Below are 144,179 nucleotides of genomic sequence, written 5' to 3' on the forward strand. Positions count from 1 at the left end.
TGTAGATTGCATTTGGTTAATTATTTAATTTTTTTTTCTTGGTAACCTCCTGGCAACCCTTTCAAAACTCCCACAGCTCAAGGTTGGGTCGCAACACAGATTTTGAAAAACATCTTCTAATTTTAGCATCACGTTCAACTCAGTGGGGGAAGGAGTGAGATTATTCTCAGTTGCATAAATGGTGCAACCTGGTTTAGCTAACCCATTAAACACTCTTGCCTTTTTTAAACATTTGCATTTAAGCTTTTAGTTGATCCCTTTATGAAACTAATGAATAAGCAACTTAAAGTCCTTTTACCAACATTACAGTAAACAATCTATGGTAAACTGCAGGAATTAGAGCTATATGTGTGGCAGCAAATCTTAGAATGATCTCTTGTTGAAGAGCTGTGAACAAAATAAGAGCTGAGGAGGGAGACTGGGAGGGATTTTTAACAGCAGAAGCATTTGTGATTGATTTTCATTTCACATTCCATCTCACACACTTTTTGTGCAGCATGTGAGACTTTAAAAATGTGGCTGAGGTTTTATTTTAAGACTTTAAGGCTAATGAAACAGATTTCGATTTTCACACACTGAGACGATGGTTTTCACTGTCCCTGACTGTCAGAGAACCAAAACCAACTTCGAGAATAAAGAAGTCCTTGTTTAATCCAACTTTTTTTTAACTGCACAGATTCTTTATGGTGCATTTTACAGCTTCAACACACTTTACCTGCCATTTATGAGAAATTTTACTGCACATGACTTCAACTACCCCTCTTATAACCCTGTGTAAGTCAGCGCCTCCTCCTGCAAGGCACTGGTCATTAAGTCACCAAATTTGTCCAAGTGGAAGAGAGAGAAGAAAAGTTAAGAGCCTCTGCTCAGAGTGCGGTGACCTCTGAACTCTTTGGCCAGTGCACACTTGACTGAGTGTGTGTGTGACTGTGTGTGACAGCAAGGGGTTAACCAAAGAATGCATGAAGTCTGCTGGTACCTCGGATAATTGAGCCATTTGTTGCAAGGTCACTGCAGAGCAACCTCCCCCCCTTCCAAACCTCGTGTTATCAACAGCCTTGACCAGAACAGAGTGGGGCTTTTGTAACATCAGCAAATGTGTGTGTATGGATTTCTTTGGCTTATTTCTCTGTTTCAATCTCTGATCTATTTTGCTGGGTATGCATTAAATCACTTCTCTGTTGCAACTAATGGCAACACAGAGTGGAAACCCAGATGTTTTATTGGTGAAAAAAATGTCGGGAAATATTAATTTAACACAGCACATGCTTTTATGTATTTTACTGAAGCGTCTGATCATCCTTAAGGTTGCCACAAACTACACTGTAAAAAATGGTACAGGAATTAAGTTGAAACTATGAATCTTTTCAAATTGATTTAACATAAATATACATTTCTGTTTCTTATGAACAAGACTTTTTTTAACTTGAAGTCTTTTATACATGAAATGATGAGTGGGATATCTGTACTGTACAAAATTCAATCAACTTAATAAAGACACATAATCAGCGTATTAGTTCCCAGCATGCATTGTTTAGAGTTTGAGTTTGAGAGAACTCTCCTGAGACCCTCCTTTTTTCATAGTTTGAAGAAAACATAGCATGAGGAAAACTCACCGAGTGCCTTGAGGCTACAACTGAATTAACACAAAGTTTATATGATGAGAAAAGTTGATTTGTTTTGAATAGTTACAAAATTACCTCAATTTGCCATCCCAAATCAGTCAACTTAAAACTTTTTTAGGGCACTAACTAATTAAAATGTTTGTTTTTTTTTGTTTTACAGTGTATATTTTGTAGTTACATTGTTTAAATGAGTGTGAAAACAATGAATAGGCAGTAGATCTTTAACCCATTTTAGATAAAGCGGTCAATCTCAAAAAATAAAAAATAGTCTTAGTCTCTTGTCCCGCATTGTTACTTAAAAAGAAGACATAATTTGATTTTTTTCAACAGTTTCTGTTCTCATTCAACCAATTTCAAGATAACTTTTTGTCACTTTCTCACTATAATATTAGTGCATCTGCTTTTTTTGCTGATTCAAGATACTGACACTCAGTTCCCTCAAACAAGGAAAAACTGCACTGTCACTGAACCAAAACCAGCGTCTAGTAAAAAAAGAAGTTCTTGTTTAATCCAACTTTTTTAACTGCACCCATTCTTTATGATGCATTTTATGGCTTTGATACACTTGAGCTCACATTTATGAGAATTTCTACTGTATATGACTTCTGATCATGAATCTTTTTTCTGCAGTGGAAAAAAATCTAATATTAACAACCTAATAATCAGAATGCCCTGACCTCTCATCCTGTAAAGTTGCAAAGTCATTAACATGATGACAGACAAACACCACCTGATTCATATGTCTTTGCATCAGTGCATCAGGTAAGTCTCCTTTTCAAAAGAAGGAAGTACTATAAACAGGAAAGCTCGGTGAAACCTTGCTCTAATTGACTTTATGTCCCCCGCAAACACAAACTGCAGCCTCAGCTGAGAGTGTGTGTCCGTTTAACAGCCAGTATTATGGTCATAAAATCACCCAGACGAGCTCCTCTCTAAACACTGGAAGAAATGTTAAGTGGAGGTCAACAAATGTTAGAAACAGACAACAATAAGACACTCTTTTGTTTAATTTCACAGAATCCCACTTAATGAAGAATTCTTTCCAGCAAGCGTCATAAGCAGCCAGTTTTGGTGCAACAGTGTTTTAAGGGCAGAACACAGAGACTTTCATAGCAAATCAGTGTCATACAGACTGCTGTCTGTTTGCAATTACACATAAACCAACCAATTCTGGGATTGTGACGCTCAATTTTTGTTTTTTATTGTGGTGGAAAACAAAACAAGGCATTTATTAAAGAATACCATTGTTTTTTTTACTATCATGTTTATTCTATTTATTTAACTTTATATATTTTTGGTGTCTGTGAGGTCAGGAGCAGAAAGTCCAAAACTGGATCTGATGCTGGAAGTTTGTGTTTTTATAAATTACATGTCAACAGTTGGCTAATGTGAATGTCATTTTTTATTACATATAAATGTCACTTTTAAATATATTTATGACCAGTCTGCTCTTAGTTAGATTAAATAAGATAGATGCTTTAGAACAAGGATCTCACGACATCAGTCTGGCCTATTTTGGTTTTGTTCTTCTTTTTAATTCTTTAGCAAGGCTGAAAAACTGCTTTTTATTTCACATTGTATTCTTTCTTTCATTCTTTCTTGAAAAACAACCTCTTGGTGCACACCAAGTATTAAAGTTATGCCCATTCTTATTATATGAAAATTGATGGTACAGAACATTAGGGATTTTGAACAGTGAAATAACCGGAGAAGCAGAGAAAGCAGAGAAATATCCGTCCTGTTCCTCTCACCATAAGATTATATGCATAATGATGATGTTACCTCTTCTGTTACAGTTCAGAGTGAGTCATGCGGCTCTCACCAGGGACTAACTGTAATTTTCCAAGCATTTATTTGATGCACTTGACCACAATACTAACAGTAATCCAGATAAGTAAGAACTAATGTTTGAATTTTAAAGTAAATATGCTTTTAAAAAGTGATGGGGACAAAATATATTCCCAGTGTCAATGACTCCTGTGGCTGCAACAGTTTATTTCAATCTGCTTTCTAATTTTACTCCAAGAAGTTTGGTTTCCTCTACCTGTTCCCTCTACAGGACAAATTTAACTGTGGCTTATGATTAAATCTGAAATTTGATCCAAATACTTGCTTTTGATAGATTAAAGGAACTTGGGGCAGGATTTGTGAAAAAATAAACATGCATTTTAAGTTTTTTAACGCTAATGGGTGATGAAGCGTTCAAAACCAAAAAGAATGAGCCCACCCACGTATCTCTCCAGTTACACCCCGCCTTTCCGAAACCCCGCTGTTCCGAAAATAGACTTCCATTCTTCGTAATGGCGGGGTTTCCCATTTTTTCTAAAAGACCCCGCTATTCCGAAAAGGCTATTGGGGAACCCCTGACCCTAACCCTAACCCTAACCCTATTGGGAAGTAATTGGAACTTGAAAGTCGGATTCGGAACAGCGGTGTTTCGGAGTGGGGGTGTTTCGGAATGGAGGGGTGTCACAATGGAGGTGTTTCGGAATGGACCGGCCGTCCCATCTCTCCATTGCCTTGAACAGGCTGTGTGCTGCATAATGTACTGCAATTCGGTGTCCGAATTTCGCGCAGTCCTGCGGATGTGACGTAAGATGACGCTGAATGTGCGTCCTCGGCGGCTTTCGACTTGGATACGCGAAGAAGACAAGCGCGGTGGACCCAAACTAGTGTTTGGGTAGTAATGGATTCTGCTACGGCCAGCAAACGACCCACCACCACACAAAGTCCACAAAAAAGTCATACTAAGAAGAAAACAAAGGTTTTATCAGCAGCATGTCGTGAGTCGAAACGACATTACAACCAAAGCCGGGCTGGCACCCGAATAAACATCGGATACGCATTCGGCTCATGGAGGCAGCTTCAACTTGAATTGGGACTGAAAACAGATGCTGACATGGCTCATTTCCTAGTAACCAGGTGAGAAAACATTACAGGTCATGTTTAGAGCTTGATTTGAAAATCATATGAGATCACCGAGGACTCGGAGTGACCTAACGTGCAAAGTAGCGTTAGCTGCGCATTTTTCACGGTCCTTTAGTCTGAAACCGAAGAGTTAGAAATATGTCCCTTTATATATGGGACCGAAAGCCCAACCTGTTATCTGGGAGGTGACGTTAGCAGCTGGCTGTAGCCACAGGCGAACGGTTTGTTTGTGTCTGTGTAGCAACATTAGCCGCTAACACACAGCAATTCCGTATCAGAGACGATATTTCTCTCTTTCAACCGTAACGGTAAATTGCTGCGCTTGTTTGTCGCTACACACAACGAGCCGCTTCATGTGTGTAGGGGATAAGGCATCAGCTGCACTGTTGTGAAGAGTTCATGCGCGCTACCGCGCCGGCTCGTCTGATGGCTGCAGTTACCCTAACGGCCGCAACAGCCGTTGTGTCACTATTGAGTCTTATTTCTTGATCCTGCCCCAAGTTCCTTTAAGAACAAACTTGCAACTAATTGTCATTCTCTTTTCAAAACTCCGCATACATAACTGATCTTTCTTGACTTAAAGCTATGGTCTACGATTTGAAAGATTGATCATTATTATTAACATTATTTAGATGGTGGTTATGGCCCAATAGTACGACCTACACAATGTGAAGAGCAAAAGGAACCAAATAAATCCATTCTCTCTAGCGCCTTCAAAACTGCAAAGAAATTGACCAATAGCAGCCATGTGGTCCGCATGGCTGCTATTGGTCAATTTTTCCATCCATTCCCCTCGCTCACTCCCCTGCTTCTGGTCACGTCTCGTCCCGACCCACTTCTGCATTTGAAACTACGAGGGAAAACAGAGCGACAGCAAGCGGCCTCTGCTTGCCCCACCAGCAAAGGCTGAAAGAAAGCGCAAGTCTGTCACTGAAAAGGCAGACACAAAGCGGAGATGTGACATAAAGAGGTCTCAAACCCGAGTAAACATTGGGTCATCGTTTGAACAGTGGTGAAAGCTCCATGAAGATATGGACCTGAAAAGCGATGCTGATACAGCAGAGTTTCTGTTGAGCAGGTAATCTTTCGTCTTTATTGTGGATGTTGTGACACAGATAACTTTTATGCCGATGCTGGCTTATGACTGTGAAAGCTGCCTTTAGTTTTTTTCTGTGTTATTAGACGACGTCGAAACAATTTCTGTTTCTGCAATATTGTCAACACTTGTTTACTTGTTCGACAGAGACGTTAGCCTCTATGTTAGCATTGTAAGCTAAAATTGCTATCATGTTTACACCAAATCAGCCTATTTATTTGCTCGTGGCAGCTAAATGAAGCAACAAGTAAGATGAATGAATGGATGAATGAAACCCCTCCACTTCGCGTTGGGGTTTCATTCATCCTGTCCGGATTTATTTCTCCATAACATTCTCTTGCCCGGTCACTACTCAACTGTTTTGCTAACCCTCCTCCCGGTCTTGTCCATTTGTTTTCAACGAAGCCTTTGCTAAATCAATATGATGGATTATCATATGCGTTACGATGTGTGTATTTGTGTGTCTTATGTGTCATAAACAAGAGATTACGGTTTACGGGGCACGTTTGCGTCGCGGTCGTGGTGCTAATGATGCTAATGACGTTATGCTAGCTTGGCTGTGGAGTAGAGCTGAAGATCTTTGCCCAAACCCGACAGGACCCGACGGGACCCGACAGGTTCGGTTGGGTTCGGTCTTAATTTCTACACGGGCTCGGGCCGGGCTCCAGCTTGCGCGGTAAATGAGCGGTCAGGTGATGCGTTTCGATTAGCGCGAGAAAGATGCAAAAATGGATGCTGAGGAGGTGAAACGGAGACTGGCCTCTGGCGATTACGTTTTGGTTGCACCGGCAAAGAGAGCAAAGTCTGAGGTGTGGAAAAGTTTTGACCATGTGCATAATGAGAATAATGAGCCAGTGGGTTATGTGAAATGCAAAATATGCGACATTCTGTTAAAGTACGACAGCAAAACGACAGGGAATTTGTCGCTGATAAGGCATGTTGATCGAAGCTGTTCAAGACCTGCCAGTGCCCAGAATCTGCCCAGGACCTACAATCACATCGTTTGTTACAGCATCAAAACCCATCCCTACAAAGGTGAAACAAACGGTGATGGAGAAGTGTGTCAGCTTTTGCTGTAAAGACATTAGGCCTTTTAATATCGTAAATGGCGAGGAGAGCTGGCGCAAGAACTAATTAATGTCGGGGCTGCATATGGGAGGGTTCCCGTAAACTCTGTTATTCCCCGCTATGTGACAATTGCGAAGAGGTGCACTGACATGGCAGAAGAAAAGAGGGAAGCTTTAGTACAGAAACTTAAGACTTTGTTGAAGGATGGCACAGCCGCAATGACCACAGACATGTGGACAGAGGATTATCGGAAAATTAGACAATCACATGCCATTTCATAAGTGAGGATATGGAACTGGTGAATAAAACCCTGACAACTACAATGTTCCCTTTGGAAGAGGCAAAGACGGTAGAAAATATCAGACGGGAGATACTGAAACTACTGGTGACAAAGTTTGGCCTTGATGCTTCCTCTCTCAGCAAAATTGTATGGGTGACCGATGAGGGGGCAATCATTAAATTAGCTCTGCAGCCATACCAGAGATTGGACTGCATTGACCATGTCATTAATACGGTACTGCGCCATGGACTCAACATTGCCAAGTTATCCAAAGCCGATTGTACTCTGGACATAGGCGATTCCATTTCTGCTGCTAAATCATTAGTGAGGTACGTTAAACAGTCGGGGTTGGCTGCGCAACTGTCAACAACATTGCGGCAAATGGGAGACACTCGGTTCAGTAGGGTGTACCTCACACTGACTTCTATACAGGCCATTTATCATGAGCTCCATGAAAAGCTGGAGGCACGAGGGGAGAGCACGCGCATTGAAAAAATAGCACCGTTCTATGAAGCACAGCGGGAACTTGAGGGAGACGAGTATCCAACACTTAATCGTGTGTGTCTCTGGTGTGAGAAACTGAAACGCCACTGTCAGCCCAATGCCCTGGACTCCCCTCAGCAAGCTGTCGTGCGTACGAAGACTGGCTCGCACGTAAAGTCATAATACAGGACCTCCACAAGATCGCAACATTTCTCTGGCCAAAATTTAACCAGCTGAGAATGTTGTCACACTCGGACAGGAATGCCGTACATGCTCATGCCTGCACTCTTCTGCAAGCCATGGCTGCAGGTGCACCAGATGTGGAGATTCGAGACCCAGAGTTCTCCGGAGTCGAACCCACTCCTCCGGCAAAAAGGGTGAATTTTGCGGAGTGGGAAAATGTAAGGCAAGCTGACTGGGAAGATGACGAGGTCACTCGCTACATTGAAACGGCTGTCATGGAAAATGAAATGGATATTCTTGGCTGGTGGAAGACCAACAAACCATCCTACCCAAAACTTGCAAAATTAGCCAGATCAGTACTATGCATCCCGGCCAGTAGCGGCAGCAGTGAAAGGGTGTTCAGTGCTGCTGGACGCACCATCAGTGAGCGCAGGACCGCGCTGAAGCCATCTACAGTGGATTCAATAATTTTCCTCCACAAAAACATGTAGCCTAATCTTGGTGAGTAAATATAATAGTAACTAAATATTAATTGAGTCTTAAATGCATAATGTAGACAGAGTATAGGCTAATGTTGGCATTATTCTTTTATTAAATTTCAGCTGCTGTTCACCTTCGCGTTGAGGCCGGATTGTGGAGAGAAGTGGAGAAGCAAATCCCGCGGAGCCTTATTGCCAAATACCCATTTGATTGTGGAGAGAGGCTGCCGCAAGCAAGTCCTGTTTTCGTTTGTCTTAGGCCTAATCTCATTTTATGTAACTTTTCGTTTTATTTCGTTATTGCCAAATACCTGTCTTAGTTTAGAATTTATCTTGATTTAATTTGTTAAGAAAGACTCATTTTTATAGGTGTATGCCTAGGCCTATTTAGAGTGCTGAGATGTTACAGAGGACTTATTTCATTTCTTTTTTCCAACTTCCAAGTAGCCTATAGCCTACGTTGGTCATGAATAAATGATGTTAAAAAATGTATAAATGACTCATTCTTGACAAAAAGCAAAAGAGCTGTGTGCGTGCGCACATTTGAATAATGTCGGGCTGTAAACGGGTTCGGGCTTTTAAAAAGCTATAAACGGGAGGCTCCGAGGGGAGAGCGATACAAGCTCGGAGAGGAGGGATTAAGGAGCATAGAGGGGAGGGGGGTGTGTGTGTGTGTGTGGGGGGGGGGGGGGGGTACTTTTTTCAAATCTTTCTCAGATCGTAGACCAGAGCTTTAAGTGGAAGATCTTTGGCGAAGATAGAGAATAATACAAAACAGCTTCCTTGTGGTACACCACATTGTTACTATTTCACATGTACAATTATAAAAAACACATTGTTTTCTATGAGACAAGTAACTGTGGAAGCAGATTTTCTTTTTGGCGCCTTTTTCAGCAACCTTTTTGTGGCGAATTTGTTTTGCAAACAGTTGCCAGGTTTGGCAGATACAACATTTTCATTCATTTGGAGTCATCTTTCTGGGCACCTGGTGAATGTATGTCCAATATTCACTCCTTTGAGCTCTGTTTTTGGTCTCCACCACCTCCTAAGAAAAATATCTGTCTCTTTAGCAGCTCAGTGCTCCACTGCTTTCACCAGTTAACCCCATAAATGTTTCGAAAGATGTGGACATTGATTATTTTTGTCATTTTCAGTTAATGCAGTCTTAAGTGGCATCACTCTAAACATGCAGCACAGTATTCTACGTATGAGAAAGATCAGAATACAAAATAAGATTCCTTATAACTATACATTTTCAGTAATTAGAGATTGAGACTCCTGATATGCAAAAAGCTCCAGCATTAAATGAAATAAAGAAAAGGAAAAACTAGAGATGTACCATCTGAAGTAAGAACTAAGAAGCAAAGAAAAAAACATGATGTACGTGCTAAAAGCCGATGTTGTATCTGTGTGGTGTCATTGCCCTGCTCACACAAAGAAACTGCCATTTTCATGTCACTCAGTTCTCAGTGGGTCAAACCTTTGGGCTGCAGAGTTGAATGCATTCGAAATAAAAACACTGAAACTCCAGGAATTCAGGAAAGAGGAGAGCAGAGTGACGCCTGTAACTCGTCTGTGGTGGTTATGTAACAGAAACACAACAGGATGATATTTTTAAACCTTCCTGTGCAGACGTGAAGGAACAAACATCACATACCTCTCTCACCTCAATAATCTCCTTCAGCAAATTTGTCATTAATGATGCACAACCTGAATGAAATGTTTTACAGGGTTAACGAGTCGATCTCCATGTCCTAGATTTCTGGAGATGACGTGTCGCTGTAAGACGTCTTTTTGTGTTGTTTTAGAATCAATTATTCAGAAGGGGTTATGAATTGACAATGAGAATTTTTGTGTTGAATTTTAAACAGTAGCCGAGGCCTAGTGAGACCATTGGCTCAGAGCAGCTGAGGTTCTGGACTTATGTGTTGATGAAGAGTTTATTCAGCTCATTAACTCTTTTATTTGTTCATTTATCGAAATATTAATTGTGTTGGTTTGTTTTTGAATTGGTGTTTCAACTTGCAACGTTATTGATGAAAGCATCATTAGAAATGATGGAGCTCTGCGCTAAATGGTGCTTTGAGCTAGCAGCAGCATGCTAACACATTTGTTGTGACAATGCAAACATGCTGACATTTGGCAGGTATAATATTTAGATTCACCATATTTGTTTCACATGTTAGCATGCTAACATTCGCTAATTACAAAAGTGTAGCTGAAGCTAATGGGATTGTCATACGTTTTGCCATGTTTTAAGTTTTGTTGCTTTTTATTTTTTAGGTTAGCTTGTTGAGCTAGGCGTTAGCATGTTGCTCGTCCAATTTTTTGCAGGAAATTGCTCATAAACTGAGTAAAGTCAATTTAATTTTCATCTAATGGTGGTGCCAGATGTGATTACAATTCATCCTGAGGGAAAGTTATGCAGTAGTTCATTTCAAACTGCAACCTCACGGTGGTGCTAGATGAAAAGTCAGAGAGTTGTTAGGATTCATCTTCTGGGGCCATGACAATCTTTGCAATATTCGTCATGATATTTCAGTCTCAACCAAAGTGGTAGACCAACAAGCCGACTGACCATTCTGTGCAGCCAAAAATGAAAAGAATAAAGGAAACATGTCCTTGTTTTATTGTTGTAATAAAGTGTCCTTTCATGACTAGGACATCACTGTTTTATTGCAGTCTGGGGGTTATTTTCGGCCATTGTTCAGTAGCAAAAACACAGCCTATACTCATCAGCTTATTGCTGGGATTTAAGAATGCAGTGACATCGCTAAAAATAAGTCAGACATGGCACAATAACAAGCAGTCAGACAATTAGACAGCTTGTAAACAAACTGAAGCAGGCAAACAATAAAGTTATCACCCAAACCGTTCATAAACATCCATCACAAGCAGATTCCCTGGTTTAACTTTGACACATGTGCCTGTTGTAGGTCTGAATGCATGAGGTATTCTCGCTGGCATTTCACATTCGCTCACTTTCTGTTTTGCCATCAAACAAAGTGGTTTACTCTATAATCTGTCTAAACTTGTTGGCTTATTTGCAACCTGTCTGATCATCTATCCGCTTGTATTTCTCCCCTCATCTGACTTTGCAGTGGTGACATTACCGTAACATAACATTTTATTACTGTATTTCATTTGGATCGTTTAATTACATTTCTTTAACTGCAACTGTGACTCATAAAAGTTCGGGGAAAAAAGAAATCTCAGAATCCACTAAACTAAAGTGCTATGTTGCTTTTTGGATATCGGTGAGCAAATCAGCAAGAAATCCTAATTTGTGCACATGACAAACTCAGTATTTACGAAAGGTCAGGATAATGTTGACAGTGACAGAGAAAGAAACAGCCTGCAGCCACACAGAGAGGAATCTTTGCTTTAATGTAGTGCACACATTAGCTTGGATGTTATGCTTTGCCCCTTTTCCACACAAACACACACACACACACACACCCTCTCTCTCTCCAGGGACATAAATATTTCAGAGAGTTGTTGTTAGTTCCAGTCTGCCGGGCTGGACGTGCCCGTAGCGAAGGAGCTAACACCGGTTTCTAGAGAAGAGGGACACGAGTTCATGACCCATAGAGAGGAAATAAAGTCAATAAAAGACATCTGGCTTAATGATTTTATAGTTTGTAGCATCTAGAGGAAGTCTTTTGGGAAGAAGTTAAAATTTAGAAGATAAATAGAAGCTTTCAACTCAGTAATATAGGTTGGTTTCTCTCTTTTGGTTATTCTTTTCTTATTTCCTTAATCTAAGATGAAGGTGGATAGCCTCAGATTGGCCTCAGGTTGACCTTTGACTCCCATCAAATCAATCAAAGACAGCAGATGTTTGATCACAGCTGCTTAAGGTGGTGATTTACTTTCAAGATATCAAAACATGATCCCCTGAAGCTGTTTCCCAAATGTAAGACTCAGGCTGGACTACACGTATATGGATATTTTTTTAAGCGGATATTTTCGTCCTCGTTTAAAAAAAAAACTCTGTCCACACCACAGAAATATCTCTGTCCATTCGAAGATGATGAAAATGATCGCCTCTGAAGCCTGCAATGCCATGCCCGGCCGATAGGTGGCGATTAGCAAAATGTAAAATACCACAGAAGAAGAACGTTATGAGCATGCGCAGTCAAACGGTCCAGAAGAAGCAGTCAATCGGCGGCAGTTAGGGTAAGAAGTTATGGCGAAGAAACAAGTGATGCCCTGGACATGCGAAAGTTTAATTTCCACTCCTCATCAACCCTGCCACGAAATTGTCCCACCATTTGCTGGTCTGACCCAAAACCGGCGTTTCTGGCGGATTTTAAACCGTGGACGCTTGGGGCTATCCAGTAATATTGGGCGCAGCAGACGCCTTTGCGTACCGGTGGAGTGCAGTTGATGCAACAACGTACGTTCATGTGTAGAGCTGAGATGAGACCTAAAAGTGCAAAGCACACATAGATAGCCCGGTACATGTCGGCCATTTTTGTTGACAACCATTTTGCTTCAATGCGCATGTGCGAACGGCTTGTTGCTAGGCGCTTGACGTCATCGCGTCAACACCAGCTCCGTTTAACATCGCTACACGGATCCACTCAATCGGATATTTTTTTATTTCTCCACTTTTTTATCCGTTTAAAAATATCTCCGTTTATGTGGGTGAAATCGCCGTGTTCGTGTGGTTGAGAGGCCCAATTGGACAGAAAAATGTGCGTTTAGGAATATATCGTATTCGTGTAGTCCAGGCATCAGTCTCTGCCTCACCAAATAAGCAGAAAAACAGTTGGCCTTACAATCCTGTTTATTATTCTTCAAACTGTAACTGTGCCAGTGGGTTGGGATGATTCCTTTGGAAAAAGATGTTACAGTGTTATATCCTGATACTTAATACATTTCAATTGAATGATTCTTTTCATTTTCCAAAAGCCACCACTATTATGTTAAATCTGTACATTTCATATCATATCAAGATTCTACACTACATTACGTATCACGTTAAAATTGCATGTATATGAGCTGATTTTGGTTACTTGAGTGCAAGGTGAAATGGCTGTTTCACATTTGTAAGTGTGACACCACTGGATATTTTTAACAGGGTATTTTAAGCCAAAACATGATCTTTTCCTAACCCTAACCAGGTGGTTTTTGTGCCTAAACCTAACCAGGCAACCACAGTGTTGTCACAACATCAAATCAAACATAAATAAATGTAAAGTTTCAACATATAATTTTGATCCGTGGTTTGCAGAGACGTACATTGCCGTTGTCTATTCTGGTGATTGGGTTACATTTCTGATCGACAGCCTCATTATCTCTGTTTACAGCTGAAGCAATCTGTTTTGAAAATTGATCAAATTTGAAAGCACTCCCTGTGATGAACCCACAAAGAATGATCACTCTAGACTCTGAAGTTCTCATTGTTTTGGCTAGAACTTCACTCTCCCTGCTCTTAATAATAACATTTCTATTTTAAGCAAAAAAAGCTTTAAACTGTACATTACCTGTTCAGCACCAAACAGAGAACAGACAACATTTAATTGATAATATGTCAATGCTGTGTTTACAGCTGCTTCTTGTTATTGCTTCCTTAAGTTTAGGGAACTAAAAATACTCGTTTCAGAAAAAGTTGGTGGCAGAGAACTCATTGCTGACTGTTGATAGGAGACAGTTAATTGTGGTCTCTGTTGTTCAAGTCAATCACTTTGTACGCTGAACATCCTCTTTCACTTCAGACTGGCTCCAGTTTGACCTTTGACTCCCATCAAATCAATTAGCCTCCTTACCTTCATGAAGGGCGCCAGATGTTCGATCACAACAGCTCAAGGTAGTGATTTACTTCCAAATATCGACATGTTGATCCTTGAAGGTGTTTTTATCGACTGTGAGCTCACAGAAGAATTAAAAAATGTGTCATCTGAGTCACTGAGGCAGGAAAAACTTTGATTTATTAATCTTAAATCAAACTGCTCTGCCATGAAATGTTTTGGCTTTTTTTCAATGTAGTCTTATTCGTTTCAGGATTTAATTTCACTGAACCACTTCCGAGCAGACATATCACGTTCTCCCCCTAAAGTAAATATGTGAATATGCTTCCAAACTCCTGACATATTTCTAACCATATCTCTCTGATCTGAGAAAAGCTGTGCTGCTGTGAAACACAACATCATTTTCTGCTTTCAGACGTCATGCAGCTCAGTAGCCTTGAAACTGCCAGGCCTGCTCCCTCATTTTCCGAGGGGTCACTCATCTGAATCACGCAGTTTCCCTGTCAACTGTTTGTGTACAGGCCTGCGGATACGGAGCAGGGAAGACTTGTCCAATCTGACAGAAGAAAAAAGAGGAAAATCTCTATTTTCTTCAAAGGGCTTTGGGCTCTACAGCCGTCATAGAAAGAAAACATAATCTGAAAACTGACATGAGCGAGTAGAAAAGGAAACAAAAAAGAGGGAGATATTTCAGGACAGGGAAATCAGTAAAATGAAAACACCTACATTAAAAACAAAATAGAAAATAACTACCTAATTTCAAGCCTGTCAAGCTGCATTTACTGAATGTTATCAGACACAAATGTTGGGACAAGACAAATTGTGTTCAAATCTTTATAAACGCAAGTCATTGATTTTCTCTACACTGTAAAAAATCTCAATTCTATTGTCATTTCTGTCTACATTTCAGCTCTAAGAGCCGAAGAAACTGTTTGTCATTTGTACTTAATTAACAAAGTTACGGTCCTTCTGCCTCGGCCACACTGCACAACTTTCTGTCTTGTAATCCTTTTTGAGCAGTCTTGGTGGTTTGCACACTGCATGACTGATCAGTAACGGGGTCACACGTGACACTGGAATGACCAGACTTGTGATGCTGCAGCAAAATACAAGAATGTGTGAGAGGATGTATTAGGATGCTCAGACAGCAAGGACTCTTTTTCTCAGATAGAATTGAAGGTAAATAAATATTTTTGGAATAAAAACGATTAGCTTCCTGCTTGTATTGTGATTCAGCAAAAAACGAGACAGTTACAAATGCTGAAAAGCTTGTGTGAGTGTGTGTGTGTGTGTGTGTGTGTGAGTGTGTATTGTGATGGAAATGATAAGCTGTTATTGTGCTCGCTCCGTACACATAGATGCATGATAAGACTTTGTTCAGAGAGCTACTGCGGATGACAGCAGAGGAGAGTGGGAGAAGGGAGACGAGTGTCTGCCTTCATTGGCTGTAGTCCCTTCATGGCTTCCGGACCCGTCTGCGTTCTGCTCCTCGTACGCGTCTTTGAACAGTTCAGACAGCGATCGTCACACATTGGAGCGAGCACTGGTTTGCCTCTGATCTGGGGCTTTTTGTTGGCTCCAAAAGCAGCATCTACAAGTCGAAACCAGGGCTAAAATCTTGTTCTGTGAACTCGGCTTTAGATATTTAGGTGAAATGAGGAAATTCATCATTTGTGCTGTTGAATTAAATAATTCATGTCAAGGTAATTAATCATGCACAGAACATAAATTGTATTACTGACACCTTAGCATAAGTTTGATATGTATGTGACAACACAACTGTGTTAAACAGGACAAATTCCAAAATCTAGATATTAACTTATTTATTTTTGCACACAAATTAACTAATTTGAGAGCACAAAATATTCTATTCATGCACACAAGTTATTCATTAAACAGCACAAGATGTTAATAATGTGTAAGCAAACTCTTTTTTGAGTTCTGTAGAAATGAACTTGTGTCTCAAATTTTCCTGACGAGTGTGAGCACCCTGAATCAAAAAGGAGTAAAAATTAAGAAGGATAAAACAAAAACTGATTTTATTTATTTCAACAGGCTTAAACTTGCATTAAAGGAACTTGGGGCAGGATTTGTGAAAAAATAAACATGCATTTTAAGTTTTTTAATGCTAATGGGTGATGAAGCGTTCAAAACCATAAAGAATGAGCCCACCCACGTATCTCTCCATTGCCTTGAACAGGCTGTGTGCTGCATAATTCGTTGTCCGAATTTCTTGCGCAGTCCTGTGGACGTGACGTCAGATGACACTGAATGCGCGTCCTTGGATACGCGAAGAAGACAAGCGCAGTGGACCCAAACTAGTGTTTGGGTAGTAATGGATTCTGCTACGGCCAGCAAATGACCCACCACCACACAAAGTCCACTAAAAAGTCATACTAAGAAGAAAACAAAGGTTTTATCAGCGGCATGTCGTGAGTCGAAACGACATTACAACCAAAGCCGGGCTGGCACCCGAATACACATCGGATACGCGTTCGGCTCATGGAGGCAGCTTCAGCTTGAATTGGGACTGAAAACAGATGCTGACATGGCTCATTTCCTAGTAACCAGGTGAGAAAACATTACAGGTCATGTTTAGAGCTTGATTTGAAAATCATATGAGATCACGAGGACTCGGAGTGACCTAACGTGCAAAGTAGCGTTAGCTGCAAACATGTAACTTGGTCCACCGCTGTGTAACACTGAATAGTTACAGACCGCATTTTCCACGGTCCTTTAGTCTGAAACTGAATAGTTAGAAATATGTCCCTTTATATATGGGACTGAAAGCCCAACCTGTTATCTGGGAGGTGACGTTAGTAGCTAGATGTAGCCACAGGCTAACGGTTTGTTTGTGTCTGTGTAGCAACATTAGCCGCTAACACACAGCAATCCCGTATCAGAGATGATATTTCTGTCCCCCAATATGCCGTCTTTGCTTTCGCCTGTGCCTTTCAGACTGCATCAACCGTAACGGTAAATTACCGCGCTTGTGTGTCGCTACACACAGCGAGCCGGCTGCTTCATGTGTGTAGGGGATAAGGCATCAGCTGCACTGCTGTGAAGAGTTAATGCCTGCTACCGCGCTGGCTTGTCTGATGGCTGCAGTTACCCTAACAGCCGCAACGGCCGTCGTGTCACTATTGAGTCTTATTTCTTGATCCTGCCCCAAGTCCTTTAACAGATTTTTTTGGCCACTCGGGAGCAGCAGAATCAAGCTGTAAACACACAGTAAGTTAATATGGTGAATTTGTTAGTTGCCCGCCATTAACACATTCAGCTTCATTCATTTAGTCATTTTTGGTCCCATGATGAATCCAATATTCACTCACTTTTTAGCTCTGTCTTGGTCTCGACCTACTCCTCAGAAAAATTCTTGGCACTTTAGCAGCTAAATGCTCAACAATGGTACATGTACACTGTAATTTTTTACCTTTTTTGCTGATGAGAGAGGTAAGAGTAGAGTCCAGTGGAGTTGCAGACCATAAACTCAAAACAACATAATGAAAGATGCTAAAACGTTTTGCACTGGTAGCTTTTTTTCACCTGTTTAAGACAATTAAACTTTAAGGACTCAATTATAGATAAAAAATAATTTGGTGAGATAATTTTTGGTGGCTGGGTGACGTTCAAAGCATTGCATTGCCTCTAAGCAGATCAGAGCAGTGGTTTATGAATGGAGTGTGTGCCGCCACAAATCACTTCAGTGAAATATTACTCTATAAATAAATGGACACGCTAATCAGCTGTGAATGCTACTAAGGTACATGCCAGGTTTCATCTGTTTCAGCACAGCTTATCATTGCCCACAGTAAGAGAAATTGATCATGCATCTGAATTATTTCTGCACTTTGTGGCTCATGAGCACACACACAAATTCTCACATATATATTTATGCACACTTGGGGCACACACGCAGAAAGAAAACGGTTGGAGAGGCAGCGTTGCCCCGTCCTGTGATTGCAAATTAGTGCTTACAGGCCTGTAGCTTCGGGTTCCATGATTGCCAATTATGTATTACTCAGCCTCTATTCAGAGACTGAGTGAAGTGCTGTTGCATGAGTTATCACGGTCAGCATCCACATTGTTCATTATTAGCACATTATCATTCCGGGTGGTGCAATATTGATTTTGCTTGTCATTGTGTAGAAGTCATTCCCATCATATGACGTAGAGTTTGTTCTGCGGGGACGTTTGTGGACATTTTGAGAGGTGGCGGCTGAATTTGAAAAAAACCTCACCTCATTCTAGTGTCAGCTGCACTACATCAAATGAAATGCCATGTCGGGACACAAACACTCATCTCTCATATGTATGCACACACACATTCCTATCTCCCGTGTGTCCTACATGGTTCGTTATTCACTGGATTTTGGATATTTTGGTTTGTTGAACTGAAGATATAATTAATGGGTGTAATTAATAAGATTAACACCGAGTGCATTCCTTCCTTTTGTGCATGCTGGCTCACAGTCATGGATTACTTGGACATTTAATGGAGCTGAGCCATCGTTAAGGAAATTTATGTCACCTGTGTTTTTACTGCTATGATAAGTCAAAATGTCTGCTGTGAGAAAGGTCTGTTATTTTTCAGTTCAGTGATGTACCTGGTGATCCTGTAACTTCTCCATTTTGGAGGTAAATTTCCTCCCTTTAAATGTTATTTTCCAATCAGGAGGATCTGTGGAAACTCTTACATCGTTTTCATATCATCCCCCATAAATAAAATAGATATTTAGATATAATAGATACAGAATAGATATTTTTGAAATATATACATATTTGAATATTTTTTCTTTGTATTTTTTTGTACCTTCTATTATAAGTGTATTTTTTTGTTGTTGTTTTTTTTTTTTTATTGAAAGTGTTTCATCTCCACTTTTCTCATTTCAGCCATTAAGACCTGGTAGCACTGAGGCCACGCTTTTCTAGTCCAATAAAGTTAGGGAGTTATAATCCAGTGTTCAGATTCATTAAGCTTTTACTTTACTGTACTGTATATTCTATCCTGCATATAGTTGGGTTTGGAACTTTACGACTATGTGTCGATCACACATAACAAAAAAGTTCTAATCCCAAAACAATGGAAATTAACAGTTGCTTAAATTATTTGATCAAATCGTTTCTGAATTAAACCATGATTTTAACAATTTTAGATTATACATATTTTATTTGGGCGAAGCATGGCTGCTTAAATCAGCTATGACTTCTTTTGTTGGATGAAAAGAAGGAATGTTTAGTGTTAGTGTACAATCTGAAACAATACCAGGCATTAATCTAGCAGCCCATCCTCAAAATGACCATATAGGTCGACTCATGGATCCAACAATTAAAATCTGTATACAGCATGAGGCAGAGCTCCATTCATTCCTTTGATCCATCGTTTTACAGCCGCTTCTTTCACAATGTAAGCTAACATCACATGATGTTGTAATTGCGCTGTTTTGGCCAAGACAAAAGTTGGCTTAAAATCCTCCCGCTCTTCCTGGGGTCTAGGGTCGACTATGTGAGCAGCTTATTACGAGCCATTTTCATGTTCATTGTCAGGCAGCGACCTCCACTGGCCATAGTAATTATGAGGGGAGCAAAGGAGGAAATCAGGTAAAGTTATAAACAGTAAGAGCAACAATGTTTTTCGTGTCTTGTGCGAAACCAAAAGTCATCAGTGAGTTAACTTACTTGAACAAAGTCATGTATGTTTTATGTTACTAAGGTAGCTTACTTAATTATACCCAAGTGGGTTTGTTAGCTAAACCTAACCAAATTGTAACCGTTATGTTGTATATATGTTGTTTTGGGCTCCATCTGCAGTCGACCTTTTTATGGTCTTATTGGCATGAGGACATGTTGAATATTGATCTGGATGTGCAAACAGCAACCTGTCCTCATTTTAACTGCCTGGATGAAAAACGATTGGATGATACACCAAGTATGACAGACTTTATCATGAGCACATAAGAGCAGTGTCCACAATTATATGTTAAAAACACACCCAAAACGTGCTATAAAGTAGACCATAACAGAGTGAATGTTCCATAAGCACTGGGTTACTTACATCTATAACAAAACATACAGAAACAAACATACTTTTGGAGGTCATATATAAGATCTGTAAGTTTCAGTCATCATTATTCAGCTGTCAGCTTTAAAGCGTCCTTTACCTGCCCCCCATGGTCGTTTCTGCCTTTGTGCACCTGTAGCCTTTATTTATTGGGCACTGCCACTGTAAACAATGTGCACCAGCCAATACAAACTTTTATTTATAAAGAAACATTAACCTTGGCTAACCACAGTCAACAATTAACCTTTTGTGCTGAGCAAATATGAGCTTGAAGATGTCTGATGCAACATGATTTTCAAAGCGTGAGCATAAATGTGAAGAGCATAAGCAGATATCTTCCCCAAAGCTGTTGCACATTACAAGGACACAAGTTAATAATAACACAAACATAGAATCGTGCCCTTTATGCTAATTAACCAACTAATGAGGGACAATCAAAGCAAAAAAACAACAAAACCAAAAAAATAAAAACATAGTTTGAGCCAAACATGCTTAATAACAAAAACTGCCGACCATAGCTTGTTACAGCACTGTGAAGCAGCAGCCAAGTCAGAGGAAAGAAGAGACACTAAACAGAGAAGACACGGACCACTCCGACTCAATTTTCTAAAGCAAACCTAGTGTTTCCAGCCAAACCCCAATCACCAAATGTGTGTCATCACACTGTTTATAACAATGTGGAGAATATTTCTGAACACAAAGTAGAGAACAATAATGGCGACTCCTGCTGATCCAGCCTCCTGAGGACTGTTACTTGCACCAGTTGCTATTTATTCAGCAAAAGGACAAAAAAAATGACTGTAATTATGTGAATTTGTGTGGTGGAATAGGATGTACACATCGATCTCGGTGTGAAAAAAAATGGAATAAACAGCAGCATGCGGGTTCAGTTTTCCTGTGGAGAGGAGTGAGTGTGTAACTTGGTTCTGATGCTGGAATGGCAGCGGACTGGAGGGTACTCGTGTTTGAGCCCTCCAAGCACCGGCCACATACTGTGTGTGTCTGTGTTCAATTCGGTATGAGAGAATGCCTGTACTATCTTTGAGACTAAATTGTAATAAAGGCAGTTGTTCTCGCGCTTCTTCATATACTTAAACATTTCCAATACTTAAACAAGACTAAGAGTCTGCAAACTTGTTAGAAGCTCTGAAGCTGTACTTGGGTACAGAGCTGCAACAATTCATCAATTATATGTCAACAATTAAAGTCATTGTCAATTATTTTGATAATTTCTTTGAGAAAAAATGTCAAAATTCTCTGATTCCAGCTTCTTAAATGTGAATATTTTCTTTTTCCTTTACTCATTTATGACAATATAGTGAAGTTCTTTTGATTATAAACAAAATATGACATTTGAGGACATCATCTTGGGCGAGGGGAAACACTGATCAACATTTTTCACAATTTTCTAATCATTTTTTTAGACCAAAGCTAATCCATTAATTGAGAAAATTGACTTTAAAAGTATTTGTTGATTGCAGCCATATACAGCTGTGTGTTGAGCTAAAGGCTAAGAGTCAGAATGCTAACATGCTCACAATGACAATGCTAAATGTTGATGTTTAGCATGTCATGTTTACCTTCTTAGTTAAGCATGCTAATAATTGCTAATTAGCACCAAACACATAGTACTAAGTCTGATGGGAATGTCATTAGTTTTGCAGGTATTTGGTCAAGTACTGGATAATGTAACATGGCGTAGGTCACCAATGTTGGCAGGATTCATTATTTGGCAGTCTTGGGATGTCTTAGCCTAGAATGGCTAAGAATTGCCCACTGACCAAAATGTAATCATGGCAGTATGTCTTTAAACACTACAATTCCCCCATGGTCACCTTATGTTATGTGCTTTGTCTCACCTCATCCTGCAAATTCACTCAAAACTAGAATGGCACACTCCTCTTCCAAGGCTCATAAAACATATTTCAATCCACTAGATCAGCATTTTTATTTGGATCCACATCACACTGTCGATACAAGCCACATAAATGCGCCTGATTTTTTCATCAATATCCCTGAGACATTAACAAAAATGTTGAAAAAACCCCTATTTTCACTATGTTAAAGAAAGTGAGAAAACATTTCTGGATCTGTCCGGATCCGCAACATAATTTAATGGGGACTGTTCTGGGTTGAGACCCAGCCTCCATCCAAGTTTCATGGAAATCTGTTCGGTAGTTTACGTATAATCCAGCTGACAAACCAACCAACCAACAAACGGACCTCCTTGGCAGTGGTACCAAAGCAGAATCCATCATGACAAATGTTACATTTTGTCATTGTAGGCAATACTGTGACGTTGCTGATAAAGTTTGAGCTTCTGTAGGTGAGACTCTGATCAACATGGTGGCCCTTGTGGCTGCTTTATTTCCAAATGGAGGTGGGAAGTCAAATAGTGAGAAACATAGTGATTATATAATGCTTGGAGTCCCTGCTTTCAGTTTCAGTGCTCCATACACTTGGAACATTTTCAACGTACATTTAAACTTGATACAGTTATACCTTTTATTTACTTTGGGGTTTTTTTTGTGTTTCGTCATGTTCATTTGCTTGCAGTTTCTTATCATTTTCAGCACTTGATTTTTTTCAAGATTTAAATAAAGGTAGAACAAATGCGGGCGCTGTAGCTCAGTGGGTAGAGCAGGTAACTAGTGATCAGAAGGTCGCTGGTTCAAATCCCAGCTCCCCTGGGCGGAACTGAGCTACATGTCGAAGTATCCTTGAGCAAGATACTGAACCCCAAAATTGCTCCTGATGTGCAGATGGCACCCCAAGTGGCCTCTGCCATCAGAAAGGGCCCTGTGATGAGCTGGTGACTCGTCCAGGGGTGTACCCTGGCCTTCGCCCATAGAGAAACTGGGATTGGCTCCAGTAACGCCCGCAACACCCTGAAAGGGGGATAAGGCAGTAACATCCCCGCAACCCTCACGGAAAAAGCAGCAGATAATGAGATGAGATGAGAGAACGAATGCATAAATACCTGTCATAAAGAAGAAGTTAACATTAAAATGGTCATCACAATTGTTGGCTACCAAATTCTTTTGAAATCGCATTTGAAACTGTGGAGGAACTGTTTTTCTGGAGAACTGCCTCTTCAGGGCCAGTTTCATTGGTTAGTCAGAGATTGGAAATCCTGAACTCCACATGGACACAAACAAGAGATGTATTGAGCATCACTCATGAGAGCACTAATGGATTTCTCCCAAGAAATTACTACCAGACATGAGATGTTGAGAGCAGCAACTACTAAAGCTGGACTGTCTCAGAAAATAGACCCCTCACTGTATGATTGAGATGTTTGGATCTCAAACTGTTTCTTAGGTGAAAAGTGTCAAAGCTGTTAACCTTCAATTGAAAGGTCATTTATAGATCAAAAATATTGACAATAATGATCAGTTGCATCCCTATAACCTGGAGTCAGAGGTGAAATTTAAGACCTGGACAGTTCATCTTCTTCATGTCCTTCTCTGGTTTATTTGCTGAGGAGCAGGCATTAGCTACAAGTACAAGTATCATGTAAGGTCGATGAGTGTTTGTGATTACCCTGGAGGGCAGTTCAATATATAGATTTGTTTATCTCCTCTCTGCATCCACAGGGGGCACCTCCACGCACCACGCTCTGCAGGGTAACACCAACACAACAGGTTACACATCAGACAGAACACCAACACCAGTGAAGGACTTGAAGGAAGTTGAAAAAGTGCTCAATAATGTGAGTCCTTGATGTAATATTTACCGTTTTAAAAGCTCTGCAGGGACTCAGGCTTGATTTGTTGCAGAACTGATGGCGGACAGCTGGGAAGTAGAGAGACTGTTTTGTTTTCCCCAATCAGCCGGCTTCCTACTGTTGTAATAGTGCTCTTTTTCCAACTCTGTTATTATCTCCATGGAGTGCTTATTTTGCTCTTCGATAAACCTAACAAAAAGATCATTAGAACTTTCCTACATTATTACAATAGGGACTTCTAATATGTCTGCGGAACTCAGTAACAACTTAATGACGGTTTATAGGGACTTTATCAAAGTTAGGCTCATTACTGCAGAGTTTTCACACATATAGTGTTTGGCTTAAAGTTTCTCTTTGCTATTATAACTTTTAAATTGTTCACATTTTTCAAACATGGAAATGATGAAATGCTTGTTTTAGTGACAACATGTACTGTGCTGTACTGACGTATACTCATATACTACATATCATGGCCAGATTGATCTGTTTGGGGCCCATTATTTACAAACATCCACCATGTAAGCACAATGAAATTAGATTATAAACCAAGTCTCTATAAGACAGGGCACGAAGTACAGTAAGGTACCAATACAGCACCATTCATACACTTTAATGTTGCAAATTCTTAAATACATTTTGAATGATTTATGGATGAGTAATTGACAAGCAGTGAACCTGTTATTTTGTGAGGCAGCTGGATTTGCGAGATGTGATCTTCTAAATCCATCTTGCCATACTTCTGTGGCTGGACACACAGGCGTTGAACCAATCAGGATCCTATGAGAAACTACTGACACTACAGCTTAGAGTGAATGAAGTGGCTGCTTGTTTGAAAACAACAATGGCAACTCCTCAAGAGGTCAGTGTATGTAGATGCTGTTATACTGTATGCTGCATTCAAGTGCTCCTCTGATGGTCCCATTTCCAGAGTTGGGAAGTCATTCTTCCGACTTTGGTGTGTTCATGCGCATTATGTTGGAATGTCGAGCAACATGGATGCCAAAGACGAGTTGTTTTGCATTTTATCACTCGGAGGGTTTAAACAACATGTTGACAGCTTTGAGTGACAAAGAAGAGCAAAGGAAATGACACAATGACTATACAATAACAACTTAGGTAAAAGTTTCTCACCATCAACCCAATGTTCACTTTCGTCCCCCATGTTTCAGTGCCATATGACGTCAACTGGGCAACTCGAAAGATTTTGGTTTTGCTGTGTTAAAGGGGACATATTATGCAAAACTCACTTTTTCCTTGCTTTAGTATGTATATTTGCGTATCCGGAGTGCCTCCCCACCCCTTAAGCATGATTTTTCGACAACTAAGTCAATATTTAGTATCTGCCGGAGTCAGGGATTGGGTCTCTAAACGAGCCGTTTGGATTTCGACCGGATTGTGACGTCACAATCCGGTCTTTTGCATACTCCAGTCCTCGCGCTGGCTATCTCCTCCCACACTACGCCAGCTACCTGGACGAGGATCCGCCATTTTCTCGTTCTCGCTTAACATGTACGCGACAGCCTGACCGCTACCATGTACAACCCGAAAGCCGAGCACTGCTGCTCTGTCGTCGGATGCACGGATCCTCCTGTTTCGCTACATCGCCTCCCTACCAAAGAGGATATCAGAGCGAAGTGGCTACATTTTATTTATCAGGGAAACGTCCCAGCTTCAGTGAGCAAAAGCGTTATGGTCTGTGCCAGTCACTTCACGCCGGACTGCTTCAGCAACCAGGTCAGGACTGGACGCTGGACTGGCAACAAGATTGTCCCTTAAAAGATGGATCCATACCCACTGTCAATGATGGAACTGTAAGTATTTAAAAAACAGTGTAGTTTGTGTTACTTTGGCCGTTTAGCACATGAGCTAACGCTAACGCTAACCGTCGATGTAAATATGAGGCTGAACTAAGTTATCAACGTTGGGCTTACTGGCCGTAGTATTCACGATAATGTTAATGTTACCAAACGTTAATTTGTCATCTCATGACTCTTTTAAAACATGACAGTGAATTGAGAAAATGAATTAGGAAATTGAGATTTTATTGCTTCTAACCGGCCAGTGAACCACTGCTCGGCCGTGAACAAGCAGAGGAGACGGGGTGAAATGTCTCGGTTGTTCGCGGACAGTGAGCTGCTGTTCCGCCGTGAACACGCAGAGGAGACGGGGTGAAATGTCTCGGTTGTTAGCGGACGGTGAGCTACGTTAATTCATTAGCATGTTGTGCTAAAGGACAGTGACCTGCACGTTACCTGCAGTAAAGCAATCACTACTTTGTCTTGGAGCCGGAGACAGGGGTTAGCTGCTACATGTCTGCTGTGCTACTATCAGTTATATGCAGGCATGGACACAGAAAAGTTGCTTCGCAAATGTGTATAGCTCGTTGCCATGGTCACGCGATGCCGTCCTCACGTCTTCCGCCCGGCAGGAAGAGGTGGACGGCGCACGCAGTAGCTCATTAGCATTAAAGGGAAAGGCACTCAAACCGGCCGCTTAGAGCAGGGCTGTGAAACTGGTGTGTAAACACCCCTGCTGTGCTCAATCCTTCGTTTTTTTCGACCAAAGCATGTTACTATCATTCCATTTAGACATCAAGGAACCATGTCAACAAGCAGAAATGAGCATAATATGTCACCTTTAAATGTCAATAAACAGGTTCACGATCTTTCCCTAACCTTAACTAAGTGTTGTGAGTGCCTTAACATTACTATATACAGTGTAACAATACTGTTGTGCAAACTTATATTACCGGATCAAATATTTTGGCTGGAAACATTTTACTGTTTCGTTTGCAGCTTGCCAGATAAGTTAATGCACAGCATGTCTTCAATATGTTAATAGAAAATCGAATCCAGGTGGTGTAATGTTTCCTTTTAAAGGTTTTTGCTGTTGAAAATGATAATGTCCAGGAGACAGGGTGGACTGATACACGTTTTCCCTCTCTTTTTTTTTGTCTCAGATGACTTCTTTTGTCGTTTTAAATCAGGTGTTGTGTCAGTCTCAAAAATGTCTCCGCATCGATTTGTGTATGCCCTGACATTAACCTTAACCAAATCTCAGCCCTAACTCCTTCTTTAAAACCCCAAACACATAGGGTAGCACTATAGGAAACACAATCTGAAGTGGAAATTGACTCCAGCACAAGACTGCGTTATCTCCAAGTGAGCACTGACAGAATCGGACGGAAACACTGAGTTATTACATCCTACTGCAGGTACACCTCAAAGAAAAAGTCCCTGTAGGAAATCTTCAGGGAGTGATAAATAAGTTGTAACATCAGCAGCTTCAAGTTAGATCAAAACACTCCAACCTGCAAGCTCCATGTGCATCCCTGCTGGAAGGAGGAAAAAAACTTTTTTAGAAATCTCACATTGCTGCTTCAACTTGCTCCCCTGCACATTTGATTTTAAAGTGACTTATTTAACAAATGTAATTTTGTTCTGCAGCTGAAACACAGACTAGTCAAAGTGTTTCCATTCAAATCAGCACCAACCTGTCGACATTATTCAGTGACTGCCAAATAAAAATACGGATGATCAGCTTTCATATTCAGGCTGCAAGACAGTGGAAAGCCTCCTCAAATGATCGTCAAAAGTAAAATCTAATTCCAAAACACACACCTGCTTGCTGCTTGCTAACAATGACAACATCTGGAGTGTCACCTGGTAGGAAACACATCTGAGATAACAGTTGGAGCATGGAACCTACCTGGGATTGTTTTTATTTCCAATTAATGCTATATTCATTATTTTCCAGCAGATCCATAAACATAAATAACACAGTATGCATACAGTATTAGGGGATGTATTAATAGCCAGGGCTTAAATGCTAACTTTCTGTAAGAAGTTCTGTTGAGTAAAAGATATCATTGACGAGTAGGTTTTTGCTTAACTGTCCAGTGTTGTATTATCACTCCCCAGTGCTGTCTGAACTCAGTCATCAACAACCTTTAACAGATGTTGGAAATTCACAGGATCGCCTAAAAAATTAAAAGCCTCAGGCAGAATGAAATCAGGGAGCCAACAACTTCAACCAAATGTTTTTAAAGATGAAACTAGTGCATCGCATGCCAACTCCAAAAGAGTATATAAAAAGCATCATTCAATCACAGATGGAGAAGCTTGTAATACAGGTTTTCTAAGCATAAATCTAACATTTGCAACCAATACTTTAATGCAGGGAGTAACAACATGTGTGTTACAACTGTGACACATAAACACACAATCTCAATAACCAGATGTTAGGTCCTTACCTTGTTCTTCTCAGTCATCTAGTGTTTAAATTTCTGTTTTGATGCTGCGTCACGCCATTATTTTATGGCAGGATTTTATATGTTAATTGAGACTGTGCGGGGACAAGGACAGGGGTGGGCTACATATGAAGGGTTCATTGGCAATAATAGATATCTCTGTTTTGATTTATTTTCCTATATCATGTTTTTTATTGTGCTCTCAAGGGAAAAATCTATAAAACTGGTCTTTTATTCTTTTTTTAATTTTTTTTTTAGAAAAGCTTTGTATAGTTTTTTGGAAATGAACTTGAAAAATGTATAACTTCATATTTCAGGAAACATTTAGTCTTTGGTAAATAACTTTGATAATAATTTGTTTTTTGCACTTTGTGTTAAAAAGACAACTAAATTAAAAACGATTGTAAGTGTAGTTGCACTTGTTTTCCTTCTTGATCATTTTGCCTTTAAATATCATCTTAGCCAGTATCATATATCTGTCATATCAGACAGTACAACAAGAGATGGAACCCCTGAGATCCCAAACTGAATTGAAAAAAAAAATATTTACACCCTTTTTAAGCCACAATCTTTACTGTAGCTGCTAAGCTAAAAGTGTTAGTGTGCACCCCGTCTGAGGTTGGTGCATGAGCTTGACCGCCAGTCGTGGGTGTAAACAACATCCCTTCAAATCAGTTTGGGATCTCGGGGCTCCCACAAACTTGAATTATGCCAAACTTCACCAACAGAAAATGAATGATATCACAGTGCTGATGATAACAGATGATGATATCTATCTATCTATCTATCTATCTATCTATCTATCTATCTATCTATCTATCTATCTATCTATCTATCTATCTATCATCTAACTATCAATCTATCTATATATCTATATATCTATATATCTATATATCTATCATCTAACTATCAATCTATCTATATATCTATCATCTAACTATCTATCTATCTATCTATCTATCTATCTATCTATCTATCTATCTATCTTTCTATCTATCATCTATCGATCTATCTATCTATCTATCTATCTATCATGTATCTATCTATCTATCTATCTATCTAAATATCTATCTATCTATCATGTATCTATCTATCTATCTATCTATCTATCTAAATATCTATCATGTATCTATCTATCTATCTATCTATCTATCTATCTATCTATCTAAATATCTATCTATCTATCTATCTATCTATCTAAATATCTATCTATCTATCTATCTATCTATCTATCTATCTATCCATCTATCTATCTATCTATCTATCTATCTATCTATCTATCTATCTATCTATCTATCTATCTATCTATCTATCTATCTATCTAAATATCTATCTATCTATCTATCTATCTAAATATCTATCTATCTATCATGTATCTATCTATCTATCTATCTATCTATCTATCTATCTAAATATCTATCTATCTATCTATCTATCTATCTATCTATATATATATATATAAATATATATATATATGGAGAGAGAGAGAGAGAGAGAGAGAGAGACATACTGCTGGTTGAAAGAAAAAGATAATGGTGGTTAAATTATTTTAAATTGCAGAAACAAGTTTAAGGCCAAGTGATTTTCACCAAGTCAAGGGTCAAAAATATAAGTTATAGATGTATCTTTATCATCTTTATCATACTATCTGACAATATATAGATAATATCTACCCTGAAAAGCTGTGCTATGTTTGTATGTGTGATTTTATTGGAAAATAACAAGTAATTGGCAATTATTTTCACACTTTCTACCTGGGACAAGTCATTATAGTTATTCTAATGGCGACCAGAGGGTAAAACTCAATGTCCCACAATGCCTTGCGCCGCTCATTGATTGGCGTGTGTTCTGCATGCAGTGGGGAGAGATGTAGAGTGTTTGGAGGCGGAGAGTCAGTCGGCTCTCTCACTGTGGAGCTGTGTCTGTCGGGCAGCAGGAGGAGCCGACAACCGACACAACACACCGACTCAAAGAAAGACGTGAACGTCGCTCAAATGCACGACCTGAAGCTTTGAATCCCAGCGGAGGAAACGGTCGACTGGTTCAACTGGAGGCTTTTAACGTGGACACGAAGGGTGTGTGGACTCCACGGACACAGCAGACCCTTCCGAAAAAACACCAAGAGGAATCGGCAAGAGGTGAGGAGGGGGGAGACCGATTGGGGATGAGAGAGACGGGTGAAACTGTGAAACGCTCCACAATGGGCTCAAATGAAGTTTAAGGGACAGTTTTTCTGGACTGCAATAACAAGAAAGGCTTCATTCAGCGTGTATCTCCTGCAGGGGCTTTCTCCCCAAAGCATGCAACTGTTAGCTGGTCTTTTTTTTTTTTTAAAAAGCCCCCCCATAGGTGTAGATTGTATCCCATCTGAAATGGGTGAGGTTTGTCTGGCCATACAAAAGACTTGTGCTGCCTTTTTTCTCAGTCACCGGAGTGAATTCGTGTCGTTTTGCTCTCAGAGATTATTTGTCGCCTCATCGCCTCAAAACACAACAGAGCACAGATATATTTCACATTGAGACAAAGACACACCAGAGAGGTGCAAATGTATCGCAGCCCGTGTTAAACCTTGTTATTTGGCAGCGGTACAAAAGTGTTTTCATGGCAGTTGAGGCTGGGTAATATTTGCATTTGCTCCAGTACAGAAGAGGTGTAGTAGGCAGTGATGGAGGGGATGAATAGAAAGGTGGTTAAACTGCAGTTAGTCGTAAAGAAATCAGGAAAAGCTCAGATTTTATTCTCTTAACCAAGTTTTTATGGCACCAAAGATCGTTTTCCTATCACTGGGGCTGCAGCTAATGATCATTTTCATTGTCGATCAATCTGTTGATTATTTTCTTGATTAATCAATTAGTTGTTTGGTATATAAAATGTCAGAAAATGGCAAAAAAAAGCTCAAATATATCCAGTTTACTCTCATAGAAGTAATAAAGACACCAGGAAATATTCACATTTAAGATGCTTGAATCAGATAATCTTTCCTTTTTTTCTGAAAAAATGACTCAAACTTAATAATCGATTAGCAAAATAGTTGGAGATTCATCATCTATAAATCGGCGCAGCTCCTGATTAAACTAACATTTCTGTCACCTTCAAAAGCTATTAAACCCCTTCTCTAAGGTGAGGATACCTTCCGTTTCCACCCATGTAAACAACCCCTGTAAGCGCAGGAAAAGGGGGTCCTCCTCCTCGCGTTCGGACCTAACCTCCCCCCCTCTCACAGCTCAGGACGGATGTGGACTGTTTGGGATTTAAAGCCACATAGGAAGGAAGGGGGGGATCAGTGGATAGACTAGAGAAACTGGACGAACCCCTGCCAAGAATTTAGTTGCAGGGCAGGCAGGCAGGCAGTGATGTGGCTTGTGGAGGATGAAAGCAGCAAAGAACCCGACATACCCACCTTTTGTAGCTGCAGGAGTACAGTTAACCCTTCATGACAACATTGTGCATCATATCGGAGGTATTTAACCCACTTTTGAACTCCCTCCAAGGCTGTCTGAACAAACATCCCCTTTAGTAAGATAGTTAATTGTGCATGAGCATGAAGTTGTACTTGAAACGTGTCTTAATTTAGCCTTTATTTCTGTGTCTGTTTTCCAGGGAAGGAGCCAGGCTTGGTATGTTATTGGAGAAACTGAGTGTGCACTGGCAGCCTCTTCCATGTTAATGTAATGGAAACGCGCCTTGGTCACCCCCGGTAGCATCTGAAATGCATCAGCGGAAATATATCAGCAACTCCCATGGCTAATTGTATCAAGCGGCGGTGGCTTGAGTTTGCCAGTGGATGCACTCAAGAGCTGGGTGCCCTGCCATGCCCAGCGCCATGCTAAAGCAACACACTCATAATAACAAGGAGCACTCAGTTCAACCAGTGGGAAAGCTGTGGAAAAAGTTGGTGGAAAATCTATGGTTTGAGCCTCAATTTTGATTTCCTTTTTTTTATTTTTGACCTAGATATTCTGTAACACGCCGTAGCTTGGCTGCTTTTCCTGCCGTCTGCTTCTCCCTCAAGTTGCATTCACTCTGGCTTCTTCCTAACATCAACACTAAGGACGGCTGGACTGCGACCTGCTTTTCTGAGAGGCACATTTTCAGCTGACGGAATGGATGCTCGAATTTACTGTCGGCTTTTGTTGGAGTTGACAATGTGAGGGGCAGAATGACGGGACCCCTATGAAGAGGAGGAATAGGTGGAACAGCAGCACTATATCAAAATGGCCCAAACCAGTTTGCTGCAGGGGAAGCGCTTTTACTGCCGGGAGTGGGTCTTCCATAAGATTCAGCATTGCCTCCAGGAGAAAACCAACAACCTCAATGGAGTGACCAGCACTCCCAGTAAGCAGCCCCCGCTGGCGCCCGGCGGGGGTGCATCTAACCCCGGCACCTTGACATCAGGATCCGCCAAGTCAGGTACCTCCTGGGGGGTGTTGCTCGTGGGGGGTCCAGGAAGCGGGAAAACCGCAGTGTGCACGGAGCTGTTGTGGCCCACGTCGGCCCAGGGAACACACCGGGGTCTGCACCAGCAGAGTCTGGCTTTCCACTTCTGCCGGGCGGACGACTCGGACACGCTGTGCGTCGGCGGGTTCATCCGAGGTCTGGTGGCTCAGATCTGCCGCAGCGGGCTGGTGCCGGGATACGAGGAGAAGGTGCGCGACCCAGCTGTGCAGAGCACTTTGCAGCCTGGAGAGTGTGAGAGGAATCCCACAGAGGCTTTCAAGAGGTAAGGACGAACACACAGAAATACAGCCCTCTGCCTTTTTTTTTTTCTTGCTCTCACTGTCTGTGTAGATGCCAGATGATTCACAGATTATCACCTTCAGACGAGGAGGAACTAATTCATCAAGTGATTGCTGATGAATAGACGATTGATGGATAATTAATTGGCAACATGTTTAGCAATCCATTGTTTAAGACAGTTATCAAGCAAAGCTGACAGAAGATTGTGTCCCAAATGTCCAATTTTAACGTACTTTACTTCAGTATTTCCATCCTCTGCTGCTTCATGCTTCCGCTCCACAATTCAGAGGCAAATATTGTATTTATTTACTCCACTGCATTTATCTGACACAAAATGGTGCAGTGCAGTACTACTAATCTAACCCAGTAGTGTCTTAAATTGGCTTTGTATTGACAAAGACCAACATTAAAATGCTCTAACGTGTTTATTTGTTGATATTCTCCCAGCAGAGCCCCGCCCACCTTAGAAACTGCTGACCAGTCACCAACAAAACTTTTTTTTTAAACTGTTCAGTTACGTTTGTATCACCCTAAATTCCCTTTTAAATGTCTACACTCATTTACAGATATAGAATTTTCGCTATTAATTTCATATTTTTTATTTAAAAACTGTCAAATTTGACATTATTTTATGATCAAAATCAACATCAGACAAACCCACAGCTGCAGTATGTGAGTTATTGCAGGATTTAAACTCCTCTTTATGTCATTCAACCCCCCAAATTCTCAGAATTATTGCTGAGGACATGACCTCTGTGTCTTTATGGCAGCTTTAGCCCCGAGCACAAAGACCTGAAAATTGTAAGTAATGTTGTTGTAGTTAGATACTCACTGGTTGTAGAAGTACTGACACTGAAATACTCCGAATCCTCAGTAATCAGCTGGTTGATATTTATTCATTGACAAATCATAATCAAGCTGAATAATATTTGTTCTCACAGCCAGAAAAAATAGGATTTGCTGCTGTTTTGTATCATCATTAACTGAATATCTTTGAATTTTGGTTGGACAAAACAAGCCTTTTGCAGACTACCTTGAGCAGTTTTCACAATTTTCTAACATTTTATTGACGGAAGGATTTTTTGAAAATGTGACTGTTAATAACCGTTAAAAACTGGTTAATAATCGTTTATTTTGTCAGGAATAAAAACCTGCATATTTGTTGCTTTCCAGGAATCATTCTTTTTGTAGAGGATTCATTTTTTTCACATCCAGAATAAGAGCAATCAATTTCAAACCCTAAAACTCCTCTGGTGGTTCCAGGTGATGTCTGAAATCTAGGAATTTGGCTTGCCTGGAAATGTAAAATTCCAGGCCCCCTCCCCCTCCCTTTCCTCTCCACCTCCTGACCCCGCTGCACCCCTCCCCCCCTCTTTTCCTGGCTGCTCACACTCAGAGCATAGCTCCGCCTCAGCAGCCTCTCCACTTATTTGATGTCATGGTTTTGTTGGTTTTCCCCCCTGGTGTGGCATGCTGGGTGGGACTGTCCCCGCTTGGCTTCTGACTCAAGAAAGGTCAGATATTTTTAAGTCGCAGCTGAGCTCAGGTGGCCGGAGACTCGTGAGGAAGAAGCTTTGAACTGCAACTGACTCACTGAATGACTGACCTGAGTGACTGCGCCGCAGAAAGATGAAGTGCACATGTGAAACTGAAGTACAGTAGGTTTGTGCACTTCCAGCGTCCTGCCTGGGCATGTAACACGATCAAGATGGACTGTTATTGTAGGCAGTGGCTTTAAAAGGAGCTGCGCGTGAGCGTGTGTGTATGTGGGTTACTTGCACAACTTGTCTACACAGTATAGGTCAGGCAGTCTATGCAACACAGGCTGGAATGCAGCACTGAACACACACACTCACGCTTCTTGTCTGGCCATCTGGTGATGCTTATTGCACCATCTCAACATCACACACCAGGGGGAAAAAGTAGGTCAAACGTTCAGCAAGGTAAATCATTTTTTAAACGCTCACCCGAGTCAACAGCTCAACCAACGCCTTCTTTTTTTTAACATTCACGTTCCCAAGGAAGTGAGCGCTGCCCTTGTCATCTGCTCGTAATCATGCGGCCTCTGTCGGCGACTCTGACTTCAGTTTGACCCTCTCAGATAAAAGGCAGGTTATCGTAAGGACATAAACAGAGACTGAACTCAGCAGGAGCGGACTTCTCGCTTCAGCTCTGCTCTGTGTCACGCTGGATGTCGAAGGCCTTTTTTTGCAGACAGTCACATTTACTCAGCCTCGCCTCATGAAGCAAATATCGTGCGGCGCTTGAAACCTCAGGCCCTAAATTTGCGGACGACAAAGACACAAGGCTTATCACCGCCGCCTGTCTTTGTTTGTGAGCCAAATAAGCACTTCGGTGAATGCCTTATCGTCATCTCGGGTGTAGAAGTGTTTCAAACACCGTTGTACACAAATAATCTGAGCGGCTCCCCTGCTGTTCGAGATGCTATCTGGTTTCAGCAAGCCGAGACTGTCGGCTGTGTCTGGCAGTGATGTAAAGAAATAATAAAAACAGAGAGAAATGGGAGGGCGTAAAACTTTACTATTAGTCCAACATTATGACCACTAATTTACATCAGGGATAAAAATTCAGAGGGGAGCATACTTCGTTTTGATTGAACAGATTCAGGCCTTGACTTTACTCAATTAAAGTTATACAAGTTTCTGTTGGTTAAGCGTCTTGTTTAACACAAATTTTTGGGGAGGTTTTGACCCCCACCCACCACAATTCCCCTCCAGCTGTGATTTTAAATGTTAGCTAGTGAGTGAATGCAAGAGGCCCTGTCAAATTCTTTAGCCTGGTCAAAGACAAACAGGTCTGTTTGTTGATAGTAATCACCAGTCTTGTGTTAATACATTGAAACTGGTTCAGACACGGGTTTACGTCCACTGTGTGCAGCCTGATCGCTGCTTCTCCCATCTGTACATCTGCAACCACCGACAACCAGACAACCAGCTATTTAAAGTTGTGTTTTGTCGTTTTCTATCAGTAAACCCGCATCACATATTTTATGCACTTTTTTTTACCACATTTTATCATTTTTTACTACCTCAGTTCTTTGTTTTAATCTCTTTGTCACATGTGCAACTATATAATCTAGAGTTGAGTAATAGAAGTAGTTGTCGTATTCAATAGTGGAAAAAGTGTTAAGATTCTTCACTTAAGTAAAAGCTGAACTACTGCTGAAGTGAAGTCTCTACTTTCATAATTTTTTGAGTTAAAGCGAGTGATTAAGTAAATATATTCAAGTATTTCCAAGTACATTTTTGACATACTTGTACTTTACCGGAGTACTTCCATTGTCTGCTACTTTATACTTCTGCTACACTACGATACAGATGGAAATGTTGTATTTTTTACTTTACTAGATTTGACACTCATAGTTACTATTACTTTTCACTTAAAATCTCTTGAAATACTTCTATGATATAGTGCAGCACTGTACTACTAATCTAACTCAGTAGTATATAAAGTATCTGATATTGTCTCCACATTGACAGTCTACAACATGAAAAAATTTTGTTACATGTACTGTCTAATATTACACTTTGAAAGGAGCCATTCTGCATAACGAGTATTTTGATACTTGGTACATTTTGCTGTTAATTCTACTATACTTTTAGTTGTAACAGAGCATTTTGAGACTATAGTATTTCTACTTTTATCAACTTAAAGATCTGAGTACTTCTTCTACCAGCACAGAAGTATTATCATCAAAATGTAATGAAGTATTGAAAGTAAAAGTGCTCTTTAAAATGAATGTGTTTTCACTGCAATGTTGTAGCAGGTAAAAGTAGAGCTGGTTGTTAGTATGTTATATGCTGTTGTTTAGTTAAATCTATATCAGTCACATTGAATCGTATTATACAATTTGTCTCCTGAAATCAGAATCTGCAAAGTAGCTGTCAGATGAATGTGTTGGAGTAAAATGTATGATATATCTCTCTGAAGTGTAGTGAAGCAGAAATAAAATAATGCATAAAATGGAAATACTCAAGTGAGACACAAGCAGGGCTGGAGCTAGAATCTTAGAAATACTGAGGTCATGAGTCAAAATTTTCTCAAGCGCAGCACCGCCCACCAGAGAAATAGTTGATTAGTCACCAGCAAAACAGTTTCTTAACTGCTTTCTGTTGACCTATATTCTCTCAAAATGTCCACGCTCCTTTATAGGCATACAATTCTGGTTCAGAATACTAAACTCCCCTTTTAAAATTCAAAAGTTTAGTCTAAAACGATCAAAATCAACCTTAGACAAACCTAACGTGTAGTCTGGGAGTTATTGTGGGATCTAATCTCCTCTTCATGTCATCCAACCACCTTTTCCTAGATTCCAATTCCTAGAAATATTACTGAGCATGTGACCTCTGAGTCCTTACTGGCAGCTTAGGCACAAAGCACAATGACCTGAAGACTGTAAATATGGTTTATGCAGTTAGATACTCACTGGTTGTAGTAGTAGTAGTTGTAGTAGGAGTAGCTGTTATTGTAGAAGCAGAAATAACCTGAGGCCTCAGCTCTTCGACATTTCTTAAATGTTTCAATCATCAATAATCATATTTTAGTGCTTTATACATTTCTATTGTCCAAGTGAATATGAGTATGGTTTAAAACATACTTAGTGATTGACGTTGTTGTGTTACACAATGGTTTTTGACTGTTTCTTTGATTAAACGTGACACATAAAGATGTGGCCAAAAGGAACCTGTGATGCACATTTTGTTTTTTAATTGGTTAAATGAAAAACATATTTATCAATGACTTAATGACAATAATCGTTAGTTGCACCTTTTTAATATGTTAGAGAAAACTATCCTTAATACACACAGTTGCTTTCACCTGCCATTTTGTAACAACTTCACAAAAATTAACTAAATACATTTGAATTAAACTAAAAAGAAGATATAAAGGAAACTTAAGATTGATATTCTTATTTACTTACATTTTTCAAGTCAGCCAGTTTTTTTTAAGTAAGATCAACTTGTCAGATTTAACAGTGTTATATTGTTATATTAATTTCAACCATATCACCCAGCTTTGCTAGAATGCATTTTTATTTTGTATATTACTAAATGTAATGTTATGCGCTAGCAGAACAGGAGCCTGCCAGCTAAGGTCGTGATTCACAGTCCTCCAGATAAAAGGCAGCTTCACCTTTCAGTTTGATTTTCCTCTGCTTCAAGTTTACCAGTACAACCTCCTGTCTTGTTTAGACAATAAACTTGAGACTTGTGGCACATGGACTGCCTGGTTGGGTCAAATTCATTTCCATTAGTATCTGAAGGGTTTGACACTTGAGCTGCAGTGTGTCATCAAGGGTTTTATTTGTAGCGGAGCCAAAGCACATTCCTCTGTCTCTTCGGTGTCTGTCTTAGCCTTATCAAAGGCCACTGCCATGTTTTGACTGGAGTCCTCTGGTTTGAATGAATTTGTGAGTTTTAAACAACCAGTCAGCTTGCTGCCATCCAACATGCCTCACTTTCTAGACAAAAGAGCAGGCTTCAAATAGGTGGAGTTAACCCAGCCATGTGGGTCAAACTAAAGGCAACAGGTTTTTTTTCTGCTGATGGGACAAAGCTGCCATTTAGTTTAGGTGTGACCTTATGTGGATCTGTTGTTGGGCTGCTCTCCATCGAGCACGAGTTCGGCTTGAATAGTAGCCAGACGAGTTTCTATTTCTTTGTAAAGGGCACCGACTTCAGAAATGATGTATGACCGTGGCTTAAATTTCTGAACAAGACTTGAAGTTTCTTGGCAGTGTTTCATTCTCACAGTGTGTCCATGGAAGCAATTGATGCAGCAGTTTAGAGATTTTTCTGTCAGACTGTTAAAAATGATGATTTTCTGGCAGCTTCTTTAAACATTTCTTTGTAAATCGTTGCGCCTTTTTGTTTGATCCAAAGAGCTGTTCATATAACTAGTGAAATGAATCAAAAAAGAAGCATGATTGCATCTAGTCTGGTGGCCTCCAGTTAACATATTGTTTGGCTTTTTTAAGTTGTTATTTTACAAGACAGCATGGTATTACCGGCTCAAGGCAAACTGTTTTTAGTAGATTATGACAAGTGAATTCATGTTATTGCCTCCCGGAAATGTAGGAAATTGTGAGGTGCAAACCGAGAGATTTAAATAAATGTGAAGATGTTTGTAAAGATGTCTTGTGATTAAATGGTTACCTAAAATTCCTCAAATAATGTGTCTGTAGCCTCGCTCTGTCTGATTTGAACACATCTCAACTTGTGGCACATTTCGAATTCAAGTAAAACCAACCGAGACATTTTTTATGAAGTCGGAGAGGGAGCTTTGCGGCTTTTTTTCCTTTTGTGTTGACTTTTTGACTGTTGCACATTGGGCGGCCCTGCTTATTGGGGTTAAGGGATACTAAATGAAAGCGGCCCCCTGCCTTTCATGTGGTGCACGGCTGTGGAAAACTCGCTGCAGATTAGGGCCACGTTTGAAACCAAAAAAAAGGCTCCCAGTGTGACGCATCAACTCCAGTCGAGCAGATGAGGAGAAACAGCAGCACTGGTGCGGCTGCAATGATGACTCAGCAATTTGAGGCCAGCCTCTGTCTCCACACCACTGGCGGATGGTGTGTGTGTGTGTGTGTGTGTGTGTGTGTGTGTGTGTGTGTGTGTGTGTGTGTGTGTGTGTGTGTGTGTGTGTGTGTGTGTGTGTGTTGTGCGTGGGTTTGTGCGTGGGTTTCTTTGTGTTTGTGTGTCTGTGGATGTGCCTACGTGCTTGTGTGGGCACACATAACTCATTCATATTATCATCCCACTCAAATAAAGCTCATATATGATGGTGCTCAAACTTGTATAATGGGTTTGCAGAGGAAGAGTTGAAGCAAGTTTAAACTCATTCATGAAGGAAAAGGAGGGCTGTAACTTGAATTTGGAGCTTTCTGATTGAACAGTTAGTCTGTTGTAGACCTGTATATACAGTGGTAGACAGTATATCATTCAACAAAACTACTTTTTGTTGGACAATGTATTGTCTCTTATTGTAGAAATAATTGTGATCAATGATATCACTGTCATTTTAAGACCATACGTCATATTACACCATATTCCAAGTACATCCTTTCAGAGAGCATTGATTCTGTTATTCTTAATATTCAGACACTGAAACTGGAATGTGAGGAAAATATTTATAAATCCCAAATAAATAAAACATAAATGAAACCACACAGCCAAAACAATAAGATGTGAAAAAAAGTTTGAGTTTGAGCTGAAGTCTTTTTTTCATCATTTTCACTGAAATGTTGGTGACTATGTCGGTGACTAACGCTGATAAAATCTGTCTATCATTTTCTCGAGTAACTGATAAGTTGTTTGGTCTACAAAATTTCAGCAAAAGATGAGAAATGTCGGTCAGTGTTTCTCAAAGCCTAAGATGATGACCACAAACATCTTATTTTGTCCACAATCAAATGATATTCAACTTTATGTATAGGTAAACCAGAAATTATTCATATTTTAAGCTGGAATTAGAGAAATTTGCTCAAGCAGCTGTCAATTATCAAAATAGTTGGTGATTAATTTGATAGTTGAAAACCAATTGATTAACCAATTAACTGTCGATGCTCTAATACCTTTGTTAACATTAGGGATGCAACGGTAGAGTTTTACCACAGTTCGGTATGCATCACAGTTTTTGGGCCACCGTTACGGTACGGTTTCGATATCTTAATATAAAACTACTCACACTAGCAAAGGCAATATTGCATGTAAAAATAATTAAAAGCAGATATAGTCAAACCACAAACCTTATTATAAAAATGTAACACTTATCTTAATTGCCTTCCATAAAAAACATATGCAGTATCCAATCAAGTTAAACAGCAAACATTATTGTAGTATTGTATTGTATTGTAATGTATTGTATTGTTTGCCTTTGTGTATTGAACCTAACAGGGCGTATTGAACGGTTTGATAAAATATGGAATATTGTTGCATCCCTAGTTAACATGCATGTAAACACAACGGCAGTGTCATGGTCAGCAAAAATAATTGAGGTCATACTGTATATATTAATTGATCAGTCGTAATGTAATGTACGATTGGTCGATAACATAATTATTGTGAAAAATATCTCTCATATGTTTCTAGATCCCAAGGTTAGGTCTTGTTGCTTATCTGCTCTGATCTATAGTCCAAAACTGGAAAGTATTCAATTCAAAATGATGCAAAACCAAAGAAAGCAGCAAATTAAAACTTTCGAGAAACTAGAACCAGTATTTGTTTGGCAATTTTGCTTGATACATTTCTAAATTTCAGGCTAAAGACCCTGAAAATAATACATATCTGTAACTATATAACTGTAACAACTTCTCTATAACATTGAATATTCATTACTAAATAAACAACATTTTAAGCTGAAGCTCTGAAAAACATCTTTAGATGTTGTTTATGAAGAGTTCAATACCTTAAAATCCAGCTAATCCGCCTCATAAAGACTGTGTAGGTGTGGTTTGATCACAGCCGAGTGACAAGTGGTTTGGCAACATAAGCAAACAACCCCACAGCTGTCATCATATTTTGATTCAAATGTTGCTACACTCTGATTGGCGGGCGTAACTATGTGACAACCCCCTTTTTCCAATTGAATCCGCCCACTTCTAAACCAGTGAGAAATACAAGGACAGACACAGAAATGCATAAATCTCTGCTGTGAAATATCCAAACTTTGGCAGAATCTTTGTGTATGTTGGATCTCGTCACTCATAGTAAGACGCTGATGAAGCAAATATGTTTTCTGGGCTTTTAGTCAAATATCAAAGATTGTTTTCTGATGATCGACTTGTCATTTCAGCACTAGATGTTCATCTTAACTGTGCCAGACGGCTCACACCGCTGATGTTTGTAACCACAGATCTGTTGAATCAAGGTAAAGCTGTGTACCTGTCTCGGCTGGCATTCGTTCAGTGTTGAAATCCATGTGAACCGTTTGTATTCACTTATTGAGGCTTTTGCACATGTGGACAGATACTTGTGTTTCCTTGTGTGAGGATAAGCAGCAGGAGGAGAGCGGAGAGTGTTTTGGAGGCAAACTGAGGCAGGAGTGTCAACGGGGAGAAGAGGGAGGGGGATGAGAAGGATGAAATTTCAGATTCCTTTGACAGTATTGGATAGCTGGCCAGGAATGCACACCTCGTCTGGGTTGGGAAGCGCTTGGGGGATTTGGAATAGTTATCTGAGGTATGTGTGCTGGCCCTAAAAGAAGTGTGGAGTATGTTTACACTTTTGCAAATCATTAATAGGCTTCATTATCGGGTTAAAGAAGTTTGTTAGATGACAGAAGGGACTGAATTTGAATGTTTTTAATTAGTATTTTTCTTCTATTTTAAGTCTTTAAATTTTTAACAACCTGTTAACAAAATAGTCAGGAGAGAGTCATACCTCTTAACAACAACAGTCTGGTGTGACGTAATTAAAGGGTGGATCAGATGCAGACCTCACATTCACAAAAACAATGTGATCATTGTGTGTGATCGGTCCCATGACAGAGCTTTTTGGAATCAAAACCGTCACAAGACTTCATCACAAAGATCAGTAGATATCACTTTATCATTTTAACAAAATTAGCATGGGTTGATTATGGGGAACCATTGTTGGCTTGTTTATAAAAGAAAACAGTTGTTTTGGTGTGCAAGTCACCCAGATTTGGCTCTCACGCGCTCCTCAGCCCCCCCCAACCAAGCAGTCTGCAGGACATTGTTTCTCAGACAGCTGGAGGCATTTGTCTGCTTAGGATCCAGCACAGAATTGATTGTGCAAATCCATTAAGCTGAGATCAGATTCTCACATTGTCCAGCATGTTTAAAGAACGGCAGAAACAAGCACTTTTTAAACACTTACAGGACCATTCCTAAGTGATTGGAGTTTTTTGCTGATGTGTTACTTTATTACATGAGGTCATCCTTTGGCAGTTTGTGGAAAACACCTGCTTTGACATGGCTGATGAGGTGTGGCCTTGCATGGAACGTGCAGAGTTTCAGCTTTGAGAGAGTAAGGCTGGGCGTCTACTGGTGCCAAAATGATACTATAGTTTTTCTTTTTTTTAAGGAAGTCATATTTTTATGAAGTAGGGCTGGGCATCGTTATCATGGTATGAGACTTTATATCATTTTAGATTTTGGATAACATTATATTGTGATATGTCATAAGTGTGGTATTTTCCTGGTTTAAAAGTCTGCATTACAGTAAAGTGATGTCATTTTCTAAACTTAGCAGACTGCTCTACTTGTTGTAATACTGACCTTTAACCACTTAGTCATTATATCCACATTACTGATGGTTAATCTTCAGAAATCTCATTGTGTTAGTACGTTGTATCCTAATATTTATGAGGTGCTTTTGAGACGTGTAGGTACAGCTGAGGCTCATGGGAATGCAGGTTTTTAGTCATAAACCAAAGTATTGGACAAATCCAATTTTTGACCTGATCATGGCGCTAGATTAACAGTCAGGGGATCACCACAATTTTTCCTCTAGGGATCATAAATGTGTTTATGAATTTGAATGAACACATGGAAAAGTGATTGTTTTTCAATATAATCTGGTGTTTCATCTACACAATCACTGATGTAAACCAAAAGTCTTAATATTTGAAATGAAACAATCCTGTCATGATGTATATTTTTTTGTCTCCTGGCGTTGACAGTAGCGAACCTTAGATAATCATGATTAAAACATACAATCGAAGTAAATATGAACAGCTGGTTAAAATGACAAAAGTGACAATATGAATTCATTGCTGTGGGTATGAATGAATTCTGTAAACTATATTTTTCTCAAATGCATTTAGAATAACAATTTGGATCTGATGATAAAGGCCTCTTTAATTAACTTGAAAGTGATTGAAAAGTTCTTGAATTTATGAACTCTGAAAGTCTGTACACAATTCCGTGGCAACCCATCCTTTCGAAAGTGAATTTACTTGTTGAGATATTGAACTGACCGAGAGGCTGACATAGCCATCCCTGGATTCATTCCTCATAGTTGTGCTGAAAACAGAGGAGATGAAATGTTCAAGAGAAATTCACCAGAATTGGGGCTTCACATTCCAGTCTGGAACCAACAACTCACTCGCTGAATGAATTGTGGCCAGATTGGCTTCACGTCAGGAGGAATGTGCTTTTAATAAACAAAAATGTCATGGTTTAAGATAATTTGTGCTGAGACACGATGCGGTTATTTAAGCTTAATGAGGATTTTATAAAAACGTCGCCCAATTCTCTACTCAGTCGTTTTGAAGAAATTACTTTAATGGCCATTTCTGTATTTTGGAAAAATAACTAATTTACTGCTGCAAGGTTGACATCCTCAGAGAGTTATCTATCTAATGAAAGGCTCTCAGTGCAAATTAATGTAAATACGTCTGTCCGCAGCTTATGTAACTGCTGTTCTGCTCCACTGTAACCACTCTGCATCGAACCTTTGATTTGTTAAAAGCTTTCAAAAACAAGCTGTATTCAACGCATTCCCAGTGAACAAAACCTGTAATGAAGGCTTAGATTTCGAGTTTATGTCCAATCAGATAAAACTGGAATGAAATGATAACAGATTGAGGAGGAAATTGGAGCATATGGCCAACGAAACAGTAAGAATACAGTTAGTGTCTGAGCCTAGCTGTTCAGCTGTTCTGTTCTTTGCTCTCACCGCCATTCGCTCTTATTGTCTTAATCAGTGTGATTGCTTTGAACAACATGATTGCACTAACGTAATGCATAATGTACGAATCGTATAAGAAAGTGCGAGAGGAGAATCTGCAATATAGTTGTCTATTTCACTTTGGATGAGTCTGCATGAGTCAGCTGTTGTCGTTCAGCTCTGTGGCACTAAGCTCTCCTGACTTTGCAAAGACGCTGAGCAGGCTTCCTCCAAATTGACTCGATACTAAATGAAGAGATGGGGGTTCTTCTAATGAAAAGGCCTCTCTGGTTTTCCACTGATCGTGGCAGAAAGCTTTGTCAGTATTGCTCTGCGTGGTGATCTGTCTGAAGCTGAGGGCTCGACTCACCAGTTGGCCTTTTTTTTCCATTAATAGAGCAGTGTCAAGGCCGGACATGGATAGTTTATTTCACCCTCTGTTTTCTTAAGCTTTTGCCTGAATCCTGGTCAGTGTTCATGTGTGTGAGTGTTTGGGTATGTGGCATGTATTTCAGGCTCTACGCCCGCTCTATAAAATGAGCTGTGTAAATTTGTAAGGCGTTGGCTGGGTGCCCGGTGCTGCCCTGTCGGCACAGACATCTTCACTAAACGTCACACTGAAAGCTTCACTTTGCACATTGTGGTGGGGGGCGATGGCTGCTGCTGTCGCAAACACAACACGACAGATGGTGGGTGCATTAGATGCATTTCACATCCCCCTTCTTCTCCCTTGTTTTCAGTCTTAAATAGCAATTGGCATCAACTTGGGCATATGTTGAGGACTTGAGCGAGAACCAAAATCGTTGGTACAAATGTCGAAGACCGTGGTGTGTGGGCTGAAATACTTTTAATTTTCTGGCTCAGGTATGCATCAGGTTTGTGTGGCAAACTAAATCAGCTTTTCCTGAGCTTATTTCTCTCCAGCGTCCCATGGAGTTTTCTTTGTCTGCAGTCCTCGTCTTTTGACTCTTTGACAGGCCGAAAGTAGCTGGATTGTGAGAGAAGAATGACTCTTTGTTTTGCCCACTTGCTGTCACTGTGGATTTGATTGTCTCAGTAGGCAACATGGCCTCAGACACAACCATTCACACACAGTCACCCCTGTGGATGGACATTCCTTTTGGCAAGGCTCCCAGATGGCGCTGCAGGTTCTCTGTGAGCTGCAGTCATCAGAAGGGGTGATTGACTGTGTTTCTGAAAGGCTGAGCAACATCACGACAAAGCGGACAGGTTGGAGACCGTTTGTACTGATTTCTGTCCTGTTGAGGGTTCAAACTGCACGTTTTGAATAGAAGCTTAAGTTTGTTGAACCTTTGCCAAAACATTTTTAACTGTCCAGTGGTTACTTGAGGGGAAGCTACATTTTGAGGGATTTCATCTTGGACAACAACATTTTAATGATTAATCAAATAACTGATGAGTCTATAAAGTGTCAAAAAAAATTTGTAAAATGTTGTGCTGTAATGATAAGTTGATTAATCGATGAGTTGATCAAAAGAAGCTTACTTGCCAACAAGTTTGATAATCGATTAATCATTTAAGTCATTTTTCAAGCAGATATGTCAAACATTTGCTGCTTCCAGCTCCTTAAATGTGATTCATTCATGATCTTAAATGAAGAGTCTTTGGGTTTTGGGCTTTTGGTTGGACAAAAAATTTTGAAGACATCACTTTTGCCTCTGGGAAATTATTGGGAGCATTTTTCCAAAATCTTTGACATTTTATTGATTAAAATTCCGTTAAAATAATGGGCAGATTAATCGATAATGAAAATAATCATTGTAGCCCTAGTAAAAGGCTCATCACAATTTCCTAGAGCCCAAAGTGAAATCTTTAAATTGCTTCTTTTGTCCTACTAACAGTCCAAAACCCACAGATTCTTCATTTACTGCCATAAATAACAAAGAAAAGCAGCAAAACCCTTAAATGTATGAAGCTGGAACCAGCAAATGTTGTATGAATATGAATTTTTTGCTTGAAAGAATCCAGCTTCTAATATGTGAGAATTTGTTGCTTTTCTTAATACAAAGTGATTATTTTCAGGGTTTTGGACTGTTCTGTTGGACAAAACCTTGCTAATTAAAGACATTGCTTTGGGCTATGGAAACCTGTGATAAGACATTTTCTCCACACTAAAAATAATAACAGTTAATACAAAACATAACCAACAGCCTAATAAATGAAAATAATCTCTGGCTGCAGCTCTAATGGCAACCCAGAATGGCAACTATTTGGGAAATTTGTTTCAGATAGTTGATGGTTTTAATTCGCAGTGCTGCCTGTAGTGTGACTTGAAAATAGACTTGTAATATAAGTAAAGCAGTGTTATGAAGTACAGATGGTCCGTACAAACCTTAACAATCCAGTGTAGTTTTGCAAGACATTTACACGTTTTTTTACTCTGTCCTCATTGCGAAAATTTTAAATATTTCAAACAAATTGCAACTAATAAATGGCATTAAATGTCATCAGACCTGTCTGATATTACATGACCTTATTTTGTGAAGTTTTGTCAAACATGAAATCTGTGTCAATATGTACACTTGCACAGTATCCAAGGGGAAGTCATTGTAAAAATGGCCTACGTTGGGCTGAATGCTCACAGACCTTCACCCCAGCCATCTCTGCTCCCATGTGTTTAAGGATAATGAACTTGGGCTAAAATTGTAGATGCTTTAAAGGGAATGGCTTTGGAGCCACGGGCTTAGTGACAGGCTGTTGAGCATCCAGAGGAAGTCTCATTAAAACAGTATTTTAGTGTTTTATGACGAAGCTTACAACCAATGTCAGTTCCATTATGGAATAGTGTTAGTCCCATCATGTGGAAGGTGACCGATTTTTATCTACACAACAGCTACCCTCAGACACCCTGAAGCCGTCTCCACTCGTGAATCAAGTTTTCATGTCAATTAATTGATTCGTTCACCCCATTTTTAAATGTTTAATTAACCTAGACCCAGATTAAAATGCCACTAATATGAAATCCTCAGATCCTTTATCGCAGCCAGTTGAGCTGGAAGTAATTTTATGAGTGTTAGGAAATGACATTTTCCCAAACGGAGGTCTTATGGCTGCTTCATGCTGTTGGTGGCAGTCACAGTGGAACCGATATCATGCCAGCACAAACACAACTCCACAGAGGGAAAAATGCATTTGTTGGCTATCTCACTTCAGCAAGTGTTTATAGTTGAAGCTGAACTGGAGCAAGTAGATTCCATGTCTGGCTTGCAATTTGGCGTTGACAAAACGTTAATGTAGCATTAAAAATGTTTTTGTGTTAATATGATGCTAACTCACAAAATGCTAACCAAATGAACTTGCCTCGTCACTGGATGCCACGGGGCTGATTTTAATGGGTGTTGATATTCAAACATGAGTATTAATTTTGCAGGAAGATAAGTTTGCCTTGCATGTTTAGTTGTCATGATAGCTGCTGAAAACATTTCCCTCTACGTCTTTATTATCATCTCAAGGCTGAACATTTAGCCCCAGGGAAAGTTTTTTTGCCGGAACAAAAAAGCCCAGTGAATTATAAATGACTCGATCAGCTCGAGACGTTTCCGTGAGCTCAAATCATCCGCGCTGGGCCCGTTAATGGATGCAACTGGGGTTGGATGAAGACATATTTAAACGCCTACACTTTCGACCAATTGAGACCGATAAACTGAGGATGAAACGCCCCAAGAAAGTCACTGTCTTGTTCATGGTGACTGTGTGTGCTGTGTTGCTTCTAAGATAGAAAGATATGTTTGAATTTACAGTGAACTGTTTTCAAGCAGAAGTATTGAATCTGCATTGATGTCTGACTCAGATTTACAGTCATGTCTGATACCGAATCAACACTAATTCACTACTATTCTATTAAAAACGGGCCTCGGATTGAGTTTTAATTGATTTTGATATATTAAAACAAACAAATTAACAAGACCATTTCACAGTGTTTTCGTTCTTTAATTTTACAACATGATGAAATGTGAATAAATATGTTTTATTTGATTTTGGATCAAGCTTGATTGAATTAAAGGGGACTGTTGGGCCGTGGCATAAGTATGCACTCGTTTGTTTTGTTTTTTACATTTTAAATACCTGGCAGTTTATTCAAACAATCAGAAAGCACTGTTCCATTGTTTGATGGTCCACACACAGGTCATCATTGAGTTAACTGAAAAGTCACTTTGAAGGTGTCAACTTATTAGGGCTGCAACTAATAATTATTTTCATTGTCAACAACCTGTTGATTATTTGATTAGTTCATAAAATATCAGAAAATCACAAAGTCCAAACATGGCGTCCTCAAATGTCTGTTGTCCACGACTCAAAGATATTCAATTTTGTATCAGAAAGGACAAAAAACCAAAGCTAAATGTAATTATCTTAGAATTTATTTTAATGGGGCTAAAAGAGGACAACAAACTCATTTTATTCATAGTTTATTGTGGCACAAACTCGAAACATTCATTCAAACTTTCATTAATGTCTCTTGCCTGTCATTCCCACCTGAAGCTGGTGAAGACTGTTTGCAGTCATGAAGGTTTTCTGTAGATCAGCTTGGAGAAAGAAAAACTGTTAGTTGGTGCGACTAATGGTTTGGACAGATAGTTCAAGTAAAATCTGTTGAATATGTAATGCACTCAGATTGCAGTTTGTGTTTGTAGACAAAATAACTTGACAATGTAATAGCAGCAAACATTTCCTCAAAAACACAGTAACTCAGGCAGACTAATGCTTTCTCCTAAGTGCACTTCCTACAAGGAAAATGATTATTTGCCAATTTTGATGAGAAATTATACTGTACTCTGACTGCAGTTTACTGCTCGCCATGAAAGTTCTACTCTGAAAAAATTATCCTTCACTGTCCATTTGGGAATTATCCCAACCAGAGCGATTTATATTCAGCTTTCAGACAGACACGTGCTGTGTTTCAGAAATGTTTGTATATCAAAAACTAAAATCTTTATAGTCATACACTGAAAACATGATAACATTTTCTTTCTTTCTTCCTTCTGTCCCCAGATGTGTCCTCCTGCCTCTGCTGAGTGTTAAGCCTCCTCAGCAGTCTCTCTTCCTGCTGGTGGACTCCATCGATGAAGGCTGTCAGCTGGGCGAGGGGGAGCAGAGGTCCTCCCCCGGCTCCCCCAGGACCATCGCTGAACTCCTGGCCAGTCATCACGAGTTCCTGCCTCCCTGGCTGCTCCTCATCTGCTCTGCTCGACGACAGAACAAGGCCATCACCAAACTGTTCACAGGTAAACAGTCCAGCTCTTCTATTGAATTACATTGTTCAAATTCATCAGACATCAGAGGGAAAACTGGAGAATATTTTCTCCATAAAATATGATTCAGTTTCATGTCATAAATAAGTGTTTTTGTACAATAATCCCTGAGATCCGGCTCCCAGAAACACGCCACTCTGGCGGCATCCTTCTTTTATACATCATTCGCAGTGTCATAATAATTAAGAGACATTTACCGGATGAAAAATTACTACACGCCCCCGAGTGCTGAGGATGAGTCAGCAACATTTCTTTTTAATAATTTTCCAGGAAATTATAAACTCTAAAATACCATTAAGAATACCTACAAAAACACTCTTCTTGCCATTCTTGTACCTGATACCTTGTACCTGGTGTATAGGTGAGATACAGAGTAAGACATATGTGACTTTGTTGAAACTTTAAGGTTTCCTACGAGGCATCACTGTCAAAATAATCATGATACCTTAATCATGACTTTAATGAGCTGATGTTAAGAGACAGTTTGATAGATGAGACAGTCTCTGCACCTGTCAGTGCTGCTTCATGCTTGATTCCGCTCAGTGTCAGCTGTTTGTCTGTGTAAATGTGATACATTTCACCTGAAATTGCAGATACAAACAAAGCCTGCAGCGCTTCCTTTTCTGCCACGGCTTTTTGAATAGTACAGATGCAAAGGGCTTTCTAACATCACTGCATGCCCAAAGAGATTAAGGTCACCATGGCAGACCTCTGTATGAGTTGCAGCGCTTCCTTGATTTCCTATGACACGGTACCATACCAGCTGCTATTATCTCCCTGTCAGCCTAGCAGCCTGCTCTGTGGTGATGAGCTGGCAAACATTAATCAAGAACCTGACTGTGTGGGAGGAAGCTTCCTCCGCAGACTCGCGCTGCTGTGTGTACCCTCTCTACCTTTCCAAAACCACTGAGTGTGGGAGCCTCTCAAGCCCTCGGCTCGCCTCTTAAGCCATTGCGTAATATCCCAGCAGTCTAAGCGATCGTTTCTGAGCTGCTCCCCACTCAGGAGATGCAGGCAGGTTCAAGGCTGAATGAGCTACATGTTGATTTTCTTTCTTCTTTCAATGCATAATATGCACTGTCCATATCAGTGTAGTACAATGTCCCAAAGGTTTGTAATATTATATTCAATTCTGGGCCGTAAATTGTAATTTTAAACATTTCCAGTGTTACTTTACAGATAACTAATAAGTATCTGTGTCATCGTGACAGGTCTTTGTTTTGATTTCTCAGTGGCGTTGCTCTTCTTGTGTGTCATCATGTAGGGATGATGCAAAGTTTATAGAAGTAAGGAAGCTGCTGTGTTGTGTAGAGTAGCTCAACAGGCAGCCAATCAGAAACCTGTTTGATACAGGTTATGGCCTTGTTGTGATTTGTCTCTGTCATGCAGTGGATTATAGACAGTAGGGATATTTTAAGATGATGTGTAATGTACAAAATTCAAATGGCATCGTCTTTAAACACTCACGGACATTTTGACAGGCAAAACCTGCAGATATTCAGCACCGACAACATGTTTGACAGCATTTAACCTTAAGTGGGTGGTGAATTGAGTCTCTCCCGTATATTCAGGAGAAATCCATGATGTTCTGCAAGTATGCTACAAGTGAGATGGTAAGGTGCGTAGGCTTGTTTTAGAGAAGCTGGCTTTAAACAAGTGTTGGTTTATGTCCACTCGTAGCGTGATTCATAGTGCCTTTGCATAACTGTGTTTTCTACAATTAACATTTGTCTGTGACTCTCTATTGTCCGTTGAACTCTCACAAAACATGTTGAGAATATAATACACATATAATCAGCAAGTATTTTGATAATCAGTTCATAATTTCAGCATTTTTTTGATACAACATGTCAAACATTCTGTGGTGTCAGGTTCTCCAAAATCAGGATTTGTGATTTTCTTCATTTTCAGTCATTGTAACCTGAGAATCATTTGATCTGTCAGGTCATAACAAGGAATTTGAAGACACCTTCTTAGATTCTGGGAAACTACTATTTTGGGCCTTTTTCATAACTTTATTGACAGAACAATTAATCAAGAAAAACATCACCTTATGAATCGATAATCATTTGTTGCAGCTCTAAAATGTATAATATGAATGATTCGAAACGATACACATCTATTGATTAATAGCTTGATGATGAATATGTAAACTTATCCACTTATATGAATTCTTACATCTTATTACAATTATGAATATTGTTTGCAATGCTGTGATTTCCTTTTCTCATAAACATGTTTTCAAACCATCAAAATGTAACAATTTAGAGAACAGAATTTACAGAATTGTTTTATATAATGAAAGGATAAGTGTATCCAGAAATGAAAATTCATTATTAGTCACTATCTACCCACCCCCATGCTGATGGAACAAAACAACAAAACAAAACATTTCCGGAGTTTCACAGCAAAACAGCAGCACTCTCCTAAAAAACTGAAGTAACTGGGGACTTTTTTAAAAACGTTAAAAACAACCGAAAAAAGAAGCCCCGACATCCCAAATTGAAAAGACATTATTTACACCCTTGACGCACGGTTGAACTCATGCAACAGCTTCAGATGGGCTGCGTGCCATTTCTTTTAGCTTAGCAGCCACATTGAAGATTTTGGCTTAAAAAATGGTGTAAATAACATCTTTTCTAATCAATTTAGGATATCGGTGCTGCCAGAGATTAGATTATGCTAGGCAAGGCATATGGAGCCTTTAAAGTCCCCAGCTACTTCAGTTGTTTAGGAGAATGCTGCAACGCTGTTTTGCTGTGAAGCTCCAGAAATGTTTTATGGATTATGAAACTTGACCCAGCATTCCATCAGCATGGGGGTGAGTAGATAATGCCTGAATTTTAATATGTCGGTGAATTTATCCTTTCAGCCCAAATGTAACAGCAGAATGGCATAAATTATTCCAAAATATGGTTTGAGTTTAATCTTATGCTGTATTTTTACACAGTTTCCTACGTCTGGGCTTAAATAGTTGAAGTAAATGCAGCTGTAAGGAAGTCAGCGTCAGTCAGTCAATTCAAACTACTTGAGTCTTAAAAAGCCACGTGGATCGAAGAGGTCACCAACAGGGCTTTGGGGACTCAAGTTTTCTTTTAAAATGTCATTTTTGTATTGATTTGGTGTAATTTCATGATGCAGCTCAGTGTGACCGTTATCAGAGCCCCTTTCATTAGAATGATTGCCATGTGTTATTTACACCTTAACTCAACAATGTAGTTTGAAAGTAGGTTGTAAATGATTGGGTGCAGTGTTGGGGATTAAGTGAAATCTTAAGTGTAGGCGTCAGACTGTTGTAAGTGTAGTTTAGCGTGTAGATCTGATCGGTGTTGACAGTGGCAGCGAGAGAGGAAGGGGAGTCTGGTTTTAGGACACCAGAACTCACTTTGAGTCTTTTGTGGGCGTCGTGCATCTAATTCAACAAACCAACTGTGATGCAAGCTGCCCACTTCATAATCACAAAGACATGTCCACCCACGCTTTCCTCTAACATCAAAGCTTCTGTGTAGGTGCCCGTGGTAGATTAGATTGTGGATTGGTATCACAGTGTAGTAGAAAGCTTCCACACAGCATTTTCCAAAACTTTGAGCCCACAGATGGAGAAGAAGTTTTCTATTTGATTTCCTTTCAGCAGCAATTTGCATTAAATCGTATTTTCTGGTTTACCCTGCATGAGTGTGTGTGTCTGTCTCTGCTCGATAGATTTAAATCGTCTGATTTTATTTGCAGTTGCACATAAAGTTGACAGTGAATCACCAGGGGAATATATAGCCGTATATACCACGGATGTAAATGCTAATGGGAATTTTTTATCTGTAACTTCCTTCAGAGTATCTCAGGGAGTTGTGTGATTGCCGACTTGCCTTCTCTCCTCTTATGTTGCTGGCTGATGAGCTGTCTGTTCTCTTTGTTTTTGATACGGTTTGAAGAGAATTTCATCTTGGAACAATCTGATAAACAGCAGTTATCTTCTTTCTTTTCGTTCTTTTCTTTTTTTGGACAGGCTCTCATCTCTTTGCCTTTTTACTGCTTCTTTGAGGGTGGCCAAGCTTTTGTAAAGCTTTTATTCCAATTGCCCAATGATCGCTTTGGAAAACGAGACTTCTTTTGAACAGAGGAACAGAGCAAACTGACACATCAGATGTGATGCCCCCCGTCTAAGAGGAGTGAAGGACATATGTGATTTTGTTTTTCCTTTTTTTTTTTTCCTAGAACATGCTGTTCCAGATTTAAAGCTTTCATTATGTCAGCGTTTCATTGGATCCTATTGAGTTTGTGCATTGAGATGCTCCCACAGACCTACAGTGAGCCTTGGCCTTTCTCCTTTGCTTTTAGCAGCGTCTTTGTTTTGTCTAGATTCAGTCTTCCGCTTTTAGTTCAACACTGGAAATTCTTCTGCTAGACTGGCTTTTCTTTTCCTCACACATACACGGATGTAGTCACAAACACATTCACCCACTTACCTCGTCCTCCATTAGCTTGTGCGCCTTATTATGAATACAGCAGTGCGAATACTTCTTATTCATGCAGCACTGGACCTAAAATAGACCAAAGGACTTTAGAGTATCAAATTGAGGCCAAGTGTCCCCTAAAAATACCCTCCATATTGTTTACAAGTCAGGGATGGCAGTGACCTGCCAAAAAACTCCACTTTCATGCTCAGTGCAAAGCCAACTCCTATTTTATACGAGCGGCCTATTTCGTCTGCGGTGGAGGTTGTGTGGGTTTCCCAGTATACTCTGGTCTGCGGTGATGGGAACTTTGTGGTTGTGTGAGTATAGTGTCGATAAAGTTTGAGGACTGACCTTTAACCAGAAGGTCATTTTGCAGAAAAGTTGGTGCACCAGTAGTCTGCACCGATGCCTTTTAAGATTTCTGACAGAATATAAGAGCCTTTTGAAGTATAAACCAAAGACTTTCAGTTTTCTTTGATTTGTGTTTAATCCACTGGAGTCTGACACATACTATCTGCATCAGCTGGAATGTTTTTTTTCCTAAAAAGAGATGACTTTTTCCCCAGGAGCAAAACTCTGAATTCCTCTTTACTTGCTCAACTGTTATTCCTTGTGTCTGTCTCAGAGAGGAATGTGCTTTGGGAAGTTTTCAACACCTCTGAGACCGAGCAGGAAGAAGGAGGCATTCTGACTAGTGCAGCAGAATGCCTCACTCGCATCCGCTCGGCTAAAGCCTAGCAAACAAAGACTGTTCTGTTTGTGTGAGGAGGAGTACAAGAATTTTTTCTATCCAGTATCCCTCTGGCTGACTCACATTATATGATCACTCGGTTTTGATTAAGCCTCGGTCTACATGTATTATCTTTGAAATGGACTAGAAAAATCAGTCTGAAGCGCACAGTCGTACTTAAAACTGAAGTCAGCGCCGTTTCTTTATGTCCCAAGTGACAGCAGCCCTATGGAGAGAAGCTTGCCTCTGCTGTGTGCTGTGCTACTGTAAGGCCATGATAGGGGTAGCGGAGTGGAAACACTTAGGCAGCGATTTTGGTTGGGAGTCGGGCAGAATCTGTGCCAATTTAACAAGGCCTCCGGCAGAAGGGAGAGAGCAAGGGAAAGGGGAACGAGAGGGCGGGGTGGAGGTGGGAGACAGGGGGTTGGGCTTTTAAATAGAAACAGCCTCTCAGACATGTTTTTTTTTTTTTTCTTCATACCCCAGACTCTCATCATTTTCTCACTCAGGCAAAGTGATAAATGTGATGATTTCTCAAAATTGCGCTGAACTTTTTGTGCTGACTCAAAAATGCAACTTTGATATATTAGAAAACAGAAATTGTATGTATTTGTGGTTGTTTTGAAGACGCTCCTTATTGTTTTTTGCATTGTTTCTCCAAAAATTCACTTCACTCATGGCCTCATTAAAATAATTACAGAATAATTTTTTCTCCTAATCCCCTTGTGGCGTTTGATCCAGCCTAGTGTGTGATCTTTTTATCGTGTGGAGGCATCACTGAACTGTAATGGCTACCATCTGCCCAATATTGTTTATGGTGCACGCTTGTCAAAGTCACTGTTACTCAAGTAGTAAGTATGTGAAGGCGTTCTCTGAGCGTACCAGGGAGTTCTGCATGGAGTACAGATATTCATGAACATTTCTGTGATATTATTATTAGCAAAAGGGTATTCCTTATGCTTCAGTAAGCACATCTATGTATTTGATATTTCACAACTTTTAACTGATGCTTTTACCCCGAGCAGCTTTGAATACGTGCAGATACAGATACAAACTCAACCTCATTCAACTCCTCTAATAAGTCATGTAAGGCCACAGCCACTGCACTCTGATTACATCACTGTGGCAGAAGTGCCCGAAATATGTCGATATAGAGATGTAGGGGTTTGGATTGACATTAAAAAAAAATCCCCTTATCAAATCAGAACCCTTTAGATTCTCTCACTGAACTGATTTTGCTTTTAATTAATTTGTCAAAGTTAAAAGTGTTTAACTTTAACTAGACCTCAAAGATCGACATTGACGGAACCAAAACTCTGGCAGGGGACATTTTTCCTCATCTCTCCCTCTCCCTCTCTCATTTCCTAATGATTATTTATTAAAATCAAAAACAACATTTGTCAGATAGCTCACGCACAGTTAGCTAAATAAATACCTAAAAGCAGAGTTAAAAGACTTGATGAGATTCTTAATCTCGTAACAAATCTCCCTGATCTCTCTTACTTTAGAAACTATCGGAACAGAAACATATAGAGGTAAAATTCACATGTAACAAGATCTGAGATATTGCCACTCAACTCTCTCCTCCTGTGTGGCAGCATGTCATGACTAATCTGCGAATGAAGGAGGAAGTAGATGACAATGATACAGCCCAGTTTAAAGGAAACACAAAGCAAGCCTTCGTGCAGGCTGTACTTAGGATTTTGAGAGAAAAAGCCAACATGAGCGAGGGATGAGGAAAGATGGAGAGGGCATGTATTTGTCAACTGCAGTGCCAGTAGTTATAATAATATAGTATCAGTGTGCCACTGGAGCCGTGAAAGATAATAGCTCCCCTTAAACAACCACATTCCTGCTCTGCACTGTTACAGCAACTTCAATTAGATTGATTTCCACCATCATAAAATACATGATTATTTTCATTCTTTTCCCGATTTTACTCTTAGTTCTTCCAGTTGGTCACAGGGGGCACTTGGCAGGCGGTGCGGGGTTGTGCCAGCAAGGAACTTGGAAAATAGCCACACACAAAAACCACACATAAAAGCCCCCGTTAGTTATGAATCACAGCTGTAATTAAGACGGTTATATTCCTGGCTCAGTCTGAGGAATGTTACAGGAGCATGTGGCCACTTTAAGAAGACACTCATCCTGTGAGGCATTTGATGGAGGCTTTACTCATTTCCTTCCTAGAGTGACACATTTGCCCAAGTTTTTTTTAGCCCAAAATTAACGAGCAGATCTTCTTCCTTAGCCCACAGTATATAGATAAGTCATTATAAATTCCACAGCTCCTTTCAGGAGATTATGTGACTCTGGGGTGGGTCTGTGTTTTTGTTTCCTGTATTTGGAGAGAGGGTAGCCCACCCTGGCAAGGACTCGAACCACATCTTCCACCTCCACTCTGCCCCGCCGTGAAAGGAGCTTTCTTTACCCACCCCGCCAAGAGACAGACCTGATTTACCACCAGTGATCACAAATGAAAAGAGCAGCCCTGTTTAAAGTATGCGCCCTCCTCCACCTCTATGAGCAGCTCTTTGTCCGGAGGCTTGTGTGTGAATCTGACACAGGTTACGGTCGTTCCTCTGCAAAAACAAAAACAAAGGTCAACAAAACCCTTAACATTTCCCTGAATGTGTGTTTTTTTGTATACTTTCTATTTGGTCGAATGTGAGACCTCACCATGAGATCTTCTGGCCGACTGACAACACAAACACAGTCGTAAAGTAGCGAGGATGGTTTATTTCTTCTGGGCTGTGGAATGCTCCCTGAAGAGAGACAAAGATGGCTCTGCTTACCGACTCCCCAGTAAATGACATTTTGCGGCATCATTTAGACGTTTGGATGTGCGTTAGTGCGAATGCGACAGATGAATTTGAATCTTAACTATGAAATAAAAGTTTTATGAGAGATTAGATGCCAAGAATATCTTCAGTACTGAAGCTTTAAGGCACTCTTTGAGCTGGAAATTAAAAAGTCTTTATTTGATACTTGAAAGAAGTTTAAGACCGATTCTAACACGCATTTGGCTTGAGACTAAATTGCCCAACATTAAACCAAAGAGCACATTCGGCAAATGCCTCATGCTACCAAAACATAATAAAAACCCTCTCTGTCCTCTCTTCTTAGAGTTTTCAGTATTGATCGTCTCTGAGCCTTGTTGCCTGTCTTAAAGAGCAAGCACGACATATTTAATTAGCTTACCTCCCCCTCTCTTGGAATTGGCTTACACAGACAAGCTGATTTATGTCCATATTCATGTATGAGTTGTCGTCTGTGAGGCTGCATGTTGAGCCTCACTTTGGATGAGCTGAAGACCATAATCCTCGCTGAATACTGTAATTTACCACCATGCAGTCTGACAGCCGGGCAAATTACAGGTCTACCGTGTCTGTATCTATAACACCTTGGGTGCTGCACTGCAGTAACACGATTCTGAACATGGCGGACGAACTGACTGCCCTCTTTCCTCCTGAGGTGATGCCCTTTGGTATGTGGCATGCCCCTGCCACATTTTTATAGACGTGAAATTTTTTTATCTTTTCAAGGCTTTAGTACAGAGCTCGACTTGTCAGCTTTTGCTTTAATTGAAGGGTATTTAAATGAAGTCTTAATGTAGCTTTAGTTGGAATAAATGCAGAAGAATTCCTGGCATGTTTCTGGCTGGTTTTGCTGCAGGGATAAAAGCCTCTAAAGTAAAGATGGGGGATTTTTATACCACACTGCCTCTTGACCTGCATGCCAAGGATGACTTTGCAAGTACCTGTTTCCACACACAGCAAGCTGCCACAACTTTCCTCATGCTGGAACTGTTCTCTGGACACTTCCCTGAGAAATCTTTCTAAAATTGTTCCAGACCTTCCTGGCAATGCATGTTGATAGCAGATAATGGCTTGTTTGACTTGATGGCCAATAAAACACAACACTGACATGCTAGGCTGAGTGGTTTCTTGCGCAGGTGAATGGAAACATGTGCTGGTAGGTGTAAATGAGGTCACCGGGAGGTCAGCTGGGGTAATGAAGAACAAAACACGGGCAGTGATTTGAGGAAATATGATCCCATGTGGGGCAGAGAACTCCCAGCACTACAAGAGCTTACTGCCACCATGAAGACTGAGAACTAGTATCTTCAGAAAGAAATGAGTTATATTAGGAATTTCTGTGGTTTTATGCAACATGAGATCATCAAACCTATTAAGATACAAAAACTAGGGCAAAGAGAAAAAGTATCATGTGGCATGAAAGAAGGAATTATTGGCCGTAGAAGCTCTACTTATTCCCTGATTACAGAAATTGGTAAATGGACAGTTTGAATGAAGTTCATAGTATTTATATACTTTTGGTCCTGTTTGATCTGTATATTTCTGGCCTAACAATCTGTTATTTCATTTCTCTTTTGGAATTTCTTCACTTGGATGAAATTTCCAGTCATCTGTGCAGCTGCAAGAAGCTCTAGGATATATAGTGACAACTCTCTGAGGGTAGATATCCATTATGGGATGCAGTGAGTGAAGGCATACGCATGTGACCAGGTGCACACTCGGTCTGTTGTCAACGTCTTAATGAGCTCCTGCCATTCAAAATCATGTGTACAGCTACTTTATCCTCTGGTTTTTAGAAAAGAAACCTGTTTCTGGTGTGTTCTGCAGAGACACTCGTATGACTGATGTATTATTGCTTGTGCAGGTGGTTTGATAGCTTTATCTGAATGCACCTCTATGCTGTAAAGCCCCATTCATGTCTACACCCCTCTATGTTAATCTGGCTGGTTCTGAACTTTTCTGAATAAAAACCCTGGTCACATTTACGTAAGAATTACAACGGCAATCGCACTAGGTCAGACTTGGTAACATTTTCATATCATTTTTAAATGCCACAACTCTGAATTGAATGCTGTCGGATTAATGTAAATGTTGTAAATGTTTGTGCAGCACAAAGTCAAACATGCAGGGAGAGAGAGATTAAATGAACGTCTTCTACCTTCTTCTAAGATTATTGTAATACATTTATCATCTCAATAGTCGTCTCTTATGTGCAAAATCAGTTAAAACCAGGAAATACAGGGAAAGGTACAAGGCATTTAGGAGAGTGATCTTCTTACGTCAGATTAGTCTCTAAAAAGTAGCTAACACTTTATATTAGGTAACTTAGCATGTATAAAGTAGCATATTGGCTCTTTATTAGTCATTAAAAAGCACTTATTAAAGTATTTTGCTTCATCACTGTAGTCCACAGGTACTAGGCCATAACTATAACTATAAAGAAATGTAATGTCTTTTAGGATGCAGTCTAATGAGGTATATGATCTGCTGCTTTCTACTGTTTTTCCGGCGCATTCGTGATGCTGAACATGACATACACAAAAAAGAATCAATTGCCCATTTTTACCAGATTTACCCGTGCTTAAAAACCTGGCTAGTCACAATAATTTTGGTGTAAAACTGGTATAACTGTGACTATTTGTGTGGTACTACCACCTTACTGAGCAAAGCGTAATAAGATAGCAATTCATGTACAAAAACTTCCTCACTTAATGACCAATAATTAGGAGGTTATTGAGGGAAAGTGCTGTGTAGTGATGGCCTAGTAGTTGTAGAATATGGTCATGCAGAATAAGGCATGGATAAGGGCTTTATTATGACTAATAAACAGCCAATATGCCATTAATATGCATCCTAATAAGATACTAGATAGTGGTAAATATGTGTTCCCTCCAAAAAGGTGTTAGAAAAACTATATTTTCCTATTGCTGTGCGACCGGGGCAAAAGAGGTTAAAACAACCCTCTTACGATAATAGTCAAGCCAACAGTCTCTTCATGTATTTGCTATCTGCATGAATGAACAAGAGTCCCAACTTATCGTCCTGTCATTAAGAGCTTGTGTGCTTTCAGATATCACAAAACGAGCAGCAGAACTCGCTATCAGTAACATTATGTGATTAAAGTGAGGTGAAAATGTGTCAGTAGTTTCACTGTTAGCAGCGTGGGCGAGCAGCCCCTCACACTCACGGTGGTCATTAATTAAGGCCTCAACGGCAAAATAAGTTTTAAAATCCATCAGTGATGCAGCTGGTGAGAGAGCATTAAACGCTTCTCTCCCTGGATACCATAACTGTTTTTACTCACAGCTGTTCTGTCTCTCCTGTCAAGTCTGTACGAAGCCATGAGGACAAACATTACTATAAAAATCAACTATGTCTGAATGAACAAATACTGCAGCTTTAACAGAGAGATGAAGCCAGCAGACAGCGTTAAATATGCCTTGTTTGAGAAAGGCTTCAGTGTGTTAAACGTATTCCTGTTTGCCCCTCCCCTCACCTCGTCAGCCACAACAGGTCTGACTGGAAACCCTTTGACATCCCGTTTGAAATTCAGCAAGAGGCGTGTTTGGGCAGGAGTGTTTTCATGTGCTTTGCCTCCAGCGTTACATGAATTAATTGTTAAAGTGTAATCATTTCACTGTCTCGCCTGGTGGTCGCTTAGTATGGCAAGGAAATATACAGTGCACATGAAATGTAGCTACTAATCTGAAATGATTTTCTCCTGCAACAGTTATCTTTGCACAGTTGAATTAGTGCCCCATTAGAGTCAAAGCTTCTCAGTGCCTGGCTTTGTCTTTTCTCACTTGTGAATAAGCCACATTTATCCAAGATAAAGTAGAAAGTGTTATCTTGCATTCGTCTGTTGGAGTAGAAATTAGACAGTGTATATAATCAAACGAGAGAGGCAACAGTGTTTTTCAAAGATTAAATAGCACTCTTTTCAAAGGACTGTTGTTTGCAGACCGTTGGAGCTGACTCTCATCCACATACTTGTGTTTAGGAGGTTGGCGCTCTCGTGTTTTTTGGAGCCGGGAACGCTACAGCTGTCGAACAGACGTTTGTCGAGCGCGGGTTTACTGCAGAGCCTGAGGAGAGGGCAGCGAGGCTTGGGTTTCTGTTTTCTTTATGGATCAGATGACCTAAGATGGTGTCTCGCAAAAGAACGTGCCGGATCTGAGACACTGCCACTCTGAAATCCCGCTTGATGAGCTTGGACTTCTTATTTCTCAACACGCATGCACACACGCTGCCTCGTTTGTCATCTGAAAAATTAATCTAGAAGGCAAACAGTCCCTCTTTTGTACGCGGGGCTCTGTCTCCTGTGGCTGGTATCCAGTTCTGTAACGAGCAGCAGCTGGCTCAGAGGCCTGTACTCGGGAGCTGCATCCCTCACCCTGATGAATGTGTCATTTGTTGCTTGTTTAGCACTCGCTTTTGTTCAGACTCTGAACCATCCTCTCTCACACACACACATAAAAAGCCTGAACACACACAATACTCAACTACAGTTTGTGTAGCCCACTTATTAACAAAGCATAGGCCTTCATGACTGTTCGGTTTTGGAAAGAAAGAAAATGGTTCTTGGACGACATTTGAACATTTGTAGCCAATGAAAGTTCTTGCATTCTTGTGTAGTACTTAATAGTAGTTCCTGTTACACCACAGTCATCAAATACAGGTTGGACCACTTTCCTCCTGTGGTTGTTTTTAGTGCTTTATCTGCAGGAGCAGGGCAGTAATAATGCCATGACTTCACAGTTGACATCCAAGCCTTATGAAGTGATGTCTGCTGATGACTAAAGTGGAAATTGTTGCTCATCTTCTTCCTACTGAAAGAAGAGATCTTTTTTGGTGCCTTCTGACTTCTTGCACATGGAAGAAAAAAAAAAACCTTTTCAACCAGACAAGTGCTTTATTTCAGTCAAATTTCTGTCTCCTCCTCCCTCCTCCAGCTTTCCTACTCACTGTATCTTCATAATTGGCGTGTCAGTGACTGTGGAATGTAGAAGAAACTGTTTATCATAAACTACAGCACAGAAGCATTTGTCTTTTGTTCCCCTGAGAAAATATTCATGATAGGGCAACATCTCCAGAATAGGGCTATAATGCACACTCAATGTTATTCTTAGTCCTTCTGTGTATAGAGCAAATTTACATCAAGACAAAATATTAAATGTCACATTTTGCTGAAGTGACTAGCTGGGTGAAAAATAGTTTTTCTTTTTGGTCCCCTCAAGTCTTTTTTGTCCCTGTTTTCCCTCTTCAGTGGCCTCTTCCCCTCTCTCAGCTAGTGGGTTTCCTGTCCCATCTGGAGCAAACCCAGAATGTCCAAAGAAGGATCGGGTCCAGTAGGAGTAGGAGGACGGGTCCATAACGTCACAGCATCAGAGAGTCTAACACATAGGCAGGAGATCACACCAGCATCAGATTTTTGTCTTTAAGCATAAGTTGTAAAATCTGATACAGTGTACCTGTATAGACTCAGGCCCTTGTGATAGTGCATTAGCCTAAAAAGCAGAGTTCAGAAACATCAATAAAAGTGGAAGGAAGCATGTACACCAGCTAGTCCGGCCTTCAAAAGAAGTTGATGAAACACAAGGCTAGAGAAAAGGGGAGTGGGGAGTGAGAAATCCTCTGATTGAATGAGGCTGAAACTTGATCTTTAATGTTTGACATTTGAACCAGAGGACCAGTGAGTACACTGAGAGCAGGGATGAATGTTAGGATCATTAGGCACCTTCAAGTATTTCAGTGTCTTTTGATATACACTTGAAAGATGGATGATTACGTTACAGTTCTTCCCATGGTCCAGTTGAAATAAGTTATCAGTCAGATTTAGAATACACACAAAAACTTTAATGTTTTTTAGGACTTAAAGGTAGAAGTGCTTGAGTTGTTTTTACTTACTCTGCATGCTTACCATGTATCTGTCTCTTGGAATGTCAGTGACTTCTCCAGGACTACAGTGGGAGCTGGTACAGGAGGAGAAAAGAGGCTGAAGGGAGGGTGGAACATGCTCACAGTCACTGAAAACAATGGCAGACTAAAAGTGGGTTAGGGTCATTGAGTTTTTGCAATGACTGGCCAATTATATGTTATAATGCTGGGGAGTGATCCTTTACAGGTAGAAGTGCTTACAGTTTAATTAATTTAAACTGTTTGCACAGCTGCATCCTTGTCATACATTCAATTCCATTTGCAGACATGAATATTCAGAATAAGCATGTGGAGTTTTTATTAAAGCAACAGTTCACCATTGGATGCCCCAAGATCCCAAATTGTTTTGAAAAGACGTTATATACACCCTTTTTAAAGCCAAAATCTTCCCTGGAGCTGCCAAGCTAAAAGCAGTGGCACACACCCTGAAGTGGGTGCACAAGCCCACAAGCTCATTAAATTAACTTTTCAAATCAATTTGGGAACTTGGGACTTCCCGAGACATGGATTATGCCAGACAAGGCCAAACTTACCCACTACTTTCCGGGGGTTAGAAACTCTGTCATAAAATATTTTATGGTAGATAATTTGTGCCCTTAACAAAGTCCAACCTGAAAATGATTTATTAGAATCAAAATGGGTCCTTCTTCTGCTCTTACTCCATGTATCAAAGGGTGTAATTAAACATAGTCAGTATCTGAGACGTGAATGCCTGACTGTCATCCGTTTTATCAGTTGGAAGCATAACGACGGCCTCAAGGACAAAGTAAAAGAAGATTATTGTGAGGCACAGTTGGTGGAGGTGTGCTTATCTTAAACAAACCCAGAAGCAGATGATAAAGAAAACGTACCGCTCCTTCTGTTTACCAGGATCTGTTGTCCAAACTGTCAGTACCTGCATGGGAACTCTCGTTAAACTCATCAGGTTTGCTATCTGGCTTCCAGGTGTGGTGAGCAGCGGGTCTGTGTGGAGTAAGATTTCACAGGCTTTTCTACCCACACAATAGCAGTCAGATGAACAGAGCACTGCCTCAGGCTTGGTGACAGAGTCTGATTCATATTATGTACAGGGAAAAGTTGTGTTATATAATGAAAGCAATCACACTTAACTGTTTAAGATACTACTGGTACTGGTGCTAAATGTTGTCATTGATTCTTTTCTATGAAACATTAAAGAGCAGCTTCCTGTCAGTACATAAAATGTACAGTCGATAATGAGATGCCTAAAATTAAAACGTTAATTTCCTTTCTTTAAAAAGGTCAATGTTAATGAGTCCAAGGCACATAATTGGACCTTTTTAAAAGAAAGAATGCAGCGGTTTGTCCTGTAGTCGAAGGTCTGTTAGTCATTGTAAAATATTTTATTTCAATAACACTGAGTGACATTTCTTTTCTTGCCCCAGTAACCTCGAGAACCATGGGAACTTTAAATACAAGTATGCAAAAATGCTCTTCTTGCCCTCTGGCGGAGACCACAAACAGATTGTTTTAACATGGAGAAAAGTTCACTTAATGCCCATTAGCCCAGGCCATTATGGAGCCATTTTCACACGTCTCTGAGAGGAATTCCCATTAAAGATCATTCATTAAGACCCACTGTGATAATTTCTTTTTCAGAAGGATTTCTAAAGGTCTGTGCTGGGAGCATGTAGCATGATAATGAGTGAGGCACTGGAGAGATGTTTTACAGACCACTGATGTGCTACAGGCATGGAAATTATGCCTCCCTTGGTCTCCTCCATTTTGATTCTTGTACATGTTCAGCCCCTAACCAAGATTTGCTCCTGCTGATTAAGGGCTAATAACCTCCCTAGTCAATGGATGGGCTGAATGACCAATCAACCATGTTTCAGGGTTGAAAGAAATTCTATTTTTTCTGAGGGTTTTTAGACATAGTTGATATTATATGCATTTCTTTTGTAAAGCTTTCTGCTAAGACGGGTGCTTTTCCTTATTCTTTTGATGAGTATTTTTATCCTTTGTATGTTGCAGTACATGAATAAGCAACAGCACAGGTAGATTTTAATATAACACATTCATTATTTTAGTTGACTTAAGTTATCTCAGTTTTTATCCTCACAGGCACACTCTAAATTATTAAAGCCAAAATTGCCTCTGCATCAAACACAATATACTACACTAATTGCCATGATTTTGTTTTCCTTAGTTCTTTATGGGATAAACTGATTGTGAACTCCTGCTGCTCGTGTCTGCTTCCAGCTGCCAGAGGGGTTGTGCTCTCAATTCCTCTGAAAGGTTTTTCTTTAACAACATGGCTTTACTGTTAATTATCCTATTCCTTAGGAAATTAAAGGTTGGCTTAACCTAATTATCCAAAGGTACAAGATCAGTGGATAAATACTGGGTATGATCTCAAGGTCAGGCTTAAGATAATGACTCAAGTGGTACTGTAGGGAAAGTAACACTACTCATCATCAACAGCTATAATTTCTACAACCACTGCAATTTATTGTTACATTTATCCTTTGAATATTTTCATTTCTTCATATACTGACAAAGTTAGTTTTAATACGCCTTTTTTTCCTCTAGATTTCCTTGTCCATTTGTCATCAGACTCCACTAATGTCAATTTCTTTTCTTTCAGGATTCCGCAAAATCAGCCTTGATGATCTGCGCAAGGCCTATATCGTCAAGGATGTGCAACAGTACATCCTCCACAGGCTGGACCAGGAGGAGGCCTTGAGGCAGCACCTGACCAAGGAGACAGCAGAAATGCTCAACCAACTCCACATCAAAAGCAGTGGCTGCTTCCTCTACCTGGAGCGCGTGCTGGACGGCGTGGTGGAGAACTTCATCATGCTTCGCGAGATCCGTGACATCCCTGGAACTCTCAACGGCCTCTACCTGTGGCTCTGCCAGAGACTTTTTGTCAGAAAACAGTTTGCCAAAGTCCAGCCCATCCTTAATGTAATCCTGGCCACTTGTAGGCCACTCACGGTCAAGGAACTGTACCATGCAGTCTGGACCAAAAACATGACACTTACTATGGAAGAATTTCAGAAAAAGATGGACATTCTCTCCAAGTTGTTGGTTGATGGCCTTGGGAGTACTAAAATCCTTTTTCACTACAGTTTTGCAGAGTGGCTACTGGATGTTAAGCATTGCACCCAGAAGTACTTGTGCAATGCAGCAGAGGGACACCGGATGTTGGCAATGAGTTATACTTGCCGGGCAAAGCAGCTCAAACCACTCGAAGTGCAGGAATTCGCACTGCACCTTGTCAATTCCAATCTGCAGATTGAGCCATTTAATCTGGCTCTTTGGATGGTTTGGAATGGAACTCCTGCGAAAGACTCTCTGACCACCTCTATACCAAGAGAACAGGAGGTCCTGCAACTTCTGGTCAAGGCCGGAGCTCATGTAAACAATGAGGACGACCATGCATCATGTATTGTACAACAGGCCCTTGAAAGAGAGGACTCAATACGGACACTACTTGACAACGGGGCATCTGTCAACCAGTGTGACTCCAGTGGGAGAACTCTGCTGGCCAACGCAGCTTACAGTGGAAACCTTGATGTGGTCAACCTGCTTATATCTAGAGGGGCAAACATGGAGCTAGAAGACAACCATGGACAAACCGCACTTACTCTTGCTGCGAGGCAGGGCCATACCAAAGTGGTCAACTGTCTAATTGGTTGTGAGGCAAACATTAACCACACAGACCATGATGGATGGACAGCCCTGCGCTCTGCAGCATGGGGTGGACATTCAGAGGTTGTGTCTGCTCTGCTTTATGCTGGTGCCAAAGTGGACTGTGCCGATGCTGATGGTAGAACTGCCTTGAGAGCTGCTGCTTGGGGAGGCCATGAAGACATCGTGTTGAACCTTCTTCAGCATGGGGCTGAGGTCAACAAGGCAGACAATGAAGGAAGAACAGCTCTCATTGCTGCAGCATACATGGGACACAGAGAGATTGTTGAGCACCTCTTGGATCACGGAGCCGAAGTTAATCATGAAGATGTGGATGGAAGGACTGCCCTCTCAGTGGCTGCTCTCTGTGTTCCTGCAAGTAAAGGCCATGCTTCTGTTGTGAGCCTTCTGATTGACAGAGGAGCAGAGGTTGACCACTGTGATAAAGACTGCATGACTCCCCTCCTTGTGGCTGGCTATGAAGGACATGTCGATGTTGTCGATCTGCTTTTGGAAGGCGGAGCTGATGTGGATCACACGGACAACAATGGCCGCACTCCTCTTCTTGCTGCTGCATCAATGGGCCATGCCTCAGTTGTCAACACATTACTTTTCTGGGGGGCTGCTGTTGATAGCATCGACAGTGAGGGAAGGACCGTGCTGAGCATTGCTTCTGCTCAGGGTAACGTGGAGGTGGTCAGAACTCTGCTGGACAGAGGTCTGGACGAGAATCACAGGGACGATGCAGGCTGGACCCCGCTACACATGGCTTCATTCGAGGGCCACCGCCAAGTGTGCGATGCCCTTATTGAGCAAGGTGCACGTTGTACAGAGGTTGACAATGATGGTAGAATACCGCTGATATTAGCTGCACAAGAGGGACACTATGACTGTGTGCACATTCTTCTGGAAAACAAGTCATGCATTGATGAGAGGGGATATGATGGGAGGAATGCTCTCAGGGTGGCTGCACTAGAAGGCCACAGGGACATTGTTGAACTGCTGCTGAGCCACTGTGCTGATATAGATCACAAAGACGCAGATGGACGCCCAACACTCTACATATTGGCACTTGAAAATCAGCTGGCCATGACAGAGTATTTCCTCGAAAATGGAGCAAATGTGGAAGCTTGTGACACTGAGGGCAGAACGGCCCTCCACGTGTCCTGCTGGCAAGGGCATGTTGAAATGGTGCGGCTGCTGATTAACTATCATGCTGATGTGAACGCCTGTGACAATGAGAAGCGATCTGCCCTCCAGTCTGCTGCATGGCAAGGACACACAAAAGTTGTGCAGTTTTTGATAGAAAATGGCACACATGTGGATCATACATGCAACCAGGGAGCAACAGCGCTAGGCATCGCTGCACAAGAGGGTCACATTGATGTTGTGCAAATACTTCTTGAAAACGGTGCTGACCCCAACCACGCTGATCAGTTTGGACGCACAGCAATGAGGGTGGCAGCAAAAGGTGGCCATTCAATGATCATAAAACTTCTGGAAAAATATGGGGCCACAATTCTAAATGGCTGCAATCCCTCCCCAGTACACACCATGGAAGAAAAAACCCCGTTGGCTGTGACTGGTAAAATGCAATCCCTCACCATTAAATCAAGTAGTTCTGGCAGCACAGGGGCAGGAGACATGCAGTCGTCTGGACGTGGTCTACCCAACGGACCTGTCCATGCTTTCAGTTCGCCATCAGAATCTCCTGATTCCACAGTAGATAGACAGAAATCCTCCCTGTCAAATAATTCCCTCAAGAGTTCAAAGAACTCCTCCTTGAGAACCACATCATCAACAGCCACAGCACAGACTGTGCCAATCGACAGTTTTCATGGACTGACATTCACAGAACAAATCCAACAGCACTCGCTGCCTCGCAGCCGGAGCAGGCAGTCAATTGTTTCCCCTTCCTCTACGAACAAGTCCATTGGTCAGCAGCCATCATCTCCATCCAATGACTTTGACTGGTCTCAGTTGAAACCCAGTCTCAAGTCAACAAAGGGAAGTAAGACCGGAAATGGGACATCAAATAGTAAAGGAGCACTGGGAGACAAGAAAAAAGGCAAGAACAGCGGATCAACCCAAGGTCAGGTTCTGGAGTACGAGATGACTCAGTTTGATAAGAGGATTGCTCTCAACAAATCAGTAGCTAACATTGCAGTGAAGGATCCCCATTGCAAGATCATGATTGGTGGTTCAATTCGGTCAGAAAGGGGGCAAGGCCAAGATCAATTCTTTATCCAGCAGCAGAGCTGTTCTGAGAAGAAGAGGAATGGCATCATGACCAACCCCAACTATCATCTACAGGGTAATCAGGTTTTCCTGAGTAGAGTATCCGTTCCTCGGACTGTACAGAACAGAGGCCACCAGGATGTTCTAGAGAACTATCCCATAGGGGAAACCGAGCTAAGCCTTAAACAAGCCCTCAAACTGCAGATTGAAGGATCAGACCCTGGGTTTAACTACAAAAAGGAGACTCCATTATAGCTGGTAAGAGATACTTTTAAAAAAAAATCCTCCAATATGTTCTCTTGTTGAAATACATCAAGCATTTGTCTCAAAGTTGAAATCAAGGTCAGAGTGACAGGATGTAGACAAGACTTTGGATAGTCTGTTCATTTACAGTGGCCAATAGCTGACTTTTAGTTGATACTGGATTGCACTCAACACAACCACCATTAGTTGGATTTAATCAGACTTGCATGAAGAATGTCTCAATCTGGATAAGCAGACTCTTTCCTCCCAGACAAAACATTAACCCAAGTCATTCCTGTACTGTTTCAGATGTCTTGAATGCCATTCGTCTGCAGACATTGGAGGGAATGTGCCAAAGCAACTGTTTTCATCTGCATTAAAAAAAACAATAGATTTTTTGTTTCATCAGTGGAGACCTCAAAATAATACCTAGGGATGATTGTTGATTGCTGCCTAAGGCTTATGTGAACTGATACATCGATGTGCCTACATCTGTTACAGCCTTCTTCATGTATTCATGCAAACTATCATTTTAATTTAATGTAATGCTATTTAATAAACAGTGTATGCACTTTTAAAAGAGTAAAATGACAGACATGCATTTGTTCTATTCACTTTGTATCCCATCCATGTTTTATCAAAGTAATTGTTTGAGAGAAACATACCAATGCTTTTTTATTATTTTATATTATGTTTGTTCTGTCTACCTTTTCACACTGACAGCAATGTGCCACTGAGTACATTGTCACAAATCACAGGACATAACAGTAACTGATGCCATGGTATGAATTTAAGCGCATTGATAGTCTGCCTTTCTAGAGACCCCAAATAATCTGTGTTAACCTTGATCAGTGTGCTAAACCTCTGTTGTGTGTTGTTGTATGTTAATAGCTATGGCAATTTACTTCATGAGTATATACAAGCATATTTATTTTTGGAAAAAAGCCACTTTTGCTGCATTTTGTGTTGCATTACGCTCTACCATGGTGCTGTGTTCAGAAGTTGCCTGCAGTTATTTTGGACTCCCAGTTTTGTTGGTTTTGTGCGTCTGTGTATTACTACAAATATCTGAGAAAGAGGGAGGTTCATTGAAAATGTAAAAAAAAAAAAATCATTTTGTCCCTATGGGATTTTTCAGTTGCTTGCGTGTTATTATTTTGTGTGTGCGTAAAAAATATTTAAACAACCCAGTGTGTACCGTCAGCAGAAGTTTGGTGCTAAATGCAGCAATTTCAAGTGAAAGCAGCGATTTAGAGAAATGCATTTGTCTGCAGAGTGACATGTATAACCTACTGCAATGCAAGAAACAAAATCCAAGCTTTGTTTCCTTCCTGTCATGTGGTTAATTTCCAGTTATTCTTGCTGGATTTTTCAGGGGCATGACACAAAAAAACGGCTCAAAAGGGTTCAGCCATTAAGACAACTCATAGCTGTGAATGATATTGTTTGAAATGCAGAGTTGTAAAGCCAAAGTTGAAACAACATAACTCTGTCCCGCCTTCTCCCTGTGAGAAGCTGAAATCAGTTTAACAGGACTTAACCCCGCAGGAGATGGAGGGGAGGAGGTGCTCGACTGTGACGCTGAGGGAACTGAAACATCTGTTTCTCATGAACTGTATGGAGCTGCTTTAGCGTTTACAGACTGTGTCATATTTTTGCAGGCTTTCATATTGTCAACAGTGAGCTATTTTTCGCCAACAACCAGGATCGGGGGGAGTAGAAACCTATCGCATGCACAAACACTTATAAGCCCTAGTGAAAGCTCTCAACTCTCCAGTACTACAGTAGCTCAAAGGTATGCCATGAAGGGTCAATAGAAGGATTCAAGGCAGGATTGGGTCTAGAAGCAGTGTTGGAAAATATACTGTATAGTCTTATTAAGCAGTTATCTTGTTTGTCTTGACTGTGTTTTGTCTGTCATCTTTGATTTGACCGTCAGTGATTGGATTGTAAATAGCTTCCCATGTACATTCAACTTTCATTTAAAAAGAATTCCTGTATTATATGAAGTGGAATTTTCTGATGTATATTAAAGTGCTTAATAAACATATTTGCTTTACTGCTGAAAAACAAATCTGTTGCACATTTTTTCACACAATTTCAACAAAATGCACAGAAATGAGGAGTGCAGAACATTAATGTTATGGAAGGGTTTTCATGAGGTCGGTTGGCCGATATTGGTCTATCACAGATATATCATTATTGGCCTATACATTGCCCAATATGTGCTGATATGGACATTTTCTTTTACATATCTTTATCATTAGTGTTTGATAACCACATTTGAGGAATCATTGCTTAAAACGTGTCTATCAGCTGATATATCGATACATATTTTTTACCTCCAAATATCGGTATTGGAATTGGCCCAAAAAACTTGAGTATTGGTCAGGCTCTACTTTTCATTATGGGGGACGTTTAAATAAATATGTCTGGTGTCTGAAGTTATACTGAAGGTAATTTTTCACTTTGTCTTCCTAGTCAATGTGCCAAATACTCCTAAATTCAAGCCTGACTGGTTGATATGCCTGGGGCAGAAAAAACTTGTGTTAGCACTGATGTTACATTGACTAGTTAATAAAAGACAGCAAAAAGCAAGATCTGTAGAAGGGAATGGCAGCAACCTTGAATAGACAAATCTGCAGTGACTATTTTTTCCAAACATATCCGTTTCTGCCTCAGTTAATGTTTATTTCCTTTGTATCCGGAGGCATTTTTTTATCCACCGAAGTGGAATTGGGGCTGCAAAACCACAGGCAATGTTGTTGATACCTACCTCACTGTTGGTCATTTAATGGTGGAGGGCCAAACCAGGACACTGCAGGCATCACAACACATGGATCAAGCTGAAGTGGAACAGATAAGTGTGCCAAGTCCCCCCCCTCCCCCCCTTCCAGTTCACTCAGTTCATGTCAGACAAACAGGAGCTGCGAGACAGATCAAATACAGAGATGGCTGAATGGTTTGAACATTTGTTTAGTTTCAATACACATTTCACAAAATCTCAAAATGACGTACTTTATATATATTAGCCACTGTAACTTTAAATTCAAAATAGATGCAGAGCATTTCAGAAAGTAATTTCAGCTGTGTTGCAAATGCATTTAACTGAATGAGGGGCATTTTAGCTTTTGGCCCAAAGACTGACGATTGGACGAGGTTGTTACTCTGACTAATTACATTTAATAACCATCACCCAACATTTCATGAAAAAATGTGCCAAAGCAGCTCAAGTGGTTTTAAGATTTTTGGACTTTCACCACGGCCTTTCCAGAGTGTTTTCAGAGGGTGGGTGTTAATGAGTAAACCATCTGGTACTGATGTCATGTAGTATGCACTGTCCAACCTTGGAGGATGTCTTCGTGAACCATCTGCCAGTGGCCACATCTGGTTCTTCTCCACCCATGCCCTTGTTTTGGATACAGTGCTAACAAGCTCCCACGCAATATACACAACATGGCGACAGTTGTGGCCGACTCGTTCCAGACTCAACTTTAATCCCACTGGCCTTCATGTATGTGCCATCAAAAGCCATATGTGTGCAAATTTTCATTCCAGCAAAACACTTCAAAAAGTGAAAAGTCAGAAAAGTCCTTTGCTGAAGTGAAATCAGCTGCTCTTGTCTGGCTGTGCTGAAAACATGCACACACGTGGCTCTGAACTGGCTCAAGGTAATCATGAAATCCAAACATGCTGCTGATTCTTGTGTCCTTGTGTGGAAATTTTTCCCAAGAACTTTACAAGAATGCAATCACTGAAAAGATATCTTCGCAGTTTGGCAGGGCTGTGTGTCTGGAGTCTTGTTTCCAACTCTCTCTGTGATCACATATGTTGCAGCTCATCATCACAGAGCACAGATGTCACAAGACAGTAATACAATAGCCTCTCTGACAAGGCTGTGAAAACTACAGCTGGTTTTTCACCTGGTTTCACACATGGAAAAAAAAACATTCTCCTGAGAACTTTTTTTTATCCGGTTTCATGCATGAAAAAAAATATCCTAAGAACTTTTTTTTATCCGGTTTCATGCATGAAAAAAAATATCCTAAGAACTTTTTTTTTTTCGAAAAAATAAAAAATCTCCCAAAAACTTTTTTTTCATTCAGTGTCACACATGAAAAATAAAGTCTCCTGAAACCTTTTTTCCTCCACTTTCTTTCTTCACCCAGTTTCAGGTTTTTTTTCAAAAATGAAAAAAAAATTGAAAACTTTTTTTTAATCCGATTTCATGTATGAAAAAATCGCCTGAGAACTTTTTTATTTTTGAAAAAAAAGAACTTTTTTTCATTCAATTTCACAAATGAAAATTCTTTTTTGAAACCTTTTTTTCACTCGTAAATGAAAAACATGAAAAAAATTTCCCTGAATTTTTTTTTCCACCCATGAAGAAAAAGATTCTCCTGAGAATTTATATTTATTTTTTTAACCTCTCGAAATCCTCTTTTCATTCAGTTCACACATGAAAAAAAATATCATAAGAACTATTTTGTTTTTTTCGAAAGAAAATCCCCTTTTTTCATTCAGTTTCACACATGAAGAAAGATAGATTCTTCTGAAATTTTTTTTTTTTTTTTAAACCCAAAAAACTAAAAACCTTTTTTTCCACACATGAAAAAAAAATTTGAAAACTTTTTTCAAAAAATCTGGTCCATCCCTTTCTATCCCGAAAAATTCTCCTGAGATATTTTTTTCCATTTAGTTTCAAACGTGAAAAAAAAAATCTGATTCTTTTCCTTCTCCCGGTTTCACACACACACAAAAAATGTCTCCTAAAAACTTTTTTTTCACTCAGTTTCAAACATGACAATAAAAAACTCCTGAAATCTTTTTTTTCCCACCCGGTTTCACACATGAAAAAGAAATTCTCCTGAAAACCTTTTTATTCACACATAAAAAAAGAAAGATTCTCCTGAGAACTTTTTTTCATGTGGTTTCACACATGAAAAAAAAAAACCCACCAGTTCTCAAGTCATAAACCATTTAAATCAGACTTAAAAAAGGGAATACCTGAAGAAAAATCTTCACTTGCCCCTCAAGGCTTCCGTACTGATTTGACGAGTTGGGAGTGAGAACGGGCTGGATAGAGCATATGTCGTCCATAAATCATGTTTCTGTGGAGAGATTACTGTTCCTCATTTTTCTTTTCTGATTATATCCCTGATTATGCACAGTAATTGCACACTGGCAACATCACCACATTCAATTTCATGTAGCGTATTAATCAGTTAGGTTAGATGAACACATCTGGCAGGTTTTTTGACATAACTATCCACTGTGGATGCAACGGTAGAATATACGCATGCATATGCAAAACTGTCATTCTTCAGCTCCCACATACAGTAAGTGCATGATTGAGACAGTTTAAGAGTACATCTTGTCAGACCATTTTTATTCCCCAAATGTTAATTGCTGTTCTGGGAAATTGGCATCCGTACAAGCATAAATAGTCGACTTCTGCGATCAATGCCAGCAGTGATTTGGTGAGGAGGCAGCCAAGTGTCAGACTCATGGAGAAGTTTTACAAAGGGGTATTTAAATCTGTCCATCCATTTTTATAATGACACAAGTGCAGCCATGCAGAGCCCTTCATCATCCGGGTTTCAAATTAGATTGACTGCATTTGCCAGCGTGGGAGTGTTGTTCAAACTGTGAGCCGAAGAAGGTGATTTTCTTCCCAAACTTACAGTAATTACTTGACAATTCAAAAGAGGAAATGACTGCAATTTAGATATTTTGAATGGAACTTCATGTTGTAGTTGGAGGTCCACTGACCTTGAGAGCGGTTTTAAATACACTCATGGCGACATTGACTGGATGTTATGTTGTTTCTCCTCTTTATTAATGACATGCTCTTTTCAATTTTAATATATCCAAGAATGACTTTGACCTGTTTCTTGTTCTCAGCAAAGCACTGCTTTACACTTACACAATATGTACCCAGCAGCTGCTCTTGAAGTGAGCTGATGTAACTTCTGAAGAAATGAATAGCACATTAATTCTCTTAGAACAAAGTTGAATATAACACTCTTGCTCAATTCATTACACTATGCACTATGCTGCAATAATAATATTGGTCTAATTGGTCTAAACTGCTGGATATTATGGACAATACCAGCCACCCTCTGCACACCGTCATCAGCGACCAGCGGAGCCTGTTCAGTGAAAGACTGCTCCTTCCCAAGTGTAGGACCAACAGACTTAAGAACTCCTTTGTCCCTCATGCCATCAGGCTGTACAACTCCTCACTTGGGGGGAGGAGGAAATAGATAGCCGGCAATACTGCAATACTGTGTCACTGTGCAATAACTTATTTATCTATTTACCTATTTATTCACATACATACCTGGACACTCTTACTTTCGTGCAATAATTTCTGTACAATAACAAATATACAGTCCTCTACATTTACATTTATTTTATTTTATTTATCCTATTTTATTTTATTTTATTTTATTTTATTTTATTTTTATTGTATTCTATTGTATTTTGTTCTATTCCTATCTTTATTTTCTATTTTTAGCTAAGAGTTTATTGTGAACTGTATGCTGCTGGAAATTCAATTTCCCTGAGGGAGTCATCCCAACGGGATCAATAAAGTGAAGTCTAAGTCTAAGTCTAAGTCTAATTTAACTTATGATGGCTAATTTTAGCTAACATTAGCAAACTTTTAACAATTCAAATTCTGGATACAGCTTCAGAGGACGAGCCCTGTTCATTCCTATGAAAGCTTCTCAATGACGCATGAAGCCAATAAAGCTCCACTTCCCAGGTATACAATTACCAGCCAAAAACTGTGTGCACTAGAGACTTCCGCTGATCTAGCCAGCTACCTTTGGTTTTAGCGCCTGACTAACATTAATGAAATGTGAAATTATTTAATCCTGTGGCTCCTCTGGAATTTCCAAATGGCTCAAATTATGTTAAAGAAAAACTAGTCATTTGACAGCAATTGTGACACTCAATATAATGTATCCATTGTTTTACAGCCACTTATTTCCCAATGTAAGCTTATGGGAAAAAGTATTTTTGGGGTCTGACCACTACAAAAGTTGGCTTCAAAACCTTGCTCTCTACTGGGGGCTTAAGTCATACTGTACAAAAGTGTTCAACTTGTTTAACTTGAGTCTGCTCGCTGACTTAATTACTTGTCTGTACTTGTGTGTTTTAGCCTTGCCTTATTATCGTAGTTGATTGTTGAGTTTTATTCCCAGGTTGTCAAACTAAGAGTTTGTATCTGAGTTAGCCAAATTTAGTACGCGTCTTTGTTCTGGCAGTTGTTGGTTGATTGTCCACATTTAGTCTCTGCGACAAACCTGCAAGTGAGGAAGCACAGTCCAGAAATACACACATTTTCTGCCTAAAGAATGTAGCTTTGGAAAATACCCACTAGGTTTGGCTAACTCAGACGGCTAAATGAGCCTCATCATAGTCTCAGCTGAACTTTTTTGCAGGGGATGAGATCTGTTGTCTTTGCCCCCCATTTCTTACCCTTAGTAACTCTATGAAGGTGGAGTATGGATAGTAGAAATGACTGCAGCGACCAATTATGCTACCAACGAGTATTGCATTAAGATAAAGACATAAAATCATATCATGTAATACGAGTATTACATGATATGATTTTATGTCTGATTTTATGTAAAGACATAAAATCATATCATGTAATACGAGTATTACATGATATGATTTTATGTCTTTAAGGTTGTTAGCCTTGTAACCCTTTGTGTCTTAATTTTCTGTCCTCGAGAGGCTGTGTAAGCCTGTTTTCCCCTTCCTCCCATAAACAATCAATGATGATCTTGACATCAGCCATAATTCAGAGAACCACATTTGCCTTTGTAACTTTTGCTTTAGTTCCAACAACCTCCAAAGTAAGTTTAAAGCCAGAAATCTGTAGTAGTCATTGGTATTGATCAAAAAACCCATCATTCCACTGCAGATACATTATGATCACTTTGAGCTGTGGGGCGGTATAAATCTTAGTTATTGCTCCTATAAACTTTTGGACTCTCACAATGCCAACAAGCAGTAATCACAAAGTTGGTTTGAGGTGCTGTTGTGACAGCCAGCCGGGTGAATTTTATGCTCTTTACTGGCAACAGTAACACAGAGTGTTTGACTTGAACGAGGCTGTTCTCGTCTGGATGTGTGTCAGTGGAGTACAGCAGGTGGGGACACGAGGCCTTCAGGAACCGAGCATTTAAAACACGGCCTCAGAGACCTGCTTGAGCTCATCTGCTTTCATAAACAGCTCTCAGATCTATCAAAAGGGCTGAATACACTTTTATGAATACAAATTTGACAAAAGGGATATTTTTCTTTTTTCAAACTCTACCCTCCCTCCTCTTCTCTTTTGCAGTGCTGCAGAAGTTGAATTCAAAATTTGGTGGAGAAAAAAAAAGCCTGTGCTTAAAAAGAGCCAGCTATGAAAGCAGCCATCCGCTCCACAACAATGAAGTAACTCATGGCCAACAAAGCTGGAGAATGAGAGATTAAGCATACTGTATTCCTCTTTGTTGCCTGTTTACATAATCCCTACAGTCTCTCATCAAGGAGTGTGGATGAAAAGCTTTCATCAACTCTTTGTGGAAAGCCTGTTTTCTTCTTTGAAGCTCAACACAGCGGTCCAACATGCACACAGGTGTTCCACTTTCACTGAACAGGACGAGTGAAACACCTGACAGTAAAATCTAAAGTCAAAATGTGGGTCCCTGGGGAGACAAATCGCTGAAACATCGCTCTTTTGAGCGTGGGGGAGTTGGCTGTAGTGCAGTATCATACTACGCATCATTAATCATCACAGCTGAAGCCAAAGACAATGAATGGAGTGGAGCTATACACAGTGAAAGGGCTCCACAGGCTGAGATATCAGAAAGCCTGTAAACTCAGTATTTCTATCACTGTCAAGTTCAGATGCAAACCTCGTATCTCCAAAATGTCAGCTTTTGAGAAACAGCTTTGTCCAGTTTTGAAGCCAATTAGTGTTTTTGTAAAGGTTCTATAACCCCAAGAGGTGAGAGAACACTCCCAACCCATGGATCATGTAATCCTCTAATTCACCCCTACTGGAGTTACGAGGTTTGCAACCAACAGTGATGATATGTGGGAAAGTGGAATCTGGGAGAAGCAGCTGGGAATTGAAAGCTTTAAATATCCACAAGGGAAGCTCACAGAGAGCAAGCTGTGTCCTGTTTACTAGGTTGTACAAAATAATGATCTGTAAAACAAGAAGCAGTTACGAGATAGAAAACAACATTGCAAGCAAAATACTGTACGCAGTATAAAAAGATGAAGGTTCGGATGAAAAGTGAAGCAGAGAACTACAAATGAAGTCACATTCAGCTTTCAATGACAGGAAAATTGTGAGTAACAAAGCGTGTCAGGTCCAATAGTATTCTAATTGTTATTCTGATGCTAAAGTACAAACTTACTAAAAGCTGATTGTCCAAGGTTTGTCTTAATCCTAGGATCTAAATGTGCAGAGCAGGGTGAGTCACAATTCAATTTAGAACTGAAGGAGTCTGGCAATGTTGCTTTTCTTTAAAGGTTAGCAGTGTTACTTGCACCAATGGGAGAGAGATGTCTTTATGTCTTTATATTTCTTCTTTAGCTTCAATAATGTCACGTATTTCTTAGTGAAAGAGAATATGAGGGCAAGGTTACATTTTAAGAGGAATTTGATTAAATTGGTTGATTCGAGCACTCAAAAGTAGACATAGGTCAGAGAATGTGAATCTAAAAACTCACAACAATGCAGAGCTGTGGATGACACCTCCTTCCTTAGATCATGTAGTGAGAGCAGAGGAACAAAGGAACAATTTAGACCTCAACCACCTTCTTTCAGTGAGGTAAAAAAAACATTTTTGTCAACTCACATATAATGGAGCTACAGAAGCGAGGAAGTAAAAAAAAAAAAAATTCTGGTGATCCATTTTCTATGTCTGAGTCCTGTGTTTATGACTTGAGAACTGGTGAAAAAAAGTTTTTTGTCAGGATAAACGCTCCTTAATCAATTTTAAAAATATGAGAAGGGGGATGACATGCAGCAAAGTGCCACCAGATGGATTTAAAAACCCTGAGCCGCTGTAACAAGAAACAGGAAACAGCCTCTCTACATGGGGCGCATGCTCTACCAACTGAGTTAAGTGTGAGTATAAATGAAGTGTAAACTGGAGCACCTGTTTTTCTACCTTCTCCTCCATTTTTATATAAGTTCAGAGTAAAAATATTTTCGTCATTTCATTAATCTGACAAAAGCTTCTTAATTTTAAGACATTTTTCCTCAGAGACTTCAAATATAAACCACTAACTATAAATAGAGAGCCCTGTGAAGTATCAATCCTTTTTACATTGATCTGTGTAAGCATTCAAAATGAAAAGTGTCATCTGCATAGAACTTTAATAGCCATAATTACTAATGTAAATTCTGCAAAGGACAAGGTAAGAATCCTGATGAACTCCTCTAATGATGTTTAAAAACTCAGAGTTAACAACTTCATCCACAACTTACTGAAATCTGTTCAACAGGTCATTTCTGAGCCACCTACAGGTTGAGTTATCAAAGCCAGATTCTGTAAAGCATTTGGACAATATGTTGTGTCCTTCAGGATCAAACACCCAGACAGATCAATAAAAAATGTACCACAATGTTAATTTTTATCTAAGCTGGAATGATCATTGTGGACTATCTTCCCAGTTTTACCTTAACTGGACATTATAAATACAGCACAAACAAAACAATGAGAAGCAGATTCGCTTGAAATGCAGCATTCGCCCATCAAGCTGCAAAAAGTGAGCACCACCTGGGTGTTTTATTGGTACTGAGCTGCTAAATCGGCTTATTATGCACAGCTATTATCGCCAGGAGTTGAGGAAAATTCACAGCGTTGGCAAAGGTTTCTTCTCTCTCTCTCTCGCTGCCTCTCGCTACCTGGCTCGGTCTTGTCTTGGCTGCGTTTCCTTTATTTTTCTTCCTTCACGTCTTTTTTGGTTGCTTTCAGTCTCTGCCTGCTTCTTCCTTCTCCCCTGTTCGCTGCCTTTGTTTTTCATTCCCTGTCCATTCCCTTTTTTTCCTCTCACCCTCTATCTATTCATCTCTCTTTCCTGGTCTCTGTCATTTCCTTTTCCATACCCGCATCCATTAAGCATGTTTTCTTGGCTTTGTCGTCCTCCCTTTGACCCCTTTCTTCCGTATTTTATTCATTGTCCTGTCTCTCTCTTTGTCTCTTTGCTGTTTTCCTGCTTTTTCATGGCTCATTCTGTCTTTTCATATCACTGACGTGTGTTGTTCTTGTACAATTTTTCCCTTTGTCTTTCAATTTTTCTTTGTTTCTTTCAGACGTTTCTTCTTATTCATATTTGTCATGTCCGCCTTCTCTGACGCTTTTTTCTCTTTGTCTGTCTTTCGCCCTCCCCTGCCTTTTGCTGCCTCTCGCTCCCTCTGTTTCTTCCCTCCGTCAGCAGTGAGCAGCCCTCACCACTGCTACTGCAGAGTTCATCTCAGGACAAAACCCTGCTCTGCTGCTGTTGCTGTTTCTGTTGCACACACACCGTTTGTCGACCAAATCAAAGTCTTGGGTGTAACGGGGCCCGGGGACAGATGGAGAACAGTGAAGACGAAACAAAGACGAGTTTAACCGATGCACAGAGTAGTGGGAGAAATATTAAAATGACATGGCAGAATAAAACAAGGATGCCACATGACATTACAAATGGATGCTGTTCAGCTGTGTTTTGCAATTGAACACGTGGAGAAAAAAAAGCTGGCACAGACTCAGCTCTCTTGGCTTCAATTTTGCGATCCGTTTGCTCCGTCTCGCTTCTGCCAGTATTTAAATTTGTTTTGTCAAGAGTGCTTAACAGATTTGACCTTATTTGACTTTTGTGGCAGATGTTAATCAGCAGGCTCAAGACCTTACTGGATATCAGTTTTCACAATGTATACAGCACAAAGAGTTGGAAATTGAGGGATCAGATTCTAGGTGGCAGCTTTGGGACAAATATATCAATTTTGTTAGTGTAACAGTAAAATGATGCAAGAAGATAAAAGGAAAAATCACATTGAGGGAAAATCACCAGCAGTGGGTTGCCAGAACGACTGTTGTTCCTTGGCTCCAAATGTTGAAATTGAACTCGGCCACTGAGATTAGCCACGCTAGCAGTGTTTCTCTTGGGATGGTAAAGCCGGCCAGTTCAAATTTTCAACACTTCAGTGTGAAATAGCTTGACAATTATTGAATATTTTTACATGAAACTCGCTCCAGATATACATAGTGATTTTGGTGTTCCATGAATTTACATCTACCATCAAAAATAGGTCAAAGTTTTCACCTCTAACATTAGAATTCAGCCCAAAACTTGACTGAAGCAGTGGCTGACAAAGTACAGCTTTGAGTGACAAAAACTAGTTTCTGATGAAATGTTGTACATATATTCATGGTCCTATGGACTTTGGTATTCTTCTGACTTTCCTTCCTTGGAGTAACTTTCCCTTAACATCTCATCTAGTGCCATTATCAGGCCATATTTTCAATTTGTGAAATACTTTGGTTTATGAATAAATACCTGCAAAACCAATACAACTACCATCTGCCCTGACTGTTCTTAACGTTCAGTGCTAATTAGCAGATGCTAGCATGCTAACACACTAAACAAAGATGATTAACATGGTAAACATTATACCTACTGCCATTAGCATGTTAACATTTCCATTGGGAGCATGTTAACGTGCATTTAGCTTAAAGCACTGTCCCTGAGTACAGTCTTGCAGAGCTGCTAGCATGGCTGTAGTCTTATTTGGGCCAAGAGTGATGAGGATAGCATGTTTTCTCTACGTTTGTAATGATTTTATTTTCTGGTGTTTAATAAGCATTAAAGCTTTGAGAGCATGGTTATAGATTCTGAGGCCTTGCCCACAGTTATACGAGTTGTATATGTATACAATGTATATTTTTCTCCTCCAAAGTAGATTTTTGAGTCTCATTCGGATGCTTTGGCCACCATCCCAAAGTGTCAGTTTTTCACGTGTTATGAGTGAGACTCAAAAATCAGTTTTTCTTACGGATAGCACCTTAAAATAAGGTAGCCAGTAAATGGCAATGAAGTCTATATCAACGTTATTTCAAACAACAAAAAAAGATCTGAGCATGGGTAGGTACTGAGCTTATCTAAATGTAATAATCCAAAATCATAGAAAACCACTAAACTCATAATTAGGCCTTACAGTGCCAACAAAATTTACACTGGTGCTTACCAAATGATAACAAACTGGTAGTCTGCTGCTGTGGTTTCAGACATATGCTCATTACAAAACGCAACAATGAGCAGCTCTTATTGAGGTGATGATGTCATTGTTTACCAAATACTCTGTTTTACATGTCTACACAGATACACAGAACCAGGAGTTTTGAAAAATCTGCAGAAAAAAAAAATCTGAGAAGTTTAAGGTCACAAAAGGCAGAAGAAAATGCTTGTTTTGCAAAAATATCTGTATATATGTGGGCAAGGAATCAGTCTTGTGTTTACCTCGGACACACATTCTCCTCAAACTTCAAACTGCTACACATTTGCTACAGTGTTAGTAATGGTTGCTGGCTGGGGTGTCTGCTCTTGCTGCATTCATTCACTTGCCACCATTCAAATCTCTGGCAAAGCTTTTGTGTGTGACACCAGACCCTGAAAGTAGCAGCTATTCAGCGCAACCAGTGCATGACTCTTCAAATCTGGACTCCCCTAAATGTGAATCAGGCCTGACCTGGCAACCCTGCACTTCCTCTCGCATCTCACCCTCTCTCCCTCTCCTCATTAGCACTAACCCTATTCCAGGTCAGTACCTATGGCACAGAGCGAACACCAACCACACACACATACTTATACACTTTCTTCATCCCCTTCTTTCTCTCCCTCACAGTCACACACACACACACACACACACACACACACACACACACACACACACACACTCACTCGGCCTTTCTGTGAGTCTCTCTTTGTCTTGCTTGCTTTATTCCTGTGTCTCCCACACACACACACACACACACAGAATGACACACATATTGCTGATCAGACCAGCCGAGCAGGCAGGAGTCTGACCTCATTAGGAACTATGGCAGCCAGCCAGGGGAGGGTCTGTCGGTGAATGACCAAGGAGAAGTGGTGAGGGAGCAGGATGGACTGATCTGCAGAGGGCCTGGAGGAGATCTAAGAGTTTCTCCCTTGTTGGATGCTTTCATATGGAGGGTAGATTTTATGAATAGTACTCACTAAATATGTGGGGGAGAAGTAAATGGATTAATCTATCAGTGTCCCTCAGGATCACAGGTCAAAATGTTTTTTTTCTTCAGTACATTGGTTTATGACCAAACACCAGCAAAACTAATGACATTCCCATCAGCCACAAATGTAGCCCCACTTTATGTTTAATGCTAATTCTAATGTTAGTTGTACTTGTAATTGTGAGCATGTTAGCATCCTGACAATATCATTTCGCTCAAAGCAACACTGTGTGTACAGTAGGCCAAATCACTGTGACGTAGCACTATCTATAATTGTCTCTTCCATGTAGACAACTGTTGGTTGAGTAGCATTGCAGAGATATTTGAATGATACCTCAGCTTTTCTTTTTATGAAGATTAAAAACTGCAGGTAAGACTGCAGAATGTTTGGGAAGAGAAGGGACTTGATTTGGGACTTGACTTGCCTTAACTAAGGACTCCACTTGACCAGACATGACACAGCCTGTGACGTGACTTGACTTGCCCAAGAAAAAACTTCCTTGAGATTTGGATCAAATGATTTGAGTCACATGTCTGGTTTGTGGCCCAACAGGTTAATGAGGTTTTCAGCTTAAAGTTAGTGAACTGTGGTTATTATATAAAAGACTCAAACACCATTTAAATGAATGCGATGCATAAACTTTGAAATAACATTATTAAAAAATAAAATATAAATTAACTATGTGAGGCGGGGCTTTTCTACCAGGAGGTTATTGTAAACAAACAATGTGATAGGTTCCTCTGCAGCCTCAGAGAGCTGCCAGCAGACCAGGCCTATTCAACTGGCAGCCTGTGGGCCACATCTTGCCCAGAAGCAACCTCCAAGTGGCCCAGCATTAACACATTTCATATAGGCCAATATATACTACATATATAGTTTATACATCCATGAATGTCTCACATGCATATGTGCAATACATATGATGTACATATAAGTCATTGTATACAAAAAACAGGTTTTAAATAGGCTGCTGAAAATGTCTGGCCCATCTTTTCCTGATTTTTAGAAAAATCTTGCCCAACTGAATTCATAATTGAATAGCTCTGCTGAAGATTATTTGTCTCTTTTTTGTCTCTGTTTTAAATCTGCTTTCTGAATGCAGATGCTGCTGGCACGCAGATTTTAAATAAACAAAAGAATATGAAGAGATCAAAACATATATAACTATTAAATCTTTGCTGCAGCATGAAATATTCAGAAAGTACAATAAAAACTGATAAAAGCAATGAAGCAATAAAAATCTAAAATGACTCATGCATGCATTATGATACAATATTGATATTTTAGTGTTAAACTCTGGATAACTGTATCTGTATAGATAGATGTTTGGTTGTTTAGCCTTGAAATCTTTCGAAAATATGCTTCATTCTCAAAGCAGCAAACAGCCCCATCCAAAGCATTTTCTCCTTTTCTGTCAGAAAATTGCTTCCATCCATCTTGTCACTCTTTCCATGGCTTTCAGCAGGCATGTGTTTGCATTAGCAGCCTGTGAAGAATGTCTTGCTTCCTCCTTTCTTCCCCACATTTGCCATTTACAGTTTGCAAACGAGGCCTACTGGATGGAAAGAGAGTACAGTCAATCACACACAAGCAAATTCCTACTTTGTCTTCTGGATTTATGACAAAAGTTAACCTCAGCTGTGCGGCTGCTCTATATTCACCAGATATTTTACAGGTAGTCTTCTAAATAAATGGAACAGTTATGGAGTCTGGAGGGCCGACATGCTGCCAAACCTCGCAAATGATAGATTGCTTCTCGGCTACAAGGATGTATAGGCTTTCCACTGCCGTCAGAATATGTCCGGCCGAATGCATTACCAAACCTTATGCTGGAATCACTCAAATCCTAACCAAGGTCCACAGACAGATTAACATATAAATGAAACTACAGGCAAGATCCTGCCCTTCATTTCCTATCTGTTTATGCCAATGATGTGCGGTCAGAGAGGTTTGGAGGAGGAGACAGCAAGATGTCTCGTCGAGTTGATGTCAAGCCTCTGTATCATTGATGGAGCAGAATACTGTCTTAAAATTGAAGGATTCAAGGATATTTGCCAGAGTGGACACTCATATCGTATTTTAAAATGTGATGCAAATCAACAGAAAAATAACAGAAATAAATGTGTTTCTTTTATTCTTATTTCTTGTTATTTTCCCCAAGTGAAGAAGATGCAGAGTATACATATACTCTGCATCTTGTTGACTTTACTGAGTTACTAAAAATGAAAAATTGAAAAACAACGGACCTATAATTAAAACACTGCATAACTTTACCAAATAGCTTGAGGATTAATTCCTCAATAAACATTGCCAGTTGTTGTGGTTTTTTGTTTTATTATAAAGAGTTTTGGCACTTGATATATTATGCAAGTGAGGAAGACGAATGCACACTGTCTCCAAGAAAAGTCTCCCATGAACAAAGTAATTTAATCAGTCGTTAATATTAAAATCTGTATCCCTTCATGGAAAAAAAATCTACTTTCCAAAGGGCAAAGAGAAATGACTTCACCTCACGGCTACATACTGTATTACTGTAATAAAGTATTTATATAACACTTCTATTAAAAACGGAGTTTATCGCTTAATAATCAGTAAAAAGAATGGATGAGATGGACACACTTTACAGTGCAAGTTACCTCAATTAGTTTGTCTCAACAGCAGCTTCTAAACTCACAAACATTTCTTCCTAAAACAAAGATGACTCGTCTGCAAAGCCTCGCTAAAACCTGTTTGTTGCAGCCTTCAGACACGAAGTGCAGCAAACAAGCAGCACAGCCAACAAAATCGCTGTATAATTGCACGTTGCACTAAAGAGCCCTTGCTATTTTCATCAGTACACATGTGTAAGTAAACAATGTTTACCAGAGCAACAGTGTCACGTTATGTGTTCAGTAAAATAGGGGGTATTTGACTGATTGTAATCTAATTTGAAATGAGGAACACCTTATTTTTCAACACAAGTATACATCTGTCTGTCTAGGCTGACCTGCTGCAGCCACAGACCAGAATGTAACATAGAAACACAATAAGTGTTCAGAGTTGAAGGAAAGTGTGAGCAAACCAAAAAACAAAAAGGACAAGTTACATACATGAGCGCCTAGTTTGAAGTCTCAGCTCACAATGAAGCACTAAAACAGTTTAAAGTGTTAATAGTAGTTTATGCCGCTATGGGTCTCTCAATCAAAACAAAACAAAAGACATAACTGGGGAGTTGCCTTACTTGTTAAACAACCAGTATTGCTAATGAAAATCTATCTACGTGACTCAGGCAGAGATGCTCATGGACGAGGTCATGTTTTAAAGTTTTATTCACCTTCACCGACTTCTTTCCTCACTCTCTGACTCTCTCCTGGAAGTTATAGCAATGGGCATCCACATGAAATGCACAGTTACCTTGAACAAAATTACAATTTCTCTTGGTTTGAACATTGTTGGAGACATTTGGGATAATGTTAAGTACAAAACTAAACAAAATATATAAAGAAAGTCTAGTAGTTTTTAGACATTGTAATTCAGAAATGTTACATAGTATAGCTCTAAAGCAGTGGAAATGTCAGTTGACATTGAAAGACTTAAAGGATTTGAAGTTTGTCTAAAAGTAGAGTACAAAGCAGCTGAAGTCAGCTGAAGTGAAATCGCTGAAAGCTGTTAATGTTATTTTTAAGTTCAAGCCTTGCAGACAGTTGAACTGTTTGTTTGTATGCAAATGCTGAAAGTTGAACTGACAGTTATTTTTCAGTTGAAAAGTCAGTTTGTAATCCCCAAAGCAGCTATTTGTTTTTACTTGTGAAATAATCCATCTTTATATTTTCTGACAAGCGAGCACTTCTGGTGCTGCAAATAATGACGATACTCTGGACATAGCAAAGGCAGAGGGAGTGTCACCTACTTTGTACTGATGCAAACAGTCTCTGGGAGTCTGGGGTGGATGAATGGGTTTACAAAGCGTGTCACTTTGACAATGAAGACCGCAGTTTACGACCTGTCTGCTGCCAACAGAACTACAAAGGTTTCTCTAACCCTAACCACCAGAACCACTGTGCTTCCCAACCTCAACCAAGTAGTGTTAAACTGGGGATTTTTTGTTATTGTTACAAATCCCATGAATAGACCAAACATGAAAATGTATTGATCCTACGAACAAATATTGTCTTTGTATCCGAAGCCAGATATATCTTCTTCCTCTGTGCCTTAGAGCTCTGCTGTTGTCCTAAAACTATTAAAAACTCAAAACTCAGCCATACTATTGCACTGGGTGACATTTTCTTTTATTACAATTAATGTGGGTGCTGTGGTTTGCTTTAAGCCAGTCCTGCACACACTGTTTGAGCAAAGTAAGTAAAAAATAAATAAATAAATACCATGCCAAGCTGTTTTAGCCCTATTATATATTTATAGACCATTCTTAAAGATTTATGTCTGAAGGAACTGGCTTGGCATAGACAGAGAAGGCAATTTGCAAAGTTTTGAGAGATGAACTAGTGCATCGTTGGTTTTGGTCTTTATAAGATGTTGACGATAAGAAATCCAAAATAATGCATCCCTCAACTGTAGGAGGGTCAGGTCAGAAAATGCTCATACTTTATAGCCAGTTTCCACCGCGGGAACTTCCCCATGGCCTTTAACCTCTTGAAGGAACTCGGTGCATTTCCAGCACAGGGACCAGGGTCTAAATTAAATTCCTGGACATCATTTTATCCTCCAAAAAGTCTCAGCTTAAGGGGTAGTACTTTCCCAAAGTACAGGAAGTTTTTGGGATTGCAGTGCTGAACATTTCTGATTGGTCGACTACTCACAACATTTTATTTCAGGCATTAGAAATGGGGATATTTTATACAAACTAATCTGGCTTTGCAAGTTTTCAGACTGTGGTTGAAATGCAGACAATAACTGGTTGAAGGAACCTTTTGGTTCCTTGACAAGTTCCCGGGACTATAAGTTCCAGGAACTTTCATGGAAACACCGCTTATGTATTGTTTTTGGAATAGTCCTATGGGTCATCTTGGAAGGCACTGGCAACAACCTCGTCCTGACATGTACAATGTGTCATCTGTCATTTTTTGCTTTGGCTACAAGCTTTCACATACTCAACACAGGAGAGAACTGAGAAGCATCTGGACAGGAATGGTTGGAAATAGGAAATTGGAAATTACTCAGGGCATGGCAAGACAAGATGAAAATTTCCCTCCCATGCTGCCTTTAGTCCCTGGTTTCTGACTGCACCAGCTGTCAGATTAAAGGCCAATGACCATGATAAATTCTATCCATCTTCTTCAAAAATCAGAAGTAATTTTACCAAAAACCTACCAAAACATCTCCAGAGAGTAATCTTCACGGCTGATAATTATCAACGGCTTTTCTGCTCATGATAAAAGGCACAGAAAAGGGACTAAAAGCCCATTTTGGCAATTTTGCAACCTGTTACAACACCATGCAAAAAAACTGGAAAGAGCAGGGTGAATAAGCCGAACTGAATGAGTCATTACAGAAAGGTAAGGAGCTGCAGAAGGCCCTCAGAGAGCAGACCACCCACTCATGTCCCCCATTAAGACCGCCGGCTCTTCTTGCACATCAACGCCCCTGCAGCCATTTACTGCTCAGTTTGCATGGAGGGAGAATGAATGGTGAACGACAGAGAATTCTTAATGAGACATGGGTCAATGAAATGTCAAAACTGGACAATGAATAGAGAAGAAATGTCTGAAATTGCAATTGCAGATGCAGGTTTTACACCTTGAGAGGAAAAAGGGAACCAAACTATCTTCTGTTCATCTCTTGTTTAAAAGTAAAACTCCAGTCTGCATTTATTTATCATTTCTTGTTGACATTTTGATTAATATTTTGTTTATATTGTCACTTCGGTTTTTGTATTTTTTAAATGCAAGAGAAACTTGTGAATACAGAAAAAAGTTCACTAACATATTCATCCATTCACAGTTTATCCATGCCTATAGTGTCTGTTCAGAGGCACTGTGCTGTGCATGGAACACCCACTGGAGCACGATCACTCACTCACCTCATTTATTCAACTCAGTGACCTATGTAGGTGCTTCATGTCTGTCGCTCAATGTGTCCTTGTTTGATTCATTGCACCTCCACCATTGTGTTTCCTGGCATGAGCGGACTTGGCAGCTGCAGGTGCATGAGAATATGGGTCAGGTAGTACACCGTGATGAGCAGGTTATACTGCATCCTTTGGTACGACAAGGACATCCAACTGGCCTTGTACAACCACAGGAAGTCATTAAAGGACATCACTGACTAACGGTTTCCATCGATATGTTTTTACGTGCAATGCTGAAAATTTGACAAAGAAGTTGAATTATCACACATGCAGATAACCCCTACCCCCTCGTTATGTGGACTTTCACGCTCTTTCTACCATGTCACCTGACTTCCTCCTTTACCACAGCAAAAATAACTACGGCCACTTGAGGTCACCGCCTAACAATAAGCGTAAATATGGATTGTATAAAGCTGCGTTCACAGTCCACCTATATGTTTGTTTTTCTGATGAGGACAGGCTGAGTATGTATTCTCATGTATGTCTGGGTGAAACTTTCTTGGAGTTAAAAGATCTCATAACTTGACAACATTTGTCATCAGTCACAATTTGTATGCAGGCATCATGCTTTTTAATGCGTTGTATTTCACGGCTGAGGAATTGAAATGAGAGGAAACGGATGCACTCGGCGATGGCCTTTAATCTCCAGAATACTAATAAACAAAAAGAGAGCAATCTGAAGCCTGTAATCAGTTTGCAATCAGACAGGACTGTGAAGTAAGCTTTGCAGCAACATCTGAAAGCCTCACTCAGAAAATCAGAGGATCGCTTTGCTCACCACACGACTTTGTGCAAGATGGAGTTAAAACAGGGAGTAACATTGAATGACATTGATTAGTGCTGTAATTGAATCAGACAGGAGATGGGATGGGTCACAGATATATTTCTATAAAGGGCTCTGCAGCTCAGTCACAAATCCTCTGACAACCATGGCGGGATTATTCCCTGAGAGCAGTGGAGCCTTACAGGTATCTGGCTGACCAACAACGTGTGCTTTAAAAACATAAAAACAGCATCAAGCTATACTGTATAAGAAGCTACTATACAGGAGACAGGCACAAATGTTATGATTGTAGGCTCGTAACATTATTAACTTGTGGGAATGAATTCAGTAATATTTAGGCAACCCTGTATGAATCTTAGCTGCTAGCATAGACTACGTGGTTACTCTTGTTCTTGATCCCTACAGAACAGACGGCAAGACAGCTATAATGCTAACTTAACATTATTGTTTTGTACACAAATATGATCAATTATCAGGTTGAAATTACAAATGTATGTGTGGACAAATTATCAAAAATCATTCACTAAGTAATAGTTTTAATGTTTGGACGCTATCTTCATAACTAGCTAACAGGCTAACTGTCCTCATAACTAGCTTACTAGCTACCTAAAGAGAGATTGGTCAGATGGTGAAAATATAAAAATATATATCAAGATAAAAAACATTAATCGCACTGTATTATTTCTGTTGCTATGCTCTCTCTATAAAAACAACAGACATAAGTAGCAGGGGGTCATCGGAGTTGTTGTTTTTATTGTTAAAAACCACCATTGGTGAAGAAAATTCTATTTACATGACTCAGGCAGAATTATTCACTGATAACGACATGTTTTTCCATGTTATGTTTAGTCATGTTCACCGACTTCCTTCCTTACTCTCTCTTCTGGATATATATTATATATATATGTTATAGCAACAGGCGACCACTTGAAATGCAACGCTACCCTGAGTGAAATGAGGATTTCTCTAGGTTTTAACATTTTAGGGGGTACACAACTCAACAAAATGTAAACAAAGGTCTTGTCATTTTTTATATCATTAACTGCTCCCTAGTTAGTGCTACTAAATTCTGTGTTAGCTTAAAATTACATCAGCTTCTCCTCTACAAAAATCTCCGCTAATATAACGTCTATGCCAGATTGAATAAATGATGTGAAACCAAATGGTAATTCAGTCTGATTATCACTGCAACACTCTTGCACTATGAGCCTACCTTGAGAAGTGTCAGATTCAGCTAACTTGAACAAGTTAGGTTAATCTACCTTAGGCAGCAGACACAACAGCTAATTCTAGTGTTAGAATTCAGCATTTAAGCAATTGAGAATAAACCTCACATATTCAGTGTTAACAAAACAGTGATTGTAGTATAACCTCTCATGACATGTCTGAGGTGCATTCAAGTACCGATCTCAAAAATGGTTGCTTGATGACAACCTGAAAGTCTATAAGGCCAGTTTGCCATTCATATATCTAAGTTCAGTCAACGGATTTCCTTTTGTTGATGTTAATATAGGAGAACAGGTACCTGTGTGACCTTCCTACATTATTGTTAAACAAAGTGGTTGTGTTCCTTTTTGTCTCCACATAATTTTTAATATTGTGATGTATTTGTTATGACTGTTCCTAACATTGCTTATTAATGGCAACAGCCCTAAAATTGAGTCTTGCAGCACAGCAACAGCCTCTTCTGACTCCTGGGGGTTTAATAATTTCTAAGCCAATCAATATCCTTTCAGCGGCTGTCCAAACGTGTTGCACAGGTTTCCTTAGTTACCATCCCCCACTAGTCCTGCACGCACACACACACACACACACACACACACACACGGCCTCAAGGTAACAGCTGATTTGACATGCTATAGACAGATGACACACGCTGGATGGACACAAGGAATCACTAATTGGCGTAAATTGAGGATAATTCATCCCTTGTGCACAGTGTCCAGTGCAGACCATCAACTCTTCATGAAGGGAAGGACTGGTATTCATTTGAAACTGATGCTATTGATGTTTGCCAAGCCTCCTCTGTTTAAAGGACAGTTTCGGCGTGATTTCCTGTATTCCCTCTTTAAAACTGAGGGTAAACATCCTGACATCAGATTGTACACAGCACTTCTGTTTTTCCAGAGAAACACAAAGCATGTGGAACTGTTGATTTTAGCTTCTTCTGGAGTGCTTGCTTACTGCTTTTCAGGAGGAAATTTGTATTTGGCCAAGTAGAATGGGTTTATAGTGTTCTTTGAGAATTTGCATGATGAGATAATTTGGTGGACAGTCAGATAAGCTTTAAAATCCCCAAATAGTCTTTAAATAGACAAGTTTGATAGTGATCTGAAGAATAGAAAAAACAAATAAAGTAATATATTTTGTATTTTCTTTTCCAAACCAAAAACAATGAATCTATCGTACGTACAAGTATTGCATGCTAGCAAAATTCTGATATACATTACTGTAAAACTGGGCACCAATGTTGTCCAAAAACTCATCAAACCTTTAATACCATGAACAAGACAATCCTCAAATGCACCATTCTGCTGCAGTAAATACTTGGTAGAGCAACAAATGTGTATTAATCAGCGGCTAAAAATAGTCCACAACAAATGCTTTATTCATTCTTGTCTAAGTAGCATTTACAAAAAATGTTTAACATCCCCAGTAGGAATTAATTGGAATTGAAAGTATTGAAAAATTGACCAACAGGATGTTTTTGATCTTTTCATGGGATTTATACAAAAAATGGGAAAGCGCCAGTCTCATCTTTAAAGGAATGACTCTGAAAGGAGGAACTGATCTGTACGCTCCAGTGTTCATTGATTTCTGTTTCTGTTTTCATGGATCAGTGACAAATCATATTGAAATATGAAATTCAAGACAGACATACCAGTGTAAGTATGATCAGCTGACAGCTATCTTGAGCTCTAAACACGATCAGGAACACTTTTGAGCATTCAACCTGTATTTTGTTTCAGTAAAGATCGACAGCAAGTTTACTTGCTAATTTTGAGTTTAACACGCTCACAAGGCAGATTAGTGCCTCGCCATTAGGGCTGAAGAAGATAATGCACACTCTAAATCACTGGTAATGCAGTGACAGCAGTGATACTTCAACCTTGAACACCTGCAATGGGATGTGTGGTCTGTAGTCCAGTGGAGTCCACTGTTTTGTTTGATGGGAACCATTTTCTCTACTGGCCTTGCAAATTGAATTTCCTTCAGGACAATAACTTGCATTGCATCTTGTGTCTGATGAGCATGCAGACTGACTCTGAAAGGAGGACTGATCCATGCGCTCCAGTAATCATTGATTTCTATTTTGCTGAGTCTTTCCTGAGAAGAGCAGGACTGTTCTGTTTTGTGCGGGGAGATTGTTGCAATCATTTCACTGGCCACAGTGAAATAATCGATAAGTTAACATTGAAATATCAGTACTGTATGCCATTATGTCAAAACATGGATTATTCATTTGTAGAGACAGATTTAGCATTAGAGCTTTATATTGGTCTTAATAGCTTTTATGGCTTTTTATTGCTTTGTCTGTATTTTACTGCTGCAAAGACTTCCTGTTTTTTACCGGTTAATCTCAGTTTAATTCCCCAATTCTCTTTTTTTAAAACCTACCTCCAACTGTCCATCCAGCCTCACAACAGCCAACATGTCCATAAGTATCAACATGGCCTGATGAAGTGGTCCTGAAGCACCATTATCTCAGTGTTTCCTACAGTAAGTTCTTCTGAGGTGAAAAATGTCAGGCAATTGCCTAGATGTAAATGAAATTAAACTGTACCACATGGCTTTTTTCCAGTGTCATTCCCTCACAGAGTGCGACTGAGGTTACTGATCAAGTTAGCTGAAAAGGTGCTTTAACAGCAATCCATCCAGAGAGAAAAGTGTGGCCGCAGAGGTAGAGTGGCAGTTTAATGTTTGCAATATTGATTGTGTTGTCATAAACACGATAGTATACTTAATATTTACTCTCCTGCAAATGTTTGCTAAAGACGAGCTTGACTGCATGAAAGCAACCAACAATATGCTAATGACAGAATGCTAACGTTGACAGAAAATGATTACTTTGGCTGTGACTGAGCTCCTGGGCGTGTCTCCTTCATTAATCTCCCTCGTTCTCTCTCTGTCTGTCTGATCGTCATAGCTCGTTAAAGACGGGGGTGGGGATGGATCAGGATGGGGGTGGGGTTCACAGGTGCAGCCAAACGGGGCTGTGCCATGGTTAATGGTGTCCTCTGATCAATTATGGCCCTGGCTGAGGCACAGTGTCTATACATATTTCATGACCATCAGCGGATGCGAGCCCGGCTGCCTAAACCTCTCAACCTCCATCCACACGCACTCTCCCCCAAATCCACCGCAACTCACCCTCCCCCCTCAAAGCCCAGATGAAAGGGAGGCTTGACTTGTTAGCACCCTGCGTCAGTTAGCTCCGGACAGGAAGGTGGGGCGCCACAGTGGGGGAGCCTGGCCAACTTCACCCCGAGCTGTGGGATGCTCCTGGTTCCTGTTTGTCTTTGTCTGCCAGCACAAGCACTGTCTGCAGTGGGAGTACATATGTTAGGATGACATATGCACATGGTAAGGTTTAGACTAGCTGGATGACAAAGGCTTTATGATGATGACAATGATCTGTCTATCTATATATCCATGTTATATATTCATTCATCCATCCATTTTCACCTCCATCAGTGGATTTATTTTTCTATTCACCATTCCCTCATCTATCTTTTCCATCCGTCCGTCCATCCATCCATCCTTTTTTACATTCATTCATCCATCCATTTTTACCCCATCAATGGATTTATTTTTCTATCCACCAGTCCCTCCATCTGCCTTTTTTGAGGCAGATCTATCTATCTATCTATCTATCTATCTATCTATCTATCTATCTATCAATGCATTAATTTTTATAACTTCAATAAACAGTCCCTCCAGAAAAACGCGATTATGCGATCGCATAATTCAACACATAATCAGCCAAAGTCCGCACATTTATGCGGGGGCCGCATTTTTTCAAAGACGCCGCACTTTGGCCGCATAAATCGCGATTTCCGCGCAAAATGCGCGAAATATGCGGGGCTTGCATGATTTCATAATCCCCGCATTTTCGTTGCAAAAAAGTCACATATATCTTCGCAGAAAGTTTAAAAATGTTGCGTTTACTTCACACAAGAGCAGCCATTTTCCTCCTGTTGCCTTGGGAACGTCATGAAGTGACGTCATCATCGTCGACGTTGACGTCAACGTCAATATTTTGTAAGTTTGAGCCATGTGTTTATTAAGGTCTGAAATAAAACAAGATGAGAACTTAATTATTCCCAGCACTTTCTGTGATGTAGTATGCTTGCTTATCATAGGAAGTCATTAGAAATGACTCTTTACATTAAGGTAGTAGCCTAGTGAGCCTAGTAACAGAGTGTTGGGGGAATCACTTTTTTTTATCTTGTTCGTCAAACCGCAGTTTTTGCAAGTTCCCGCAATTTTTGCAAATTCCCGCAATTCCATCGCATAAAATTGCATAAATATCCCGCATATTCCATCGCATTTTTTAAGAAAACGTGCCACATAATCAAGGATTTTTGCCCGCAACAATCACAAAAAAAACTCCGCATTTTTCTGGAAGGACTGAATAAATCTATTTATCTATCCACTGTTCTCTCCATCTAACTATTTTTCTATCTATCCACCCTGTCCATCAATTCATCTATCCATTCATCTTTCTGTCCATCTATCATCTATCTATCAATTTTATATCCAGCCATCCATTGATCCATCTGTGTATCTGTTTTTCAATCTGTCATCCATCAAATTTTTCTATCATCCCATCTATCCATCCATCATTTATCCATCTCTCTTTAACATATCCATCCTTTTTTTAGATTGCAGATCCATGTTTTCCAAACAATCTCAGTTTTAAAGGACGTAATAGAGACTGTCCTTTCTGCTTTTTCTTCTCCTTGTTCCTTATTACTTCCATGATTATACAACTGAACCCTCTCGTGTAATCAAACAGCATCACTGTGGATGGAAGCCATTTTGGTTGAAGGGTGCAACGGCCCTGCAATTATGGTGGTGGGGGTTGGGAGAGAGAAGTAGGTGCTGGAGGCTGTTGGCCAGGAGCCGGTTGGTAATGCTTTGTAGTCTGTTCCCACCCAGACGCTCGCTGCTCCAAAGACTATGTTCTGAAGAAAAAGACAGACACTGCATAAAATATGCCATCTTTTTAACCCATTTTTAGTTGCTCAGTGTTATAACCATGCATTTCAAAACAGAATTTCGACTGTTTCCATTGCAGCTTTGGTTGTTCCCATACATTTAATAATCTTCTTGACATGACAGCAGCAATCTGAACGATCCATTTAACTTTCATTCTATCACATGAAATTGGTGAAACCATCCAGTTGCATTTCAGTTATCAAACCTAATGGCCAGATGTTTTTTTGTGTGTTTTTTTCCCGATTTTGAAGTGCTGCACAGAAGAACAAAATAAAATCACATACGCTTCTAGACAGGACACACTGGAGTTGTCATTATTATAGAGAAGACTAGAGCTAATATTATTTTACAATCGGTCTACTTGAAGAATGCACTTGCAGCACTGCTCTTTTTCTTGTAGCAGACTTTAAATTGGTACACTCACAAAAGAATCTCTTGCCTTGAAATACTAGGCTCAGAGTGTGTCCTGATCAAACAGATGAAAGTCTCATCTCAACCTGCTGATTAAAGCCCCCTAAATCCTCTTCTGGTCTTGATAAGAAAGTTTGATGCATGAATTCATTACTTCTTAAACTTGAAATGTCATCCTGTAATGGTATAGAGGACGAACAGATTACTGGTTTTCTTTCCGTATGAAAAAAAACAAAAACATTGAAAGTGGTACTATTTTGCATTTTGTTTTAATGTGTATAAACTGATTTTCATGTCGGGGGTGGCGGGGATGGTGGTGTTGTTACAGCTAGATGAGATGGCTGCCAAGCCAGAGACCACTGTCCAAGACGTCAAGTGTTTCAACATGTGTGACGTGTGAAACCACTGGATACTTTTAATGAGACGTCTGGACAATTTGCAACCATGTTTGTGGCAATCGGGCCACATAAGCCATATCATGATCATTTCCGAACCCTAAACAAGTGGTTATTGAGCCTAAACATAACCAGAACATAAGCATAGCATTCTTAAAACATAAAATTGAAAACTGAACATAAAGAAACATAAAGTTAGAACATAAAGAATGTAAAGTTTGAACATAGTGGTTTACATTAACATACGCAACATTTATTCTGGGTTTTGGGTTTTGGCAGTTTGACAACTCACTAACCCAAAGATTCCACTGGATACATGTGCCTTGCGTTCCGGCTTTGGTACGGTTTTGCTCCATCGTCTGGCAACCCCCACCGGTTGCATTTTGACTCCAGCACGATGCAGCATCGCTGGACAGCTGGAGTTACGAGACAGAGGAGTTCCCGTGATAATTACATAATTACACGCGACCGCAGTTATAGGTATGTGTTCCCAACCAAAGAAGTGCTTGTATTTGTCTTTTTTGAGAGTGCTGGCGTCAACGGAGTGTTTTATTTTGCAAATTAACCGGATGTTATGTTATTGTTTCGGTGTCTGACTTCTCATCTGCTCTGTGCCGAATTCGGCTGAATTGCTGCGTCGTGCTCTGGCATCCAGCAGAAATAGAAGTGCTGTGTATCTGCTCCGGAAGGCTCTGGACTGCCAGAACAGGGACGGAGCAGATACGCAACGCAGCAGAGCCAGTGGACGTTAACACATAGACTAGAGTGAAACCTATCAGCTCTGCTGCCGTGGCGAAGCCGTGGTGGAGCCGTGACGGAGCGCAGCTGGACCGGACACTTATCTGATGGCTAGATTCCACCAGATACGTGTCCGGTCCGGCTGATTGTGTCTGTTTGGTGCTGGGCAGGAAGTGTACAGTGGGTTTTTAGAGCATTTTAGCTGCTGCTGGCTGCTGCTGGAAACAAGGGTTGATTAGAGCAATGAAAGTGAATCAAAACAGGAACGTTGAAGGCCATAAAACTAAAATAGCTAAAGGATGCTAAAAAGCTTTGTAGATCAAAATGGCATTGAAGAGTTGAGTGATAATTCTCCATTCTCCAATTAGCCATTTAATCCATTACAATATAAAAATATTAATTAGTAAGTCAAAAAGTAAGAAAAATCTTTATCCGTCACATACAATCAATACAATACTGAGCACAATGTAGTAAAACTTGTGAGCAGCAATGATACGGTGCCTGGGGACCAACTCCTGTCAGTGCCCGCCCGAGGCACTGACAGGAGTATTAACCTAATATACATGCTTTTTGTCCAGCCTAAACTGTACTTGACAGATCAAAAAATGTTCAAAGGGATTTCCAAATGCAGAAATATTTTGTCTTTTAGGTCTGAGGACTTGTTGGATTCTGGCAGCAGAGGTGGTCAAAAATTCCCCTTTCATTCCTTGTTAATTACCATGATAATGAACTTTTTAATTAGCATTTTGCAAAACTATTAATTTCATATCCTCTGATGCACATTCAAGCCAGTAGGCATTAGAGTGGTCTGCATTCAGTCAGAAGGCAGGCCCTCTATGTTAAAACACCACAGCACTGGATCCATTGTGGCATGTTTACAGGGTGTTTACTGGTGGTTACGAGGGATAGGCCACCATGTTGGAGGAATGACAAAAGGCAGAAAGTTTACAACATTAACTCCTCTCAAGGGAAAGCTTTCCTTTTTGTTGTAACTCCTCCAACACGGTGTCATGTCCCCTGTAACCTTTGATAATTGCTCCCCAGTTAGTGAGTGCTCTCATCATCACTCTGGGATGGACTCACCCCTCTGATACAGTCTTTGGCTGTGTCCGATGCTCTGCTGCCAATATTGTGCTGCAAAACAACTGATTGCTATGGCATTAGTCACTACAAAACATTGACCACAACATCCCATATTGCAAATGTCAAAAATTCTTCACATATCTTTCCTTTGAATAGGCGAAAAGACATTGAACAGCAGAATATTTCGCAGTGCTCCATTCAGTGTCCACAACAAGACCTTTAAATGACTGTACATTGTCATGTGTGTAGATGTGTTTAACCTTACTCTTGAGGGGCAAGCGTGGCAGATATGTGTTCGTAACCCCAAATTTGCTGACAAAGACACTTATGGTTGGGGTCAATCCAGACTTTTGTAATGACTGTGTTACTTCTGTAACAAAGCTGTCAAATCTTGAACTGATAATCACTGCCATTGAAGTTAACTATTGCGTTGTGACTTTCATCCACAACCAAAGGCTAATTTTAGCTAATGTTAGCTAAGTTTTGCTACAGTAAACATCATTGTGCTAGAGTGAGTTTGCTAACTCTGTACTCTCTATTGATGTACTACTGTCATGCTACATTTCACACATTTCAATGATTTGACTGATACAGAAAACTAGAAGTATCTCAGTAAGTCATGCTGTGTTGTCCTTGTGTGTGGAATTTTTGAGGGCACCATATTGTGGATACATTCACACACTAAGAATATAGACACTCAAAATGGTGGACAGTAAATTTACTGTATAGTAAATAGGGAGTAATTGGAGACACAGCCCTGTTCCACCTCCTCTCTGTCAGGTCGCCTACTGATGATGTCATTAAAGTAACTAATAGGAAGAGATTCTTGGAAAATGTAAGAACAGTTATAGGCCCTATGTAGCATTATCCTGTGATTACTATTTTTGGTCCAAGCAGCTACTGACTGGTTAGTGTCAGGTGACCAATCAGGAATTCAGACGCAGGGAAGCTATGGGATACACCGTACAAGAACTAATTCACATAGCATTAGCAAACCATTAAAGGTGTTATTGATAACATTCAGACACTAAATGTAACTTTCCCTCTCCTTCCTTTCATTGCATTCACATTACAACACGTTGCTGTTTTTCGAAACATCTGCCACCTCAAGTGGTTTCCAGTTCGTGCACTGGCTAACATTGCAAACGCTAGCTAAGGATGCTAAAGATGCTAATGTTAGCTGGCTAATGTTAGCTGGCAAACATTAACGCTTGCTGGCTCTCAATCAATCAATTAATCAGACTTTATTTGTAGAGCGCTTATCATACATTGTAATGTAGCGCCAAGTGCTTTACAGAATTAAAAACAGCAACAGCAACATTTAAACCCCCCCAACACACATATGCACACACACACACACACACATACACACCCACACCCAGCTACTTAAAGCACAACAGGTAAAATAAAAAAGTGAGTAATAATAAATAACTAAATAGTGATAAATGAAACAGGGCATTAACAACAGGTATTGCGGAACCGAGGAAACGCTATCATCGATGTATTTCACTGAGGAGACACTAGAGGCAGTAAAATAAATAAAATAAAGATAAAATAATAAAACTCTAAAACTAAGAATGATAAAATACTAAAGGAGGTTAAAAGTCTATAACTGCTTTTTAATCGATAAAATAAAATAGGTAAATAAATCATAAATAAAGTAAAACAGGATAAAACAAAATAATTAAAATAAATAAATGACTAGTAAGTGAATAGATAAATAGAATAAAGCCAGGTTTAAGCAGGATAAAAACCAATAAATAGAATTCAGCTAAAAGCCAGCCTAAAAAGGAAGGTTGCTCTCAAAAGTATCAACATTCTCCAGTGCCCTCAGGTCCTCTGGGAGGCTGTTCCACAAACGTGGACCACGGTATTGAAAGGCGGCCTCGCCGTGAGTTTTTGTTCTCACTTTTGGAATAGTTAAAAAGGCCATGACCAGAGGACCTGAGGGTTCTGGAGGGTTCATACGATAAAAGCAATGATGATAAATAAGTTGGGCCAAGGCCATTAAGAGCTTTAAAAACTAATAAAAGGTATCAGCCATTCACACGTTTTTTCCCCACAAACTGGCAACTACCAAGACTGTTGATGCTGATGATACACAGATACTACATGATACTGAAGGCGATATGTTCTTAGCTCACAAACCTTGTTAGAAGCTGAGACTGATTGTCAGAATTCTTACAGAGAAATCATTTTGTACCTGACAAACATTTTAAAACTATTAATTCACAATCATAATAATGTTTTTAAGAAAAAGAGATACTTTTATTCTGCACTTTCTACAAGCTCTGTAGATGTATTAATTTATATTTAATGATTTGTTGACACAATGTTAACAATTACCTTTAAGTAAAGACAGTAAAGAAAACTTTTTTTGTCTTTTTCTCCGCTCAGAGAGAAACCTCCCTCACATCTGCTGTGGACCATGTGACTATGATATTTGATCGAAGGTTTAATCCTAATCCTGTGTAAATGTAAAGATGTGCGGACCATGAAGGCTGTATTTGTCTCCACTAAATTAGATTTCTGCTTTTATATAAAACTGAAACTTAAGGAAACAAATGTAACCTATCTGTTAACAGTGCTATTTTATGAATAATGTGTTTTAATTGTGTTCACATTTTCATACTTGTGTTTATGTTTTTTATTGTCATTATTATTATATAAGTATACTTATATAAAGGCCTGATTCTGTTTTTGAGAACAGACAATAGAGGATGCCAAGGAGCTCTGAGATGAAACAAATGAAAAGTTTATTTTTCAACATTTTTTCTGATCAGAAACCAGAGCAAAACCTTGATTTGATCAAATGAAAAAATAACTGCCAGACAGCTACAGTTATTTTACAACAGAGCATGCTTTTTTGTCTCCATCTTTGATGCTGTGAACTCCCTGCTGTGATCACCCAGGGATCACCAGTGGATCAAAACAGCAGTTTCACAATGTCTCTGTCCCTGTTTTGTATTTTTTAAAGTTGATGAAGTTCCTCTGCATGTTGCTTTTGATGCTCATTTTAAATTACCCACTTCTTCCATTTATCAAACATTGCTTCCTTTGTACCTATTAGACAGTGAAACTCACTTACAAGTCAACAAAGCCTTTCATGAAACACTAAATTGTCAGTTTATACCCCAGACAAATCTAACTTATTTCTTTTTGAAGCGTATTTTATTCATTTTCTGTTGCTTTGGCATTACATTTTTGGGCAAAATGTTGCAATTTGCAGACTGCAGAGTGAGTTGAATCAAAACATCCCTGACAGAAAAACTGATTATCATAAGCTTTGGATGGTTTAGTGCAGGACTCTTGTAGGAATGTAGGAATAATCAAATAAGAACAAAATATCAATTAAAATGAAAATGTCTTAACATGTCTTTATACAGAAGTGGATTAGGGCCATTGTAAAAAAAATCTTTTACAATTCAATACTTCATTGAAAACATTCCACACCCACTTGTCATATGTAACGCCTGTGTCATATTTCGAGTGCTGCGATGAACAGAGTGCATTTCTTTCTCGGAGACACTGTCAGTGATGTTGGCATCAGTGGTTGAGAATCCATTTGTGTTCAGCCCAAAGCTCACAGAGGTCAGAAGTTTGTTCTGTCAGTTACAAACCATTTGACAAAGACACTTCACAGACAGCTCTGCTTTGATCTGCAGCTTTGTTTATGCCACAAATAAAAGGCTTTATGCAGAGACATTTCTTTCATGGTGGTGGTGCATTGCTTTCTCCTTTCTAGCATCCCACAGACAGACGGAGATAAACTGAAAAACACCTAAGTGTTCAAATCAATGTGGTGGTTCTCTGCATTTAGAAGTGCAAGATTTATAAAGTCTGACCTCATGAAAGCAAGAAAAGAATTGCTACATTTACAGCTTAAACAAAGCTGAAACAGGGCTAACAAAGAAAAACAAAGGAGTCTAATTGTGCACAGCAGTGAGATGAAAGGCAACACAGTGGGACATGTGACATTTAACACTCAGTGCTCTTTAGCTTGAGTGGTACTGGTTCTCTCTGGGCATTATTTTCCTATGGGGAATTTAATCTAACGACATATCCAATCTAAATTGAGAACGTATGTGGGCAAATGTACGGCTGTTGACATACCACTTGTGTGTATGTGTGTGTGTGTGTGTGTGTGTGTGTGTGTGCGTGTGTGTGAATGAAGGGTGAGGGTGATGTGCGGGGGGTTTAGTTGCTGGCAAGGCCCAGAAAAGGGTTCATGGGAAACGACTGTGTTTATCCTGATTTAGACAAAAAATAAAAGTGCCAACAGCTGTCACATTGGGCATTCTCCACGGACTGGCTAGCACAGATGTAGAGTACAACAGTATGTGTGTGCCTCTGTGTGTGCGCGCATACATATGTTTCAAAACCAACTTCTGTCACAGCCATTTGCGGTTAGGCTTCAACTGAGTTCAATAACAAAGCCTCTAATTTGCATTTGACGAATCAAATGATTCAGAAGGTGGAAGAAGAAACGTTCACTTGCAGTGTGAGGGGAAGTGTTAAATCTTGGGGAACACAAAGCGATTTAGTTTGGTCCAGCAAATCCTGTTAGCATTGATTCATGAGTAGAGGAGAACCACAATATAACAGCTCAAATCCCTCCGTCTTTACTCCATCAGCATCGGCCTCACATCTTTCAGACTCTACCTCCCTAACCACATGAACTCTCACCCATGATATCTGAAAAACAAATCTGGTTTTATTAATCTCAGTAGCTGACAAGTCACATGCTGGCAGTGAGTCGACAGTGATTTACATCAGGGTCTCAGTGACTGGAGGAAGAGCAGAGTTCAATGGTAGTAAAAAGGGATACTGTATAGTAGTTGTTGAATTAATGCATCTATTAGCAGCCATAACAATCCTCTGCACGTCTCTGATATTTTCAAAGGTGTGCGTTTGAGACAGCCTTTTTTTTTTTTTCTGTGAAAAACAGCCTTCACTTCCTGGTTTTTAGCAACTATTGTACAGGTGAAGTCAGGTACTGTACACGACACAGGTATCACAAATGCACGTTAGACCACTTTATACAAGACAGCACATGTTCATCTTAGTTTACTGTTCACATCAAATTCACCGTTCAGCCCGTCCTTATCAGAAAACGACCATATGTCGAATGTGGAAGCAGCTTATTATAACCCATATTTACATTTATTGTTAGGCGCATACCTCTAGTGGCCATTGTAACCATTACGGCATCAAAGGAGGGAGTCAGTTGACAGGGTATGAAGAACAACAAAGTCTACATAGGGAGGATTGGGTAGACTTCGCAGGACTTCCATCCAGGAGACTGCTGTGTGTGTACTTTGTGAAACCAAAGATCAATGGCGAGTTATTTTTAACTTAGTTATGTCATGTACAAAATGTGAGTTAAGTTATATAAATAATTTATAAGAACCCAAATCCCAATATTTTTGTAAACCTAAGCAAGTAGTGTTCTTGCCTATACCTAACTAAACTGCTGTGAAGGTCAGAGCGCTGCAACTGTCATGTTGTTTCTGGGTTTGGTAATGTTTGGTGTTTTAGGAGTCATTGGCAATCAACCTATTCAGTCATTTAGATATTAGGATGTCTTTCTATTTAGTTCCATACACTACCAAAAGAATAATTGCTGTAAAACTAAATTACCTGATGTAATCATAAAATAAGTTTCCGTTTCAACTCTCTCCTTCATGTGTGCAGTTACTTTTGGTGTCTCCTTTTGTGTAGTTGAATAAATTAGGTTTAAATATCAATACAATTACATTCATTTTCATCCTTAATATAGATGTGTTGTTACCAAAGCAGGTCAGCGCCCAAAAAGCCTTCAATCCATGTCTTAAGCACGGTCAGCACGGAGGGCTGGCTGCTGAGTTTACTTCAAAATACCCACTCTCAAAGAAATTTTGAAACCATGACATCAAAAATCAAGGTGATCAGACAAAAATTTTTTACTTGTTACTCTACTACCAGGCTATCAGTTTTCAGTCAATTAATGGGAGACGTTTCTTTTCACTGGGTTTCCTTAGTTCATGACGTATGAAACTCTGACAGTCTATGATACACCACAGCATTGTTGGTTAATAGCTAACTGTCGCTGTCAACAAGCCTCTTTTCCTGACATTGAGGGCTGTGCTGTTGGAACACTGTGGGCCTGACTTGGAGGACGCATAGAAAACAAAAGTAATTTTCCATTTAATTAAAGCACACAGCCAATTTTTCTAAAAGAAGTTTCAATAATCAATTTCACAAAATTTGATCTGTGGCTTGGTGGCCAAGGATTAGGAAACCCAGAAACCTAATTTAGTCAGAGTCAGACACATGCACTGGCTGAATGAGGAGGCCTTTGCTTATTGCTTGAAGAATTGACTTTTTCAATGACAGATGGTGGTCCAGGATTGTGTTCTGAGTTTCCAAACACTTGAAACAATCAGGTTAAATCTGGGATTCAGCATGTGTTGATTAGCAGTGATTCTTCCCCCATGTATTCTGGAATATACCTCTTCATATAAAATGCACTCTGATCTATAAATCCCCTCAGTTTTACAGCTAATGAGTTGATAATGCTGGGGTTTTTCAGGATGGTTATGGGGTCTCCTGGGTGGCAGAATATGGTGTTTCCATTAAGCCTGCTCTCTTGGCCTCTGCTTTTCGCTCCTCACCCTCCATCTCTCCAGGGAGGCATGAGTTCCCAAGTGGCTTATTTACTTGTAAGCCAGTACGATGTCCCCTCAGTGGCCCTCCAGCCAGAGCTGACAGTTGATTGGTTTGTGGCGTTGCATTCAAGTCTTCTTATCGTGCTTAAGTGGAGCTGCTCAGTAAGACCTAAGATACACTTCCTGTGAGCCGGGGCAAGACATGGAGATGAAAGGAGGGTCCAAACAGAGATTAAACTCTCTGAAGTGAGAAGACAGATGGAGAAAGTGAGGGCGGAAACAGAGAGACGAAAGAGAATGGGACATGTTTTTATAAGAGGTGCAAGTAGTGTGTTGTGTGTGCATACAGAAGGACACAGAAAGACAAATTTATAATTAATAAATATCACAATGATATTTCACTGGTTCATAACTTATATTAAGACAATTACTTTTTCTATAACAAGTTTTCTCAAAAAACGTAATAATAATAAACGTAATAATAATCTAAGTCTAATTAAAAATGCACCAATTTGCATACATTTCCAAAACACAAATCAAAACACTGGATAATGCTAAAGTACAAAATTCTTATTTTACTCTGTTAAAATCTTAGATTTATGGTCTTTTTTATCACTCCATAAATCAGACTTTGCTCAACAGCCATAAGAAAAGTACATTTTTGCATGTTTTTAGGAATAAAATGTTAATCTGGCTGTGAATGATAAATGAACAAACTCCTCCCTAAAATCTTTGAGATGGGAATAAAACGGTGTAGTTTGCTGTATGTATTTCCGCTGAAGTGGAGATTTATGGTCCAAAGTGAGAAACAACTCATTTTAAGAAGACAGCCTTTAAAAATATGTATGGTAAAATTAGCCGCCATCCAGTGAAGACGGCTGGACACCAGACTGGGACTCAATACAGCCTCTGAGACCAACGGATGACGAGAAGTCACAGCAGGCGGGGACAGGAGAGGCAGGAACGTGTGTTTTACAAGGAGGTAATGAGGCAATTAAGCTTGTCTCGGTTCGGTAAAAGAGAGAAACTTGAATTCAGACCATGTATGGTTGTGTTCCTATGTTTAGTAAGGAAAAAAAGATTTAATTTCTTGACATTTTGTGAGTTTGTTTGTTTACTCATTAGACATTAGATGAGAGACACCTTGAAAGTCAGGACATTCTTTGTGCCTTCGAGTTATTTGTGTGAAAAGATGTGGGGAAGCAGGTGCAGCATCCAAATGCGAGCCGATATACAGAACTGATAACACGGTATACATTAAAAACTGATAACAATGAGCCATAAATATGTATTCTATGCACATCTATTATATATATATATATATATATATATATATATATATATATGTATATATATATATATATATATATATATATATATATGTATATATATATATATATATATATATATATATATATATATATATATATGTATGTATATCGGCATGTATGTGGATGTACTGTATTGTTTGAGATCTGCAGCCTCCCTACAGAAGATGATTTATAGGCTGCCGTCACATCATAGAGGGAGATTAGAGTCCTCTCTGCTCCCGCCATCAATACTGTGAATGGGAACCAGAGTGCCCTGCCTCCAGATAAACAGGGGGGAACCAGCCTGGAATTGATTGCCAAAGTGCCACATCTGTCATAAAGCTAACCAGAAGCTGATTGTACAGGACACAGGGGGAGAAAGTGATTGTGTTTTGTCCTGGCTTAGAGTCAAAACATCCATGCAGATTTCACCCCCATCTATCTACTCTTGCATCTTTTAAATGTTTATTCTGCTGGCAACGTTTTGCGTTGCCCACATGCTGATTTGAGCAGCACTCTGCTTCTCATCCAGTGAGTTGCATATATTAGCACCCAGGAGCTTTGCAGTACAATTAGTGTGTCTTCTGTTGGCTACCAAGCAGTTGCACATTGTCAGAGCAGGTGACGGGTAAGTGCTTTTCTAAAGCACACTCCAAGGGTCCTTTTTTTCCAGGAAAGTAATAAATATTTACTCTCCCTACTCAGACCAATATATAGATTCCAAATTCACAACTTTGTTTAACACCACAAAGTCTGACCATTTTGTCAACAGATGTGTGGAACTGAAAAAGTAAAAATGTGATGCTTTTCTGGGTCTAGTACCACATAAAATAAAGCACTATTTGTAAAGTGTTGTTATTAATTGGTTTCAGATCAGTTTTAAGACATTAATAAGGTTGTGGACAATATATTTAGCTGCTCTTTATCCTCCTCCAGCGTCACACTTGCTTTGTCTTTTAGCTCTTTAGTTCGTCAGGCCGACCCCTCCATTGGACCATTTGACTTGTGACCTTGTGGAAAAAGGCTGCAGAGCATCTGGACCAAAACTATTTATTGTGAATTCATCAACATTTGCAAGCACAGACTTCAGCATCTTATGAACCCTTTATTAATGATTTATTAACATTTCTAAGCACAGGTCACTGGCTGACTTTTGCTGCTGGCTATTTAGAAGAAGTGAGAAACTTTTCGACAGATATTTTTCACAGCCAGACAACCTGTTCTTTATAAATTCTATAAAGCATTAGTACATTTTTCATTAAAGCTCCTACAAGGGACTTCGTGTTTTAGTGCTGTTCTGTACCACTGGACCACAGAGCAGCTTCTTTCCTCGGGCTGTGAGACTCCTCAATTTATCTTCAGCACACCGCCATGAAAAATAGTCTTAATTTTATGACTTATCCATCCCAGATAAGTCGGAACCCAACCTGGTGACAGGCATTAGGAATAAATATAAGAACTATATTGAAATAGCCAATCTTCTTGCTGTTGATCTTGTTTGCTTATGTAGGTGCTATCATCAGTATTAAATTGAGTCTGTTTCATGAACAGTTAAAAGTTTCTTGTAGCTATGAATAAAGCCATTATTTACAACTTATAAACCCTTTGTAAAGGCTGACATAAAGAAGTGGTAACATGTATGATTGTTTGACTCACTCTTGCCTCTTTACTTGTATTTCTACATTGTACACTGATTGCAGAAAATACAGGATTCTTTCTATTGAATGCCATTTTTGTCAATATTCAATGAATAAATAAATAAATAAATATGCACATGAAAGAAAGAAATAGGCCTATGAAATAAATCCCAAAAATAAATAAATGGTACAATAAATATAAAGATAAACATAAATATATAAAGGACTCTGTATAGTTCAATAAATTAAATAAATATGTTTTTATTTTAAAAATATTTTTTATATATTTATATATTTACTACCCGTTTTATTTATTTTGGAATTTATATTATATGCATATTAATTCATTTATGTATTTACTTTAATATTGACTAAAAATGGCATTCAATATCTCTCAACAAGACAGCTCCCATGTCAATCTCTATCACCTGGACATTATTCAATCTGTATGGACTTCTGTTGATAGATTAGACTGTCAGGTTAATGGCTTATTGTTCAACCAAGTAACGTCACAAAACTGGCAATGTGATGCATGTGTGGCACCCTGGACAGTTCATTAGTTTAGATTATGTCCAGAATTTGTATTTTGTGAGTTCTTGTTATTAACTTTATTTTCCTGAATAATCTAATTTAAAATGCCTTGTGTCACTACTAAAAACTCACCTGCTTCACCTTAAGTGCATGTAGGGCAATACCCGTTTTCGCCAGTAGGTGTCAGTGTAGGCTTTACAGTGTGAGTGACTGGCGCTGTAATCGAGAAATCCTTGCAAACAAGGAAATAAGTCAAGATAGCAGCACGGAGAGCCTGTACCATGGATCTATTATAAGACCTGGATATGGCGCCGCCTCTCAGCAGACACGCCAATTTTTCCCAGTGGCCACTCGTGGTATTGCAACAAAAAATCCCATGGGGCCCAGAAAGCATTTTTCCCATAGACCGCAATAGTGAAAGAGAAGCCTGTAAAACTGTTCTCAGGACACCTCCAGCTGTAACCACTGTTAATTGCTAATCTTTGTATTCCATATTTTTAAGTCATGGACTTTTAAACCGTCAAAAAGTTTTCTAAAAGGGGGGCGCTAGTGAGCAGCGCATGGAGTAGACGTGCTTTCAGGGGCTCTTCCCTGCCAACATGTAAAATTTATATTTTGACAGTCTCTTACATCATTTTATCAGCCTCGGGAACAACTGTACACATTAGGGACCTAACCAGTGAAGTTTATGCAACGACATGCCGAGGAAGTTGTCAAAAAACGTCGAGTCGCCTCGACCACCCTTTGCTTCTGCTAACGCTGATGCTAACAGTGCTAGCGCTAGCCAGCCTGACCATGACTCCAGCGACAGCGACAGCGACAGCGACACGGATGTGTTGCCGTTAATCTGGGAGAAAGTTTCCGACAAGATACTGGAACAAATGAACGGCAGATTCGACAGGTTAGAGCAAACACTTCAAGTGGTGCAGAGCTCCCAGAGGGAACTATTGGAGAAGGTGGAAACAGTGGAAGAACAAGTGCTGGACCATGAGAGCCGCATAACCTGCTTGGAGAAGACCGTTTCTGGCCTGAAAGATGAGAACAACGCGCTCAAGTTAAAAGTGGATGACCTCGAAGGCCGGTCGCGCCGCAATAATATTAAGATTATCGGCATTCCTGAGCAGGAAGAGGGCGGTAAACCAACAGAATTCATCGAGGCATTAATCCCGAAGCTTTTCGGCAAGGACAGTTTTCAGTCACCGGTGGTTATCGACCGGGCGCACCGGACCCTGCGACCGCCGCCCACAGCTGGAGACAAGCCTCGCGCCATCATCGCCAGGGTCCACTACTATCGGGAGAAGGAGCTCATACTTCGCCTCCGGAGGGAACGACAACTACAGTACAAAGGCAACAAGGTGCTCATCGGCTGAGGTGATGCGGCAGCGGCGTGAGTACACCGAGGCCCAGCGGATGCTACGGGAGCTGAAGGTGGAGCACAGCCTACTTTTCCCTGCGAGGCTCCGGATAAAACACAAGGAGCGGTTCAAGGTCTTCAGTACACCGAGTGAGGCAATGACTTTTATCAACACTGACTTAAAAAACTCACCTTAAGATGGGTGCTACATTTCCTACTGTGTTCAACACACTCAGAGACTGTTAATCTAATTCTTATGACTCAGGTCAATTATGTTTGGCAGCGGATCTGGGCTAAATTAGCTATCGCAGCTTTAATAGCGAGTTAGGTTTGAAAGCGGGTTTCAGGCCGTGCGTGTAGCGGCCCCGAGCATGAAGGGATGTCCGTGCTTCGTTTGGGGAAGTGCTTGCGGGCGGGTAGGGGACGTGTTCAGGTTCATGGGTTTGTTTGAGGGTGTTACCTCAGGTTACAACGGATGTTCTTTGTGTACCTTGTTTTATTATGTTTTGTGCACTTTTGAGAGGGTAACGGATTGCTTTTATAACAGGAATAATATCAGTCTCAGATAACGTAACACGTAGCAGCATAAATGATAAATTTACATTGGTCTCATGGAATGTAAAGGGATTGGGTCATGTGATTAAAAGGGGTTGCGTCTTCTCGCATCTCAAGTCATTAAAACCAGACGTAATTTTTCTTCAGGAAACGCACATTGGTGTAAACGAGCAGCGCAGGTTGAGAGCAAATTGGATCTCCCAAGTTTATCAAGCACCTTTTAACCGCAAGTCTAGGGGGGTTGCTATTCTTTTCCGAAAAAATATACCATTTAGTCTTGATTGTATGACAGCAGACCCATATGGCAGGTATTTGATGATATCTGGACACATAAACTCCCTTCCAATAACGATGCTTAACATCTATGGTCCAAATATTGATAATCCTGATTTCTTCCGTAAAGTATTTGATATGATACCAGACTCTACCACGAATGTTATTATTGGGGGTGACTTCAATTGTTATCTGGACCCAGTCCTAGATAGGTTTTCTACAAAACCACCTCCCACTATAGCTTCAGTGGGAATTCTGAATGGTTTAATTAAAACAAGAAATATGGTCGAAATATGGCGTCTCCAGCATCCTACAGATAAGGAGTTTTCTTTTTATTCTCATGTCCATAAGTCTTACACTAGGATCGACTACTTTCTGATAGCTTCTGAATTACTACCTAGTGTTACTAATTCTACGTATCATAATATTTTAATATCTGATCACAGTCCAGTTTCTCTTAACTTCAGAAATATTCTATTTAGTCCCAAATACAGCTGGCGCTTCAACCCTCTTCTTCTTGAGGACCAGTCTTTTATTGAGCATATGACTGCACGTATAGACGAATTTCTTGTTACAAATGATAATGGGGAAGTCTCGGATACTGTTTTATGGGAGACCTTCAAAGTAGTTATGAGGGGCCACATTATTTCATTTGAATCAGCCAAGAAAAGAGAACTTAACAACCGCCTTAAAGACATTGAAAAAATGCTTCCTGCATTGGAAGAGGCTTATAAATCTTCCCTCTCATCTGCTGATTACAACAAGATCTTGAAATTGAAATATGAATATAACACCATTCTCAATAAACGTGTTGGTAATCTTTTATTAAAAATTAAACAAAAACAATTTGAACTTGGAGATAAACCAGAGAAACTGCTAGCTAGTCAACTTAAAGGCGCAAGGGCCAAACAGGCCATTCATAAAATAAAATCCAAATCAGGCAATCTCCTAACCAATCCGAGAGAGATAAATGCTTGCTTCAGGGACTTCTATAAGGAACTGTATTCTAGTAAAGTAAAGGCCACTGAAGCTGATTTCTGTGACTTTTTTGCTAATTTAAATGTGACTTAGATGCCCCGTTTTCTGAAGCTGACCTCTTAAATGCTATTCGAGCCTGCCCCTCGGGAAAAACATCCGGCCCAGACGGCTTTGGCTGTGAATTTTATAAATCATTTCAGGACAAAATAATTCCACTCATGCTGAGAATGGTGAACGATTCTATGAGAAATAAGACGCTCCCCAGCTCATTATATGAGGCGAATATCTCCTTGCTTTTGAAGGGGGGAAGGGAAGCGGTGGATCCTGCAAGTTACAGACCGGTTGCTCTCTTAAATTGTGATCTGAAAATAATAACTAAAGTTTTGGCTACAAAATTAGGTAGGCATATTTCCACTATTGTACACCCTAATCAGACTGGATTTATTCCAGGTCGGTTTTCCTTTAGTAATGTCCGTCTGCTTTTAAACACAGTATACTCAGTACATGGGAAAAATACACAGGCTGCTATTTTATCTCTTGACGCCCAAAAGGCATTCGATCAGATCGAATGGCCTTACATGCTGAAGACGCTAAAGCAATTTGGATTTGGGGAACATTTCATTGAATGGGTGAAAATAATTTATCTTAAACCAGTATCCTCTATTCTCACTAATTCAGATAGGTCCCAACCCTTTGAGTTACAGCGGGGTGTAAGGCAGGGTGACCCTCTTTCTCCTCTTCTCTTTGACATTACATTGGAACCACTTGCAATAGGTATAAGGGGTCATCCAGGTATTCATGGGATAAAGTTTGGTAATGTGGAAAGCCTTGTTAATCTGTATGCTGATGATTTATTGATCTGTTTATCAGACCCAGTGGTCTCAGTTCCCAACCTCCTGAATTATATAAAATCATTTGGTAAATTATCTGGGTACACAATTAACTGGGACAAATGTGAGTTCATGCCATTGACTAACATGTGCCCTACTTTCTTGAAATCTTTGCCATTTAAATTAGTTACTACCCATATTAATTATCTTGGCCTTAAGATTTCCAGAAACCCCAAACTCTTACTGAAATTGAATTTTTTGGATATGGTCGATAAACTTAAAGCTAATATTAAGAACTGGAAATTGCTCCCTCTCTCAATGATTGGCCGTATTAACGCCATTAAAATGGTTGCACTTTCAAGGTTCTTGTATCTTTTTCAAAACCTCCCCATTTATTTGCCGTTACATTTTTTTAAACAACTAGATTCAGTTGTCCTGTCATTTGTTTGGGCAAATAAACCCCCTCGCATTTCTAAAGCCCATCTGCAGAAGAACGTAAAAAGCGGGGGTCTTGGCCTCCCGGTTTTTAGGCATTATTACTGGGCTGCAAATGCAAGGGCTCTCATTTTCTGGAAGGGGGGATCTCCTCATGATGACTGTTCCTCTCCGCTCTGGCTAAAGATTGAATCCATGTCTGTATCACAAACTTCGCTCCCAGCATTGCTCTTTTCAATTACAAAGCCTTCCCACAAGTTATTTGGTGACAATTTTGTTCTTAGTAATTCTTTGAAGATATTGAATCAAATAAGAAAAGTCCTTAGATTACCAAATGTTTCAATAAATGCCCCAATAACAGGTAATCATTTGTTTAAACCAGGCTTGACTGATGGGGTGTTTCTGGACTGGAGGAAGAGAGGCTTACGTTACATTTCAGATCTTTACATAGATAACAATTTTGCTTCCTTCCCTTTGCTCCAGGCTAGATATCACCTCCCTCAGTCGCATTTTTATCGGTATTTACAGATCAGACATTTTGTAAGAGAACATGATTCTGATTTCCCATTAAGACCACATAATTATAATTTTTATGATACATTTCTCTTACAACCAAACTCTAAACATTTGATTTCCCGCTTTGTCACTGTTTTTGAGTCACCAGTGAGTTCCAGTCATCTTAGGGATACATGGTCAAAAGAACTGGGAGTTCCACTTTCAGAGGAACTATGGGAGGAGAGCCTGTCCAGTATACAGAAGTGTTCTATAAATTCAAGATATCGGTTGATTCAATTTAAAGTCGTACATAGACTGCATTATTCCAAAATTAAACTTAATAGAATATTTGAATCAGTGTCTCCCATGTGTGATAGATGTAACACAGCCGAAGGTTCACTCTCACATTTATTCTGGTATTGCCCAGTACTGGACAGCTTTTGGAGCGACATATTCAGTTGGTTCTCTAAGCAATATAAAATAAATATTCAACCAGACTGTAACCTGGCGATTTTTGGTTCCTCTGAAAGGACATCGACCCTCCCTTCCCACTGTAAGCAGGCTCTCAAAACAGGCATGGTAGCAGCCAAAAAATTAATTTTACTTAACTGGAAATCTCCATCATCCCCTTGCTTTAAGAGGTGGCTTAACGAAATGGTTTTTGTTTCGAGGATGGAACAGATTCGCCTCAGTAGAGGGAATGCACCTAAATATTATGAGAAAACATGGAAACCATTTTTGGCTTTATTGGATGAGACTTAAACGACCAATAATAAGAAGAATCAGGCTGCTATGTGGTATTTGTAATTCAATTATTTTTCCTGTACTGTTGCGGTACTGATCAAGGCTTTGATATTCCTCTCAGGGTTTTTTTTTATTTATTTTTTTTTTGGTGTTTGTCTGTGTTTGGTTTTGTTTTCTATTCATACCCCTGATGGTATTTTGAGACAGAAGGCACTGGACGACTTGGCTTATAGTATATATCCTCATATAGCCTTTGTCTTTACTTTTCTTACTTCATTTACTTCATTTAACAATGTCAGGTGGTGTATGTCTATTTTGTATGTAGGTTTTTGTGTTGTTTTTTTTCTTCCTTCTATTTTTTGTAAAAAATGTAAAAAAGTGAAAATAAAATATTCAAAAAAAAAAAAAAAAAAAAAGTTTTCTAAAGGCCAGAAAAGCCACCCCAAAGTCTCATTTTCCATGGTGACGTCACAGCTGTGTGCGTGAACTCCCAAGCGCGGTCCCGCTGTGTCTCGGGAGCGAGGATGCCTGTTGGCTTAATGACAGCTCTGAACGGGGCTAAACATGGTCGGAAAAGTGAATTAAACGACTCCAGGGTGAGTTTTTTTCGAGACAGAGTTGTGATACAAGTTTCATATTTTAATGGCATGTATTTTTAAATGCAATTCTAAAGGTATTTTGGCGTTAAATTACCCGCTTAATGACCGCATTTTCACTTACTGCCAGTGCCACTGCTGTGTAAAAGTCGAAGTTATTTACCATGCATGTGATAGTTTCGGTGATGTGTGTCACCAGGGTCTCGGTCTCACCTTGACTGATGTTCAATATCCTTTTCATCCTATCATAACGACCTTTTATTACGGTTTGAACCGTCTCAGTCTGATGGCCTGGAATTATGCAATCTGCAGCAGAGCATACTGATGATGATGCAAGTATAAACTACAACGCAATAAATAATAAAATAGAAAAATATAAAATTAATTAATTAAGAAATGCACATTTTACTTGCGTAATGTCAAAGCATTCTCTATTTAAAGAAAGTAAGAAACAACAGTCAACATGCAGTTACATATGTTACACTCTCACTTGGCTCTTACAAAGAACTATTTTTCTCAGTTTTGCAGACTGTAATCACAAATTAAACAATTTTTACTTGGGACAGATTTGTTTGAGCCTTGGAAATATTTTACAATTATTTTTTATACATATATGCACAATCAACTTAACAATGCACATGAATAATGGCACTTGCACTTCGGTAGAGATATTTGCACTTTATTGGATTCGTACACAACATTGTTTACACATCACACCAGCTCCGCCTGAAAGGGAAATAGTCAGGATCCTGAATAGAGGGAGATTGGACATGGTGTATCACTTTGTTAGTATTTGGTGGAACATGTGCCATAATTACTGTGGCTTACATGTGTAGAATATAGTGCCATTAGTGTGTGCATTTGGTTGAGTCATTGTGTACAGTATGAAACACTAAACTGTCCTCTGTGCTCCAGGGTTTATGGCCAGAAGGCTTCCCCGGGGGCCAGACACCTCTTTATAGTTGATCAGAGTAGCACAGAGAAGAACTATGCAGGGTATTTACCTTGTGTTTCATTTTTACCTTCATTAAACAGCTTCAGACTAATTGTGATGGTAGATAAATGACTTGTAACTTGTTACAGGGAGAGTGGAGGCTCCTTCCATATCGTGGCTAAAGACCAACCCTGCGATCAGGGCCTTGGAACCGGGCGGTGTCACAGACAGTCGCTCTGGTCACAGGCTCAGCTCTCTCGTCTCGGTGAAAAAAAAAAAAAGCTCCCATCTCTGTGGCACCGTGAGTCCGCGACACAAACGTGCCCCGTAACATGTAATCTGTTGTTTATGACAGATCAGACTACACAAATACACACAACATAACATGTATATGATAATCCATCGATCCACCGATTGACTTCACTGAAAACAAATGCATACGACCGGGAGGAGGGTTAGGAAAACAGCGGAGAACAACGTTTTATCCTTACTTAAAAAAAATAAAACAACACAAATTAACCACGTATAGTCTATAACCATGACTTTGAGAACATCATCGGTTGGTGTGCCCTATAAATCCATCATTTGATTGTGTAGATCTGTCATTACCGGTCAAACTCATCCACAAGCACTCATGAGCGCGCAGCGCTTGTCCAGAACGCGATTTGCTCGTTCTCATTGCCCCAGGGCATGATGGGAGGCCCCAGAGCATCATGGGGGGTGACTCAACTGTGCATGCTCTATGGGCCCCATAACGCAGAAGTAAACCCGGAAGTCAGAAACTTTTTTGGCCTATGCGCCAGGCGAGCAACTCGCCATTTTCTGGTCCGGTATCCAGTTATATAATACATCCATGGCCTGTACTCATTTCAGACGGTCTTCTTTTTGTATTTGCAGGTGAGGAAAGTGCAGAAGCGCCCTGTACACTTAAGTTGTGGTGCCATGTTTATATGTTTACAATGTTATTAATGTCAGAAAATAAGGCAGCTAACCACTGCTAGCCTCAGCTGCTAACATCAGCATGTCGAGCACGCTAGCTGTAGACGGAGAGCCTTGTGTGAGCGTAAACAATGCTTAATGGCGTCGCGCCGTAATGTTAGTGACCTTACCATACCGTTTTATTGTTCTCATGCATATAAATGTTGCGTTCAGGGAAGTGTAAACATGAAACAGCAGATACAAGCAGCCACTTGAAGCAGCTATAAGATGTGTTGTATATAAGATAATGTGTTCAGTGTATGATATAATGTTCAGCAGCTTATATGAGCAGTTTATGAGGTACATATAAACCTTGTGTTCAGTGGCCATTATAACATTAAAACAGTGAATATAAGCAGTTTATATGATTTGGTACAGATAAACTCAATGTTCAGCAGCAGATATGACAGTGAGCAGATAAGCAACTAAAATATGGAGTTTGTAAGTAGGCTGCACATGTCATGTTGTGTATTGAGTATTCATTTAATTTGAAAACAGGAATAATTACATTATTTCTTACTCTATTATTTGTGGTTATAATTCTGGCAAACAAGGAAGTAAGCCCAGTTGTACTGCAGGACAGTCAAGATAGCAGCACAGAGAGCCTGTACTCATTTCAGACTGTCTTCTTTTTGTATTTGCAGTATTGTTCTGTGCAATAAAGCCACTGGCACCTGGATGGACACTATCATCATTGTGTGAGTGTGTAACACATGCACTTTCATACTGGCCCAGTGAGGAAATATTGGCCAAAAACTATGAAAATAACAACATGATTTTAAGTTCTGAAACAAACAACAGCGCTACGGAACACCAATACAGGTGACAGATGAAGTCGTCGCACTGCTTCCTCTAAGCTCTACAACAGCACTCCATTGTAAAGATTTTCTAACGGTGGAGGCACAAACAGAAGCACAGAAAGCATCGATAAAACTGAAGTCGGCGGGAGCGGAGAAACAATACCATCCTTGAGGCTTTGAGCCGAACGCTTATTGAGAGGAGCTTTACAAGAGTTTAATGTCTTGCTCCATGACCCTGCGTTTTGGGATTGAAACCTGTAACCTTTTCACAAACAGAATATTGTCACCTACCGTAACTCCACCTTGTCACCCTGTTCTCAAGCAGATTTATTTCCCGGGAGTCACTGGCTTGACATTCATATCAGACATCCACCAGAGAGAGAGGTCAGTGATGTCAACAGCCCTCAAATGGCAGTGACAGGAAGTACTTGTCTGATATAAAACAACAAAAGGATCAATACACTTTATGCTTTTAAAAACAATATCTTTTATGCACTTGACATTTTTAAAATGGCATGCAATTTGGACAAACGCCTTTGAGAAGATGATATGAATAACGTTTACAAGAAGAGCAAATAGATCACCTCTGGAGCCGTGTTGATTGACTTGTGCTGTCAGCTTCCTCTAAAGATAAAGGTTCCCATTATTGTGTTCTTTCCAGCTGAGTTGTGCTGCCATTGTTGACAGATAATTAGATAATAATAAGAACTCTTGGCAGTTTGTTCCAGTTGGTAATTGCTGTACCGAGAGCAAGTTGTCACAAATTATAAACGACAAAACATAAAAGGGCTGCGCAGGTGAATTCAGGTGAAAGCTGATTATCGATTTTTTTTAGCGCAAATAATTCTTCTGTTCTTTCTCATGAGATGGAGAAGAAAGTGCGGAGCCAAGTTAATGTGTTGAGGTAGTAAGTGCACTCTCTGCAAGTTCAGGTCCATCTTGGGTCTTTTGAGGTGCATCAAAGAGACATACCTGATTGTCTAACAATAGAAGCTAAGGATGCTTTCTCTCTGTGGCTGTATTACTAAAGAGCTGCAATAAAGTGTGTGAATTTAAAGTTTAAGATATGTTGCTGGTTAGGTTTACACAGAGCACAGAACATAGGAACAGAATCAATAAAAACCATAAAACTCGACCCAATGCAATCCCAGCAGCACTGTTCTTTCTTCCTGTATTGCATTTTTATGGTTCAGAGTTCACTGCCACTGAATCCCCAGAGACAGATCTGTTCTCTCTATTACAAAGATGACAGCAAGTTGCTCCAGTCTAGTCAATAAAGGTTAAAAAGCGAGATTACCCCCAATAGAACATTTCGACTTTAAAAAGCGCACCTGCATAGGCTTTAGAAGCCATATTGACCTCCAATTTTCACCACATTTTGTATTTGCTGTCCACAAAGACGTTCAGTCTTTGTTCCTCATGCTTCTATATTGCTAACTGCAAAACAGTTTTAAAGGTCAGAGCCACAACAAACTGAAACAACAACTGCTGGATTCTTTTTCTATGAAATCTGGAGGAGACATTCATGATCCCCCAGCACCGTAACGTAAATGTGCGGGGCCCCCCCGCGACTATCCTTGAGTGGGTCCCTATTAAAAACATTTTTTATTTTTAAGGGTTGTCGGGGCGGTGGGCGGTCTGTGGTCTGCAACATGTGCCTTAGAGGCTCTTTACACCTGTTATTATCACCTTATTGATTACCTTTGTGATCAGATGACAAGTGGACAGCTCTAAGTACGTGTGTTCACACAGGCATTTAAATGCGTCTCAACAGACCACTTGGATCTCACTTCCCCACTGATAAGCAAATGCAACACGCACATCACGTCAAGACTGGTGGGACAGAATTGTAATTGGTAAATTTACCGACCAATACTTGCTAGATAACACACATTTAATCACTTTTTTTTTTTTATGTTGGAAACTGCGACCGCTATAGTAATGATGCCAGGAGGCTCTCCCTCAACTGATACTGAAGCAAGGGGATGCCCTCCCTGAATTGATGTTGAAGCCCCGGGGCTAGGCTCGCTCTCTCCTGGCGCTGCAGCTGACACTGGGGTGTCTCCCCCATCTATAATGTACCCTGTCTGTTGATCACTATCTTTGCAATCATGCTGCCCTGTTTCATCCCCGTCAACCTCGCTGTTGCTTTCTACATCTTCCTGGCTGGCTGTGTGTGGCTGTGTGGCTATAACATTTCAGAAAAAAAGTTGTTAACTAACATGCCGGTTAGTGTTTGCCGTTTAGGCCTCATGTAACTTATTGTAGCTTTGGTGTTTATTTCCTCATCTGCTGTTTTCAAGCCCGAGTGAGCGCTCCTGTTTCCACTGCACCATCTCTGCCTGATTGACAGGTCCCGCCTCCTGCCGCCAGCCATTGGTCCTCCGCAGCTGCAGACAGCTTCATATAGCAGTGCTCTTCAGACAGGGCTGTCACTGTGCAGTGTGACTTTCCTCCTCGTTTGCGTGATCTGTTGTCCTGAACTTTGCTTGAATTGTGTGTAGTCAACTTCTGGTCGTGGTCTTGTTAGCCTGTGTGTGTTAGCTACTGAGCTGTGCTAACCTTTTGCTGTGCTTCGGCACTAGTACTTAGTTAAATCACCTTGTAAATAGCACTTTTTGCACATTTAATATTTCTCTTGTTAGGAAGTAGTAAGGGTGTAACTGCCATTTATTTTGATCCCCCTTTTTCTCCTGTTTTTTTGTTAGTTTAGGGAGTTAGGTTTAGTTATTGTAATTTTGTTTGTTCTTTTGTTTCCTCCCAGGGCTAGATAGACTGGTCGAGAAGATAGTTTCTTTTGTTTATTATTTTGGCCTTAGTTCACCCTGAAGAGAAGCTTCACTTTGTTTTCTGTCATATTTTGTTTTGGCTTTGTCCATACTTTTGTACTGTAATCATTGATCATCTTGAGCTGTTAACAATAAATTACAGTTTTTCTTGTTGCAAAACGTCGCTCTCTGCCTCATTTATGTTGCGCCTCTGTTCCCTAGCCTGGGGCGTAACACTATGGACCAGTAAAGTTTTTATTTTATTTTAAATATTTGTTTTATTTTTATGCTCAGAATACAGACAATATCATGACGTGAACCCTACATTGCGGTTTTAAAAAAAAAAGAAAGAAAGAAAAAAGATAGTTGTTTTACAGGCGGGGGCGGGGCCCATATGGGATGCGGGGGTATACTTTACGGCCCAGTGGTCCCCACAGGATAAGTTCTATTGACTGTCACTCTCAGGTCAGAGTTTAGTACATCGCAGCATATCCAAGATAAACTCAGCTAATTTGATGTTAATGCTAACATGCAAACATTAACATGCTAACATCCTAAACTTGTTATTACATATTGTTATGCTAAAACTAAAGATTACACATTAACTTCATGTTAACTGTAATTATTATACAGGTCGATTGTCAGCTACTCCCAAATGACATTCATCACTGTTCCCAAAATATTGCAGCGCACAAGCGACAGGCGTAACAGATTGACGTCTCGTGAGGGGTTTAGGCTTAAAAAAATTCTTGGTTAGGTTTAGGAACACATTGTGGTTAGAGTTAAAATAATTGTGTTACTAATGTAACTTCAGTTACATACGTACCTCTGTAACATAAGTCACATTATGTAAGTTAACTATATAAGTAAGTCCTGCGTTAGTTTTAACCCCCCACCCATCTTTTCTGTGCTGCCAAACTCAGGTTTTACATCCTTTGACCCACTAGTTTTATGGAAGCAAGAACTGAAAATGTGTTTATCAGTTTTTCATCCATGCAACAATTTTTCTTGCATACATCCTCACACGGCTGCTAACATGCTTCCTGCTTTGTGATGCTGCCAAAGTTCCTGAACTTGCTTTAGGTTATGGAACTGAACCTAACCTTAAGCAAGTTCCTGAACTTTTAGACCAGGTGTTGGTTGGTTGAAGTTATGCCATGTGGAACTGCGGCATAAATTTAAGATGAACTATGGTGCACTGTCTGATTGACAGATGATCTTTAGAAAATGCTGTGTGGAAACACCACACAGCACTTAGTATTTGAAACATTGAGGGGAAAATATTAAGAAATGAAGGCGGGAGAGAAAAAATATCAGTATCAAAAAACTTGGAAAGGTCAAACTCTACACTTTATTCCCATTTACACTAAAATGGAACAGTTGGAGATTCTCATATTTCCACTGTGGCAAGAGAGAGAAGAACATTAGTTTTAGTGCAATGGAATGCTTGTGCAACATATTTGGCTGTGCCGCAGAACAGCAATGACGTCATGATCACAGTTCAAGGTTGTGTTGAAACACCACAGCTGGATTGTATTTCATATTTCTTGAGAGGACAGCAGGGATGTGATGTCTGATGTCACTAGAGAGGAGAACAGGAGGCGGGGGGGGGGGGGGGGGGGGGGGGGCAAAAAAGATGAATGAACCGAGGCATTAAGTATGAAGTAGGTGATATACCCAAACGGCGAGCGCAAAGACTGGATAATTACCCTATGGGATGTGAGAAAAATTCCTGATATGGGAAAAAAGAGAGCGGTGCATATACATGCATATGGAAAATGGATTAGCGTTATATGAGAATCCTCCCCTTGAACTTTAATCATTTACATCAGATACATCCAGGGCCAGACAGCGGACAAGAGGCGGGCATAGATTTCTTTAATGATCTGCATTAACATTTTGCTGTTATCGTTTAAAAAAAGTTCCTCCTTCAGTCTTGGTGAGTTTCCTTTTTTAATTTTAACTGTAAGATTAAGAAGTTTCTCCTGTTTGGGCTGAAAAAATTAATTGAACCTTCGATCCTTTCAAGTCGGACTGGATAAAGTTCAAAATCCACAGTGCTTAAGCTCAAAACAAGGTTGTACTTTTGTAGTTCTTGAAAAGCTGACATTTTAAAGAGAGGATTTTTACTCACTGATATGTCATTCCCATTGAGAAGAACACAAAGCAGCAATTTTGTTTTTTCTCTGTTTTCAAACCTAAGTTAAAAGTTTACACAGACAGTTACATGTTCAGTGTGTTTACTATACTACTATAATACTATAAAATCTAATATCAGGGCATCATATTTTTTCAGAAAAGCATTCACTTTTTTTAATACTTTTCCTTCTCTCACCTGGCAGCGGTGCCATGTTGAGTCTTTGCCTCGCTGCTCTTAATGACTTGGGTTCTTAACCTTTCAAGGCTTTGCCTTGTCCTTGTGATGTGATGTGATGTGATGAAAAGCCTGCGGGGGGGAGACAAAGTCGAGTGAGCCAAGCTTTGATCAAACCCCAGCTCAAAAGCTTGATACACTCATAAAATGCCCAATGATTCCATGTTTGGAGCAGCATGTAGCCGATGGCGATTCCAGATGTTTCCTGGGTGTCCCACAGAGTGAGAGAGAGGTTTAACACCAGCAGTGTGACCTCGGTTGAACCTGTAAATCCAGGAGAACAGTGATTACATGTATCGTGGGCTGAATCAACCTTGTAAGCTGTTGCCCTCGTGACACAAAGTTCCACTCATCTGGAAAATATAAAAGCAGGTCCTTCCCATACTGGTGGAGTTGGATGATTGGGTTGTAGCACGTGCTGACTGATTTGACACTATATCATGTGGAAAGATCGCTATATCACATCTGTGTGCACTGACCAGGAGCCCCCCCACCCCCCCACCCACACTGTGTGACCTGACAAAGAAAGACTAACAAGAATTTCCAGGCCTTTTCAAGCTGTGCAGCAGAGCAAGGACTCAGTGATGATTATAAATCAGAGAAAACTGAATGTGATGACATGCTCAGACTATGACAAAGTGTGAACATAAAATGATTTAAATTATTCATCTTCGGGGGATTTGTGAAGACTTTGATTATACTGAGTAACACCAACCAAACAATGATTCACTTGGATCCAATTGCATTAAAGTAGAACATTTGAATATATTGTCTCTGTTTAAAGTGGAGGTTATGAAGGCAATGTGAGATAATGAGCATGCCTCTCACTAAAAAAGAATATGATGACACGCTGAGACAATGATAAAAGGGAGTTACACTGTAAAATTCAATTTAAAAAAATTCAGTTTATCTTATACAAAACATTAAAGCTCAAATATATAACTTTCTACATGTTGCCGCTCGCTCTAGCTGTGATGAAAATTAAAATTTAGTTCAAACTGGAACAAAGGGGGAGAGTTGTGAGGACAGCTGGTTTGATTTGCCAACAAAACTTGACACCACTTTATGCTTGTATTTGGAATATGTGACCATACGAACCTCTCTTCCAGCAAACAGTGTTGAACAGACTTTATTTACATCATCAGCCAGGACAATTAGGGTTTCAGCACACTGAGGCCCCCCCATCTATGCCTGCCACCCAACTGACCACACAGTCTGGTGTTGGGCCCATAACACAGTGTTCCCACGTCATTCCTTTGGGCTGAGCCTGAATGGACCATATGGGCGTAGGACTGGCCACCAGGTGCTCACCTTTCTACGCCTCGCTTCAGGAGGGGGCCCTGCTCGCTTTAATTTACTATACTGCAGCCCACAACTGTTAGGCTTCTTTGGCTTCTTCATGTTAAATTGATATAGTTATAGAATGTCAGCTGTGGTTTGGAAACTTGAAGAGGGTGCCACCTGGATGCCTTCTGTGGAGTTTTTCTGGGTAAATCCAACTGTGAAGAGATGCCAAGGCAGACCCAGAACATGGTCAAGAATTACATAATTATCAGGGACACCTTGGGATCCCCCAGGAAGAACTGTTGGATGTAGTCATCGAGATAGATATATGGCATACCTTTCATACCTTAAGCACCAGATGGTTTGTTACACAGAACCATCTGGAAAGGCGCTGCTGGAAACTGTTTGGAAAAGGGCAGGCACCTTAAAAAAATACTTGGCAGATGATTGAACGAACCATCTGTCTATCACCGTCTAACATGGGCTAATTTCAAACCAGTCAGCAAAGTGGGAGAGCACTACCAATGGAGTCCTGTGGTAAATCAAACTCTTACTGAAGCCTGTTGACAGAAGAGCAAAAACATATTTTCCAGCGAGAAAAACCTTCTGTGCTGTTCTTTGCTCTCCTTTCAATGAAATGCTGCTATAGCACCATTTAAGCTAGGAGCCGCCATTATTGTTTTCAATCAAACAGTCGCCAGTAGTTCCTCATAGGATGCTGACTGGATGAAAACTTAAAGCCTGGTGGATGAAGGGACAGATGGATGGCAAGTAGTAGGACAAGTTGAGTATAGGGCATATCATTGTAAAAGTGGCGTTTTATAACACTTAAGTGGATAATAGGCTACATTTATATAATAATGGAAAAATCTAAACTTTTTCTTGTTACTCAAAACAAGAAAAATCTGCCAGCAGAGTGAAGGGATTTCACTTTTTCTCTTTCTATTCTGAAATAAGTGATAACAACAATTTAGAAGGTGTATAATCTTTCTTGAATTTTCTGTCTTGAAAAAGGCTAAACTCAACGGAAACTGGTTTCTCCATCATTTTAAGCACAGTTTAAACACCAAAAGAAGGGTTAATGACTCTATATTACATATATTTTAAACAATTTAGTAAGGTTCTTCATAATGAGAGAAAACAGACATTGTTTGCTGAAATCTTTACATTTGGAATATGATTTGTCTCATTTAAAAAAGCCAATAACATCAAGAGAGTGTCATGAAGAAGGTCCCATTAGCGCCACAATCGTCTCGAACCTTTTCATTCATCGCCGTGACATTTGTGTTGAACTTATCTGAGTGGCAGTTGCTCATTATCCCAGCATGCACCATGCCATTTAAAGATAAGACACAATTATACAGTGCACACAACAGGGTTTTCAGGATATTTCTACTACCCCGACACAGCCATTTTTGACTGATCTGTATCCCTTTTGAACAGCTATTAATATTTCATCACCTGACAAATGACATGTTTACATTAATTAAACGAGCTATTAACACCAGGTATGAACCATATCATGTGAGGTACATTCACTGTCAGCTTCAGTGTCGTCCTAATGTTCTCTCCGCCACATGACAGGCCCAGATGGTGAGATCTGTTAAAGATAGCACAGCTTTTCACTATTTATCTCGCCCTCACCGAGCCCGGGGAGTTCTGTTGTCGCTCTCAAAAACTCACAGCACAGAGACTTCACTTTACACCTTTTGTGAAACACGCCACCCTCAGTGCCTTTGGCTACGGGAGCTGTTCATTACAGAGGAGTGAGACTGCGTGGCGAGAGAGCTCGCAACCTGTTTGACACATTTCTCTGTGGGTGTAATTGCATTTCCCGTTTCCCTGTTGTTTCATTTCGGAAAAATGCCAAAAGTCTCCCAATTAAACCCAGGGCAACGCTGTATGGCAGTACATTCTCCCTCTGTCCCTCTCTCTTTCTTGCCCCCCCCCCCCACCTCTCCTGTTGGCTCAAGTTGGTCAGTAATGCGTGGACAAGAGGGATCCAGACAAATTCCGTCACAGCTCACAGAGTCATGCATCCAAAAGCCTCTCTGCGCTCAAGATGTTTTCCAAGGCACTGTTGTCAGTTAGTAAAATATTTGTCTCCAGATACCAGCCCATAAAGCCCAAATCTTCTTGACCTACAAAAGGGAGAGCGCCTCTTGTTTTTCGTTTCTTCCTCAGCCCTTTCCCAGATTAGTTTGCCTGCAGCTCCTTGCACGAACCCAAATCAGACGACTTGGAATTTGCATTGTATAAGGATGCGCATTTAATTGTTATTCTGTCGGCTCTTTGATAACAATATGTTCCTTCAGGCTCTGGGAATTGAGTGAGTGCACACTAGATTAAGTTTTAATGAGTTGATTAACATTTAATATTTGAATGCATTAGATAAACTTGCTGTAAAAGTATTCATTCAGATTACACCATATGGACAGCCTTACTCGCTGCGATAGTTTGCAGCACCATGGTCCACAGATTACACACTCCAGCACTTGAATGCATGTCTACAACAAATGTTCAGAGATGCCATCAAAAACTGACACTAATATCAATAATTAAGTCTTCTGCATACTTGCTCCATATATCAGTAGAGTGCTGCAGGAATGATCTTAAAACACAGAAACACGTTAGCATTTTTGCACTTCCTGTTCCCTCCTCCTGAAAGTGAATGGGCTTTCAGTTAGGTGCCTTCTGTTTCCCCCATGCCAGTCCTGTGTTCCTCATGTTCCTGCCTGTGTTCCCAGTGCTTCTTTGGTTAGTATTTCATCTAGGTTTTGTATTCTTATAGTTCTTAAGCTCAACAATTTGCCCCTGCCTGCTTCTAGAGTTTTTTGCCATCTGCCTTTTTGTTTCTTGCATATTTGGACTTTCAGCTTTATTAAAGCTCTCTTTTGTTTTCAATCTGCCTCCCTCCGTATTTGCATTTGGGTCCTCACCATTTTGCTATTGTGATACAAGTACAGACAGCTACAGTATCTCCCACTTGGTGAAACAAAATAAATAAATGTCGGCAAATGAGTGGCAAAATGGGGAATCTAAATATTAAAAAATAAATAAATACAATATTATCTCTGTTACAGTTGATTTAGCTAAATTAAAAGGGGGTATAAAATGTTTGTATCTTATTTCACTGGTGAATACACTGCTACAAATATGAAACATGACAAAAATAGCTAATTCAGGCTCAGAAGCCATTAAACTGGTGCATCTAAAAGCTAGCACTGTGGATAACCATCTTAGAATGATGTATTAATGCTCCCAAGCCTGAATAACAAGTGCCCCCCCCATTCTTACCATTAAATGCAGCATTATAGCTCAAAAATGTGTGGGGGGTCTTCAGTACTGTGGCTTAAAATGTCAACTAAGGTCACTGGCTATTTATTGAGTTACACATTAAACTCTATTATTATTTATACAACCCATTTAAAATGTATTCCAAAACAGCTTGGACAGTTGGTGTAGGAAAATAAAAACTAGTTACAAACCTATCGTTTCAGACAAAGGCAACACTACCTGCATGCCCAGGAAGATAATTACAGTATGAATATCCTGAAAAGCTTGCTGGAGAAATTTGGCTCTCAGCTAGGAGTCTTTTGCCAGACCTTTAATTTTTTACAGTGATGTGTGCCATGAGTGGAGGTGGGGAAGGTTATTTTGCAAGGATCCACTGTGCAAACAGGCATGCTGGACCAAGCTGCTTCTAATTAGCGAGCACAAAGACACCCGCCACCCGAACAAGTCCAGTCCAAGGGAAGTTTGGCATGCACGAATCTCGATGAAAGGAATTCCAGCGCTAACAGTGTGGAGCTCTGGAAAAGAACCCAGTCTGAGAAATACTGGGCAGATGAAGATAAGGGATGAGGCCACAGCGCTGTCCTGGTGTGTTTTTTTTTTGTTTTTTTTGTGTGCATGTATGTGAGGATAGAGGGTTTGCTGTGCAGGATTCTTCACTTTGAAGGTCCCTCTCAGGCCACAGGGTGCCAAAGGGTGGTCCTACAGCTGCTTTACCTTGTAACAAAGCACTTTAAAGACGGCTGCCGTGTAATTGGCAGGAACTGGATGTAAGACAGTCAGAATAAATGAATAATTTAACTCCACAGGGACAGGCGGCCTGTCACATGGTTGCCAACACTGACTGACATGTTAATAACATTTGTCACCACAAAGACAAACAACAATCCAATTTATTTGTGTTATTTATTTATTTTGAATGTTGATAACATTGGAAAATCTGATCCAGGTGAAAATCAGATTATGAAAATATCCAACCTAAGGTGTAAAGTCTCAGGTGTCACAAGACAGGTAGTTTTCTTGCCTAAACCCAACCAAAAGTGCAAGCATAAGACGGAGGTCTGGCACAGCTGTCAATGATACAATGTCAATGATGCAACTGTGGATGTGGATGGATGGATGGATGGATGGATGGCTTCACTTTGGTTTAAACTGTCAATTCACAGACATGCAAAAGCAGGCGTTGCTTCACTTTAAAGGGTTGCAAGTGAAAAAGGCCTGTAGTTCTGTTCATTTGGTTAGCACCAAGGAAACAAATGATACTTTGTCGCATTTCAGTTCTGGTCCGGTTCCTCTTCACTACGACTTTCTACAAGCAAACCCAAAAGCACTAGACACAAATTTGTACAGGCTGACAGGTAACTTGTTGATTGGCTTTGTCGGATATAATCCTGCATCATCAAGACCCACAGGGGGAGATCAAATCCTGTGACTTTGAAGTTTATGCAGCACATTAATGCTTCTGAGATGCATTTATGGTTTTTGATATCACAAAAATCTCATGAAAAAAATAACTGATAATAAGCATTATTGGCGTTATTAGACTGCAAATCAACTGCATGTTATGTATAATTACTAACAGGTAGAGACAGGATGAAAAGGAGGCCAGTTGTAAAGTAATGATTCAGGGATTATTACTGTGGGATAGCTGTCACACACTTTTTAATGGACTTAATGACCTGAAAAAGTACACTGATACAACACAGCAGCTTTAACAGCTTATGACCTCTTAATCAGAGAAAATACCTGCACTTACATGCATATGTGTTACATGGTGAGCAAAAAATTTACATAAATATATGTATGGCTTATACAGATCAATTATAAGAATGCCTCCTGAACAGATTTCAGGGTCGGCAGATTGATTTATTAGTTGTTTCGCTTCATGCTAAAATCACAACGTCCTGTGTGTCCACTTGCTTTCACGCTAGAAATAAACCGCACCAGTGTCGGATTGGAAGCAGACCGAGAGCACCCTTTCTTGGCGATCTCTGCTCGGTTGTTGTCCCACATCTGAGTGCGATTGATGTGTTAACATATGCACAAGTGATCCAATCTTCCAGGTGTGAATTTTCATATTCAGCACCTCAAATTGTTGACCCATTTTGCTTTTTACTTTAGTTAGTAAGATTATTCTCTGAGTGTGCTTCTTGCGAGATGAAAACATTCAATGTGACAAAGATTGGGCTACAAAAGAAGAAAAGAACTCATCATCATTCAAAGGAATTGCCACAATGTCATGCCCTTGAGAGACAGAAATTATTACCGCATGTGGCCTCCGCATCATCGGCTGGCATTTGCTGACAATAGCAGGAACAAAGACCTTGCAGACGGCAGGAGTGGTCTTTGACTCTACTGTTCCATTACCGTGTGGCACTGGTCCAATCCCACAACGCAGCGCAGGGGCCATCCGCAAAGACACGGCTCTGTTTACAATGCAGGGATATGTAACAAAGTAGGATGTTGTACAGTAGTTGTGGGAAGCAATTATGACCAAAAGCTTGTGTGTGATTACATCGTGATGTTTTGTCAAAGTACAGAAAAGTGTAGGAGTGTATCATGTTGCTCCATTTGGCACAATCATATGAGGAGCCCGACCTTCCACACAACAAAGACATGCCTTTCAACAGAGAGGAGAGCAGGGACCCACAAAGGCTGACACTGAGACACTAAACTGGATTATGGATAATACGCTGCATTAGATGTGGTACCTTTCTGAGTTGTCCCTATGGCTTCACAGCATGGGTGTGACCCAATACATTATAAATATTGACAGAAGAAGATAAAATAATCCCACTGACAGGGTGGTCTCGTTAGAGAAACTGCATCTCAGAAGTTTTAAAGATAGTGAGCCCCTCACCACTGTTAATTTAATGCAGTGTTGAAAATTGAAGAGACTTCACCACTTTTAAATTTTTTAATTGGGGCAGTCTGCCTCGCTACTTTCTCTCGCTCTTAATTGACTGTACAAGACATCCTTTATCCTGACCACACGGGTCCAGTTCAGAAAATATTCATTGTATTACAAAGTGGTATAAAACATTCATCAACAATCCCTGGCTGAACTTGTGTCTTCGCCAAGGAAGGCTGCCGAGCGGTGGTTCATAATGCATACTGATGGATTGGGGTTCTTTTGTCTTTGAACTCTTATAGCAAATCTGACTGAGCATACTAATACACCTCATTAACATATTTGGTTAGAGGGGACCACATAAAAACATAGCGAGGCAGAGTTAGCCGTTAGAGCTCTTGAAGTCTAGAAGATTTAGTGATGTTATAACCATATAAGAGCAGCTATTACCTTCCGGTTAAAAATGGAGGGCCGTCAGTTTTTGACACCTTGTGACCGCAAGTTAAACCAGATGAACTGATGACCAGAGATCATTAGCTCCTCGTACCGTCACTTATCAAAACAACCCCATGGCCACTTTCTTACATGGTTTAAACTCTTAAGCAGATGTACGTGTGAGTTGACTCTGTGCACGTGTAATGAACTAAAAATGGAGAGTAAAGGTGGGGGTTAAAAACAGGTTATAAAAGGACAAGATCCAAAACAGGAAGTTGTTGTAAACAGTGTGTAATGAGACTGTATGAAACAGCAGCACTGTACACTGTATTTCACTCCTCATACAGTACACTCAGCAGTCTGAACCTGTGGGTGATTTAACAGCACACTGCAAAGCACAGCTGCAGGGTAAAGTGCAGTCAGTCACCAACACAGAAGTGGTCAAGCATAAAACAAGAAAGGTATACATTTAGCTTTTTGGACCAGTGGTTGTGTTTATTGTGAGTAAAGTGCTTCACGGTTTAAGTATATCACCAGTCAGTCAAGAAGGAGTAGGAATTATTCCGTGCTTTAGCCTTGCATCATAAACTGGCAACTCATTGCATATGTTGGGGTCGATACCTGTTTCTGGTTGGCTGACAGGTGTCTGCTCCAATCAGAAACCTCAAAGACAGCTCCCTTCAACAGTTAACCGCTGTTTCAAATCAGTGTGTAAAGAATAATGCACTGTGGGTATCCATAGAAACAGCACTGGCTATAGTTGCTAGTGTGTTCAGACTGAATGCAAACCACTTTTCACCGTGTGTTGCTCACATGAACCACCTCTACAGACGATAGCTCAAGTTTGCACCAGCTGCTTGGGAAGACCTTAAAAATGTTATCTCACTGGGAGCTCTCCTTTTTTTCTTGTCTTCCTTTCTGATATTTATACATTCATGAATTTGATTCACAAAGCTTCAGGATGTGGCATATTTTTTTCAGTACATGTCAAAATGCATCTTTGCATTAGTATTTGCTGCCATGAGCACATTTTTATGAACCAGAAGTTGGTTAAACTAACATATCCACAGGCTAAACAGGCAAGGTTTAAACTTTGTTAAATGGTGGATATTTTTATAACCAGGGCTGTGATATAAGGTCAATAATGATCTCTAAAGTGCCCCAATATGGTACATAGACCTTTTCCATATTTTTGTATATCAGTACAGCTATAGAATGTATTACCCCTCACTTAAAATTGCATTGTGGGTAATGTAGGCTAGGTTTTTAAAAGCAGTCCACTGGTCTAGCATTACATTCAGCAGAACCAGAGATATCACCTTGTTTATTCCACACATTCTTCTTCCTCTTCAAAACCCTGTGGCTACATTACCCACAATGCACAGCAAGCCGCTGAATGACATCTCTGGAGGCAATTTATTAGATTACATGCAGCTTCCTCTGGAGCTACAAAAGGCTTTATACTACTTTATTAACATATGCAGTACTCCCCGAGACCTGTAAGCACACTTAAACTGACTACGAGGAACTTTCAGATTTTGGTCATTCTAGCGGCCCCTTTTGACAAAAGCGTTGTAAAGATTTGTTTTGGAAGCGAGTGACAGAGAGACCGCAGGATGGATTGCAATAAGGTTATGTATTTATGTGTGATTTTATATGTGATATATGTGATCGAACCCGAGCACAGGCATTAATAATAATTTATATAAAAATAGCAGTCTTTTCGCTGATGGTCTTGTTTGCTGTTACAGGTCATATAGAATCATCAGAGGAATCACACGACTGTTTCATAAACACTTAAAAGGTTGAGTAAAATTGGTGAAGTTTGCCAAAAATCCATCATCCATATTGGTTCATGTTTCTTGTCTTGTAGTGTGTAGTAACAGAAAAAAAATCAACATTTCTCAACAGAAGCATCCCTGTTTACTACTTTTGAGAATATCAAATGCTGACATGAATCTGAAGACTTTTTGGTGCACTGCACATCCTTCAGTCTAAATGTAGCTCTCATTTTTAAATTGCAAGAGAAAGATTATTAGAAACAGTCAGGTAATTTTTGTTTTGTATTTACATCATCTCCTTTTACTCATCCCAATGACTGAGATACCAGAAAATAGTAATGAATGATGTGTGTTAGAGCCTAAATTCCTTTGGTTGAAAGGTGTCAGATAGTGCACCAGTTAGACAGGCTGTGCAGCCATTGCAGCAGAGCCTGGGCAGTGTCTGATAACACACACAGCAGAAGGTACAGCTCTCTGTCCAACACAGACTGCAGCACCTTGTGTAGCTCCACAAAGGCAGACGACGAGCCCTCTGCTCCTCTCTGAAGACCCACCTAACTCGGGCCGACATGGACACCACAGCAGCCAGAGGGCCTTAACTACAGCAGCTGACATGAGCTGGAGTGCAGCCATTATGCCTCGGGGGGAACCCCCACCCTCCAACAAGGGAGAGCAGTCTCAGTGAGGATTGCGGGGACATTAACAAGTGTCAAGATGGGGAGCTGATCCAAACACAGCAGTAAATGGAGTGAGAGGAAAGTGATCCATGCCGACATGTCATGATGTGCCTGGCAAAGTGTCTCTTTCTGTGCAAGTGATATAAAGACTGGTGTCAAAATCTTTCATGTCACTTTCTTTGATCAAGAATTAAGCTGACAATATGTGTTTGAAATGGATGGACTCTGTCTGTCATGACATGCAAGTTTTCCAATTCGTGTTCTGAACCTGGAAAAAATGAAAAAAGTTGATTGCAACTGTCTTAATTGTAAGCTAGATGTATTTAATGCCAACTGAACATATATATATATATGTACCGCTGTGAGTCTGACATACTGCTGAGCACCAGTCCGACCATAAGTCTGCATTTATTACATTCTGCTACAAAATACACCAGGAGAGACTGCACAGTCAAGGCTTTGTCTTCCGCCTGGATGTGCATTAGGGTAATTAAAAAAACTCAAGGACTGAGCTCACCAGACAGATTATTTCCTGAGTCAGGGAGCGGCCTTCAATCTTAACAATGGGATTCTCTGGGATATTGAAAGAAACCTATTTCTTGTCTAATAAATAATCTTAAATAAGAGCGTCTTTCATGGGCAATATCTGTACGTCAGCAGTTAGAGGAAGAAATATCTGTGGCTAGATTTCTGGCCGTTTGGCTTTCAATAGTGATATTAAGTGAGAGCGACAGGCAAATTAGTTTCAGTTACTGGGTGTTTAGAAATATTAGGAAGTTGTAATTTTGCACTCAGTCAAAACTACAGTTAATGCCAAAACCAAGTCATTATACAGTAGAGCTATGAAGAAGTAAATAGTGTTAATGAGGAGATCCTAATTTAGAAAATGACTAAATATTTTTCAGTTCAGCCCGCAGTAAATTAAAGGTCTAGTTATATGGTTGTTGGCTTGGTTTTTGAAAATGAATGTGAGGTGTGAAATGCAGATCATGTAGTTTCCAAAATGAATAACGTGAGGATAAGTTTCTCCAGTATTGAAAGATTAAGTGTTCACCGCATGAAAATATTTGTAAGTGGTGTGTATTTGGGTGGGAGTTCAGTTCAAGCAACCCAAAGTGTTTTTGTGAATTCATCATCAGGTGACTGAACATGTACATGGCCAGAGGTATGTGGACACCTCAACATTACATGCCTATGTGTCCTAAACCACTGAATAGGTCGACCCCTCGTACTCACAAATTAAATCAGGCCAGACTTTCGTTGTATGGTTGCAATTTGGTTAGGTTTAAGATAACAATGCGGTTTGGGTTAAAATCAGTAGATTGCTTATGTAACTTCAATAAGAAATGTAACGTACGTAACTTCAGCTATGTTAGGCACGTGACGTTAACATTGAAATACCGTTAGAATAACTCAACTCAATTTTGGACACGAACTGTGGTCTCCTGGATAAAAGTCCTGTGTTTGTTTGACCTATCCATCCAACCCATCATCCTCTCTATATGGATGTCGTTGCTTTTTATACTACTTGGCCTGACTTCCTCCTTTGCTGTTGTTACAATATATACGACCACGAGAGGTCACCGTAACAAGAAAAATGTGAATATGGGTTGTAATAAGCCATTTGCACAATCCACCTGAATGGGAATTTCTGATGAGGACAGGCTGGTCATTTCAGAACCGTAGGTATTAATCTGCTGCCATCATCAACAACATGCGTTCTACACCAGATGTGGAAAACAGGCTGCATGGATATCCTCCCATTCAGCCACATCAGCATCAGTGAGGTCGAGCACACTCAGTGTCAATTCAATCCGAAGGTGTATGATGGAGTTGAGGTCAGAGGTCTGTGCAGGCCAGTCAATTTCTTCAACACCAGTGAGAGTGAGAGTGAGAGTTGGTTGCACACTTTTTTTAACTAGTTAGCAAGCTTAGTTACCTAGCCTCTCGTCCATGGGAACATGCACACTTCTTTCTGCATTTCGATATGGTTAGTCGGGTTTGGTATAAAGAATTAGCTCCAGCATGAAACTGCTCACAACAGTCAGAGTAACAGGGTCATTGAAAGAGATATTACTGTTGAGTTATTCAAATGTAGTTTTATGGCACTTTGAGCACCACAAGTCGAGTGTCATCTTATTCCATTATGTTACAGAGAAGACAGACATCTCCATAGCTGATATCTCCAAAACTTGGCACACCAAAATGGACAAATAGCACTACAGGTAAGAGGAAACGTGTATTTTGGTTTGGTGATGAACTGTCCCTTTCTTATTTCCAGTTGTGTCTCTGCCAATAGAGTTGAAAATTAGGAGGAAGGCAGTAGTCCCAAGAGTTTTTGTAGCTGTAAATTTTTACATTTTAATTAAGTCCTGAATGTTTCTCAGCATAAAGACACATTTGTTTCTGGAAAGTCAAGTATCCCTTTGTTTTTGGTATTGCAAGAAACTCATAAACTAATACATTCAGGTGTATTTCTTGCTAATGTATGGATTGACAGCCAGTCAGAGTTTTGAATTAGAGCTGTAGCAAACTCAGAACTGTATAAAAATGTCACAGCAGCATAGAGTTTGCTGAGTTCATATTATTTCAATTGAGAATTTTTTTAATTTTAAATTGCTGACTGTATTATCAGGCTTCTACACAGGATAGTAAAGCTTCATTCAATGTTAGCAGCACACAACGCAATTTCAAGGTCTGGCTTAACACGATTTTCTTTGGGAATTATACTTCTTTCCTTCAGTTTTTATGTGTACAGACTTCTACATTTGACATTTTATTTAAGAACCAGATTTTTTTTTTTTCGGGAAGATTTAACTGGAAGAATTTCATATTCATTAAACCTGGGAAGTGCTTGGCTTTTGCTTCTAGACCCAAGTAAGCCTCATACAACCCCTTCCAATTTGTGACTGTATTATCTTTGCAGGCAAGAAAAAGTACCTCTCCTACTTTGCATGCACAGAGCATACATTGAATGATTTGTATTTTAAGACATTGTGCTCATTTCAGTACCTTTCATTAGACCGGGCAGGCCAGAACTCTTCATATTGCTGAGTTGTGATCAGCTCACATCAAACACTCATACAGCAGCCGGCTTTATTCACTATTCCACTGCCCTTGAAAATTCTATTATAGAAATCCATTTGGTGGACTGAAATGACTTATTCCCTGAAGCCTTTGAACCTCTGTAGAGCTGGTCAGACCAGCAGACATGTGGCAGTTCCCCACTCAGACATAATGACAGGCGCATGGTGCAAAGTGACAGGTCGACACCTCGCCTCCCCGTAGAGAGGTCACAAGGAAGGTGGTGACACTTCAGGCGTCATCAGATGCTGGTTGCGGATGGACACGCAATCAATACGGCTCGACAAACGATGGAGGTGTCAGGGCCGCCTGAAAGACACGCTGGCTTCAAGATAAAAGTAATTTCTTAAAAACGTGTGATGGCTTGTTTCATTAAGGCCTTGACACTATCCATTAAATATAAAAATATAGCTTCTAATTACACATATTGGATTTGTTACAACTATTTCCTGTAGGGTTAGGCTTTAAGGGACTGTGGATTTAAGAGTCCCGGAGCTCCGCGGCTAAAATTACTGCCGTTAAATTTACAGGGTCAGCGTCTGATCTGTGCTGTATTTATTTGGCAAAACCACTTAAAGGTAATTACTAAGCATGTAGTGGGCATCACCCAGAGTACCCACAATGCATTTCAACAGTCCAATAAGTTCTATTTGCTCAGGCTTCCACTTAAAGGCAACATTTGACGCATCACTGATTTATATTGATACATTTAAATAGTAATGAGGTACCTTATATTGTTCTTTAATATAAGTATCCTGGGAAACACATGGAATATAAAAAAATGTACCCTGCTAGCCTTGTCTTAATATCTGTATTAAGACATTCATGGCTGGTTAGGGGAAAAAAGGGGTTACTTAAAGCAACACTAGGTAGTTTGGACTCATTACTACCCCCGGCTGGTTGAGAAGCGCAATTATCTGTTACTAGTGTCGTAAATACTGTCGCTGTATGAGCATCCCTGGGGAAAATGAATACACGTGAATTTGTTGACGGAGCCGGCGAATCACGAAGCCTCGTTTGGAAACATCAAAAACATGAAACCTCAATCGAGTGCCAACAACAAGCTAGATTCAGAGACAGCAGTTGGTAGTTTGTTAGCAAATAGGCTACACAGTACATTAGCATGCTAGAATTATTCTCATATCGAGTTGGTTATAGTGATTGCACCGACTAAGTTACTTCCAGAACACGACGCTTGGGCGTGAATGTGTTTAGTAACGTCTGAAAATATAACTATGTTTTCGGGAACTACAACCAACTCGGTACGACAACAGTAAGTAGCATGCTAACGTTACCTCCCGATCACACTGTTCAACAATTACGTTGATTATCTGCATGAACTAAGGAATCTGCAACTTTTCGAGACAAGACGTTCATAGTGTTTTAGTAAGTTAGTCATCGTTTACAGTCGCTACATGAAAACGTGCAAGTTGACGTTGTGTTTGGTGTAATAACTACAACCAACTCGGTATGACAACAGTAAGTAGCATGCTAACGTTACCGATAACAACAATAGCCTAAATTACCTCCCGATCACACTGTTCAACAATTACGTTGATTATCTGCATGAACTAAGGAATCTGCAATTTTTCAAGACAAGACGTTCATAGTGTTTTAGTAAGTTAGTCATCGTTTACAGTCACTACATGAAAACGTGCAAGCTATCGAAGCAGACAGCATTAGATTATCTCCTGGCTTTATTACGGTTATAAACTGTGGACAAATAGTGCCCCAATGAACACCACATAACAGCAAATCAACTCAAAGTAAAAGTCGGTAAGATAATAAATATGTATATATGTAATATATGACTTACAAATCCAGGAGCGTCAAGGCTAGGTCGCCATCAGTCTTGAAACCCATTTCTTACTCAGCTCGCGCCACCGAGTGTAAGCTGGTCCAATATTTATCAGTGTCCGGCTCATGTTATATCACTTTCTCTTTTTCTTTTCTTCGGCTCCTCAGACAATACCTTCTTGGCTTTTTTCGCTGGCTCGGCCATGGCATTGGTTTACGAAAAATCCAAGTAGCTGCTGGCTAAATCCACCGATGAATAAACGTGACGTATGCCGTAAAGCAGGTCGCACTAGATGCCTTTACGTCAGATAGGTTCCTACCCGCTCTGGGAAGTTACACAGTGCGGTTTCTGCCGGCGCGACCCCCCTCAGGCTGCAGAGGCGTCACCATTCATCCTATTAACCGTTTTTCTACAACTTAACTGAGTTTAGAAACATTATTTTAAGGTTGAAAAACTACCTAGTGTTGCTTTAACACTTAAAACTTAACACTAGAAAAGCTGTGTTTTACTGACCACTGAAACCACTGGAGGTCAGCAAGAACAAGATGTTCAGGGGCTGTCAAGTACCGTGGCTCTGAGGGTCAAAACACATGAGTGATGTTCATTGTGTTTTCTATAATTTTTCTGACACTCAGACACTCAGACACTCATCCACTTAAGTTACCTTTGAAGTTTAAATTTTAACCATTGCTGGTTTTTGCTCTTGCAGAACAAAACAAAGCACTTAGCTTCAAACCTTTTGTTTAGTGGAGCAAAATGGTGCCACCCAAATGATGTGATTGTTTTTAATGATAAAAAAAACAGAAAACAACAAAATTAAGTTGTGATAGTTCCATATGAGTTTTACAATCCAGTGGGATTTGCAAGAAAAAAGTTGAACATTCTGACTTGTCCATTGTGAGGAATTACCCAGAAGGCTTTCAGGCAGGGCCGTAGCCACCATTGAGGACACCGAGGTCATGTCCTCAGTATTTTTTTCCTTAAGTTTCGTTTCACTAAAACCATTCATTAAAACCAAAATTAAACACGGTCGCTACGTGACTGCACGTCTATTTTTAGAACGGCAATTAAATGAATCGGAGCAAAGATGCAACGTAGTGTTAAGAGGCTGCATCAATCCAAGTTATCATTTGTTGCAGCAAGAAAGGCAGAGGATGATCAGGCAAAGAGGAGGAAAGGTGAGAATTGTAATAAGCTAAGAGAATGGGAAAAATAGTGAACGAGCTTACAGATGCAACAGATAGCCAATAGAGATGCTAAGAAGCCTGAGCAGGATCTCCACTCTCTCTCTCTCTCTGTGTGTCTCTCTCTCTCTCTGTGTCTCTCTCTCTCTCACTCACTCAATCACCATAGCCTATACCAAACACTTAATGTATACAGTTACAGATCATCTTAGTTGTAGTTTTTTGTGAGGCAGCAACACCACATACACACACACACACACACACACACACACACTCAAATACTTCAGTTATAGTTTTATATATATTTATTTTACGATTACAGCAACACACTCATACAAAGACACACACTAAACAGTTTTGCCTAAAATAAATGTTTCATCAGCAACATGGTACTGTGTGTTTGTTTGTTTGTTATCCGGGCGGGGGGGCGGGGTGTCTGCCAAATGTTGACCTCGGTATTTCAAAAATCCTGGCTACGGCCCTGCTTTCAGGTAAATATGTATCGCAAACCACAGATGTATTGTAACTTTACTTCTCTATTCTATTTACTGTGCTTGTGCTGGTTTGGTTAGGTTTAGGCACAAAAACACTTGGTTAAAGGGGAATTGCCGTTTTTTACAACCTGGACCTTATTTCTAGCATAAAATACGATCATTTACTCACCCAGATAACTTTGGTGTCATTTGGAGTCGTTCGGACGAAATTAGATCCAGTGGAGCGCCGCGTATATCCATATAATGCGAGTGATCGGGGTACCGAAGCGCAGCCTCTATATAACGCGTTATCTGCCGCGAAACTAGTTCATTTCACCAATATTTTGTTATGATACGCTAGTGCTATTCCCCTCTGAGTCCGGGGTTGGCTGTTATCAACATCCGGGGTCTGTAGGTTGACCTACCTTCCTCTGACCTGGACGATGTCATCTCTGAGCGCCATGCGCACCCGGGACAGCCGGCTTGTTTACCTGTAGTTTGCTACTGCTAGTTTTTTGCAACATGGCTGAATATTTTTCCGATTCTGAGGTGGTGGACGATGACTTTGTTTATGATGGACGTCCTTACCGTTTTGAGCCAGAGTACACGGATGAGGAGCTCGTTGAAAGGAGGATGCGGAGGCAGAGAGAGGAACAGCTGGCCAAAGGATAACAAACGGCTGCACGTCCGCGAGTAGATGGTAACTGGTGGTGTTCTTGTGGACAATGTTCATCTATGACAAGAGAGAAGGAATGCCTCTGTTGCTCAGAGTGGGATTTGAGGCCAGGAGATACGCGTCTGGATGTCTCAATAAATGTCTGTATCACAACACTGGAGGATTTCAGGAGTTCAATGATAAACCGGGCTGTGGTAGAGACTTTTTTTCGTGTCCCGAAAGTCAACTGGAAGACCCAGCCAAAGCCTGCAGGACCAAATGGGCAACTTTCGATTGAGTAAGTAGCTCACACACATGCATAGATTGTTTATTTGCCTTCAATTTGTTTGTTTTACGTATAGAAAGCCGGACTTCATGCAAACTTTTCTCCCTCCTCTGAATATACTTTCTTCTAATCAACTTGACCCTCTGTCCTATAGGCAATGCAGACTGGTAGCATATTGCATTGTGCTGGTTAGTAGGTCAACCTACAGACCCCGGATGTTGATAACAGCCAACCCCGGACTCAGAGGGGAATAGCACCTGCGTATCATAACAAAATATTGGTGAAATGAACTAGTTTCGCGGCAGATAACGCGTTATATAGAGGTTGCACTTCGGTACCCCGATCACTCGCATTATATGGATATACGCGGCGCTCCACTGGATCTAATTTCGTCCGAACGACTCCAAATGACACCAAAGTTATCTGGGTGAGTAAATGATCGTATTTTATGCTAGAAATAAGGTCCAGGTTGTAAAAAACGGCAATTCCCCTTTAAGGTTTGGAAAACATCATGTTTTGCCTTAAAATACCTGGTACTGTTGCCACAAACTTGGCTGGAAAAAGTCATGATATGAGACATATTTTAGAAATGCTGTTGCATGGATAACACATACATTTGAATTTACCTATGGTGTACAGAAACATGAAAAAAAAAATATTATGACAACTTTATTAATCTTTGTCAGGTGGATACAACCAAAAAAAATTAACCCTGATTCAACCCACATCCAGTATATAAGTTAATCAACCAGTTTCTTTTAGCAACAACAGCATTAATTAACTGAAACAAACCAAAGCTTCAAACAAAAGGAGAGCCCAAAAGACATCACACTTCTGGATTCAGCAACTGATGGATAATTCTCTGATGTCTGAAATTTAACAAAGTATTTCCAAAAAGAAAAACTTAAGATAAATACAGTCTTTGTTTAGCCCTTATCATCATTATCAAGTGCTTGCATTCTGCATGATTATCCTAAAATCAGGTTACACACCTGTAGCTACTGGTTGATTGATATACAGTATTGATTTAGACACTTAGGTCTAGATTTCTATTGCAGCCAAATTACTTCAAATCTTCATTATCTCATTGATTCATATGTACATTTTACTGTTATGCATGGCAGCTGTTGAGGGACCCACGGGCCTTCATACTCAGAATGTAAACCTGAACCTCCATCTGTATCTAAACAGTAATATATTGCTCACATCACCACATACAATATGGTTCCTCAGTAAACAGGTCAAAATGGGAAAAAATATTTCACTGCTCTCTGATGGCACCAATTTGATTCCAGAAAGCAATCTTGCCACCAACCTCCAAGTGTTAGACATTAGTCAGAGAGAAAATGGCAGAGGAAGCAATGAGTCATGGCTGATATTTCACTCAGAGACTCTCACAATTGGTGAAAATGGTCATGTAAGATTGACATCCCCTCATATACGCAACCATATTAGCCTATAGCGTCAAACTTGGACCTTTATGTAAGGTGACAGGGTGTCAATATTGACAGCATATCACATTACGCTATCACTATAGAGGATTAGTGATTTTTTGTCCAGGAGAGTCGGAGATGTCACTGCAGCGATCATGAATCTAACATGGGCGTCTTTCCACTTGCAGCTGGCCTGCAAAGAGCCACGAACACTGAAGATTAATGCACAGTCTGACACACTGAAATTAATCAAGGGCAGCAGTGGAGTGATCTGGATATCTGTTTCTAATCATACATTGTATTCTTGCCATAACTGTTTCAAAAGATGGAAAGTATTTGGTAACCTCACCCTATCAGGCAGGGAAAGAATGCAATATTGAGATTTGTTTTTATTTTTCATGGCCCTTTTTCTAAAATCATTTATTGCTTTTCACCAATGGAATGTAACTAAGTGCATTTACTCAAGTACTGTACTTAAGTACAATTTTGAGGAACTCCAACTGAGATGAAGACAATCATTGTAAAATGTACTGTAGGTAGGCTGATTCATCATGTTACTGATTGGTCACCCATGCCACATCCAATCTGACGTTGGTCCTCTTCTCTTGTAGTGAATTGGCTCCAAGCACCAGTTTCCTCCACCAGAGACCACTTGTTGGCTGCTGACTTTTTAAAGTAGTATGTGGTCTGCTTAGTGAAATGCTGTTCATGTGTGGTGGCTGATAATCATGGATTGTAATGGAATGATTCCAGTGGGCTATTTTGGACTCGACTTGCCAGAGAGGGAAGAAATGGTGACTGTAAGGAAAAGAATAGGATGAATTATTTAAGTGAAGAACATGCATAATGAATGTATGAAACTCTTTTACATCTGGAAAAAAAAATCTACAATATAATTAATGTGAATATAAAATAAAAAAGACAATGCTCATAGATTTTCAGTCTTTTTTTCTTCTGTATAATGTTATCTTTAACCCTCAAAGAGGCTGGAGATTAGTGCAACCTAACAAAAAGGTGTAAAATAAGTTTTCTTTTTATTATTGGCCTCCTTAAACTAACA

General features: G+C 40.0%; 1 protein-coding gene across 2 annotated transcripts; it reads left to right on the plus strand.

Moving 5' to 3' along the window:
* The first annotated feature begins 29,883 nt into the window (after positions 1-29,883).
* ankrd50 (ankyrin repeat domain 50) lies at positions 29,884-71,748 on the plus strand. Of its 2 annotated transcripts, XM_073486893.1 has the most exons (5): positions 29,884-30,073; positions 31,536-32,655; positions 49,340-49,572; positions 66,145-69,689; positions 69,984-71,748. In XM_073486893.1, the coding sequence occupies exons 2-4, from the start codon at positions 32,150-32,152 to the stop codon at positions 69,684-69,686; spliced, it is 4,281 nt and encodes a 1,426-aa protein (XP_073342994.1). In that variant the 5' UTR covers positions 29,884-30,073; positions 31,536-32,149; the 3' UTR covers positions 69,687-69,689; positions 69,984-71,748. The 2 variants fall into 2 exon arrangements, with proteins under 2 accessions (XP_073342994.1, XP_073342993.1); XM_073486892.1 differs by having other exon boundaries at positions 66,145-71,748.
* The last annotated feature ends 72,431 nt before the right edge of the window (positions 71,749-144,179 follow it).

The sequence above is a fragment of the Pagrus major genome, chromosome 18 (genome assembly GCF_040436345.1).
Source record: "Pagrus major chromosome 18, Pma_NU_1.0".
NCBI lineage: Eukaryota > Metazoa > Chordata > Actinopteri > Spariformes > Sparidae > Pagrus > Pagrus major.

Excerpts from the sequence above, each read along its gene's own strand:
- ankrd50 (XM_073486892.1), top strand. The coding sequence starts at position 32,150 with ATGGCCCAAACCAGTTTGCTGCAGGGGAAGCGCTTTTACTGCCGGGAG. Across the intron at positions 32,656-49,339 it reads CCCACAGAGGCTTTCAAGAG|ATGTGTCCTCCTGCCTCTGC; the intron begins GTAAGGACGAAC and ends TTCTGTCCCCAG. Across the intron at positions 49,573-66,144 it reads CATCACCAAACTGTTCACAG|GATTCCGCAAAATCAGCCTT; the intron begins GTAAACAGTCCA and ends CTTTTCTTTCAG.